The sequence below is a fragment of the Chiloscyllium plagiosum genome, unplaced genomic scaffold (genome assembly GCF_037043375.1).
Source record: "Chiloscyllium plagiosum isolate Xiang-an unplaced genomic scaffold, Cpla_swu_hap1 HiC_scaffold_31, whole genome shotgun sequence".
Classification (NCBI taxonomy): Eukaryota; Metazoa; Chordata; class Chondrichthyes; order Orectolobiformes; family Hemiscylliidae; genus Chiloscyllium; species Chiloscyllium plagiosum.
The window spans coordinates 9,841,463-9,942,988 of NW_028270169.1; the positions used below are offsets into that span (position 1 = coordinate 9,841,463).

At 39.6% G+C, this 101,526-nt stretch overlaps 3 protein-coding genes across 10 annotated transcripts; 1 reads left to right on the forward strand and 2 right to left on the reverse strand.

Annotated features, from left to right (window-relative positions):
• Positions 1-3,436: 3,436 nt before the first annotated feature.
• smg8 (SMG8 nonsense mediated mRNA decay factor) lies at positions 3,437-26,059 on the reverse strand. The gene is made up of 4 exons (XM_043718146.2): positions 24,436-26,059; positions 20,302-20,447; positions 16,956-17,840; positions 3,437-10,601 (listed from the first exon to the last, which is right to left on the reverse strand). Exons 1-4 carry the CDS (start codon positions 25,955-25,957, stop codon positions 10,404-10,406), a joined length of 2,751 nt encoding a protein of 916 aa, XP_043574081.1. The 5' UTR covers positions 25,958-26,059; the 3' UTR covers positions 3,437-10,403.
• A 5,200-nt stretch (positions 26,060-31,259) lies between these two features.
• Positions 31,260-55,682, reverse strand: prr11 (proline rich 11). 4 transcript variants are annotated; one of them, XM_087977215.1, is made up of 11 exons: positions 55,314-55,680; positions 49,322-49,475; positions 48,218-48,371; positions 44,299-44,421; positions 41,287-41,538; positions 39,301-39,399; positions 39,127-39,225; positions 38,631-38,737; positions 37,259-37,321; positions 35,508-35,601; positions 31,260-31,526 (listed from the first exon to the last, which is right to left on the reverse strand). In XM_087977215.1, exons 2-11 carry the CDS (start codon positions 49,471-49,473, stop codon positions 31,455-31,457), a joined length of 1,215 nt encoding a protein of 404 aa, XP_087833341.1. In that variant the 5' UTR covers positions 49,474-49,475; positions 55,314-55,680; the 3' UTR covers positions 31,260-31,454. The 4 variants fall into 4 exon arrangements, with proteins under 4 accessions (XP_087833341.1, XP_043574087.2, XP_087833342.1 ...); XM_043718152.2 differs by having other exon boundaries at positions 44,290-44,421; positions 55,314-55,679; XM_087977216.1 differs by lacking the exon at positions 39,127-39,225 and having other exon boundaries at positions 44,290-44,421; positions 55,314-55,682.
• Positions 55,683-55,698: 16 nt separating this feature from the next.
• Positions 55,699-96,593, forward strand: ska2 (spindle and kinetochore associated complex subunit 2). 5 transcript variants are annotated; one of them, XR_006315773.2, is made up of 9 exons: positions 55,699-55,813; positions 70,520-70,602; positions 81,099-81,188; positions 84,562-84,738; positions 86,323-86,406; positions 89,027-89,066; positions 90,874-91,003; positions 93,963-94,145; positions 95,454-95,591. XR_006315773.2 is itself a non-coding variant. In XM_043718154.2 (8 exons), exons 1-8 carry the CDS (start codon positions 55,714-55,716, stop codon positions 95,587-95,589), a joined length of 840 nt encoding a protein of 279 aa, XP_043574089.1. In that variant the 5' UTR covers positions 55,699-55,713; the 3' UTR covers positions 95,590-96,593. The 5 variants fall into 5 exon arrangements, 3 of the variants coding, with proteins under 3 accessions (XP_043574089.1, XP_087833345.1, XP_043574090.1); XR_006315774.2 differs by having other exon boundaries at positions 93,963-94,112; positions 95,454-95,587; XM_043718154.2 differs by lacking the exon at positions 93,963-94,145 and having other exon boundaries at positions 95,454-96,593.
• The last annotated feature ends 4,933 nt before the right edge of the window (positions 96,594-101,526 follow it).

The following is a 101,526-nucleotide window of genomic DNA, read 5'->3' on the forward strand; positions in this document are numbered from 1 at the left end:
TCGAGCTCTATTCTGCTCTGTGGGACTTGATTGGCCAGGACCTGCTGAAGGTGTATGTCAGTATGCTTTGGGCAGGTACCATGAGTGAATCCATGAGGAAAGCATCATCACCCTCATCTACAAGCGGAAGGGGGAGAGGGAGGAACTCAAATTGGAGACCAATCTCACTGTTGAATGCAGATTACAAAATTCTGTCAAAGGTTATCGCCAACCGGGTCAGGTCTGCTCTGGGATCAGTGATTCACCCTGACCAAACCTGTGCTGTACCGGGCAGGAAGATCGCTGAGAGTCTTGCACTCCTCAGGGATACGATCGTCTACGTGCAGGACAGAGGGTTGGACACCTGCCTGATCAGCCTGGACCAGGAGAAAGCCTTTGACAGGATATCACATAGGTATATGAGATATTCTCTCCAAAATGGGCTTTGGGGAGGGAATCTGCAATTGGATCAGACTGCTCTACACCAACATTGTCAGTGCAGTCTCAATCAATGGGTGGGCATCAGATAGCTTCCCAGTCAGATCTGGAGTCAGGCAGGGCTGCCCTCTCTCCTGCCTTGTTTGTGTGCTGCATACAGCCATTTGCTGAGTCCATCAAGAAGGATGCGAGCCTGAGAGGGGTGACTATTCCTGGCAGCGGGGGCCTGCAGGTTAAGGCCTCCCTGTACATGGATGGCGTTGCTGTTTTCTGCTCTGATCCGCTGTCTGTGCGCAGACTCATGTGCATATGTGACCAGTTCGAACAGGCCTCAGGGGCCAAGGTAAACCGAGGCAAGAGTGAGGCCATTCTCTTCGGGAACTGGGCCGACCAATCCTCGATCCCCTTCACCATCAGGACCGACCACCTGAAGGTGCTGGGTATTTGGTTCGGGGGGGCTGGGGCATGCGCCAAGTCTTGGGAGGAGCGTACCAGCAAAGTGAGGTAGAAACCGGGCAGATGTAAGCTATGGTCGCACTCCATCGTGGGAAAAAAACCTGGTCATCAGGTGTGAGGCACTGTCATTGCTGTTATACGTGGCACAGGTCTGGCCTATTCCCAGAACCTGTGCCGCTGCAGTCACCCGGGCCATCTTCCAATTTATATGGAGGTCAATATTTGGACCAGGTCTGAAGAGACTCGCTGTACAAAGATCTGGGCAATGGGGGAAAAAATACACCCAATGCCACTCTCACCCTGATGGCCACCTTTGTGTGGGCTGCATCAAGCTGTATGTGGATCCCTGGTACGCAAACACCAAGTGTCACTACATACCGAGGTTCTACATGCCGCGGAACGCTCAGAGTAGTTGGACCGTTCTAGATCACCTGTCCTTCATGGAGAAGTTTATGAAGAAAAACACCTTTGACCACAAGTCCATCAGAAAGTGGTCAGCATGTAGTGTCCTTGCGACCCTTCGGGAAAAGGAGAGGGTGGATCCTATCGAGCAGTTCCCTGAGCAGACTGTTAAAGCCATTTGACAGAATGCCTCATTGCCAGAACTTTCCAACAAGCACCAAGACATGGCTTGGCTGGTGGTGAGATCCTTTATGCACGCCCGGACTCTCAGCAGCACTGCACGCTGCCCTCTAAGCGGCTGCAGGGGGGGACAAGACTGTCACACCACCTTCTGGAATGTGCCAACGCAGAAGAAGTCTGGAGAGGAATTCAGTGGTGTTTGTCGAGATTCGTCCCGAGCAGCGCCATAACGTGGGACTCTGTGCTCTATGGTCTGTTCTCTGGGACGCACACTGAGACAAACATCAACTGTGCCTGGAGGATCATAAACTCGGTTAGATTAGATTAGATTATATTACTTACAGTGTGGAAACAGGCCCTTCGGCCCAACAAGTCCACACCGACCCGCCGAAGCGTAACCCACCCATACCCCTACATTTACCCCTTTACCTAACACTACGGGCAATTTAGCATGGCCAATTCACCTGACTTGCACATCTTTGGAGTGTGGGAGGAAACCGGAGCACCCGGAGGAAACCCACGCAGACACGGGGAGAATGTGCAAACTCCACACAGTCAGTCGCCTGAGGCGGGAATTGAACCCGGGTCTCTGGCGCTGCGAGGCAGCAGTGCTAACCACTGTGCCACCGTGCCGCCCACGGCGAAGGATGTTCTCTGGGCGGTCCAAAACCTATTGATCTTCCAGCTGAAGGAGTTGACCCCGACTGAATGTTGCAGACTGGCACATTCCAAGGTTCAGGACTATGTGTTGAGGGACGCACTGAAGCTTGGGGCAGCTGCCGCCAAGGCGCGGTGGGGAAAGACCACCTTGTAACATCTGCCTGCCGAAGAAGAACAGGGGGCCCACACAGTCATTTGGGCTCTGCTGACGCCTCAGCTAAATATATGGATATATGATTGATAAATGTACAGACCTGTATATAAAAATGATAAATTCTGATCTCTGTATGTAAATGTTTACATATGTATGGCATGACCAACTGTACAGACCATCAAATTATTATTTTATGAATAAAGTATATTTTTGAAATAAAAAAGTGAGATGAATAGGTCAGAAGTGCAATCTCTGATCTTGAAAAATGAAGTAAAAGATAACAAGAACAGAAATTGCTGGAGAAACTCAGCTGGTATGGCAGAATTCGTGAAGACAAAATTAACATTGCGCATCCAGTTCGGAAGAGGTTACTGGAGTCAAACAGTAACTGGTTTGTCTCTCGACAAATGCTACCGGATCTGCTGAGTTTCTCCAGCACTTTGTTTTTATTTCAGATCTTCAGCATCCCGAGTTCTTTTAGTAAAATAAGAGGCAAAGACGCCGTAGTCCCAGAGGATTACTCCCTCATCACAGGTTAAGCTCTCGGAAGGTGACCACACCTCAGCTGAGGGGAGTGGTTTAGAAGGTTGCATCGTTACTGTTACCTCTAGCCAGTGACAGAAACTGAACACACACTGTTGGCCTCACACCAAATTGCAAACCAGCTGTCTAGCAGAACAGCACTACTCTGCATTCTGGCAATCCTGGAGAAGAGGGGAGGAATGTCCTGGAGTGTGTTTTCAATCACAATGGACAAGAGAAAAGAAGCTGAGTCGAGGTTACAAACTTGATTGGTTGAAGTGTCTGCATGATTCTATGATTAACCTCACTCTACCAACAAGTAGTACATGGACTGCAGTGGTTCAAAAAAGTAACTCAGCACGATTTCAAGGGTAACTGATGACAAGTAATAACTGCTGGCAACCAGTGATGCCCATGTCCCACAAGTGAATAAAAAGCAAAGGACCCTTGAAACATATTAGTTATAACTGGCAACACTGGACATATGCACTGCTTAAAGAAAAATAATGCTGAGCAACAGAAATAAAAATATACTATGAAATTACATATTAAACACATTCCTTGGGACCTGCGCAACACTAAAATATTATCAGTTCTTTGTTCGGATTTACACACATCTTCAATGCATTCAGACACTTTTTAAATTTCAAATTTGCTCTTTATTTCAAAAGTTTGTACTTTCCCTTTGACACTGGTTTTGTATTGCACACAATGCGTAATATTAAGCTATACTTTTAACCAACATAATGGATTTTTAAAAATCTGACCAAATCTCACTTAAATATAGCTTCAACATCAATTTAAAGGCAGGCTTTCTATGCTAGAATTTTCTGACCGAGACAAAAAATAGCCAGTGTACATTAGGAATGTCACGGTGACTCAATGATTAGCATTGCTTCCTCACAGTGCCAGGGACTCGGGTTCAATTCCAGCTTCGAGGAGATAGCGAGGACTGCATATGCTGGAGAGTCAGAGTCAATAAGGTCAGGCAGCATCGGAGGAACAAGAGAGTTGACGTTTCGGGCACAACCCTTCAATAGGACTATCCTCTGAAAATGTTGGAAAGTGTGGCGCTGGAAAAACACAGACGGTCAGGAAGGGCTTTTACTCACATCAATTCTCCTGCTCCTCCGATGCTGCCTGACCAGCTGTGCTTTTCCAGCGCCACTCTGACTCTGATCGCCAGCATCTGCATTCCTCACTTTCTCCATCGCTCTTATGTTATGATACTTCAAGATCTTGGCCAAGGTTCTGAGATTTCCTGCCTCAACTATTCTCTCAAGCAGTAAAATATACTAATACATGACAAATATTCTGAGATATAAATGCAGACATCTCATCTGACCAGGAAATATTGACTCTGCGGGTGTGCTTTTTAAGTTGTTAACAGGGACACTACTTACACTTTTCTGAATCAGGAGCTTTTAATACTTGGGTGGGAGCCAACCTGTTAAAGGCTCCATTCGAATGATAACTAAATCAGCTTCAGACAATCCTTGCTATTCCCAGGTGCAGTTTGCATTTTCATCGACCTGGAGGTCACTGAGCTGTAAAAGATCAGAGATGCAACTGTAGCAAAATATCTGCTTCTCATATGGCAAAAAAAGGCCCCTGAAAATAATGACACCGATATGCAAATAGTTGATCTTCAGATGGTTCAGACTTGCATTTATTACAGCCCATAAAAGCAGCTTTCAATGCCATATTTCAATCGAAAAATCTTGTTTTAGAAATTTTATGGATAAAGTGTATTTTTCTAAGAAAAAAAGGTTAGCTGTAGCTTCACTATGCCTGACACATGTATTTTGCAAACTTAAACAATATTTCTGGGGCACCCAAACATGCTTTATGGAGACAAGTTAAATGTTATTGTACTTCACAAAATATTCCATAATTTTCAAGTTTAAATATTTAAAAATATCATGAATAGGGTATATTTTGGAATATGTTTTTCAGCAGTCAAGATAAAGGGAAAGGAAAACATACCCAGCACGACCCTCATCTAGATAGCTGCCTTCATGTGCAGCTGCAACCACATTGTGCATGGACCCTTGGTACAAAAATAGAGATTCTGTTTGCCCCAGTGTTGTGAAGGATGGGTCTGGCAGTTTGTGATGGATTGCTCCAAGTAGACAGATCTGTTCTTTGTGGAAAGATTAAGAGTGAAAAATGTCTCTGACAATAATTCTATCAGGCAATGGTCCGCATGTAACTTGAGGCATTATGGGAAAAAGATGAAATAGATTCTGTTGGATCCTGTGCAGATTGAGAGTCATTTGACAAAATACCTCACTGCCAAAATGTCAAACAAGCACAAAATGCAGCATGGCAACTGGTGAGAAAGAGCCTTTCCATAGATGCCTGGAGTTTTACTACTTTTGCATAATATCCTCAAGGTGGCTGTGACGGGGAGAAGATACAAACAAGATCTGGAGAGAGATGCAGTGGCTTTTGTGGAGGTTCACTCCGAACAGCTCCGTGATACGGGACTCTCTGCTCTACCGGCTGTTTCCAGAGATGCACCCAAAGACAAACATTTCCTATGCCTGGACGATCCTCAATTTAGTGAAATATGCTCTTTGGTTTGTCCTCTTCTGAGTGTTGCAAACTGGCTCATTTCAAGATCCAGAGCTATGTGCTGAGATACACACAAATATCTGGGGCAGCTGCTGCACAGGCACAGTGGAGAAAGATAGTTGTCTAAGGCCTTTCCGCCATAATGTGCATAGGAGTTGTAAACCATAGAAAACACATTAGCTATGTGTCTAACAAAGGGAGGTTGCATGATGAATATCAAGACCGCTGGAATTGTCTTGAAGTACTTCAGGGTAGAACATAAAGAGAGAAAAGTTTACCCCTATTGTACTTTTTTTAAAATGATGTTTAATTGGAAATGTTTTGCCTTCAGGCTGCACTTTTGAGTTAGAATATACATTGTAAATATTAAGAGTGCTACAATTGTAGTGAGGCACTTGAGTGAATCCAGCTGCATGATGACCAGCTGAAGTTTATTGGACTCACTAATTTGCAAATCAAATGTTTTGTAATATGCTTTACAAATTTTCTGAATAAATTGTAATTTTGAATAAAATGTTTGTGGAGTTGCACTGTAGAAGTCCTTGCAGCCAATTTTGTGCATAGTCGACCCCTCCAAGCATCAATGCAATGATGACCAGATAATGATTTTGTGCTTTTAACTGAGTGACGAATAGTGGACAGCAGGGATGACTATCTTACTCTCATTAAGAAAATAAGGCCATGTGATTTTTTTTTACAGCCACCTGAGCAGGCAGTTGGGGTCTCAGTTTAAAACTCAGTTGAAAGCTAACACGTTGGTTGCTGCAACTCTCCAAAATACTGCACTGCAATGTACAGGAATAGCAAATGAATGAGATGCTTTTCAATAGTCACAATTAAAACAATTTACATTTATAAAATACTTTTAACTTCGTAAAAAGTATCAAAGAAATACAATTCAACAAGAAGAGTGAGTCAGACAGATGATCAAACACCTGATCAAAGAGTTTTAAGGAGTTTTGCAAAAAAATGATAAGTGAGGTTTAGGGAAGGAATCCTCCAACTGAGCCTCTCGTTTGCTGAAGGTACAGCCCTCAACCAATAGTGGGCCAACAGAACTCAGTGACATGCAAGAGGCAAGGAAGACAGAAACACATAGTTCACGTAGCGTAGTTCATGGGATGTGGGTCTCACAGACAAGGTTAACATTTGTTGCCCAATGTTAATGACTCTTGAGTGGCTTGCTAAGCCATTTTCAGAGGACAGTTAGGAATCCACCACCTTGCTGTGGGTCTGGAGTCACATCTAGGCAATACCAAATAGGAATGGCAGATTTCCTTCCCTTCATATGTGTAAGTTAACTAGATGCTTCTTTTTTTTTTAAAAAAAAAAGGCAATATTTCCATGGTTGCCATTATTGTGACTAGCATACAATTCCAGATTTGTTGATTTAATTTAAATTCCAGAGTCCTGATAGCATTAAAAAAAGGCCTCTGGATTACTGGTGATGTCACCATTAGGCCACTGATTCCCTGTAGGAGATCTTTACAGAAATAAAAGAGGGATGAGGTCATGCAAGCATTTAAGAACAAGGTTGACAACTTTAAAACTTGAGGTTTCTTCCCAGATCAGGATCAAATGTCAGAAATGACACACGAGAGTTAGGATACAAACAGATGAGATGAAATTTATCAAAAGGAGAAAATGGGAGACAGACCAGGAGAACATTGGAATAGGAACACGAGACCTAGAACAAGGATTATACCATTTGGCCTTTGGAATCTACTCTGCCATTCGATAAGATCAATTTTTCTAATTGTTATCTCTACTCCACTTAACTGGCAGCACAACCCAACTCCCTAAAAATTCTTGCTTCCTTGTCTATCAAAAGTCCATTTAACTTTTCCTTGAATAAATTCAATTATCCAGTCTATATTGTCCCATGGGGAAAGAGAATTACACAGACTGACAACCCAATGAAAGACAATATTTCTCCTCATCCGAGTCTTCGATGGAAGATCCCTTTTTCTTGATTTGATTTATTGTCACTTGTATCTAAGTACAGTGAAAAGCTTTGTTTACGCGCAGTACAGGCAGATCATAGTAAGCAAGGACATATAGATCATAGGGTTAAAAAAAAATTTTTAAACACTGTTCCCTTATTCTAGACACCCCCCTCGTAGAAGGAAAAATCCTCCCCTATCAAGTCACCTCAGGATTATCAGCGTCCTATGTTTAGAATAAAGACATAAAGGAAAATTTCACAGATGAGCTGAGAAAAGCAGACAGAATATTATGGATGATTAAGTAGCCAATCCACTTAATTAAAACTATATCAAATAAAGAAACACAATATTGCATTCTGTATTTTGGATTATATTCACAAACTTTTCAAGATTCACCAGTGCTAGTCCACACAAGGTTAGCAGCATCATACAACAAACATAGGTTTCTCTGATATTGTACATTTCTAATGACGCAATTCCAAGTTCTGATATTGTGCTCTGCACTGCACAACAGCACCAGTGACCCAGAGTTAGGCTCCTATTCAAGCCATCCTGATTTGGAATTATATTGTCGTTCCTTTACTCTCACTGTATCAAAATCCTGGATCTCCCTCCCTGACAACATTGAGTGTGCCTACACTCCAAGAAGGCAACTCAGTATCACCTTCTCAAGGGCGACCAGGGATGGGCAATAAACACTGGCCTTGTTAGAGATGGCCACTTCCCATGAACAAAAAGAAAACAAAGACTTAATTCAATCTCTTTTGAAAGGTTTCAGCAGTTGGAACATCACATTCAGCTGGATGAAAAACAGATATTACATAAAGTAAAAAGACACTGAAGTTACAGATTTTTGCAATTATATTTTAATTTGGGATTTGCAAAGTGAGAATTGGTATCTTAAGCCGTGAGGCATACTTTACATCTATTAAGAGGTTGTGTCAACATTAAATCTTCATCAAGAATATCACACATCTAAAATTATCTTAGACTGCACTTAACACTCCCATAAAACTCAGCAACCCCACTCCCCACCACCACCTCCTCAGACTCCCAACTGATCAACTTCCTTCCGCACAACCACCTCCAGATTTAGGCCACAAAAGTAAGTGATCAGACCAAATGCTCCACCATATTCTCAAGGATAAGTCTCACTCCAAAAATCAGACTGCCAAAGACCTTTTGATAGTAAGAGAAAGAAAAACTCATCACAAAACACTGCTGACAGACTTGATGGTTAGACTGGCACCACACTTCTCAGGGTGTGAATGGAGTGGCACAATTGATATGACAGTAAACTGGCCACTTTATCATCAACTCAAGGATCAGCCCACCACAGTAGGGCTTGTGAAACTGATCTGGATCCATGGATCCAATGGAAGCTGTCACTCTGATGGCTGATCACCATTCATTGACAACAAATTTGCATTGGTGTCAGTGACTTGGTTGTGACTGATTTCAGCGCCTAAATGCTTCCCACTTGATCTGAACTCCGATTAATTTCACACATCAAAAGCCCTGCTCAAGCACTTTGAGCCATTGTTTTGTAGAAGTTATATGTTACTGCTGTATCAGGGAGAACTGATAGATGCTGTTGGACCCACAGTCATCCTGAGGAATTCTGCCTCGAGATATTCAAACACTTCATACAACTGTTTATGAAGCAGAAAGTTAATTTTTAGGAATTTCCATTAGCTCTCTGCTGGGACAAAATCCATTGCCATTTTCTTCACCCAATTTTATCCCTTCCTTTCTGAAGCTGCTGCTGGGATACTCCTCCACATGAGGCCAAAGCTCTCCGAATCTCACTTAAGTAGCCATTCTTCATGTCAAGTCAGACAGTGAGGTTATTTGCCCATGGGGACACTATAACCAAGCCAAACTATAGCTGGGCTAGACACCTTCTAACACAGTTACTAGAGAGTCAGAAAGAGTCAACTTCCCATCCTAGTCCTCCAACACTGAGTTGGCTGAAATTCCAAGTCAGATAAGATCAGGACATTAAACCTGGAACCACTTGCTGTGTCTGATTTAGCATTGCATTGGAGGGCACACCAATCAGCCAGCAAGATAGTTTAATTATTTGTTTTTTTATAAAAAGTCTCACCATTAATTTAGCAAACTTACCCAGCAACAGCTGAAAAGCAAAAGGTACTCAAAAGCCTCAAGGGACATTTGTTTGTCGCTGGACTATTTAATTAAAAGCTATTATAGTGTAAACATTCAAATACAATTTACCATTCTGAGCAAACCCAATGCAAAACCATAACAACAGTTAACTCTTCCCTATTCAGCACAACTTGCCAGTTAGGGTGCATCAGGTCAGACTGCAGGAGCCAGTGAGCTGACAAAACATTTTTTCGTAACTTGCAGCACACCACGATGAATTTCAAGAGGATGCTGGACAAAAATTTGAGTATTCACTGCTATCCAAACCCACTTTTATAGACCCAGGTAAATGTAATCAAGAGACCAATCAATAATGGGAAGCTGTCACTGGAGGTTTTGCAGTGCAGTCAGGATTTGGCTAAGGTTTTTCAGTAGCAGTATATATACATTAGGATCCTTAATCAAAACTATGGCCTTTGATGAAAATCAATAAGCTATCCCTTTACATCTGACACCAAACCAATTGCTGCATCATCAACCACTGACAGTCACAACTGGGCTCATGGTTTATGTCATATGACAGGAACAAGACACTTTCCTAGAAAAACAAAGTGCTGATGATGTTTGTTCACATACTCCAGGGGAAAGTTTGACCAAGACAGATTGCATTTCATTTTACCAGAATATACACAGTGAGAGAAATACTGTAATAGGAAATTCCCATGGGCTTGGAGTCCTTAACCCTTTCAGTCAGAGAAAGGTACATCTGCTTTTTGTTGAATGATTCTGGATGCACTCCTGGCCTGTTCAGGTGACAGGAGGATTCACATCACTGAGGACTTTCGGGTTCAACCCTAAGCTGTGGCTTGGGCCATGCCAACATATGATCCTTCCCACCTTTCTGCAAAGACAAGAGATGGGGGGGGGAAACAAGAACTCTTCTTTTTTCAAAAAGGCTTCACGTAACCAGGAAAGCATCTTCACTGTGGGATAGCCTTAAGGATCCCCCGTAGCACCCGGTAACTCATCAATGGCTGGTTCTCTTTCGGGGGGAAGCAGGGTCCACGATCTGTGACGTATGCATAAGGGAAACGAAGAACCCAGAGTCCATCCGGTGGAACAGGTATTTCCTGCTTCTCGGGGTAAAAGACAGGACAGGGTGGGGGTCCAGGCTGAACCTGCAAGGTAAAGAAAAATTCAATCTGACACACTAATAGAATCTGAATTCTTTCATTTGCAAAATTTAAAAAATTCAAAACATTGCATAGAATGGGGATTCACTAAATCTACTACTAAACTTTAACAATGGACGTCACCAACAGTCCAGGGAGCAAATGCCTGTGCTCCTGTTAGAAAAATGAATGCGCTTTAACTCCCATTCTGGAGGTTTGACCACATAATTAATTGAGACAGACACTCCCACTTCAGTGAAGTGCTACACGACTGAAGGCACAGTCTTTAGGATGAGGCTATAAACCGAGGTCCCCTGTCTCCCCCCTCAGGTAAGTCAAAGGCCTGAACAGCAGAGGCAGTGGCTAAATGACCAAGTGAAATGTGCCAGCTCCCCCACCCCTATCCACTGCAAGTTTTCCTCTTTAATGGAGTGGCTGAATCAGATTTCTTGGGTTAGGTGTTATCAATCACATTTGAACTGATTAGAAAATGTTTTCAGGGATATCAGTAACATTAAATGGGTGCACAATAGTTAAAATTGCTGCCTTACAATGCCAGTGATCCGAGTTCAATTCCAGACTCAGATGATTGTCTGTGTGGATCTTGCACATTCTCCCTTTAACTGTGTGAGTTTTCTTTGGATACTCCGGTTTCCTCCCACAGTCCAAAAGTGTGCAGGTTAGGTGGGATTGGCCATGTTAAATTGCCCATAGTGTACATGGATTTGCAAGCTAGGTGGACTAACCATGGGAAATGCAGGGTTACAGGGATAGGGTGGGGGTAGTTCTGGCTGAGATACTCTTCCGAGGGTCAGTGCAGACTTGATGGACTAAGTGGTCTCTTCCTGGACTGTAGAGATTCTATGATTAAATGCTTTATTGTAGCCTCATCAACTACTGCAGGTTTTCTCTCCAACATCATGATGACCAATACTGATCCGTCCACTCATTTGTATCGAGCAATATCCCAGAATGCCCAAAATAAAGAATCAGATGCTCTGCTTCAGTAGTATCGATTGGTTAGATATTGGACCAGGAACCTGGCTGGAACAACCCAACTGCTCTTCTTAAATATCTGAGGGATCTTTAAGTTACCCAGAAGGGCTGATGGGCCCTTTTAAATTTAACGTCTCAAAGATAACACCTCCGAAAATGCAGATCTCCCTCAGTGCTGTATTGAAGCATCAGCCTAGATCATGTCTTAGGAATGGGGCTGAATTTAAGACGTTATGACTTGAAGGCGAAAGTACTACCTCTAAGCCATCATTACCAGCTAGACTGAGTGTTAACTTTTGCCTCTCCGAGACAGAAAAGAAGATATCAAATTGAAAATATCAAATTGTAAGGAGTTGGCAATTCTTAACAAATCCAACGTGTACTATAAAAGTTCAAATAAACAAATGTACATACTTAAATGGAAAATGGTCAAATTCAAGTAAGGTTTTACCACCTCATTTCACAAAGGGTGTAAATAACATTAAACATTCCACAACAATCCTGGGACATTTAATCAACTGAAGATTATCGATAAATGAATGGCAACAAGGTTGTTAATACTTTTGGACAGAAGAATTAGTTTTATTACACACACAGCTCTAATTTCACTGTGCTTTCTAAAATATTAAGGCCTTTGTTGTACTGTTTAAAGCAATTCTGACCATGACATTCAAATCCTTACAACGCGTTCACTCAATTGCCTATATTTCATATGTACTTTAAATGGTGCCTGAAAACACATTTTTTATGTCTTACCAAGATTTTGTTCCAATGCCATTTGGAAAACCATATATTTACTGAAGATGAAGAAATTATCAAAAGATTTCACTTTAAAGTTTTTATATTTAGAACCAACATACATCAAACGTAAACAAATAGACAAAGAATACTTGAAATAAAAAGCTTACTTAAATATCATATACAACAAAGATGGACCTTCGGAAACCACAAACACGTGCATCACTTTCATCTCATTGCACAAAAATAAAGAGTTTGGGCCTCTGGATTGCTACTGCAGTGACACTTCTACTGTGTTACCACCCCTAATTATTGTGCAATGAAATAGGATTAATTATTGACCTTTGAATGCAGTCACCCCTAGGCAGCATACATGATGGAATTTTATATTCAATTTGAGGAAGAGGAGTGGGGAGTCGAAGACTATAGTTTTAAAACATAAATCAGGGCAATTATGAAGGCATGAAAGCAGAGGCAATTATGAAGGCATGAAAGCAGAGGTGAATTGGAAAGTTAGACTGAAGTCAAAAAGTGTGGTGCTGGAAAAGCACAGCCAATTACGTAGCATCTGAGGAGCAGGAGAGTTGACTTTGAGCATAAGCCCGTCATCAGGAATTTGGGTGGTGGGTGGTGGGCTTAGAGATAATGGGAAGGCATGGGGCTGGGGCTGGGGAAGGTAGCTTGGAAGGCAATAGGTAGATGAAGGGGGAGCTGATAGCAATAGGTTGGAGGGGTGGGTGGAGTGGATAAGTGGGAAGGAAGATGGACAGGTAGGACAGGTCAAGAGGGCGGTGCCGAGTTGGAGAGTTGGACCTGGGATAAAGTGGGGTGAGGGGAGATTGGGAAACTGGTGAAATTGAGATTGATCCTGTGTGGTTGGATGGTTCCAAGGCGGAAGATGACGTGTTCTTCCTCCAGGTGTAAAGTAGTATGGGTCGATAGAAATGGAGTGGCAGACAGCAAAGTTGATATTCTAGAATATACAGAATACTTACAGTCCAACAAGTAGGAAACATTTCAAGGAATGGACCCACTATCTGTGGTTAACCCGAAAGATTAAAGATTGTATCTAATTTAAAGAAAAAGTGCATAATTGTGCAAAGATAGGTGGCAAGTCAGAAGATTGGACAAAATATAAAATTGCAATGATCAAAAATGAATTCTTAATTTTTCTTTCATTAAAGAGAAAGTGATCTAAAAATATAAAAATAGATAGTAAGAGTTTCTATTAATATTGAAAGAGAAGAGTTAACAAAGTGAGTGTTGCTTCTATAGAAAGTCAGATTTAAGAATGAGTAATACACAATGAGGAAATGGTAGATGAATTGAACTCTGGAAAATCTTGAAGATATTTTTCATCAATCTTTACTATATAAGACATAAGCAACATCAAAAAGTAGTAACAAATCAGGAAGTGGAAGGGAGGGAGGAATGCAGGAAAATCAGAATGACCAGATAAGTGATATTGAGTGAACTGCTGGAGCTGGAGGTTGATAAATGCACAGGTCTCAATGGACTTCATCCTAGGGTCCTCAAGGAAGTGGCCAGTGAGACAGTTGATGAATTGGGTTAATTTTCCAAAACTTCCTTGCTTCCAGGATAGTTCCATTGGATTATGAATGTAACTGTTTTATTTGAAAAGAGAGGAAGCCACAAAGCAAGAAATTACAGGCACATTAGCTAATGTATAGTGAGCCACAGAGATCAGTGCTGGAATCTCAACTCAATACAACTTATATAATTGACTTGGATGAAGGCACAGAATGTATGGTTGCCAAATTTTCTGACAACACAAAAGTATGAAAATAAGTTATGAAAAGGAAATAAAGATGTCACAAAAAGATATTGATAGGTTAAGTGATTGGGCAAAAATGTGGCACATGGAGTGTAAAATGGGAAAATGTGAAATGTCCAGTTTCACAGGAATAACAAAAAAGCAGTATATTGTAAGATTGTACAGTTCTGAGCTGCAGAGGGATATAGGCATCTTTGTACATGAATCACAAAAAGTTTGTATGTAGGTTCAGCAAGTATTGGAAATAGCTAACAGAATGTTATCTTTAATAATGAGGGAAACAGAATGTGAAAGTGAAGGAATTATATAGAGCACTATTTAAGAGAGACAAATCTAGATAATTGTGCACATTATCAGCCACCTTATTTAAGAAAGGTCATTGGAGACAGTTCAGAGAAAGTTTACCCAAACAATATATGGAATGGGTGGGTTGTCTTAGGAGGAAAAGTTGGACAGACTGGCTTGTATTTGATGTTGTTTAGAGGTGCTGGATTTTGGCAGGGCAGATGAGGAGTGAATGTTTCCTCTTATGGAATAATCGATAACTGGATGGGGGGGGGGGGGCAGTTGTCACTGTTTAAAAATCAGGCATCACCCAGCTTAAAAAAAAAGAGATTGGGCAACAAACTTTTCTTTGAGACAATCATGTGTTTTTGGAACTCTGTTCTTGAACAATTGGAGGAAGCGGAGTCCTTGAATATTTTTAGGGCAGAGGTTGATAGTTTCTTGTTAAGCTAGGGATTGAAAGATCAGCCATAATAATCATGAATGATGGATCAGGCTTGAGGGGCTGAATGACCTATTCCTGTTCCTGATTTGTATGCTGCATCACTTTCTGTGGACATGTGGCACCACAACTTAGCTAGGTTCACAAAAAATGTAAATGGCACAGATCCCCCAAAAACTCCTTTACCTTGATCCTTTAACAGACCCTATTAAAAGACTTGTTTGACTTTGGTAAATCTAAGTGTCGTCAAATGGTCCATTTCACAATCCCCGCTATAACCCTGCCTTAAGTTATCTGGCTTCTTTAACTATACTTCACACACACACACACACACACACACACACACACACACACACACACACACACACACACACACACACACCTCTTCATAAATATATCATCTCTGTTCTCTTATCTGTTGCAGCTCTCTTTGTACTTGGCGACACAACTTTCAGTTTTAACTTACTTTCTACAAGGGTCACCAGGTCACATAGATGAGTTTATTTTTAAATAATATCCATAAAAATTACAATTGATCCCATCTCCTAAAAATCCTTTAAAATATCCTATAAAATAATCATAAATTCCAAAAACCTTCTAAAGTAATTACAAATTTTCTTTTCAATATTGTTTCTGGGTCAAAAGGTTGTCACAACATGCCATCAAAAGTCTTGTTTAACCTATTATCATATATGTTTGCCCACATTGTAAATTTCTTGGTTAACATTTCCATTCAATTATGCCAGGTCAACTGTCACAATGTAATTGTAGGCTGTGGCCACTAGGCGACTCTGCATTTTCTCTAACAATTCTATCACCATCAGCTTGCTGTGGGCAGTTTAAGAGATCCATAAATTACGACAGTGAAATCAACTTTTTATTTACTCAATCATGGGACGTGGATGTCATCATCTCGGCCACTATCTATTACTCACCCGAGGTTACCGTTAAGTTGGCAAGCTGCCTATCATTAATTGTTGCAGACATGTTACCACAGCTACTTTAGTCTTGTATGTCACTGCTCTCTTCAAACAAACTGCAGGTTTGGAAGGGCACATCCAATAGTTCCAGTGCCTGCTATGAGATATTAAAGGGTTAATTTGTTCTGCTGATCTGCAGGAATTGAATGTTCCAAGGCGAGGGTGGTATATCTCGGTCTTACAGGTAGAATGTAAGGAATTTACATTCCTATCCCTTGCCATTCAGGAGCTATTTGCATGGCCATTTCCTAGCTATTCAGAGTAAAAGAATTACATTATCATCTCCTATTCAGAAATCAATAAGAACACAGCAGTTAGAATTCTGGCTGCTCTGTGCAGTTAAAAAATGCTTCACGACAGATTTGGCCATTAAGGGATGATTTATATTACATGTTTCTAGAGATGATCAGGTCACTGCATTGTCTTGAGTGGCATGTGACTGTGGGAGGATGGCTGGGGGTTGCCTTGTGGGCATTATTGACTGTGATGTAAAGATTTTGCATAAAGTAAGGACTTTTTTTTGTTCAGGGAGATCTTTGACACGGCTCTGCAAATCCTGTGAATTGTGTTAAAGGTTGCTCCAGAAAGGTTGTACTGTATTGTGCTTAATAAACCGTGGCTGTTCACAAAAGTTGGCGTGTTGCAGTTGCATCAAGTGTGTAAGAATCTCAAGAAAAAGAACCTAACAGCTATATTCAACAACTCAAATGACCATAATACACAAATTTCACACACTCAACATGACGTCTTTTTGATTCAAGCAACTTAATGACGATAATGCCTTCATTACATTCCCTACCACAAGCAACAAAAATAAATTGAGGACAGCATAGGGCAACCAGCAAATGCACTGACAACTGGTCTGAGTGTAAAAACAGATATAAACTGAAACAAATATATGTTAGGTAAGATCATGAAATTATTTAAACTGACCTAGTCCCAGGTCTCAAGGTAATGGTTGTAAACAAGTCCCATTTTCTTGATTTGTGAGCTTATCTCAAAGCTGTCAAATGAATTTCCACTTTCAAATTCCACCTTTGTTATTACCCCCTAGATTTCAGATATATGTCTAACCTGACAAGCCTACAGGGCACAAATAAACACTTTTGCAGCCAGGATCTTACCTGTGGTGTGAGTACAATCTGTAACGGGGCATCAGGAGCCACAATGAAAAGCCTCATGAGCTGGGCATAGTGCGGCTTAAGGCCTCGGCCTTGAGATGGAGACAGGATGTACAAGGGCATGTCAGAGGAGAGGGCTTTGATGGCAGACTCTTTTGGCCCACTCCCCATTACCTTCATAATCTTTTCTGGCCCTGAGCACATGAATCTGCGACCCCGAGAATCCTCATATTCAAAGCCAACAAACGCCCGTGCGATGTCATCCCTCCGCCTGCCTCGGCCAATCACAGTGCCAGCCCGTTTGGTTGGCACAGATTTGTTGGGAGCAGGCCAGGAATTATTGTCCATGTCAACTTCATCCTCTGACCTGGTCTTGATGACTATGTCCCAAGGCATCAGGTAATTCGTTCCAGGAATGAAGCCACTCTGGTCCAGGCCCCTGTGAAAGTTGTAAGCTTTGGAAGGCCCCAGCTTGACGAAGGACCAACTTGAAAATTTAGGCAAAAGTCCCTTTGGACAGCTGGAATTTAACATGCCAGGCAGATATTCCACTGTGGATACCTGGCGATCCACAAGACTGGGTCTCTTTTCTGCTTTAGCTTCCCCTCCTTGGCCATGTGCATCTGGATTGTCTCCCCCTGCATGGGGGTCAGGGGGAAATGTACCTAGACTGTCAGTAGATTGTCCAAGACTGAGTGCTAGACTGAGACTCGTGCTCTCTCCTTGGGTCTGAGCCTCTTTTTCTTTCATTTTCTCTCCTTCACCCTCTTGTGGGGGCAGTGATGATATACTTGATTCATTTTTTGCTGGGGCTGGGTCGGGAGTGCTGGGTTGAAAGACAGGAAAGTAGAAGTGCTCGAGCTTCCCACAGCATTTCTCCTCTTGAAGCTGCAACGGCATTTTACAATAGTTAGATGACTTGATTTACAGCTTTCCCAAACTTAGCATTCAAATACATTCTACTTTCATTCAAATCTCTGTTGCCTGCATCTTAATTCTCACCACATCTTGTTCACACCATCACTCCTCTAGTGTTGATTTATGCTGACAATAACTCAACTTCAAAATTCTTCTTTTGTTTTCCAGTCCCTCTACGCTGCTCTCCTCTCATGTTTCTGTAACCTCCTCTCGCTGTACATTGCTCAGATGCAGCTTTTCTCCAACAGTTCCGGCTTATTGCATATCCCCAATTTTCACCAATGAGTGTCATCAATTGATTAGGCATTATGCTCAAATTCTTCCTGAAATCTTCCCACCCCTCTCTTCTTTCAATATACTCCTTATAATTCCGTGGTTTGACTAAGATTTCCAGCCATCTTAAATTATTGTTCTTTATGTGAATAAATGCAACACCATTGCACACTGAAAGTCAATAAGAGATAATGTTGATTAAGAACAGAAGAAACTAAGCCATGTGAGTCCTCAATGTTGGTCATTGACATCAACTTCACTTTCGCACTTTATCCCCAACATTTATTATATATTAATTATATTTAGGTGGGTGGTATTAATTGGGGATTCACTTATGTTCTTTCTTAGGGCTCTTGTGGCACAGTGACAGTGTTCCTATCTCTGAACCAGGTGGCCAAGTTCATGACTCACCTGCTCTTGTGATGTGTAATAACATCTCTGTAACAGGTCAATTAGAGAAAAAAAAGCTTTTGTTCTTATTTCAATACAAGTTGACTGAAACTCTATCTTATTTTAATATTTTTGTCTTCAGTCAGAACTGACCTTTATTCTACTTTGGACTAAGAAATTATTCTTCATTAGAAACATTCCTACTCCCTTTACATGTTCCATGACATCTTTTGGTCTCAATCTTTTCCTGATCCTCTCTTTTGTTCCACTAGCTCTACCCCTTTGCTCAAGAGCGTGAAACCCATTGATCATGTTTCCAACTCTCTTCAGTTCTTTTGAACACTCCTTGGACTTGAAATGTTAACTCTGTTTCCCTCTCCACAGATGATGCCAGACGTGCTCAGGTTCTCCAACATTTTGTTTTTAAGACTGAAATGATTATTGGGTTTGGAGGTACAAGTTTGTTAAACGCTTCTCCTGTAAATAAAAGTTCATGAGCATGCAAACTGGAGTTAGTCTCCAGTTCTACCTTTCCCAACCTGATTATGTGGGACAGAAACCATATTCCTCAATTCCCCTTAATGCCTATTCATTTGCTGATCTCATTCTACTCAACATTCCCTGTTATAACAGCGAAGTACTGAGGACACTTAAACTGACACGGAGAATGTTGGAGAAACTCAGCAAGTCTGGCAGCATCTGAGAAGAGAGAAAGAGTTAACATTACAGAATTGGAAACAAAATGTTAGCTGTTTGCTTCTCTCTAGATACTGCCTGACCTGCTGAGTTTCTCCAGCATTCGCTGTGTTATTTTCAGCATCCACCATTCACTAGAATAAGAACTACAAAGATTCACTATAAGAAACTTACTAGTTCCTCCAAAATGGCGAGCCTCCTATCTTGAGATTATGCCAATAGCTCTGGGTTTTCCAGTCAGGTGAAACAACTCAGTATCTAACCTGTTTCAATTTTTTATATTGTTGAGAGGTAAATGTTGGCCAAGGACTCTGCTCTTACTTGAAGCCTCTCTGGTGATTTTTAACATTTGCCTACACCCTTCAAGAGGCTGAAGGGGCTGTGCCACAAAATCTCCGATGAAGACTGGCAGCTTGGACAACACAGCATTCTCAGTACTGCACCCAAATGTCAGCCAGGACCGAGATGTTATCTTTAGTTTAGTGGTAGTCGACTCAGTTGTCAGAATTAGATGGGTGTGGATTCATCATGCACTCCAGATCCAGAGTACATAATCCAGGCTGATAGTGTAGCATCCACTTGAAACTTGTACTGAACTGTCAGTGGTGGAATCTTTCCGCATGACCAATCTGCGCTCTCATGTGGATGAAAAAGCGATTTAGGCAATATTCATCCTTCAACCAACACTATTAGAAAACAGATTATCTGGTTATTAATTTGTTGTCATTTCTGGCACCTTGCTGTGTGGGAATCAATGTAAAAAAATGAGGCTTCTGTGCTTCCTACATTAGAACAGTGATCACACATCATCGCTTGCTGTAAATCATTTTTGGATATCCTGAGGTGGTGAAAGCTGCACACATGTAATTCTCTCTTTTATTTTTGTGCTTATTCTACAGAATATAAAGCCAGGCTCAAATGACCAGCCAGAAGAAGCTCTCTTCACTGCCTTCGCTGTAGAGTGTAGGAACTAAATGATTGAGACAGAAATTGAATGGACACAGTAATCTCAAAAAATATTTGCCTCCTCATCCTTATATTGGTTTACCAGCTACAGGTTGGCTTACAATACCTGATAGAAATCGTAATTGCCCGCCTTGATGTCGAAGGGATCATCTCGAGGGGCTTGCCTGCGGCCGCAGTTGCAGGAGCTGGTGGAGCGAGCACGGCTGTTGTGATACAGCACAGGCGGGTTCCTGTCAGGTTCTGGTTTTTCTCCTACAAGAGAGGGGCAAACACACAGACACACACAAAAAAAGTATAGGGTATTCAAGAATAACTCAACATGTCTTTTTTACAACATTTCAATCCATCATCAAAAAGGGTGAAAAAGGCATGCACCCAGGCTTGGTTAATGATGATGTGTTACTTGTACATACATTCCACTCTAAAATCTAAATGGCTCAAAAAGATAGTTTCAATAAGACAATTAAACAACTTATAAAGGGCAGCAATTTAATGTAGGCAAATGTAAATCCCACTCAGCGTCAATAATATCCATGCAGCAAGACGGTGCTATAACTGGGAGTGAAGAACTTCATTTATGCAGATACACTATACAAACTGGAGTTGCTCTTACAGCAGAGATAGTTAAGGGGAGATTCTATTGAGCTGTTCAATATCTTGAAGAGTTGATAGAAATAGTTTCTCCTTGTTTATTCTGTGTCAACAGCATCAGTAACTGGGGCTTGCAGATATAAGGTGATTGGCTATATTGAGGAAATATTTTTCTTTAAACAGAGTTGTTGTGATCTGGAATGTGCTGCCTGAAAAGGCAGTGGAAGCAGATTCAATAGTATTTAAGGGATTTGGATAAATACTCAAGGAAAATAAATTGCAGTGTTATAAATTAGAGAACAGATAGAGGATTGGTTAGCTAACAGGAAATAGACAATAGGTATACATTGTACAACACTGACAATGAACAGTGTGCCACAGGGATAAATGCCTCAACTATTTACAAACTCTAATGACATGGATGCAGGGATCAACTATATGGTTGCTAACTTTACTGACTTTACCTATCTTTATGTTATGAAGAGGACATAAGCACTCTGCGAAGGAATATAAATAGGATAATTGAGTGTGCAATATTTCAACAGATGAGGCAATGTTTTTTGTATTTATTCACAGGATGTGGGCGTCACTGGCTAGGCTGGTCCTTATTGCCCACAGGACAGTTAAGAGTCAATCACGTTAGGCAATTTGGAGAAGATTTGTAGCTCAGGTTGCAGTTCAGGATGTAGGTTTGCTCGCTGAGCTGTAAGGTTCATTTTCAGATGTTTCATCACCATACTAGGTAACATCATTAGTGAACCTCCGGTGAAGCACTGGTTTTATGACATAAATAGAAAGTAGGTCATAATACCAGTGCTTCAGCGGAGGCTCACTGATGATGTTACCTAGTATAGTGATGAAACGTCTGAAAACAAATCTTCCAGCTCAGCGAGCAAACTTACATCCAATCAAACACATTGTATGGGTATGGAATCACTTGTAGAACCAGGTAAACGTACATTTCATTCTCTAAATTTCCTTCTCTTAGAGGACTGTGAGCCTATGAAACTCTTCCACACAGAAAGGTGAAGGTGAGACCTTTGAATATTTTTAAGGCAAAGGTAGATTGACTCTCTTATTAGTCAAGAATTTAAACATATGGGAGGAGAGTGGAGCTGAAGTCAATGTCAAATCAGTGGTGATCTTATTGAGAATCAGAAATTACTGGAAAAACTCAGCATCTTGACAGCATATGTGGAGAGAAAGCAGAGTTAACGTTTTGGGTCCAGTTGACCCTTCTTCAGAACTGACTGTAGCTAGAAAAGGTATATGCTCGAGAAGGGGTTGGAGAGGCAGCTGGGAGTGGGGGGATTCTAAATAAGAGTCACTGGGCAGGACCTGCTGAGTATTTTTGTGCAACTTCTGATTTTACTTAATTTTCAGCATTCACAGTTTTAAAAAAATTAACTATCAGAAGAGCTTGAAGCCTGGTCCTAATTTGTATGCTTGTATTAGTCTAATGAGTTGAATAATCTGATCAAAGAAATGGCAGAACACAATGGGCTGAATGAGATCCTTCTCTGCTACATTTCTAGAATTCTAGGAAATGAATGTCTGGCAATATGTTTGTGGTATCACTGTTTGATTTAGGCAGGACTGGACTAAGCACGTTTTTCTTTAAATAGTTTCCGGATTTTGATTGATAACTGCTCCTGTGAAGGACCTGGGGATCTTTTTACAATATTAAAAGATGATTTATAAATGCAAGTTGTTGTTAATGCTCACCTTGGGAACCACTGGCATTTTGATTCAAAGCTTCATTCAAAAGAAACATTGCCCAAGACACAATGGACAGCCAGGCTGTATTAGTGGTGCATTATTCGGCCTCTGGGCAATGAGGGGACTATTCCTGGTCTCTCACCAACAAGACAACAATGGCAAACATTTGAGGGCGCGCGGATGTAAAAACAAACTGCTGGTAGAGAATCACCAGCATTCTGGTGAAAGTTCATTGAGTAAATGTTAACTCTGTTTTGCTCTCCACAGGGGTAGTGCCTTCCTTGCTGAGTGTATGTAAAAATATTTATTTCTGATCCACAGTATTTTTCTTTTTCACATTGTACAAGCAACTTTTACAATTGCTATTGATATTCTGCAACCAGCCAATAGATGGTGAGGTGGAGTCAGAATGGCTATCCAACTTGTCCTCAAGGAATCACACATGGTTCTTACACATCATCTCTTCATGACTAAGGTTAGTGACTCAGTTATGCAGGGAATCACTACATTGTCTCTGTGTTGGCATTACAACATTTACTTCATAGTTCTGCCCTCCCACATCCCCCCCCAAAGCTCATTAAAAAAATTGTGAAAAGTACCTGGTGTGAAGGAAGCCAATGTTTCTGGGACCTCCCCATTGCGGGACGGGTAATCTCCTGGGTCTCAACCTCTCTAAAGGTCTTACTTTTTCTGCCAATTTCATACAACTCTGGTGCTTCTTCTTATTCCTGTACCGTTCATTTGTCTTCAACTTCTATCGGTCAATCCCTATGCTCAGTCTTCTGTACTTCAGATTTAATTACTAGATGAGCCTTCAGCCTGTGCCCTCCCAGTCAACTGGAGGTTCGAAAGACTTCCACGATTCTGGAAATTGGTCTCCCATGTATGGATGATGAGTTATCAACACTTTCTACTCTATAATTAATGTTAATAATAATGCAAACATGATTCGACTGACTCCTAGCACCATATAAATGTTAACATATCGAAAACTACTTTTTAACTGCTAAAATATTCCACATTACACTACATTTTTCTACTGAAAGCTGCAAAATCTGCATATACGCCTAACCCAAATGGAATAGCACGCTAGGTCAGTGAGATGAGCTTTAAAATCCGACAAGTGAGAGATTGGGGTAACTTTAGGTTGAATTGGTGGGGGAGGAGATGAAGTACCTTCCATGAAATAAGTTCATGAAACAGTGGGCATTTAGGACAAAATGGATGCATTTATGTTAAATGTGCTTTCCTGGTTGGAACTACAAATAATCAGTTACTGAATTTAATTTTATTCCTCACAATTGTTCCCTGCTGGTCTAATACCAGAACATGATACTACACAGTTGCAAATAAAAGCTTATGTGAACCGCTTTGGATCCTTGTTTTCATGATATATTAAGCTTTGTTAAGAATACTGGGTTTAACACATCATAATGAACAGTCTACATAGTATATTATTGTTGCTGTACATCATGAACACACTCTGTGCTATTACTGCGATTGAAAAATCAAGATTCTTATCAATGTCAGCTGTCTTATCCTTTCAATTATACTATGAAGCCATTCTATAGCAGTCATAGAGTTGCTTCACTTCAATTAGCAATCCTAAACTCTTGATATAAAGCTGGCTCAGAGCACAATGTTTAGGCATTTGACCATAAAATCCTTATTGCATCTGCTGATAATCCCAACTGCAAGACAAATTCACACTCAGTTTCCTATTGTATGCAAACTTCCTTTGGCTGAAGCGATAAGCCAAAATATCTCAAACATCCGTGTAGATATAAACAATATAAAGTAATGCCAGTGCCTCTCTCTTCTCTCCAACTGTCTGGGGTGTTTGTATTCTCGAAGAATTTGCTAATAATTTACCATTCTTTAGTCTCTTTCCTATTCCAATTAAGATGAAATCTTCGAATTTATGACTAACCTGGTTTAGGCAGTAGATGGAATTTATGAACACAGTGTTGATCTGTTAAGCTTCTCTCTTCGCATAACTGGTGCCCGTTACTCCAAAACTTGTAGCAGTCTTCATGCAGCTGCATGGCATACTTCTGGAAGGCTGGCCCACGGGCATGCTGGCTGTAGACACGCAGGGCCTGTGCTAACTGGTTTTTATGGACAGTCGTGGTGTAATGGTGAGGTAGATTTGACTGGTAGGCACTATGTGCCAGAGGCAGGGCCTTTTGGCAACGATTTTCTGAAAACTTATTATCTGCATCCAAGAACCCTTCAAGTCCTTTTAACTGACCCTGTATCTTGCAGGACAGATCCCCAGTAAGAAATCCAAGTTCTTCTTCCTTACCGCTTAGCATGACATCATAGAGTTTTGAAGCCACTATTAACCAATTTTTATAAGCAGGAAGTTCAAAGTGTGATGGCTGTGGATTCCTCCCTACACTATCCTCAAATCCTTTTTTAGTCAGAACCAGCTCGACATGTTGCCATAGGAATTCTTTCAGGGTACAGTCCACCAGCTGCCCACTGGAACTGTTGAGGCTGCTTTCCAGTACGAAGGATGGCTGGCGGACATGCCTCAGCATCTGATAGCGTCGTGACCCAGGCAGAGGGAGGGACTCCTGCTCCCTGATGGCACAAGTGCTTTTCAGCTGCCCAATCAACATACTGATCGGGTCATCCTCCTGCCCAGCCAGCACATAAACAAATGCCTGGTTGGCAGGAACAGTGAACAGACAGTTAATGCTCTGGTTGGTCAGGACCCTGCTCTTCCTGAAAATTCTGTAAATCTGATCCTCCAGGGCATGCTGGAGTCTCCTCTTTGGGGAATGCTTCTTGGGCTTATCCAGGTTCGAGGGATCGAGACCCTTCGGCTCAACCTTTAACGCCCCGTTGAGCTGGAAAATAAAGAGAAGTCTCGGGGGGCAGGGTCTACAGTTCAATCTCCACTCCTTCCCCACCGGGCAATCCTTAATCGCGTTCTTCAGGTAGGGAAGGACCTTTTGCCTGAGGGTATCTAAAGCTCTAAAAAGACGGTCGTAAGTGATGTCGAAGGAGCAGGTGGGGTGGACCAGGAGGAGGATGTGGGAGACAGAGAAAAGGTAGAGCAGATGGATACAGTGGAGCTTTTCCTCGCCTTTCCAGAACTCATGGGCCTCGGCGTGGGAAACCTCGTCGGCCAGGGCCCTGCAGGCCTGCAGCAGCTGCTGGTGGTCACAAACGGCGGTGAGGAGCAGGTAGAGGACTTTGCTATCCTGGTTGTAGTAGCACTGCAGCAAGTTGTTGCCCTGATGATGGCCGCCGGGCAGCCCCGGGTAGAGGGGGAAGACCGGCTTGTCGCACAGGGTGTTGATAATAGCATGTTTCTGCGCGCTCAGATCCGAGGTCTTGCCGAATATCCCCACCACGCACATCTCCTCATCTTTCCAGGACGCCTCCTCGCCGTCCGAGGCCAACACGGCTCCCAACGCCCTGGCGGCGGCCACCGCCGCCATCTTGCGCACCGTCCCGTCTTCAAGTCCGTCCGGCGGAGGAACCGCTGCGCCCACAATCGTTCCCGACCGTAAGTCCCGCCGTTCATCTCATCCGGCCGGAAACAAAACCCTGATCCGCATTTCAGCTTCAGGAATCAGGAGAGAACAATTGGATCACTCGTTCCCTTCCCATCTCCAGCCTTAACCCCCCCACCCCAACTTATTGTCCCCTTTCTGTAATGATCGGGCTGCCAGGTCTCTCGGCACCAAACCACAAAATGTTTTTGATAACTCTGGCATTTTTAATCTCCAGAAAAATATATTTAAAAAAAACGATAGCCGACAGACCTGGCAGAGTCAACCTTTGGGCGTGAAATTACTCATAATAACAGGTTTACAACGTCACGATGGTTAATCACAAGTCTTACTCTTAACATTTTCCCAATGTTTACAAGGTCTGATTTTAAAAAAGCTAAGTTTAAAAAATCTCTTTACCTTGTAGGACATCTTACCCGAATAAGACTAAATATTTCCACAAAGTAACACCCACTGAGCCACAACATTACCTCCCTTAGTTTTGCAGAGGATCGTTCGCAAGAGACAACAATGCAATTAAAAATCAAGATTTACACATAAAACATGGATAAATATATTATAGCATGACTCATTGAAGGATGGGGAAGAAGTTACAATTAAAGAGAACACAGGATAGTGAGATGATGGTTGAAACGCTACTGATTACCACATGTATAATTAACCCAATGACTTGAATATGAATTATTCATTTGCAAAGGCTGTGGTTAAAAGAGGTCCTTTAGAATAAGCACTTAGGTAGTATATCGTATCGCGTACCAACCATTATTATTTATTTTAGAAAATCGTAATACATTTTGCAATCTTTGGGAAATATTCTTCAGAAAACTAATACAGAATAGATGAGTTTTAGAGAAAATAGTATATTGGAACGCAGTTTTTAAAAGTTGCTTTTCTCCTCTTAACCTCTCTTCGTCACATCAAATTCTACAGGATATTATTTTACAGTTACTGTATACCCCTCTGCCATTTCACAACGCGCACAATGGCCAGTTTTTTTTTAAACTGGAGCGACAGAGCTCCCTGATGTCTGCAAAGTGTCTGATTACTATTTGTAACCAGGTTAACTGCATATTGTCAGCATAATCATGTAAATTAACGCGTATACATTTCAAGTATTATTTCCTTGGCTAGATACTGATATTTTGGAAACATGTAATCTTGTAGTACAAGGCCATTTTATCTGTTGTGGCTCTTTGAAGAAAGCATCAGTTACGCCCATGCACTCCCCCAGCCCCAAGAGTCACACATTTTCTCCCCAACTGTATACTCAAATTCCTTTTGAAAGTTACTACTGAAATCTACTTTCTGCACCGTGTCAGGTGAGAATAGATGTGAAAGCCCCTGTATTCACAAAGCACCTTTCATAACCAGAGCATGTCCAAAACAGTTAAGAGCCAATTAAGCATTTTCTGAACTGCATCTACTATCGTAATAAGGGAAACACTCAAAAATTGAACTTTTAGTTTTTGAAGGAGATGACAAACACGTGAGCTGGAGGCATAGAGATTATATCATTGGACTCATAATCCAGATCCCCAAACAAGTTCTGAACAAGTGTTTGAATCCCATCATGGCAGATGTTGAAATTTAAACTTAGAAATATCTAGAATAAAAAAACTAACCTAATGGTAACCACGTCACTGTTGTTGATTGTTGTATTAACCACTCTGGTTCACTATTGCCATTTAGAAAAATCTGCCATGCATGGTTTGGCTGGTGAGACTCCAGGTCCCTAACATCTGATTTTACAATAGGCTATTAGGGATACATTAAGTGCTGGCTCAGCCAGTAACACCACATCTCATAAATGACTACAACAATGCTGATTTTATTATATGGTGCAGTCCTGATGAACGGTTAAGCCTGAAAAGTTGACTCTCTCAATCCTTAGATGCTGCCTGACCTGCTGAGCTTTTTCCAGTGCCACACTTGATCAACCCTGACTTCACTAGTTTCTGCAGTCCTCACTATCTCCGATTAAGTGATGCAACTACTGAATTGCGCTCTTTTATAGAATCATCCAAGTAATGACAAAGAATATTAAGGAGAGACTTTTAAACTCCATTGGTCTGGCTTTAAATTGCTGGCATTTGAATTCAGTCACTTCAGAATTCCAAACAAGAAATTATTTTCTCACATATTGGTGATTTTACCATTGAGAAAATATAACATGAAGCATAAGTGATTCCAGTGTCTAGTTATTCATTGGACTAGTAAAGAATCAAACTCCAACTGAGAATAATAGAGAAAGATAACGTAATCAGCTTGAAGCTCACTTCTGACATTTAGATGATATAAACACATTGTCTTTCATTCTGGCAACGGATGTAATAGTTTCAAATCTTTTACAGAATTTTCACAACTGAAAATAGTCTGAAGAGAAAGAAAATAAGGATTACTCACAGAAAAATGTGAGTGTGTGTTTGGGGCTGGGCTGGGCTGGGCGAGAAGGTGTAGAGATGATGGTGATGGTGAGGGAGAGAGAGAAAGAAAATATCAAACCTGATTCTCTGATGTATCACAGCCCATGGTTGGCTTAGAGAAAAAATGTCACCCAATGGAAGAAAACTATGTATATATCTGATAGGATTATAATTCAGTGAATATTGCACAAGGACAAGCTCAAACTCAATTGCAAGATAAATAGCCAACAATAACAGGCCAGTCATAGAGCACAGAAACAGATTCTTCGGTACAACTAGTCCATACCAACCAAGTTTCCCACAGTTAATGGATGAAGTTTCAGAAGCTACTTGTGCAAGCAGACCTTAGCAACAATTCAATAAGTTTTAAGGAGTTGAGGGAAGATGTGTAAACAGCATATAATTACTGATTACTGTAGGCAGTTTTGGTGAATTTAGTGGAAGGCAAAAGAAAAATAAAGTAAGAAATAATGGGGAATTTAAATAATACAGGAAGCATTTCAAGACAGCAAACCTGGGAGTAACGGTCAGTAATCTCAATATCAGAGGATAAAATTATTATTATTGTATGCTTATAGATTTGCACAAGCCTCAATGGCGGGCGGGCGTTGTTTGTGTCTGTTTTCACGTATGTGGATGCAAGGTAGGGGAAGAAATTAAAATAGCCATGTTATAGTATATCTGTATAATCAAGAGTTTTATAAGTATTTAACATGTAATCCACAAACTCAGCTTTTCACTTCTGGTTTGGGAACAGCCATATCATTGTAGCAAATATAGTTAGAACTATCTGTATTATGACCGGAACATTCACAATACATACCAATGCCACAATCTCATCCTTCTCCCAGGGCACATAACCAATAACTCATTCTCCCCATTTGATATAACATTCACAAAATCATTATATATCTGAAAGTATAATGGATTTTGTTCAATTCAATGAGCCTAAAACAAAGATGAAAAGGCAGTTGTATTGGAATTATAGTGAAGAAAGGTTTCTTTATTCAATCAGGTAACCTGCAGAAAAGTAGGATGGTCAGATTGTTTCCATCCAATGTTCTAGAAATCATCTTTATCAGGTATTCAGAGAGAAAATAAATTGAGCAAACTGGCAACATTGCAGCTCTCATAAGAATAGTGGTAAGAAACTTCACTATGAATTTGATCAAGAAAGAAATTTTGATACAAGTGTTCATTGTTTATTAAAACATTAAAAGTTTATATAATGCACTGGAATAGCATTACCCAGATTCAAATGCATTATTACAAAGAAATAACTTTTATAAAAGCCATTTTAAAAAATTAAGCGTGTACAAAGTTAAAAATTGACAAAAACTATTTTTACCCTTTGGATAGTGCAATTTTCAAACCTGGATTGGCTTTTGGTTTTGCAATAACTTTGTCAATGATGGCCACAACTTTCACTTCTAAATGGTAAAAAAAGTCAAAGATCTTAATATAAAACCATTTTGTAACAATTAAATGTTTTTGTTCAAAATGTTCCACAATATAAAGAAGTACAGCATTGCATTTTGCTTGAATTGTCTCTATAGCTTTTTTCCATGTGGCATGACAACTACAAAATCAATTCTCAATGATTTCAGTTAAAATGACTCCAAGATGATGCCACCAATTGACCCGAAAATGGAACAGTGCACCCAGTCTTCTTGCAATTAGAAAATTTACATTCAAAAGACAAAAAGCACTCTTCTAATTTTCTAGACTGTACTGAACAGAATAGACACTCCAATTTCTTCATTCAAGTTGAATCTTAGTAGATAAATTGATCAAACATCTTAGAACTCTAATCCACTGGAATTCCATTTGGAACTGCAAGCATGAGATCAGAGAAATGAAATCCCCACAAACTCTTCCCAATCATACAATTTCTTCATGTCTATACACAGTTAAGGATCACAGACAAAAAAAAAGTCATCAGAACAACATCGGTGATTAAATTTGTGTTTGCAAACCAAAAACATTTTGTTCAGTAACTAGGCAAGCAATGTAAACAAATTGACAAGACTATTATCATAATATTACTCAGAGATATACAACATTTTAATACTGTTTCCATATCAATGGGGAAAGGTAACAGACACTTATGAGATTTTCACATAACTTGACAGACCTTTTTCAGATTTCCAAGCAACTGTCAAAATACATGCCTGGGAACAGCATAACATTGTTATAGGCAATTGATATTTTGAACAACAAGGTTACGGTTAGGATTTTTAAGAGAACCAGAAAGAGTTGTGAAGGTTAGAAACTGTTTCTAAAGTACGTAAACCTGTTGAAAAGGAAAAATTGCTGCAGAGCACTTCTCAGGAAACGGGGTGTAGGTAATTATTATGTTACTGGATATTGGGAAGCATTCTCCATTCACCAGACACACATAGAATCAAGGGCTTGTTCAGTGTAATTTATACCTGTTTACTGTGTAATAAAACAAAAAAAAACTATTCTGAAGAAGGACTTGAAACATTAACTCTTCTTTCCACATATGTGGCCAGAGCTGCTGAATTTTCCCAGCAATTTCTGCTTTTGTTTCTGATTGCCAGCATCCACAGTTTTGTTTTCTTAGAAAAAAAACATAAACACCTATCCAGACAACCAAATAATTCAATTCCCAGCACCACTAAAACAGAATTTATAATAATAAACATCACATCATTTGACTCTACCCTGACTACTTTGGAAGACAATCTGATAATTTACCCCAACACATTAAAAAAACACAGATGCAAGTAAATACACTATAAGTAGATATTTACGTAGTTGAACATTAGGCATTGTTTGGTGCTGAAATTGAGTTATTTGTCAATAAGAAACAATTAAAATGTTGGACCATTTATAATGTGTCTTAAATTGGCTCAATCCTTTTCCTAGTCTTGAGCTTGCAGACTTGCACTCAGGGGATAGTGTCCAAAAGGCAATTAGATTAACAACATCAACGTTAAAAGTTGCAGTTTTAAAACTAAATACATTGCTCCAAATTAGCTTGAGTTTTGCTCATCAAAGCTGGTGTTCGGAGTCAAAGAGCAAGGAGGACTTTTGGGATGAGCCATCTGAAATAGAGCAGAAAATTCATTAACTCAGCGAGCAGCAGATATTTCAAAACATCGGTTAGACCAGCGCACTACTTTCTTCCTTTCACAAATCAAACAAATGTTGGCTTCTTTTCTTCTAGGTCAAAGTTCCCAAATTTTTTTCTGCTGAGAGCAATTCAGAGGTTTGAGCAGGAACCCCTAAGTGCTGATATTATTGTTGAATTGTTTTCTCAACTTAAGATGATGTCAAGTGAACAGTAACAGAAAATTCAAACAGGGCAAAATCAATTATTCCTGACTGGAGCAAAGGATAAGCAGAAAATGTATTTCTAAGGGAAAGATTTTTTTCTCCCCCAAAATGGGCACCCTAGCGTTCATGACATTTCAGGATTTGATAACCAAGGAAGGTGCATTCAGGATACAGCCAAATAGGTCACATATTGTAAAAACTGTCTTTTTAAAAACAAAAAAAATCAATTGTGGACTGAAATGGGAAAAGGACAGTTTAAAAACTAAGAACTGTGGAAAGGATTACAGTACTTTTTGATAAGCAATTACCGGACATTTATTTTAAGTGCAGTTTAAATGTTTTTAAAAAAAGAATCAACCTGTTCAGTGATGTTATTTCACACCTCTGGAGCAGGTGGGACCTGAATCCAGGCCTCCTGGCACATAGGTAGGGGCATTACCATTGTGCCACAGGTAGTGGAACCAAGGAGCGTGTACAAAGGGTGATTGGTCTGTGAAGTGGTGACCACTTGATGACGAAGGCATGCTGTCTGCCAACAACTATGTGATTTACTCCCAGGCAGCTGAGCAGTTTGTGTGTGAATGTTTGGTCAGAAACCAGCAGACCTCCAATAAAGAAGATGCTGTTCTCTTCTTTGGAGTTAAAAAGCCTCAAGTCTGAAGAAAGTCAGTTTCATTTGTCTCAAAAGTTGCTGCAAGCTGTGGCTTTTAGCCAATAAGTTGGAGATTTTATAAATGAGAACATTGCGGTCCATGCCTCCTACAAGCATGTAAAAATAACTGGAAAAGGAAAATTGAACAGCAGTAAAATACTGATGAGTTAAAAACCTGCAGACAGGGACCATCGAACTGCTATCGCAATCCTTTCTCCAACCTATTACAACCATGTGTTATTTGTGCTTGTTTATTTATAATAATTAGTAATTTTTGTTAAATACTGAAACCTGGTCCATCATTTCTGTTTACCTTGGTCTAAGAAACAGGTGAATTTGAGAATTTTGCACATGTTGAAGGGCAGAATGGCCTACTCCTGCACCTATTGTCTATTGATAAAACCTTTAATTTTTGTAATGATTCCAAGAAGAGTAACACTTCATTTCCAACAAACTACCACTGTGAGGTGCAACAGTATCAACCCATAAATCTTTACAGCCCCTGCCACTGGTGTGGGATAAGAGTGGGAGAAATTCCTGGTAAGCCAACTGAAAGAAAGAAATTGGATTCTCTACCACCGCTGTATGGACATAACAAGCCAAAAAAAAAGGATTGTTCACAGTGCTTCAGAGAGAGAAAGTATAGTAACAACATGCTGCAATTTATTTCTCTACAAGGGAACCCATTAGCTCACTTTTTAACAAGCTGGAGCAGGGTACTTAAATTTCCTGAGGACAGACATTGCTTGGTAGACACATTGGAGTTTGAATAGAGTCAAATCAGAAAATCGGCCAGAAAACGGATAGTGCTGCAGCACCACCGATGGAGAAAACATATCTTACAGCTATTATTCAGTCTTCTCAGGTTCTCCACTGAAAGATAGGTCTTGGATTCAATTCCTGACTCGCTGGGGTGACCAGCAAGGTTTCTTCTCCTCAACGTCCCCTTGCTTGAGGTGAGGTGACCCTCAGGTTATACCAGATCCTGTTCTCATTTTCTTGTAGATGTGATCTATATGGACTTCAGTAAGGCGTTCGACAAGGTTCCCCATGGGAGACTGATTAACAAGGTTAGATCTCACAGAATACAGGGAGAACTATCCAATTGAATACAGAACTGGCTCAAAGGTAGAAGACAGAGGGTGTTGATGGAGGGTTGTTTTTCAGACTGGAGGCCTGTGACCAGTGGAGTGCCATAAGGATGGTGCTGGGTCCTCTACTTTTTGTCATTTACATAAATGATTTAGATGCAAGCATAAGAGCATTGGAGGTGTAGTGGACAGCGAAGAGGGTTACCTCAGATTACAACAGGATCTTGACCAGATGGGCCAATGGGCTGAGAAGTGGCAGATGGAGTTTAATTCAGATAAATGCGAGGTGCTGCATTTTGGGAAAGCAAATCTTAGCAGGACTTATACACTTAATGGTAAGGTCCTAGGGAGTGTTGCTGAACAAAGAGACCTTGGAGTGCAGGTTCATAGCTCCTTGAAAGCGGAGTTGCAGGTAGCTAGGACAGTGAAGAAGGAGTTTGGTATGCTTTTCTTTATTGGTCAGAGTATTGAGTACAGGAATTGAAAGGTCATGTTGCGGCTGTGCAGGACATTGGTTAGGCCACTGTTGGAATATTGTGCAATTCTAGTCTCCTTCCTATCGGAAAGATGTTGTGAAACTTGAAAGGGTTCAGAAAAGATTTACAAGGATGTTGCCAGGGTTGGAGGATTTGAGCTATAGGGAGAGGCTGAACAGGCTGGGGCTGTTTTCCCTCGAGCATCAGAGGCTGAGGGGTGACATTATAGAGGTTTACAAAATTATGCGGGGCATGGATAGGTAACTGGGCAAAGTCTTTTCCCTGGGGTCAGGGAGTCCAGAACTAGAGGGCATAGGTTTAGGGTGAGAGGGGAAAGATATAAAAGAGACCTAAGGAGCAAGGTTTTCACACAGAGGGTGGTACGTGTATGGAATGAGTTGCCAGAGGAAGTGGTGGAGGCTGGTACAATTGCAACATTTGAGAGGCATTTGGATGGGTATATGATTAGGAAGGGTTTGGAGGGATATGGGCCGAGTGCTGGCAGGTGGGACTAGATTGGGTTGGGATATCTGGTCGGCATGGACGGGTTGGACCGAAGGTTTTGTTTCCATGCTGTACATCTCTATGACTCTCTCTCAAATGAGATAGCAGCTATATAGTCTGGTAAGACTTTATGACTTTGCCTTTACTCTGGAGCTTTGAATAGTGGTGGTACATACTTCAATTTTCTTTCCATCACATAGCTTACATAATCTCTCCCATTCTTACCTCCTGCCATTGGCATAGGTTAGAAAGATTTGCTGGTAGATACTTAACTTGTCTGGCCACATTTTGAACCCATCTTGGCTATCAAATCCTGGAATCACTGCATTACAAATCTTTCCTCCATTAGTCATTAGCTACATACAATCTGCTCAGTTTCTGCAACCCCACAGTCCCAACATTCACCAATAACCCCAAGTTTGGAAATATTTGAGTAAATTAAATGGGACATTGAAAGCTGGGCCAAACAGACTGGCCATGTCAGGCTTAAGCCAACGTTTTGGAGGCTCACTATTACCTAGTATGGTGACGAAATGTCTGAAAACAAACCTTGCAGCTCAGTGAGCAAACCTACATCCAGAACCTCAACCTGAGCTACAAATCTTCTCAAATTTCGTTAAGCCAAGGTTGCTAAGTGTGGCCAATTCTAGCCTTTGTTTGGTGGAAAGAACCTGTCACTACCTAGTAACATCTACTTTAAAACTGCAAAATAGTTTATGCCCAGTATTATGCCAATGTTCTTTCAAATGATGTGGTATTTCGCAAGGAAACGATTTGGCACATCTCTAATACCCGAGCGGAAGAACTGTTAATTGACAGTTACCTTCTAACCCAGTAAATGAAGCTACGTGGGAAGGGACTAGTGAGCACTCATGGAAAAGTTGGAAGGTAAAAATAAATACTTTTTCCTTGTATTTTGGGAAAAAGAGATTATTTTGCATAGTTCTAAAACATGTTATGAAGTAGTTCATCTATGTGTGGAGGAGGAACATTTGAGAGAAAGCAATTTAATTGTTTTGCAATTACCTTAAATTTCCGTTTTAGTGCTTGTGTCATAACTGGTGTTAGTCCTGTTCCAGTATCCCGGTTCTCTTTATGGAGAGGTGTGCCACCAGGGCTCCTACAACCATTATTTCACAGGGTAAGTAATAGTATCCAACACCTTCCCAAAACACATTCTTTCAATTCAAAGTTACTTCTGGCATCATCTGTTTTATAGAGCAAGGTTCGAATGAATTACCAAGTTTTAAAACAAAAACAAAAAATTATTGGAGAAACTCAGCACAGGTCTGGCAGCATTTGTGGAAAGATAGTACAGAATTTCAGAAACCAGTTCTGCAGAAGCGTCACTAGACTCGAAACATTAACTGTTTTTCTCTTTCCAAAGATGCTGCCAAACCTGCTGCGTTTCTCCAGTAATTTCAATGTTTTTGTTTCGGATATGCAGCATCTGCAGTTGTTTTTTTCTCCCCAGGTTTTGAATATCAGTTTTAATAAATGATGAAACAATATTAATTTACAAAACTTCTGTTTCTGCTCCAGGCACTACTAAGTACTGAGAGGATGGCATTTTAGGAAAAATAATTTAATCCTCGATAAAAATGGGAAAGAACTGCAGATGCTGGAAATCAGAATCAAAAACAGAAATTGCTGGAAAGGCGCACCAGGTCTGGCAGCAGCTATCAAGAGAAATCAGTCAACGTCTCAGGTGCAGGGACCCCTCCTAAAATTTTCCAGCAATTTCTGAATTAGATTGGCACCTTACTTGGGAAGGGGCCAAACGTAGAAAGGAAAACTTCTGAATAACAGCAGGCAAGGGAAGACTGTAAAAGTGAAAAGGCTTCTTCTGGTTTACATGATAGAAGGAGCATGGGTATGTCAAAGATATAAAAATCTCCAATGTTTTATTTCGAAACAATTGAGCGAGCCAATTTTAACAAGAATGGCAATAGAGTGCCAGTATTGTTTAGCAGATGTGGAGTGGTGGTGAGAGAACTAAGCAAAAGTCCCTCAAATATTAGTCAGGAACATCCTATTGGAAAGATGTAGAATTTTGGGATAATCATAATCAAACTTGACAGCAAAATTCACCCTTAGTCAGCAACTTTCCAATGTTCACCACCTCAGATCAACTGAATAATATAGGCTTAATACAGGAAAGAAACCAGTTTGATTAAAACTATAACTCAAGGTGGGATAAATGTTTCCGATTATGAGGTGAAAAATAAAAAAACGATTTTACAGGTTATGATTTAAATGTCCAGTTGTAATATACATGAAAGAAACAGAAGAGAACTTGCTTCATCATTTTTATAACGAGTTGGCTGTGATATACCAAAATTACTATAGTTCATTATAGACTGTTTAAAAATATTAGACAGCAAAATTGTATTAACTGGCACCTACAGGACCAGGAGTGTATCCAATGGATCAAATATTCTGGATAATCTAGAGGTCCACATATTCAACGTAAAAATGCACATTAAGTAATAGAAATGCAATACAGTGGGTAAACACATCACTGTTATACTTTATTTACTACACATGTCATTCAAATAATAACATAAATAAAACTTACTGGCAGACAGCCTTTTCACTTGCACCCTCAACTGCCAACTTGGACATTATGGAGATTACAATAATATGGTAAACCTTCAGTATTTCAGGCATATGATTTTTTGCCAGTTTATTGAGAGTGGCAGTTCATTCGTAGCCAGTTAAAACAATGTTTGCTGTATTTACAAAAGTGAATAATGACATTTATTAGCTAATATTACCTTTCTATAGCAACTTTCTTTAGACGTTGCCGAAAATCGACCACAGGTTTATGTGGAGTGTTCCTAATTAAGAAAAAAAGTCCAAAATTGAAGTTACATTTAGGCAATTCTTCATTTAGATTCGACCTTGAAATTTGGAATATTATGCAGACACCATAATTGTACACCTAGTCCTTTTAAAAAAAAAATTGAAGAAGGCATCCACTTTTGACAAGATTTGAACCAATAACATCTTTTACCTTTGGCTCTCATTCCTAATTAACAGAAAAGTTCAAACTTAGAAGATCAAATCTTCATGGAAAAATAAGTTCACACAGAAGTGTTCAACTTATTACTTTGAGAAAATTTTGTTCAAAACATAAAGCAAAATCATTATCATAGTTTGAGTGGGCCCCATAAAGGTTATTGCAATAAACTTCTTGCTAAGAGTTCTGACGACTAACATTTTGAAAACGTTGTCTTATTCAGCTATAATTACACCAAACATAAACAGTGTAATATTGTTTTGATGCATTGTTCATTATTAAAACTTGCAATTCAGGGTGTGATAAAGATTTCCATCTGTGTCAGATGATTTTCAAGTTCCATTCCAGGGGAGTGAGGACATAATCTTGGATGACACTTCTAGTGCAGTACTGAGGAAATGCTATGCAAGCAGAACTGCTGTACATTAGATGAAGCATTAAATTGGTGCCTTGCACACCCTCCCAGGTGGATATAAAGAGATTCCATGATAATAACTCAAAAGCAGGGAACACCTCCCAATTATTACCATTAACATTTATTTCTCAACTAGTATCTCTAAAAAGGGTTTCTAGTCATATCGTATTGGTTGTTTGTAGGATCTTTATTAGATTAGATTACTTACAGTGTGGAAACAGGCCCTTCGGCCCAACAAGCCCACACCGACCCGGCGAAGCATAACCCACCCAGACCCATTCCCCTACATTTATCCCTTCACCTAACACTACGGGCAATTTAGTATGGCCAATTCACCTAACCTGCACATTTTTGGTCTGTGGGAGGAAACCGGAGCACCCGGAGGAAACCCACGCAGACATGTGAAAAAGGGCTGCAAGATTTAAAATATAACATACTGAACACATTTCAAAAGTACCTGTATTTTGTTATAAACCCTTATCATGAAATATTATGTAAATCCAAGTCTTCATATTTTCTACTCTTTCCACAAATGCAAATGTTCAATTTGGAAATAAAAACCTTCAAAACTAAAGATTTTAACACTTGCTTAAAAACATATTGCTGATAAATAATCATACTGAAATGCTACATATAATTAAAATAATAGTTATTTTGTTACACTATTTAGGGATCACAAGATCATTGTTAGGAAAGGATCTCACAGGCTTACATCATTTTTGCTGATTTCTGTAGTTGGTTAGCTTTTGTCTGGAAATTAAAGCCTTGTAGATCAGAAATTGTGACTAAAGGAGATCTTTTCTTTTCTGGTGTATTCATCTGCAAACAAAGAATGTATCGTAGTACTTCAGACAATAACAATGAAGTAACATGAACATCCACACAACCGAACTTCCAGGCACATCAATGGTTAGGAACATCTGTAATTTATTACACATATTATGCAAAGTTTAAAAATATATACACAGCACAATTCTGAAGTGAAAAATCTTCCTGTTAAATATCATCTTCATGATCTGGCCAATCAGAGATAATTATTTGTTTGCAATTATGGTCTATAACTTAGCTAAAACTTGTAATCATTATTTTGCTTATTACTTTGATTCAAGTAATGCAACAGCAGGACTAATTATCCTCTGTTCCTTCACATATTGTTTTGAAAATTCCAGAAAGATTTGCTTGAATGGAAATTTGTACACAGTTCTCACCTCTAGTTCATTTACTTTGTTCTGCGTCTTCCTCAGTTTCACTTCGAGTAAATCCTTTACCGTCACAGATAATGATCCACCTATCCTCTCAGGATCAGTCTATGAATGCCACAAAGTGTTAGAAAGCACAGTCTGTAATAATAAAACAAATAGCCTCATAATATTAACACCAACCTTTTTTATTTCAAATCCGTCTGTAGTCTTCCTTAGTTTTACATTAATCAAATCTTTCATAGTTATGGACAGTGGTCTGTTAATTTCCTTAGACAGCGCCTATGAAAGCAAGGAGACAGCAATGAAAAAAATCTACAAGTCACATTATTATTTTGTTTAGAATTGCTTCAGATTATGCTCAAGATAATCGCTGTCATATTTAAAACTTCCAGAGTTGAGAGATTGATATTTGTTGGCTCCAAATTAAGCAACAGATTACAATGAATTTTAACATTGGTGAAAGTGAATAACAATGAAAGTTAGGAGTAGTCTATCAACCAGATTTCCATGGCACAGTACAAGGAAAATTACCCTAATTTTACAGGATGAAGTAAGTGAAGGCAGAAAGTGAATTTTCTCTTTAAAAACTGTCCACAGTAATTTGTCACTTGCAGCTTCAATGCAACCAAATGTCCCATAATTTCCTCAGACTCTTAGTTAATCACTTAATTTTCTCAATATTAGTTGTTCCATCCTAGTTGCTATTTCATGATGATTCTGTTGCAAGAGAATTGGCATAGAATGGCATGCTGTGTCAAAACATCTTAATTCTCAGATTTGGGCAGCATAGTGGTTAGCACTGCTGCCTCACAGTGCCAGAGACCCGGGTTCAATTCCTGCCTCAGGGGACTGACTGTGTGGAGTTTGCACATTCTCCCCATGTCTGCGTGGGTTTCCTCCCACAGTCCAAAAATGTGCAGGTCAGGTGAATTGGCCGCGCTAAATTGCCCGTAGTGTTAGGTGAAGGGGTAAATGTAGGGGAATGGGTCTGGGTAGGTGGCGGGTCGGTGTGGACTTGTTTGGCCGAAGGGCCTGTTTCCACACTGTAAGTAATCTAATCTAATTTAAGAAAACACCATAATTTTTCTTAGTTCCCAACTCCCTGCCAATGGGAAATGCTCTCTTCTCTTCCTGTTTTCCAACTTTGACAACAATGGAACAGAATGGATTTGGACTTGAATCTGGTCAAATGGTGGCAATAATAATAACTCCTCATTTTTCAAATTCTGCCACTGCATACTTCATGGCCTCAGCTCAACCTGACCCACAATTATACTACTGTTCCTTCACTATCCCAGGGTCAAAGTCCTAGAGCTTTCTTCTTAACAGCACTGTGGATGTACCAAAATCACATGGACTAAGTGGTTCGAAAAGTCAACTCAGTGCTGTCATCCCAAGGGCAATTTGGGATAGATAATAAAGGCTGGCCTCATCAATGATGATCACATACTCGAGTCCTAGAATCATACAGCACGAAAACATGATGTTCGGCTTAACTCGTCTTTGTTGTGAACAAATAAAATATTTCGGAATAAAATCTTAAAATGGCATTCCTTCTGCTACAGAAGCAAAGGGTCATCTTGAGAGTTGACTCCAACAGATGCAGGAGTATCAACAGTGGATCAAAGTTGACACTCTGCAGTTTTGGACTTCAGAGTTCAAGCATCTCGGAGACTGCTTCCTCATCCTACGACTGAGATTCGATTCAAGTATATAATTTATGTAGCCATCTACATCACATTAGCATCTTCTCAAAACTCAAGATTTAGAGTCAAAAAACCTTAAATATCGCAAGGTCAGAAGTCATACAACACCAAGTTATAGTTCAACAGGTTGTTTTGAAATCACAGGCTTTCAGAGCACTGCTCCTTCAGCCGATGAAGTCACTTCAACTGATGAAGGAGCAGCACTCCAAAAACCTGCGATTTCAAATAAACCTGTTGGATTATAACCTGGTGTTGTGTGACTTATGACTTTGTCCACAGAGTCCAACACTGGCACCTCCACATCATGGCTTAAATATCTCAAGTAATAATTCTACAAAAGTTCTGTAATTATTTGAAAACAGAATGAAAATTTCTTGATGATTACAAATAAACATTAAGACTGCAATTTACATCTTAATTTTTATTTTAAATCTCATTCTACAGCTTAACACACACTCACTTGCAAAGAATTTTCACTCCTAGTTTTCCGCTGAATCTGCAATGGTTTCTGCACAAACACAGAAGGTGGTGGTAGTGGAGGAGGGGGTGGTGGAGGTGGAGGCTGGGGAGGAAGGGCTCCAAATGGTTTTTGTGGTAAGGTACGACTCATGATTGGCTGGACTGGCCACACTGGTATTTTTGTAGGGCCTGGAGAGAAATCAACATATTTTCGATAGGAACATGAATCAGCACTTTTTGAATTATTAGACTCCTGTAAGAGATAAAAAGAGAAAAATTCAAAGTGTTAGGGACTTTTTTTGGGGGCTGTGGGGTAGGGGAGGTATTTAAAACTACCAACTGACATTGCCCATCAATATATACAAACACAAAACATTACACTGTACTGTGTAATGCAATTAATTATTCTATTTATTGTGCAAATATATTCCTGTTAAATTTACACATTTGGTGCAGCTAACACCTAAATAAGTTTTACAAATTTCCAGACAAAAACAATTAAAAATAAAAATAATAAAAATAATGAATTATGCAAATATGAATTGGTGTGAGACCATAATGGAGAATGGAAAGTTCACATTTTGGGGATCTAATGACAGTCTGAGTCAAGGTTACTTTTGCACTGATGTGCACACCAAACTACCTTGGATTCAGTGTTGACTTGTGTTCACAATCTTGCAGAGCATACGTACATGTTCCTCACTAACCCTGCTCATGTACATGACACTACATTTACCTGTATTATAATCTGCCAAAATTATGGGCAGTTCCTCTCAACCTTCATCCAGTTCAGATATAGATTGAGAAGAGTAAAATGTCATGAGTGACTGATTCCCATGCAGGTCTACTGTCATTAATAACAAATATCTGCATTCAGGAATGCTATCAATTTCTCGACCAGCCCAAAATTCACTCCTAATCTCATATGATGTTAATCTTTTTGAATAGCCTATTAGGCTATTAGCAGCTTGACATTTGAAAGGCAGAGTAAATATTTTGATCGGATCATTTGCCTCTGCTAAAGAGGCTAATAATTTCCTCAACAAATTTAAGAAGACACTATTTTCCTCCTCAGAAATCATGTTAAGTGTACCTAACCTCTGGTGTTGAGGTGTTCAATAATACATCTGCAATAATCATATCTAACAACATACCTTCAACAAAAGCTAATGACAATAAGCATATAAATTTTGTGTTTTGACTAATAAACTCAATAACTGTACCAGTTCAGCTTTTCTTCAGTCCATGGGAACAATCCTGCACCTTATAAAGTAGTTAAATATATTAAATAGTGCAGGCTCCCCTTTCTTTGAATTTATCTAACACAGCTCAATCAGGACCAACAGTTGGATACGTTCAGAAAACCCCTTATTCCAACCCAGATTACGTCAGTATTTATTTTCATACTTTCAACTTTAGCATCAATCATACAATGCAAATCGATATCTTGATAACATCACCTTCTATGGGAATACTTGCAAAGTAGCCAATTAAAACCTGTGTTATTTTGTGGAACCTGTTCAAAGGAATCAATTTCTTTGTGTAATCCTAGACATGTAGACCTCAGAACATTATCAAGATCTATAAACTAATAATGCAGAACATCTACTTTAATGTAAAGGGACATTTCAAGTGGCAAAACATTCCTTCAGTGGATACAGATCGACCACGTCACAAAAGATAGATTTTCAAATTGACAAAGCCAGTACTTTATCCACCAGTACTAGTCTATTCCAGGAATTAGTGATTAAGAATGATTAAATGTGCAGCTGAGCTTAACATTGAGTTCGCATATTCAGGTTTTGCATGAAGTAATTTTAACCATTTCCCAAAACACTGAACACATCCGCTCAAAATCTCCCCCCTCAAATTACAATAGCTTCAACTTATTATCCCCTCTTCATAGCTGTTTTCATCTCTATCTTTTCACAAACATAATATAATAGTACACAATATCATTTCCTGACTAATATATCCCTCATCCACTTTTACACTCATACCTGTATACAGGTTGGCATTCAGATTTAATTCAAAATTTACTTTCCCACTTTGTCAAGTCTTTTTGCAGGCAATTAAAAAGTGTTTTTCTATTCTAACAACAAAAATCTTTATTTCCTCATTTAATTGGCATCATTTACTAGAAATCAGCATTTTCAAGCCTTCAAAGATAACATATATCAGCATTGCACAAGAACATCAAATATCTGCTGCTATATGCAAGTCCAATTAGATCTATAACCCTTTGATATTACTCTGTTTTCTATTATTTAGCCAATTTATAGAGGTTCCACAGATTTGTGCTCCTTGAATATATTTTTACTCATTATATACGTTTTTAATTACTACACGTCTAAAAAAAACTCTGTTTACACTATAGAATTAAATGCTAATAAGGCTCTCGTATCTGGAGGTGAGAGGAGAGAGATTTAAAAAAGGTTTGGAGGGATATGTGCCAGGGACAGGCAGGTGGGACTAGTTTAGTTTGGGATTATGTTCGGCATGGATTGGACAGACCCAAGGGTCTGTTTCCATGCCATATGACTCTATGAATCACGTCTCGATAATTCTAAAAATGTAGGGTTTTTTTCTAATGTAGCTTATTAGGAACAGCATTGCAAGCACAAACTTCAACTGCAGTGTCCTGTAGTCTTATTTGGCCCATTAGTTTAAGAAATACATGATGTTTTTGAAAATGTTGTAGCAGAGTCATTTAGATCTTGATTTTTACTTCTCTAGAGCTTGGTGCTGGTTTCTGTAGAGAAAGTTTGTCCCAAATCAGCTGACATTCTTAATATTCACGACACATTACTTAATCATAGAAACACTGGTGATCCAAATTGTGGAAACTTTCTATTGAGTCTAATAATTTGATGATGCTTGTTATTTGTCCATGTGTTTTCACCCAACACAAGGATTTCAAAAGTTAGCAAACAGAAGCATTCCAAATTGTTTTAATTGTGGATACACTGCACAAAACATATCCTGATTGAAGTGATCCATTTACCAAATTTACATTGCAGATTTCTTGCAATTGTACTAGCTTCATCTCAAGTGCCTCAATATGTTGTCGTAGTGCATTCAGTTCCCGTAAGTAAACACGAGAAGGAAATAAAATGTCTTTCATTACTTCTAAACCCTGTAAACACAGAAGAAACAAATCATTGGCAAAGCAATAAGATACGATTGTTTCATTTTTGATTCATTTCACTTGCTGGTCAGTCAAAATTAATAAGCCCTCGGTTTCAGTACTGAATTGACTGACTGCAATTGAATGGCACAAAGGGTAATACAACAGACTTAATTATCATTACAATCAGGAAAGGGGACAGGGAAGGATGGAAAAAAGGAGAGAGAGTCATGACTAATATGGTAAAGATGGTGTTAGATTAAATGACAAGGCTATGACAGTTGCAATCCTCAGGATTGGTAAAATTTTAGAATCTAGTAAAGAAGGGCCAAGACATTGTTAGACAAAAAGAGAAGAAAACAGGATTGTAAAACAGCCAGAAACATAAAAACACATCATAAAAGCTTCTCTAAAGTATGTAAATCTGGAAAGGTGTTCAAAGACAGATATGTACAAGCAGAAACAGGAGATCAAAGTTTGTGAGAAGATTTGTAGCTCGGGTGCTCGTTGTTGTGGTTCTGTTCGCCAAGCTGGGAATTGGTGTTGCAGACGTTTCATGCCCTGTCTAGGTAATATCCTCAGTGCTTGGGAGCCTCCTGTGAAGCGCTTCTGTGATGTTTCCTCCGGCATTTATAGCGGTTTGTCTCTGCCGCTTCCAGTTGTCAGTTCCAGCTGTCCGCTGCAACACTACTATTATAGGACAAGCCAAACAGAGAACATTCCTAAAGGCATGACACTTATTCACAGATTCTATCAACAAACACATCGACCTGGACCCAATATACCGGCCACTGCAGCGGACAGCTGAAACTGACAACCGGAAGTGGCAGAGACAAACCACTATAAATGGCGGAGGAAAGATCACACAATTCTCATGAATTGTGGACGATATTTGGATATCGCAATGTTTCTGCTGAACAGATATAATGATTTTCTATAGCATGGGGTTGCAGAGGAACACAATTGTCGCATTATAGCAAAACGACCTGAAGTGTTGGAAAAGATAGTTAGAGATGGATGTTCATCAGTGCATCTACTATCAAAACTCTATTAATTTTGCATTGGTGGCTGAAGATTGGAAGATTGCAAGAGTTTGTTAAGTGAGAGAGAAAACAAAAAACTACCCTTAAGTCTGGCATCAGGAGGGAAAATACAAGAATCTATTATGGATGTGATTATAGATATGAAGAGAACAATTGTCTGATATGGCACAGACAGAGCAGATTTGAGGGGGAAAAGCTTGATTTTTTTGTGAGGATGTTGCTAGCAGAATCATTTATATATTTGTAAAGATTAGTCCCATAAATGACACAAGTAAACAAAATTAAAGTGCATAAAATCTGAGCTCATACACGAGCAAGGATTAAGGATTGGTTAACAGGCAGAAATCAGGTAAAGATAAATGGGTGTCTTAATTTTGGCAGTTTGTAATGAGTACAGTACAGCAAGAATCAGGGCTTGGGAACCTGCTATTCACCAATGATTTGGGGACCAAAAGTAATATTTTCAAGTTTGCAGGTGTGGTGAAACGGTTAAAAATTATGTCCCAATACATGTGTGAATCTAACCGGAATGGAGGTGTTGCTTAGTCCCGTGTGAATCTTATTACACACCTCCCCGTGTGAATCTTCTTATCTGTATGTAACCAGAATGGAATGTGTTTTTTAGCCTTGCTCTGCTGTTCACATGAATGTTTATATCTGGAAAAGAGTATATCAGCTGGAAAAGTCTCCAGTTCGGTGAGTCTGCTCCGGGGTTACGTTTAACCGCCGAGCGTGGGTTGTTGGCAACCGCTCTACGAGAACTGACGGCTCCCAGTTCCGGTAACATGTAGAGTGAGTATAAGCCAGACCCGTTGTAAGTATGAGACCTGGTTGTGGCGACGCTGCGGGGAATAAAATGCTCATATTCTAGCAGACTCGCCTCTTGGTCGTTTGTTCTGTGTCAGACTACTCTCCTACGAACCTGACCTTGAGAATTTTTTAAAACAGCAGGTAATATAACATTTGTTGGGAATCTAAGTTATTTGAGGCCTTGGGATATTTAGATAGGTTGAGTGAGTGGACAAGAGCATAGGAGATAGAAAATAATGTGGATGAATGTGAGAAGCTCCGCTTTGGTAGGAGGAACAGAGATGCAGATTATTTATTGAATGATAAGAGATTGGAAAGTGTTAATGTCCAAGGACACCTCAGTGTCCTTGCTCATATGCCAATGATAGTTAGTATGCAGATACAGTAAGCAATTCAGGAATCAAATGGTCTTGTCAGTCTTGATTGCAAGAAGGTTTGATAACGTAAGAACATAAAGGAGTAAAGAATCTTGTTTCAATTGTATAGTACAATGGAGAGATTGCATTTGGAATATTGTGTGTAGCTGTGGTCCCTTTGCCTAAGGAAGGATATACTTGCCATAGAAGGAGTACGAAGGAGATTCACTGGATTGTGATGGTGAACTGTCCTATGAAGACAGATTGGGAGGCTGGGCCTGTATTCTCTGGAAGTTGGAACAACATGACAGAAAGGACAGTTCCCCCGGCTATGTGGTCTAGAACCAGGGGACACAATTTCAGAATAAAGAGGAAGCCATTTGGACTTGGAACAAGGCAGAACATATTCACTCAGTGATGAATTATTAGAATTCTCTATTTAGGAGGGCTACAGAAGTTTAGTCATTAATTCAAGATAGCAAATGATAGACTGCTAGTTATTAATACATCAAGGCGTATGAGGATTACATGCAAATATGATGCTGAAGTAAATGACCAGCCATGATCTAGAACGTGAGAATAGGTTTGAAGGTTTGACGGCCTAATCTTCTACTTCTTAATACTACGTGACCACTTATTGTAATTTGATTCAAAACCTCTTCCATCTCTATTCCCACAGCCTGTATTCCAAAATTTTCAATTTTCCATTGCATCTGCGCCACTTATATATTGTAGAGTATTTTAAAAATTCTAGAGAATATAAATTCAAAAATGAACCTGCTTAGAATAGGGATTTAAGGATAAATATTTTAAATGGTGAATAGCCTGCAAATTTAAATCAAACTTGAAGTCTGGGATATTGAAGGGAAGATAGGGGAAGAGAAGGGTTGAAAAGTGTGGCGCTGGAAAAGCGCAGCAGGCCAGGCAGCATCCAAGGAGTAGGAGAATCGACATTTCGGGCATAAGCCCTTCTTCAGGAATTCTGCCTGCTGCACTTTTCCAGCATCACACTTTTCAACTTCACTTTCTCCTAGGGGAAGAGAAGGATTAAGCTTTGAAGAGATTTTCACCCCAGATTGTGCTTATTCACCTACAGTGCATCAGGTACTGTCTGGCTCATGTAAAAACTAAAGTACACAGGAATGTGAGAAGCCAGAGAGTTCTCAGAAACAGGGTTCTGGGGTCTTGAAACCATGGAGACTGGAGCATGAAGTCTCCAAGTTGGGATGGAACGGCTGAATTCTAAAGCCGGAGAAAGAGAGATATGATCAAACTGTGTGCTTGAGCATATAAGAGGCTTGCAGTCAATCAGCCTCATCAAAAACTATTTTGAAGAGTTAACTGAAGGTTCTCAGATCAAACTAACAAGGAATCATTTTGAGGCAGAAAATTTGAGAGATTTTGTGATCACCAGGTCCCAGTATACAAAATAAAACTAACTAATTTTAAAATGAAAATTGCAAAATCAAACCTGCTTAAGGTGTTCACATATAGAATTATAGTCAATTGTTGGAAAATAGGTAAAGTCACAACTGGCTGTGGGAAATCAAAATAATCTTTAACATGTGAATTAGAGGTCTAATTTTGCATTTATACCTGATTAATGTTGTTCAGCCACCAACTGCACAAGGACGAAACTACAGCTTTAAGAGGATTCAGCACATTCCTCACACTCACTAAAGAAACGAGCCCAATAGGAACTAGTTCATGCTGGGAGGAGTTGCTATTAGACACTGGTACTCCTTTCTTCCTGGATTTAAAACAAAAAGAAATGCAACTAAACCATGCATCCTGCCAGTGGTCCACAAAGTAAGAACAAATATTAATGTCAAATACTTTATTTGTACTGAGTAGCAGCAGGCAAGTCTTGAGAAATGTTGCATATTGTCAGACACACTCAGGTAAATTGGGACATAACAAATTTGCATTTCTATAATTTCTTATGCATCTTCAGGACGCAAAGGACACTTCACAGTCAATGAAGCACATTAGATTGTGGTCAATGTTGTAATGCAGAAACACAGTAACCAATTGACACATGAAAATACACCAGAAAAAAATAATTAGATAAATGATCAAACAATTTTAGTGATGCTGATTGAGACACTAATGACAGCCAGGACATCAGGAGAACATCAACCCCGTTCTTCAAATTGTACCAATCAAGAAGTCAAACTGGAATTTGGTTGACACCTACTCCAAATGTGCAATACTACATTAGAACTGTACTGTGGTGTCAGCCTAGACCAAGATCCTTCAGCCACCACCTAACAACTATTAAATTGAAAACTTAAACAATTCATTAGCAATTCCCAAAGTGGATTGGAGCCATTTGAATCAGGTATGTTCTGGGCAATGGGAAGACCACTGCGGATCTTAACATTCAAAGTTAAGATCCAAATATCATCATAACTGAACAGGGTTGGGGGCAAGTGAACAGAAAGCTTACTTTGGGGCTGTGGTGGGGGAAGAGAAAGAGAACTAATGATCAGATGTGAAATTGTCTATAACAGTTATCAAACCAAAATCAATTGGGGGATCTTTTTAAGGAAGTTATAAATACTAATTCAATAGATTTCTTTGTGGGTGGACAGAAGACAATAAAGGAAATTAATATTGTTCATTTACAGTATAATTTTCCAAATTATCCAACCATTGTAACAGGCTAACCTTGCTAATTAAAGTCAGAGAACTGCTCACCCTGCTGTTTCAGCAGCAGTTGGCTTCGTCTTGTAGACATTCCTTTCGTTTTTTGCAAGCAGACGTCGCTTACTATTATTCCATACTTTTTCCATAGTTTGCCGTTTTCTCATGATCTTCCACTTCCTGCGACGCTGACTCAACCTGAGCATGACTACAGAAGAAAAGTTATGGAACACTAAAATGCTGTGTTGCAAAAATCAAGCACCTTAGATCTGGATATTGTTGTTTCAAAACACTCAACGGCAGCACGGTGGTTCAGCGGTTAGCACTGTTGCCTCAAAGCACCAGGGACCCAGGTTCAATTCTCACCTCAGGAGACTGTATGTGTGGAGTTTGCACATTCTCCCCATGTCTGAGTGGGTTTCCTTCACAATCCAAAGATGTGCTGGTCAGGTGAATTGGCCATGCTAAATTGCCCGTAGTATTAGTCAGGGATAAATGCAGGGAAATGGGTCTGGGTGGGTAGCTCCGAAGGGCCTGTTTCCATACTGTAGGGGATCTAATCTAACAATATGGTGTTGGGATATTCAACTTTGCAGAAAAGAGATTCCAGGAAGACTTGCATTTCCACTACAGCATCGCACTGATCCCTTTGGGGGTTGAGGCGTTTTGTCATTCATTCCTGCATCTCCTAACAACACAACTTTTATCAATGCCGAGCTGAAACTGTGCTCCACCAGGAAATGCATGAACAAGTCAGATCAGTGGAATTACGAGAAGTTATATTCAAGTTCACATTAAAAACACTGTCCTAGCCAATATTCATCTCTCAATTCACATCCAAGAACAGAGTACCTCGCCACTATTATATTACTGTTGCTGGAGCTAACTCTGTGCAAATTGGCTGCGTTTCCAGCTAACACTAATGACTAAACTTCAATTAGTACTTTATACATCAGGCACTTTAGGACGTCAAAAGGTCATGAAAGATGCAATCTAAATGCAAGTTTTGGAAAAATTATATATTGTGAGGACAACAGTGTAGAACTCCAAAATGACATTGACAAGTTGGTGGAGTGAGCAGATAGGTAGCCGTTGAGGTTCAATGCAGAGAAATGCAAGGTGATTCACTTCGGTTAGAAGAATATTGAAAGACAATACAAAATAAAGTGTACAATTCTAAAGGAGATGCAGGACCAGGGGTACCTTGATTTTTGTTTGTATAAAGTGGCTGATGGAGAGAGCAGTTAATAAAGCATACAGTGTTCTGAGAATTATTTATGGCAGTGTAGAGTATCAGAGCAGAGATGATGTCGAACTTACACAAGATACTTGTTAGACCGTAGCATATTGTGTATGGTTGTGGACATCACATGATAGGAAAGAATACATTGGAGGGCATGCAGAAGCAATTTACAGTATAGTTTCAGGGATGGGAAATTTCAGTTATGAGGATAGATTGGGACTGATCTTGCTGGAGAGGGGAAGCCAGGAGGAGATTTGATAGAGGTTTTTAAAAATCATGAGCAGACTGGATAGAGTAGAAAGGGAGAAACAGTTCCTGCTCATAAAAGATAAAAGTACAAGGGAGTCAAATTTAAATTGATGTGCAAATGATGAAAGGTGATGTGAAAAAATATTTTTCACGTAGCAAGTAGTTAGGATATGGAATGCAGTTCCAGGAAATGTGGAACAGAGGGATTCAACTGAGGCATTCATGAGAGCGTTGAATGATTATTTGAGTAGAAATTGTGTGCAGGGGGATACGGGAAGGCAGATGATTGACATTAAGTAATAGATCCACTGTGGGTGCATTAGGCTGAATAGCCTCCCTCTATGCTATAACAATCCTATGAAATTTTTCTTTTATTTCTTAAATGAAAATCTTGCAGACCTTGGAAGCAGGTTCATAGTTCCTTGAAAGTGGAGTCATAGGTAGGCAGGATAGTGAAGAAGGCATTTGGTAGGCTTGCCTTTATTAGTCAGTGCATTGAGTATAAGAGCTAGGAAATCATGCTGTGGCTGTACAGGATACTGGTAAGGCCACTTTTGGAATAGTGCATTCAATTCTGGTCTCCTTGCTATTGGAAAGATGTTGTAAACTTGAAAATGTTCAGAAAAGAACTACAAGGATGTTGCCAGGGTTGGAGGATTTGAGCCATAGGGAAAGGCTGAATAGCCTGGGTTTATTTTCCCTGGAGCATCGGAGGCTGAGGGGTGACCTTATAAAAGTTTATAAAATCATGAGGGGCGTGGATGGGTAAATAGTCAAGGTCTTTTCCCAGGGTGGAGGAGTCCAAAACTAGAGTGTTTAGGTTTAAGGTGAGAGGGGAAAGATTTAAAAGAGACCTAAGTCACACCTTTTACATTGCAGAGGGTCGTACATATATGCAATGAGCTGCCAGAGGAATGGTGGAGGCTGATAAAATTATGACATTTAAAAGGCATCTGAATGGGTATATGAGTAGGAAGAGTTTAAAGGGATATGGGCTGAATGCTGGAAAATGGGCCTAAATTAATTTAGGATATCTGGTTGGCATGGATTGAGTTGGATGAAGGGTCTGTTTCTGTGCTGTACATCCTTGTGACTCTCCAACTTAAATTGTACAGCAATATAATAAAAGTCCCAAATCACTTCACAAAAAAGTTATGAAACAAAGTGTGCCATTGTACCTTCAAGGTGGTATTAGACCAAGTGGCTTGTATGGAGCATCAAGAAAGAGAAACGAAGATGGAGAAGTAGCAAATTTTAGGTGGGGATCTCTAGAGTTTAGGGCCCAGGCAGCTGACAAATGGAGGTGGCACATTTGAGTCCTGGGGTCGAGAATTTTTATGAGTGATTGAATAGAATGGATCTTGAATGTATGATGTTTAAAAGAATGAGCAGATCTCATTGTAACATATAAAATTCTGAGAAGGTTTAACAGGGTAGATGCTGAGAGACTGTTTACTGTGGTTGAAAACTCCAGAACAGAGGGTGCTTACTTTCAGGTTAAATGGCTAGCCCTTTATGATTGAGCTGAGGAGACATTTTCACTTAAACATTTTAAATCTTTACTCCAGATGTAGATGTTCTGTTTTTGTGTATATTCAAAAACTAAACTTGATATTTTTGGAATCAAAGGAAATCATTGCTTATGGTGAGTACATGAGAAAATACTGCAGAGGTCAAAAATCAGCTCAGATCTTAACTCAAGGGATTTCATGGCATACTCCTGGACCTATTTCATAAGTTTATTTGGAGGGGAATAACCTCAGCTTCTCCACATAAAGACATTTCATCCTTGGTGCCATTCTACTCAGTACTTCTCAAGGGCAATAAATGCTGGTTCAACCACTAAAAACCCAAATACCATAAATTAAAAAGCAAAAGCTCCTACCATCAGCAGTGTGATAACAAGATAACCATTTTACTTTTTAGTGAAAGCAAAGTACTACTGATGTTAGATTTGCCCTGCTTTGTGTGTGCAGGACATACCTGGGCAATTTTACACATAGTCAGGTAGACAGATGCTAATGTTGTAATTGTACTGGAAGAACTTGGCTAGAGGAATGACAAGTTCTGTAGCACTCATCTTCTAAACTATTCTCAGAATATTGTCAGGGGCCATAGCCTTTTCAGTATCCTGTGTCTCCAACAATTTCTTGATATAAAATGAAATAAACTGAATTGGCTGAAGACTGGTAATCTGGAGACCATTGTTGGGGGCCGAGATGGATCATTCAGTTGGCAATTCTAGCTGAAGATTGCTGCGAGTGTTTCAGCTTTATCTTTTGCATTGATTTGTCGGACTCTTCCATCATTGAGGATGGGATATTTATGGAGTCTCCTCCTCCAATGAGTTGTATAATTGTCCAAGACCATTCACAACGAGATGTGGCAGGACTGAAGAGCTTAAATCTGATCCGCTGCTTGTGGGATTGCTTAGCTGTATCAATCACTTGCCGCTTATGCTGTTTGGTATCAAGTATCTTGTTTGGTAGCTTCACTAGGTTTACACCTCATTTTCAGGTATGCTTGGTGCTACTACTGGCATGCCCTGTTGTACTGTCTATTGAACTGAGGTTGATCCCCTGCCTTGATGGTCATGGTTGATTGGGAGATATGAGCTGAAAATGTGTTGCTGGAAAAGCGCAGCAGGTCAGGCAGCATCCAAGGAGCAGGAGAATCGACGTTTCGGGCATGAGCCCTTCTTCAGGAAGGCTCATCCCCGAAACGTCGATTCTCCTGCTCCTTGGATGCTGCCTGACCTGCTGCGCTTTTCCAGCAACACATTTTCAGCTCTGATCTCCAGCATCTGCAATCCTCACTTTCTCCTGATTGGGAGATATGCCAGGCCTTGAGATTAGATTGCGATGGAGTACAATTCTGCTACTTTTGATGGCCCACAGGACCTCATGATGCCCAGTGTTGAACTGCTAGACCTGTTTGAAGTCTGTACCATTTAGCAAGGTGATAGTGCCACGCAAGGACTGAGTGGTGATCACTCTTACCAATACTGTCATGGACAGATGTATCGGCAGCTGGCAGATTGGGAAGGATGAGGTCAAGTACAATCTTCCTTCTTATTGGTTCTCTCAGCACCTGCTGTAGACCCAGTCTAGCAGCTGTATCTTTTCAAATCTGACCAGCTGGGTCAGTAGTACTGTTATTGAGCTACTCTTATTGGTAGGCATTGCATTCCCCACCCAGAGAACATTTGTTCCCTTGCCATCCTCTGTGCTTCATCCAAGTGTTGTTCAATATGGAAGAGTTACGTGATAATCGGCAGCAAGTTTCCTTGCCCATGTTTACCCTGAAGCCATGAGAAATCATGGGGTCCAGTCATTGTTGAGGACTCCCAGGGAAACTACCTTGAGACTGTGTACCACTGTACTGCCACCTCTGCTGGGTCTATCCTGGTGGGACAGGACATATCCAGGTTTGGTGATAGATCCATTGTCTATAGGGTATGATTCCATGAGTACAACTACGTCAGGCTGTTGTTTGACTAGTCTATGAGACAGCTCTCCCAACTTTGGCCTCCAGATGTTACATATGACAACAAAATTGGAGGTGTTGTGGACAGCAAAGAATGTTACCTCAGATTACAACAGGATCTTGATCAGATGGGCCAATGGGCTGTGGTGCGGCAGATGGAGTTTAATTTAGATAAATGCGAGGTGCTGCATTTTGGGAAAGCAATTCTTAGCAGGACTTGTACACTAATGGTAAGGTCCGAGGGAGTGTTGCTGAACAAAGAGACCTTGGAGTGCAGATTCATAGCTCCTTGAAAGTATAGTCGCAGGCAGATAGGATAGTGAAGACGACATTGGTATGCTTTCCTTTATTGGTCAGAGTATTGAGTACAGGAATTGGGAGGTCATGTTGCAGCTGTACAGGACATCGGTTAGGCCACTTTTGGAATATTGCAAGCAATTCTGGTCTCCTTTCTATCAGAAGGATGTTGTGAAACTTGAAAGGGTTCAGAAAATATTTACAAGGGCGTTACCAGGGTTGGAGGATTTGAGCTATAGAGAGAGGCTGAACAGGCTGAGGCTGTTTTCCCTGGAGCATCAGAGGCTGAGGGGTGACCTTATAGAGGTTTACAAAATTATGAGGGGCATGGATAAGGTATATAGGCAAAGTCTTTTCCCCTGGGGTCAGGGAGTCCAACACTAGAGGGCATAGGTTTCAGGTGAGAGGGGAAAGATATAGGAGAGACCTACAGTGCAACGTTTTCACACAGAGAGTGGTACATGTATGGTATGAGCTGCCAGAGGAAGTGGTGGTACAATTACAAAATTTAAAAGGCATTTGGACGGGTATATGAATAGGAAGGGTTTGGAGGGATATGGGCCAAGTGCTGACAGGTGGGACATCTGGTCAGTATGGCCGGGTTAGACTGAAGGGTTTATTTCCATGCTGTACATCTCATTGACTCTAATACAGGAGCAATCTGAAGGGGCCGAACGACATACTCCTTTTACTTCTAGTTTAATCTCTAACATTCAGAATTGTTTAATATTATCACGGAGAGTTTCCCAATACCATCTACCTAAAACTCACCGTAGACTAACCTGAACGCAGCGGCGCGACCAGAGCCCAACGGCGGCCAAATTTAAAATTTTAAAAAAACCTTTTGTCAGCCATCCAATGGGGACCGGCCTTTCACGAATCACAGCCATCTGCCATCCTCGACCAATTGCATCAAGCCTCTCAACAGCAGGCCCGATCCGACTCCGATCAATCAGAGAGCACCAGCGGTCGCTATCCAATGCCATGCTGCGTCTCGGACACCAATGGAAGACCAACTTGTCCCAGATGTCCAATCGAACAGGTCGGCCTGGCTGTTGTCCAATCGGAAAGCGCGTCCTAAACGACAGTAGGTGGTGGGAATGGTTTGTCCATTCAGGAGACAGGTTTGATCCAATTGGAATACAGAATCGTGCAGTAACCGACCAATAGGATGCTACGTATCATCACGTCCGCGAGCCCCCTTTATCGGTTTGCCTTCGGAATGTCAACTATTCAATATGGAGGCCGCGGTCAACAAGCTGGAAGCGATGGTAAGAGGTTTTATTAAAAAAAATTTAAAAAATTATTGAATGGTAGGGGGCGAATTTTAACGTAAGAAACCTATTGCATTGGGTAGAGTAAAGCCTTGTGGTCGCGGGAAAAAAGTTTTTTAAAACCCTTCGCGAGCGCGTTGGGTGTTTTTTTATGGTTAAAACTTTAATTTGTTTGAAAGCCCCTCGTCTTGATTTGCATCCGGGTAACTGGTGCGAAAATGGCGGGAGTGGGATTTCTCTCTTTTCCCAAAGCGGCGGCGGCGCCCACTCCGACGTCTTTGTGATGTTTTTTTCTCTTTCTCTTTCGATCGGAATGGCCTCGATCCAGAGCATGGGGGTTTTAGTCGGTATTCGGGGAATCAGCAGCTATTCTGGTGATGAAACGTGCGGAAGAGGGGAGGGGTGGGGGTGGGGTGTTTGCGAGGCGTTCCCGGCGTTTGTCGACGCTCGCGCCCGTTCTTCGCCGTGCGCGCGCCTTCGCGTGGTGAAGATCGCTTGCTCCGGAGTGCGGGACGACGCGGCGGCTTCCGTGTGCGCGCCCACGCTTCAACTGCTGTTACCGCCCGCCGAGCTCTTCGGTCGACGCCCCCCCCCCCAGTCAATAGGACCCGCTCGTTTTAAACTGTCGACCCGATCTAATCGGGATCACCTTTTTCATTTTTTTTCAAAAATAATGTTCGTAGAAACATTTTGTTTTTATTTCGTACCTTTTCCTTGTTTTTGCTTTTTTTTTGCAAGTGGCAAAACTGATTTAAAGACAAATGAGCTGCGGTGCATCTTTTATTAACCGGATTGTGTCCGAAGGCAATTCTCCTCCACCCCTCCCAAAAAGTAGGAGAAGCTTGTCCGCGCGCCCCCGAGGGGTGCCGTAGTGGTTGTATGTTTTAAATGCTTGTTTGCAGCATTTCACAGTTATAAACTCTATTCTCCCATGGATTTGCACCCGTGCCTCTGAATTGCACCATTTCTGTTCACCATTTTCTGTGCTCAGTTAGGCATTTGAGCTTCAGAGGTGATTTAGTCGAGTGGAACTGCTGGCTTTGGACAAACGAAGTGTTGTTTTTCCTTTTTTTTTAAATCGTCGTCAACTCCACGAATAACCTTTCAAGAGTTTTTTTTAAAAAGGTGTGCTGTGTTCCTGCTCAATAAGGCAGTGGCATTTGTTTTAGACCTGCTGCTTACATTCCCTGAGCCATTCCGAATGCTCTATTCGGACATACACACGAAATATTGGCATGTTATTTGTCAAACATTTTTACTGAGAACTGCTTGGATCTGTGACTGAATTTGATTCTTCAACAGTGAGAGGAAGCCATGGAAGTTTAGGATTTAATCTGGCAATTGTGGAGGAAAGTTAAGAGTCTTTTTTTAAATCCGTGTTTTTCAAACAAAAATAAGATTTAAAAACTGTTGTTAAATTAAGTCAAACTCTGACTTAATTCAAAGCAATCCACTAATTAAATACAGGGCGGCTCAGTGGTTAGCACTGCTGCCTCACAGCACCAGGGCACCAGGTTTGATTCCAGCCTCTGGTGACTGTCTGTGTGGAGTTTGCACATTCTTCTTGTGTCTGCGTGGGTTTCCTCCGGGTGCTCCGGTTTCCTCCCACAGTTCAAAAGATGTGCAGATCAGGTGAATTGGCCATGCTAAATTGCCCCATAGTGTTAGGTCAATTAGTCAGAGGGAAATAGGTCTGGATGGCTTACTCTTCGGAGGTCGGTGTGTACTGGTTGGGCCGAAGGGTCTGTTTCCACACTAAGGAATCTAATCTAAGAGTCCACTGGTGGGAGAGCATTATAATGCTGCTGAAAAGCTATTTCTATATATGCTTCTGTGTATGATTTTGTAACCTTTTGAAGTTCTTGAAAGAAACATTCCGTGCGCATATTGCAAAAATTAATACGTTGAGTGTTGAGGTTATAGATAGCTATATTGTACATATATGGATGCATGATCCTTTTCTGGTTGGCAGTATCTAGCCAGGATTGTGTTCTTGTTTTGAAAGGCTGCTATTTGTAGAAATATCTACTGTTTCTAGCTGATAACAGCTTATAAATGATATACTGCCTTTACTGTAATAAAATGTTGCAAACTGCTTCAAAGCAGAGTTCAGAATTTCATTCTAAGTCACGTGAAGTTGCTTTAAGGCAGATGGCTAAAAGCTTCTTTAAAGAGGTCAGTGATTTTTTTTTAAAGGAAGGTGAGATAGGTGGAGAGGCATGGGAACAAACTCCAGGGCTTGGGGTCTGGCCATCTCAAGGAATAGCTGCCAGTGGTGGAGATATGAAAATCAGAGAAATCCAAGTGACTAGACTTAGGTGAGTGCAGTTTCTTAGAATTGGGTACCTTTCAGGTGAGAGGTATAAACAAAGCCTCATTTATCTCAGGCAGCACTGTTTTGGGGGAGATCAAAATTGGAACGTATTCCTGGTGTGTTGGCCCATTCCTCAGTTGACGTCAAAATTCTGTCATTACCTTGTTACTGTTTATGGGACCTTGCTGAATGCAGATTGACTGCTACACTTCCTACATTACAATGATAACTACACTTTAAAAATATTTCAGTCAAGTGCAGGAGAGTTGAGGCTATGAACGAATTTAAAATTAATGAGCAGCACTAAAATTGATGTGTGGCTTCACTGAGAGGTAGTGTGTGTCAGCAACTAATGGGTTGATGGTGTAAATGGAACTTTTGAGTAAGGACATGGGAACCAATGTTTCAATGATCTTAGTTTTGAACAGAGTAGAAATATTTGGCCAGTTAGCGGTGTGCTGAAATAGTCAAGTCTCAAAGTAGGATGTGTAGATTTCATCAGGTGAGTTAGAATCAGGAAATGCTGTTTTGGTTAATCATTCTACTTGATATGTGGTTGAAAGGTCTTCTCAGTGTCAACACCACCAATGTTAGGAGAAAGTGAGGATTGCAGATGCTGGAGGTCAGAGTTGTGTGGTGTTGAAAAAGCACAGCAGGTCAGGCAGCATCTGAGGAGCAGGACAACCACCATTTCGGGCATAAGCCCTTCATCAGGATTCCTGATAAATGGCTTATGCCCGAAACATCAATTCTCCTGTTCCTCGGATGCTGCCTGACCTGCTGTGCTTTTCCAGCACCACACCGTCAAAGTTACAAATGGTCTGGTTCAGTCTCACACTTGTCCAAGAAAAGGATGATGTTAATGGCAAGGAGCAAATACAATGTCTTCATCTTTCCAATATTTAAGTGGGGAAATTTCTGCTCCATTTTTGAAAATGCATGAGGGAAAACAAAATTGAAATGTTGCATCATCAGTTTTCATTAAACTTTTGAAAGCAGTGATTTGCAATATTTGTTTCTCTTTTTGAGCATTCATTTAGGCAGGGGCAAATACCTTCTCATGTTAGTGTTTTTATGAATTTAGTAAATGGAGATTGTAGTGAGAAACGGTTGTAATTCTTCATTGTTGCTACAGTAACTGTGAAACCATTCCTGACTTGCAGTTGCAAACATCTCCACATGATAATGCAGAAATATTTTAGTAATACAATATTAAGTAAAACAACTTGAGTCCCCTTATCATGCTGAATCTATTTGAATTCATGCAATCCTTTTTGATAGGTTTTGTCAGCTAACAGAAAGATGAAAAACCAGTAAAATGTATGCAGATCCTAATATTGGGATGTTTGTTCTTTACAAAGTAATAAGTTTGAGTTGAAGAGCACATTTCATGTTTGATTTTAAATAAAATTTCCGCTCGAGGTCATTGAGCTAGCCATTTTTTAGGATTCTGAAAACAGTAAATAGTAATTACCAAAATTTGACAAGTCTTTGATGCTCCAATCATCAAAAATGGAGATGGGAAGTTAGATCAATAGTCATCTTCCTGATAAATTAACATGAGGCCATGTCTTCCTGTGACAGAAATTCCCAGGATACGTTTCAATGAACAGGAACTTTTTTTCTGTGTTATGACCTATTTCCCTAACTAACATAGTTTAAAAGATCTATTGCAGAGTCATTATAACTGAGGCATTGACAGATCACCTGTTTTAGATCACGAAGTCCGTGTTACTGATGAATTCTGTTGCCATTGTTGAAATATATAAATTGGACCATTTGCTATGTGAAAATGGCAGATGTTTGTTCATGTCCTTTTTTTTAAACCTTAATTGATGTACTTTGCTCTGTTTTCATTCCATTGTTTATACAAGGATATGGGTATATTATGTAATGTTTACTTTTAAAATTGATTAATTCAGAAATATGTTACATTTTTGCAGATACTGTGCAAATACTGTGTTTCTTTGATATAACTGAAGCAGGATAGTATCCTTAAATAATTTGTCAAGATGTTAAATGTTTGTTTATTAATGACTTGGCTAATCTGTCCAGCAAGCATCTGAGCTTTACAGTGGAGGTTCACGGCAGATGAGGTGCTGCGGGGGACTTGGGAGCTATAGACCAAGATGGGGCCTCTGCTAGAAATGTGGGATGGTGTGATGGTGCTTCATTCTGACATGTAGCCTGCTAATGGTTGCTGTTGAGTCTGCTCTGAATAACAAACAACATGGATGAGAAACTTAAGCATTGAACATCCTTCTGAAATTAAATCTTTAAGAAATTAATAGGTTCAGGAAAGTATTTTTAGTGAGTATGTGTTCTGAAAGTAAGTAAATAATATTTTTCGGAGATGGTCTTGGTTTGTCCAGGTTTTTTGGTATTCTGAAGTTAGGCTGTTAATTTTTTTTGTTTTCTGCAATCTTCCATCAAATTTTAAACTGTAAATTGTATTTGACTTTTTCCAATTTTAAAAATAAGTGCTTCCAACACGACTGAAACTATTAAACCTTTTTGTTTTTGTTCTTGTTGAATTATTAGTGTATTAAGAACTATGGAGAGTGCTGCAGTTGTGGCAGTATTCTGTTCTGTAGTATCTGACTGACACTAGAATATAGTTCTAGTTCTAGGGCTTGGTTATCCCTTCCTGAATAATTGAAGGTTGTGCCAAATAAAGCTGATTTGTTTTCCAACTTTGATGTTTGTGATGTCTGTTAGAAATTCCCTACCATCAAACTTGCTGCCCTTTGTCCGTTCGTCCAGTGCCCTTTTTATGTTGTACTACTAGTGATAACAGAAAAAAGCAGTGCAATATTAAAAGGGCATTGGCTGGCGATGAGATCAAAGCCTATAGGAGCTACAGTTCAGTGGACATTTCTTCCCCAACCACCACTGCTCCTCCCCCATCCCAAAAGGACTTTCTTGTGAAGGAGCAGATGTTTACCAGTGAGAATTTCATTGGTGGGTAAGTTGGAGCTGATGGTACTTTTTTTATACTGAGGAAATTTTGAAGAAAATTTTAAAAATCTGGTGCTATAAATCAAAATCATGAATCTACATTTTGAAACATCATTATTTATTAATTCTGTTTAAAAAATTCTTGAATGAGTGACGCCATGTATTCATGATATATGTTATCCATTTTATCACAATTGTATCCTTTCTCCAAACTGGTTTTAGAATTGCATGGAAGTTATTTCTGATCTGACGTGTAGAATCCCTGTTTTTGCACCACATCAGTGTTGATGCAAAGCAATTTTAAGCCTGCATTTATTGTACTTGTATGATATGTGTGATCTGTAGTCCCCTAACATGAGATGGATCAGAATTTTCAGATTTGAAATGTTGAATGCATTGAAATCAGTGATAAACAAATTAGTTCATTGGGCCCATGGATGCATGCTTCTCTGGCAAATTAATTTTAATTTTGGATCATACCCCTGCTTTCTGCAGTCGTGAATTCCACAGGCTCACCGCTCTTCTTGAGGTGTGGAGAAATTTCTTCACGTAGTTCTAAATGTTTTATTATGTATCCTTTGACTGTGACCCCTGATTGATTTTGGACTCCCCTGTCATGGATCTATCCTGTCTAGCCTTGTTAATACTTCATATTTCTATTAAATATTCTCCACTGCCACTATTCTTCTAAACAGCAAATGTAATCCTAATAAATTCAACCTGTCCTCATGTGCCAGTCCTTCCATCCCAGGAGTCAGTCGGGTAGACCTTCGCTGCACTCCTCCTAGCAAGAATATCCTTCCACTGAAAGAGATGAAACAGCGCACAATTTTGAAGATGTGATCTCTCTGATGACCTATAGAATTGCAGCAAGGCATCTCTGCTCCTGTGCTTGCATCTTGCTATGAAGGCCAATATATTTGCCACTTTTATTGTCTGCTATACCTCAGTGACTGATGTGCATGGACATAGGCTTTGTTACACATTCCCATCTGTTTATAACCATTCTGAATTCTGGGCTTTCCTGTTTTTGCTCCTCAAATGGATAATCTTGCATTTATTCACATTGTACTGCATCTGTAATGGATTTATCTGCTCACTCAGCTTGTGCAGATCACACTGAAGCATCTCTGCATCCTCCTCCCAGGTTGCCTTCCCACTCACCCAGTCATTTGCAAATTTCGAGATGTTATGTTTAGTTCTTTCATCTAAACAGTTACTGTGTATTGTGAATAGTTGGGAGTCCTACCAGTGATTTCACTGGTACCCCATCAGTCAGTTGATTTTCATTTTGAGATTGCCAGCCATTAGCATGAAGCAATTATATAATTTTGTCCAGATTGTTGGAACGCACTCCAAGCAGCCAGGATGCAGACGAAAGTTATTTACTACTTTGAAGTAGTAAAACCTGAGAAGTGTAGAATATGGAAGAAATTGGGTTATACCCTGTGTTACAACACCAATGGGAGTTATGAAATAATAAGTTTGGAAATCTCTCACATTTCTTGTGTTTATCTTCCAGCTGGAGTTGCTGTTGAGAAAGACCAAGAATTACTGTAGATAGTCTTTACCTTTTATCTGTAGACCAGGTGAGAAGGTAGTGCCTCTTAGTTATCTCATGTTGAGTATAATTTAATTCATAAATTTAAATTTCTGTTTGTCCTGTGGTTCATGAGCTTTTACAGTTTATGCTTACATTAATATGACAGCAAAAAAGACTTCCTACCTAGACTTGAACCTCAAATTAAATTTTCTCTAAAACCTTAACTATCTGATAACCACTCCCAATATATTAGGATGTTAAGTTCAGTAATAATGAGATTGATTTTTCTGGGTTGACATCTCACTATCAGGTTATTTTTTAAGTAAAATATTACTTTTAAACTAAATACTTATGAATGTTCATAGCTTGATAATTGAGTTTTAAATCATATCTCGAGAATATTATTTTAGAAAATATTTCAACAAACCTTTTAGTGGCTAATGTTAATAGAAATTGGCTAAGATTGATTGCTTTTACAGATCAGTTTGTTGGGGTGGGACAGTTGAAAGTTCTACAGTCCTTCTAGGCTTGCTGCTGACAGATGCTCTGACTTTATTGCACTACTGTGTTTCACAGCTAGCAGTGCAATAGTATTGTCAAAGCATCTGAAGGTAGGTCAGATCATCGCGGCGGAGAATTTGAAATCGACACCTGGCCATGGGCAGCACAGTGGACTCTTTATGAGCACAGGTTTTGTGTTCTTAAACTGCAGTCTGGCACCAAATGTTGTCATGAAGTAGGAGTATAGTAAGACAGCAGGAGTAACATTTTTGATTTTATTTTTGTCTTGTGAATTCTAAGAAGATTGGATACTTTTCTGCTTAGTTAAGTGTAAAATTGCATGCAGAAATGGTTAGAGCCAGATGAGGCTTTAAGAGCATTAAGAATGCTGTGTGACAAGATCTATGCAAAAAAACAGGCTATTGAATCACTAGTTTTCTTAAAATGCTATTGAAATGTGAATACCATAAGGCAACATGCACTTGTGACATACAAAATAGATTTGACATTGTTTCATTGCAAATAGTGGTAGGGTGGCAACCTCATTGTGAGTTTTCAGGTTTTTGACATACTTCATCTTAACATGAACATGGGAAGATGGGCCTCTTTGATGTGGGAGAGAGAATTTAAACGCTTTCTTTAAATTGCACGTGCTTGGTGCATTGATTGGAGTTCAAAGCTGTTATGCTAAAATGTAGGTTTAGGTATGTAGGTTTAAAATGTAGATTTTTAACTAGAATGTTGAACGCTGTAACTTTTTACTGTGGTAGTAAATTCTTTGGGTATCCTCATTTGTGGGCACCGACAATTTTGAAGTTGAATGGATTTAATGGATATAGGTTTTCTGCAAGATAATTTTGGATTTTTAGTAATGATCAGTGAAATAGAATTTCACACAAGCATTCATTAGAGAAGTGCAATTCATAATCGGGTGTTGGAGTGTCGTCGTGCTTGCAAAATTATTTCTACTCTTTTAAATACCCTCAAAATCTGGGATTCCAGTTATGTATTTCTTTGATCATGCAAATACTGTTTGGCTGTTCAATACTCTTAGTCCATTCAGATGTATATTCCTCTGCAATTGTGGATGCAAAGAATATAGAACAGTTTAGCACAATGCATCCCCTTTGACCCTCGATGTTGTGCTGACCTTTTGCCAAGATAAAGAAATTTTTTCGTTTTACATAGTGATTGTTGTGATATAAAATATATTGCCTGAAAGGATGGTGAAGGAAGATTAAATAGCATCATTTAGAAGGAATTTTGATTAAAAATTTGTTGGGGAGAAAATTACTGTACAAATTGAACAGCAAAGTGGGGTTTAGTTTGCTCTCCAAGTCCCAGTATAGGCATTATGACCAAATGACTACCTGCACTATTCTATAACTTTGGTTTCGTATTGGTATTTCTCACTTCGCAATATTCAAATTTTAATGTCTGTTATTGCAATTAATCAAATCTTTTACAGGATCCAGCAGCCACAGAAAATCCAGTGTCTCGTCTCAACCAACATCTTGGACGTGGGGTTTTGGAATCAAGAGAAATGTTACAACTTGAATGTGTTTACTGCAGGTTGCAGTGTGATTGTGGGCTGCACTGTACATAAGATTGATTAACTTCATAAAGTTGCAATTTCCTTGGCTATACAGTCCATTGCACACTTAATTTTTAAACTATATGCATACATTGGGATGCTGTTTGCAATAAAAGAATGATTTAGCTGTTTGGTTTTGTCACTGGTTATCAGTAATATCTGCCTTTTTACACAGAGACTATTTGAACTGTCTGACTCTGAAGCAGTCTTAATTGCAAGAAATCTAACTTCTGTACTTATTGTCCATTATTGGATTGATTTCTAAAGACATATTTAGTAAAACACTTCAGATCCTAATATTTGTTTGTGAAAATATATTTCCTGTACAATCCTGACTATTGTCCCTGTTACAGATTCACTAAGCAAAAGTGCCAGTATTTCACCATTTGTTCTGTCAAACCTGCGTATAACTTCTTTGCTTCTATTCAGGTTTTTTCTCTCAAACTTGCTTATTGCACTGTATAAGATTATGGGAGAGGGGCTTTTATATTTTAACATTTTTCTTAGTGGCAAAATATTATGTTTCTATGGAAGTTCTTTTAAATGTATGCAGAGTATTTAATGGGTAGTATTGATCATATTGTATGGTATTTTGCAGACTGTTTATTTAGATTATGGGTTAACCCTGTACCTGTGTACAGTATATGTTGTTTGATGTAAATGTTACATTCTATACCTTTTCCTCCCTAAGATTAATTTGGCTTATTTTCAGCTGACCTGTCTTAGTTTATTTCTTTTTGGGTCAAAAAGGTTATTTGGCTGTATTGACTGACCGACCTCTTCTGTCTCTTTATAAACTGTTCTCTAAATAAAAACTCTTATCTTTGCATCTCATTGTGTAACAGTGTGGTTAAGATCAGAAGCTTGAAGATTTCTGACTGTATTGTTCAAATTTCACAGCATGGTATGGCCACCTGTGCTATAAAAGGATATTAAACTTCAACACACCAGTTTGCATAAGGCATTTTGAGGTAATGAACTAAATGTTATTCCTGCTTCCAGCACACTAAGATCTCACTGCACTATCATTTCGATGTTCATTTGCATCCTAATTCACTAAATGCAGCAAAAATCTGATGGATTTATACATATGGATTCTAGCAGAGCATCTTTCAGAAGTAGTTCTGAAGAAGTCTTGACAGACTCAATTCTGTTTTTTTTGTCCGCAGCTGCTACAAGACCTGCTGAGTTTCTCCAGCATTTTGTGTGTTTATTAGGTCAAGAGTTTTCTCCTTTCTGTCTTCCTCCATTTTTGAATAGAAGTGTTATGTTTGAGGTTTTCCAATCCACTGGAACCCTTTCAGAATCCCGAGTATTTTGGAAGATTGTGATGAATGCAAACATTATCTCTGAAGCTGCTTCCTTTTAGATTCTAGGATAAAGGGCATGAGATATATCCAGGGGACTTATTGGCCTTTAATCCCATTCGAGGCTGTTGTGATGCAATGGTAATGTCCCTCCATCTGAGCCAGCAGGCTAATTTTCAAGTCCCACCTATTCCTGAAATGTCATGACGTCTCTCAAAAGGTTGATTAGAAAATGGTTTATTAATTATTAAGCTTTATTAATACTTTTTTCTACTGACTATTCCTAGGATGCCTCTACTGTGAAGATGAATACAAGATGCTTGTTTAAAGTCTTCTCTAATTTCCTTGGTTTCCATTAATTCCCCATACTCATTCAAGTTTGCTGTTTGAAACTTTTACTGTAATTTTCCCAGTCCACTCTGGCCTCAACCTGTAATTTTTCTATTAAAGTTTAAAGCACTAGTTTCAGATCCTAATTTCTAATTTTCGTAAACTGAATGTGAAACCTTTCAGAGGACTTTTTCCTGTGAGGTCACCAATTAATCCTGTCTCATTACATATTATCAGGTCTGGGTACACTGTTCCCTGGTCAGTTCCAGCGCACATTGTGCGAAGAAACTAAACTCATCATTCAGGTTATGTTTATCTCCAGTTTTTATATATGAAGATTAAAATTGTCCATATTTATTGCAGGCTTTTCTTTACAGGCCCAATTTATCTCTTGACCTGTACTCTGTCCTACAGTGGGTCATGTAAACCACTCCCAGTGACTTTCCTTTATTTCTTTTGTTATTTATAAATTTATGCCCTAATTTTTGACAGTCAACAGCAAAAATTGGAAATTTATCTTTCACCACCAGACGGATGTATTGTTCAATCTGCAATTCAAATTGCTAATCAATTACAGCAGTTCTTGTTAAAAGGCATTTATGGGCCCTTGGGGAAGGGAGGCTCACAGATGAACACTTGTGCAGCTGTCACCGTAAAGAGAACTGGACACTGGCATCATTTTCTTATTGAAGTTACTATATTCTTGAAATGAAAATAGAAAATTGAATCTGAGGCTTCCTTCGAGCTTGGGTGATGCCAGGGGCCTGTATCTGTTCAGGGAAGGCTGGATAGTGCAATCATTGCATTGTTCAGCTGTGATTCTGTTATTAGAACAATGTTGTCTGTCTGCTCTACAGTGCCCAATCTCTCCATGTCATTTCTCTGTATTTATCTGTATCTGGTGGACTTGTGTTATGCAAAAATCAAGAGTGTCCGTGCAAGATTGGAGTTGAATTTGTCAATCTTAGTTGCAAAGATAGGTCTGGCCACATAGCTGCAGAATGTTCTGTTGATTTGGACTGTCATACTACTGAATCCTTGGAAAGTTTATGCAGAGTAGCTGTATACCAGAAGTTCATTAGGCAGTGGTTCATATGTAAAGTTCTTAAGGCCCTGTGGAAAAATAATGATTCCCTGAACAGACTGTCAAAGTCACTTGGTAGGATGCCTCGTGGTCAGAACTTTAAAACAAACTTCAAGACGTAGCTTGGTTTGTGGTGAGAAGGAACTTCTGGTAGATCTTTGTGTGCCTGGAATCTCACTGTATCCATTCTGACCACAAGGCCGCTGGCTGCAGAGAGGAAGAGATTTTTGTACATCTCCTAAAATATATCTGAGCAAAACAGAACTGGAAAGGCAAGTGGTGATATTGTTGTGGTTCATCCTGAGAAGCTCTTTAGCAATGCAATTCTGTGACCTCTGCAAATAGTCTGTGGAGTATAACGTGCATACAATGACCGCTGCTGGAGCACCAGTAACCCAGTGAAAGATGCTTTTTGGTCTATTCAAAACGTGTTGGTCATCCATTGCAAAGAGTTGTTCATGGCTTAGTTTTACAGACTGATGCATTCAAAGATCCAGGACCATGTTCTGAGGGAACCTCTTAAATCATGGAATAGCCACTGCAAAGACTCCATCAGGATCAGTCACATTCTAATGTGCTCCAACCATGTTGCGCTGACAGGCTGGGACCTACATAGAACCATTCCAGCTGTACATAGCAGTCTGTATTTGACATGAAGTGAATATAATCTAATTACAAATAGAAGCACCTCGTCACATACTGAATTGAAATATATTATGTTTCTGTGTAACATGGAAACTGGGATATTTAATAAAATTTTCCAGTGGCAGATTACTTATGAAATGTTTTTTGCAGTGGGGATAAAACCTGAGTTTTTAAACATGTATTAAATTATGCTGTAAATCTATTTGTAAGTTCATAATTATCAGTTGGCAGATTTTCTTTCTTGTGCTGTGTTACATGAGAGAAGATATTCATAAAAGCCAATATTCCAACCACAAAAGGATCAGTTTAAGTTCCAAACTTGCAGTTTTTAGTTAGCAGTATAGAAATCGGATTACTGGTTTTTGATTTTTTTTGGCTGGGGGGGTCAAAATGATGGAAGGAATTTGGAGTTTAATCTCATTTTCAAGTATTAATAACTTGGTGGAGGATATACTGAACAAATGCAATCAGAGTTGACTCTATACTGATTGTGTCAGTTTTTAGGTATTCAGAGATACAGTCCTGGGAAAAAATAAAATGCCATTTTATTGATCAAAGATCTTGAAATTGTAATTATAATCCTCCATTTGTTTTTATTATTGAGGTTTATTAGAACCATCATAATGTTGACCTTCAGTTTCTTTAGATCTTTTACCTTAACCTTCCTGTCTTTTTGGTGTAGCGTTTTAGCGTAGGAGCTGTACCAATGTTGTATAGGGCAAAAGTGAGGACTGCAGATGCTGGAAATCTGAGTCTAGATTAGAGTGGTGCTGGAAAAGCACAGCAGGTCAGACCGCATTCGAGGAGCAGGAAAATCGACTTCGGGCAAACGCCCTTCATCAGGAATGAAGGCAGTGACCCTTTGGGGTGAGAGATAAGTGGGAGGGGGATGGGGCTGGGGAGAAGGTAGCATAGGCAGGTAGGATAGGTTCACGAGGATGGTGCTGAGCTGGAAGGTTGGGACTGGGGTAAGGTCGGGGGAGGTCCGTTGACATTTCCACGACCTCCAAATGGACCCCACCAGGGATATATTTCCCTCCCACTTTCCGCAAAGACCGTTCCTTCTGACTACCTGGTCAGGTCCGTGCCCCCCAACAAACCATCTTCCCCTTCCACTGCAAGAATTGGAAAACCTACGCCCACACCTCTCCCCTCACTTCCACCCAAGGCTCCAAAGAAGCCTTCAACATCCATCAAAGTTTCACCTGCACAGCCACCAATGTCATTTATTGTATCCGTTGCTCCCGATGCAGTCTCCTCTACATTGGGGAGACTGGACGCCGCCTTGCAGAGTGCTTTAGGGAACATCTATGGGACACCCACACCAATCAACCCCACCGCCCCATAGCCCAACATTTCAACTCCCCATCCCACTCTGCCGAGGACATGCAGGTCCTGGGCCGCCTCCCTGTCACTCCCTCACCACCCAATGCTTGGAGGAAGAATGCCTCAGAACACTTCAACCCCTGGGGCATCAATGTGGACTTCACAAGATTCCTCATTTCCCCTCCTGCCACCTTACCCCTGTCCCAACCTTCCAGCTCAGCACCATTCTCATGACCTGTTCTACCTGCCAATCTTCCTTCCCACCTATCAGCTCCACCCTCCTCTCTGACCTATCACCATCATCCCTACCCCCATCTACCTATTGTACTCTTTATTACCTTCTCCCCAGCCCCACCCCCTCCCATTTATCTCTCCATCCTGGAGGCTCCCTGCCTTCATTCTTGATGAAGGGCTTTTGCCCCAAACGTCAATTTCCTGCTCCTTGGATGCTGCCTGACCTGCTGTGCTTTTCCACTGTAATCTAGACCAACGTTGGTCATCTCAGGCTTTAACTGATCAATTCCTGTGTACTTCACAAAAAAAAGCTTGGGCAAAATACACTAGTAAGCTGTCTAGCTGTTCATTTTGTTCTGTTTGGGTGGGTTTATTGTATTTCTTCTGTCATTTTCATGATTTTATTTGGCTTTTAAAACCAGTTGAAGTGCATTTTATGCTTTGAGTATCACTTTTGTTTTTGTCAGCCTTGTGTCTGAATCAGAAAATTGTGGTAAAAGCCCCATTTTACAGAGTTGAGTATATAATCCAGACTTATCCTGAAGAGAGCTGCTAGAACTATCAGAGGTGCTGTTATTTACATGAAATGTTAAACCATGACCCCTGTTGCCCTGTTGTGTGGAGATTTAAGAAGTCCCATAGCACCAGTTTGATGAAAAATGGGGAAGCCTCTGATGTCTTGGCCAGCATGCATTCCTTCAGTCAACACCAAAATCTGTATTTGGTCAGTTATTTCATTGTTCTTTGAGGCCTGGCTGTGTGCAAATTGACTTCAAATGTCCTACATTATAACAGTGGCTACACTTAAGTGGTTCTAAAGCAATGACTGTCTTTGGATGAAAGAATTATGTACAATTTCTTTTATAGATTATTTTAATGAACCAGTTCAGAAATCTTATGACCCCTCTCTGGAACAGGTGGAACTTGAGCGCCTGCCTTCTGTCCCAGAGGTAGGGCACTGCCATGATGTTTTCTATTGATTGATGATATCATTATAGCAAATGGTAACAGAAACACACAAAAAAAAGCTTCATTGGCTGATGGTTGTATCCACATATTTCTCTCTGCAATATTTTCCTAATTATCAACAGTTGACTTGTTTAATGTTGATTTTAGAAAGCTGTTAATACCCTTGACTATAATTTGACAAATATTAACTGTTAATTTTTCTGGCTCCCATTATCCCTTTTCAATGATTTCTAATTAAGATTGGAGCTTGAATTGAAAAGCAGCAGTAACAAGCTAGTATTTTTATTGGAGTGAGGTTGGGAGTAGTTTTGTTCTTAACTTTACACGCCCAGCATGTTCATGGTGATTTTATTAGGACAGGCCTATACATTCATTTGGAATTCATTTGTACAGGAGGGCGAAATGACAGATGCAGAATTTCAGGGGTTTAAGTCAAAGTGCAAATAACCCATTTGAACGGTATTACAACTGTTTACCAATTCAAGCCCCAAGCACCTTAATGTTCAGAATAGTAGCAAAGACGTCCACCAATTCGGAATGTTTTAAAATCAATGGCTTTTGACATAAGTACTTTTTGAATTGCAGTCATTGTGATTAGCTGTAGAGCGCTTTGGAATGTCTTGATATTGTAAAAGCTGCAAATAAATGCCAGAATGACTTCCTTGACTTTGTTTTATTTTCAGTTCTGGCTGTAAGTGGTACTGATTAGTCTGGACTTTTAGTAAGCAAGATCTGAATGGTTTCCAGATAATCTTGCTGCACCTTCATATTGGAGGAGAAAGAAATGAGAAAACAAATTGCTTTCCATTATAAATCTCTTGTGCCTGCTGAGCTGTCGAGTTGTAAGATTTCGATGTTCACTTTAGCTTTACTTTGAAGATTTAAGTCAGTTACAATTATTAAACCGAGTTGAGAGAGCCAATTTAAATCTAGTTCTGATTAGTTGCAAGAATATTTTCACAAGTTTCACAGAATTTGTTAAATTTATCATAACAAGTGTAAAAGAAATGGTGTTCAATGAAGATTTTTTTTATCAGTTGATGCACTTAAGGAATGTTCGTTTATTGGCTGACCGGGCATGACCCAAGTGGGTTGAGGTTGTTTTTCTGCTTACGGTCTTACTATGCTTCAAATCACGAAGAGTCTCCACTTGTTAGCCCTTGCTATCTGCCCCCATCCCCTGTGCTTGATCAGATGCATTCTGAAATCAAACTGACTAAACAGTACATGCTCAATTCCTAATCGGTTTTTTTAAAGGACTGGTCAGCTCTCTGATATTTCTTCGTACTATCTCCTCATTTGTTCTTTGAAATATCAATCGTATCCCTTTTTATGAAAGCTTACTAACTTCATAAATCTTGACCAGCATAGCTTTGGTTGAGTAATTTGTACACCTGTTCAGAGAAACGAGTGCTTAATGTCCCAAATATTTTGAAGCCTATCGATACTCTTTAACTACAATGACAATGTGGTATTCAATTACTCTTGAAACGTGAAACCATTTCACCAATGTTAGTTTCAAAAGACTATACCAGCTTAGTTTATAGTCCAAAAGACCTACTATATACTTAAGTTACTAAATGAAACCATTTTAAAAAGCATTTTACCTCGAAGGATACTTGCGTTTATTAGCCTAAGTTTATATTAGCCAGTGCTGTAAAAATGACCTAAAACCATAACTCTGTGACTTACCTTTGACATGTCATATAGCTGTTCTTGCAGAAGTGTTCCAGAACTAAATGTTTAAAAGAAATTAATTGCTTACTTAACTAAAATAATTTAACCCTGCAAAATGCATTTAATATCCTAGCACTGACTGCAGTTCTGCTTTTCTTGATCTCTCCAGGTAAAGGAGGCTTATATTGGGAGACAAATTACTTTGTCATTCCAGCTAGTTATCCATTTTGAGTGTTTCAAGGCTTTAACTTAGGGTAAAGCTTCATTTTGGCTAGTTTTTTTACAGTACCCAATTAGTGCCTTTTTATTTTTGTTGTCATCATCCATCAATCCTCTTTGTACTGAAATTATTACATAATCCTAAATGTTGTAGATGCATGTTCCTATTAATGTGTTTTGGTTCGTGGGTATATTTTTAACAAATATTGATGGGTACATTGACGTATGCCAAGAGCACCCTGAATTTTGTTCTGTTTGTGGCTTTTCATTAAGTTGTCAAAGTTTTCCTGATGATTGGGCTACATTCTAAAATGATTGAATTATATTTACAGTATTCCATATAAACACTAATGATTTTTCATTATCATAAGCAAATTTTTGCTCTCTATTTCTGTGACAGTAAGAAAACTGTTCTGCGTTCTTTTAAATAGAAAGGGTACATTTGTAATATATGACATGTCATGTCAGTCAGTCAGATTGATGGGTTGCAATATAATCCTGAAGCATAGACTTCTTTAGACTTATCTGTGGTGCACAAGCACCTTTTTCTTTTCAAACAAAAGTTCCAGTTAGGATGTATTTTTAAGAAGTAACAGTTTTTTTGTCGATGCTCAAGTACTGGGACCCTATCGATATTGCCTCTGCTTTGTAGATAGCTGTGAGTAGTGCAATATTGCTTATAGGGTTTCAGTGTTTGAGAATTGCGGCCTGGCCTACGCCCATCGCTAAGCTTTAATGTTCACATCAACAAAGTTGTGAAACAAGTGTTTATACTTTTCTAGTGGTGAAAGAAATGGGGGAAGATGTGCAACACTAAGTCAGTCATTTAAGAGGCATTTGGTTGGGCATATGAATAGGAAGGGTTTGGAGGGATATGGGCCGGGTGCTGGCAGGTGGGACTAGGTTGGGTTGGGATATCTGGTCGGTATGGACAGGTTGGACCAAAGGATCTGTTTCCATGCTGTATAACTCTGACTGTAATTGCAATTGGCTCCAACCCTGCTAATAGTTCAATTAAGAATATTCTGAAGATTCCTGAAGAAGGGCTTATGCCCGAAACATTGATTCTCCTGCTCCTTGGATGCTGCCTGACCTGCTGCACTTTTCCAGCAACACATTTTTCAGCAATATTCTGAAGATGTATGGTTTTGATGTTTGAGCGAATCCTAGCTTAATCTTATTTACGTAGGTGTTGTAATTTGGCTACAATGACTTTGCCAATAACAGGATCTAGCTAATCCGTAATGATCCTGTAATGGCTAAGGTCCACTTAAAAACTTCCCACAATGTTAAAGGTGGGAGTTGTGCCGAAGTAACTTCACCAAGTTATACATATGAGGCTAGACATATGAGCCTAGCCTAGGATTTTGGTGACTTATCCTTCAAAAATCACATCCTAGTCCAGTGCAGTTTGTTTTATTTGGCAACGCATAAATGCTCTTCTGTGGAAATCTCTTAACTGTTGAAGACTTTAATGTCTTTCTACAAGTACTGCTGTAATTAGCTGCCTCAGCACGCATTGCAAATTGTATATCGGAGCCTCCTGGTGGTGAATCGACAATTCAATTTTTTTATATTGTTAGCTGTCACAAACCTGGAAATGAGAGCGCCCTTCAAAACGCCAAGATGTCTCAAGGCACTTTCCTCTGAATTAAGCACTTTTGATGTGTAGTCACTGTTGTCATATATTACAGCAGCAAAAATTTACACATACCAAGCTTTTGCCAACAGCAATGAGACTATGCCTGGATAATCTGTTCTGATAATAGTGTTTGCGGCAAACCTATTGCAAACTTCTTTTTCGTGTGTTGTAGAATCTGTTCTGCGCATCTAATCTGAAAGATGGCATTTCCCTCAGTACAGTCCCAAAGTGTAAGATTAGATTATGTACCAAAACTCGAATAGGGCTTGAACGTATGACTAGTTTGGAGGAGAGTGTGCTCCCAGAGAGCCAAGTCATCAATATAAGTATTTGTATTGATGTATTTTCAATATACCCTGGAATGGGCAGATATTAAGTCCTATATTTAAGATTGAATTCGTCCCAATCTTGATGAAAGAAATGTTAGAGTGTCACCTAGTATTGCAAAGTGAATGTTCTTCATTGGAAGTGGATCTAGAAGCAGAAAACTTTGGGGGGTGCTGGTGGTATAGTATATGTCTTTCAGCTAGACCTTGAACAGATCCATTGGAGAATAGAAGGACAGCATATCATTATTATTAGATTTCTCTCTATTTCTTTAAAAGAGCACACAGTCCAGAAGCAAATGCTGGCCAATATGTATCTAATATTGAGTTCTTACTCTCATGTGGCACAACTTGCCCATTTGGTTCATTGGAGATAAGAAGGAGAAGGAATGTAAGTGGACCCAATTTGCAAAGTCAAACGGTTGTGGGAGTAAGCTACATAATGGTATTTTTGTTTCAAAAATAATTAAATGTTATTGGGGAGCGAGGCAGTATCTTCTATATTGATTTTAAAAATCAGGAAGACATTATTCTGATAGTTGCTATTAATAACTTTGTGGTTTCATGCTACCAAAGAAAAAGAGTGCAATGAATATATGTGGGTGAGATAAACTAGTTGTTTTCCTTTGGTAACATTGTTTCCTTGTATTATTTTAAGAGGTTTTCAATTACAGCATCCCAAAGTAAGGAAACATTTGGTTTTCTAAAGGCACAAACTACGTTTTTTGAATAGCAATGTCACTGAGTAATTTATAGTGTACATTGTGCAGACCTAAGAAGAACAGCACAATTGATTTGGTGACTGCAAAAAAGATGACGTTTCCTATCCGTGCACGATGCAGTATAGTGGAGAAGTAAATTTTGGAACCTTTAAATTAATTTGTTTGAAACTGGAAATATTTGAAATTAGTGGTTGTTAATCATGAGCATTTGTGAGGCATGCCACTGATCTAGTTTCTTAAAGTTCCTCTTTGTTTTAAATTTTTGGAGACGCTTTGTGGTATTAGATGAATTCACAAGGTCAGTTACAGACACTTTCCTCAAGAAAGAGGTGGTGGTTACATCAACTAGTAGGTCAGCAAGCTATCTGAAATATAGAGTCATAGAGATGTTCAGCATGGAAACAGACCCTTTGGTCCAACCTATCCATGCCGACCAGATATCCCAACCCAATCTAGTCCCACCTGTCAGTACCTGGCTCATATCCCTCCAAACCCTTCCTATTCATATACTCATCCAAATACCTCTTAAATGTTGCAATTGTACCAGCCTCCACCACATCCTCTGGTAGCTCATTCCATACACGTCCCACCCTCTGCGTGAAAACGTTGCCCCTTAGGTCTCTTTTATATCTTTCCCCTCTCACCCTAAACATATGCCCTCTAGTTCCGGACTCCCTGACCCCAGGGAAAAGACTTTGTCTATTTATCCTATCCATGCCCCTCATAATTTTGTGAACCTCAATAAGGTCACCCCTCAGCCTTCGACACTCGAGGGAAAACAGCCCCAGCCTGTTCAGCCTCTCCCTGTAGCTCAGATCCTCCAACCCTGGCAACATCCTTGTAAGTCTTTTCTGAACCCTTTCAAGTTTCACAACATCTTTCCAATAGGAAAGAGACCAGAATTGCACGCAATATTCCAACAGTGGCCTAACCAATGTCCTCTACAGCCGCAACATGACCTCCCAACACCTTACTCAATACTCTGACCAATAAAAGAAAGCATACCAAACGCCGCCTTCACTATCCTATCTACCTGCGACTCCACTTTCAAGGAGCTATGAACCTGCACTCCAAAGTCTCTTTGTTCAGCAACACTCCCTAGGACCTTACCATTAATTTATAAGTCCTGCTAAGATTTGCTTTGCCAAAATGCAGCACCTCGCATTTATCTGAATTAAACTCCATCTGCCACTTCTCAGCCCATAGGCCCATCTGGTCAAGATTCTGTTGTAATCTGAGGTAACCCTCTTCGCTGTCCACTACACCTCCAATTTTGGTGTCATCTGCAAACTTACTAACTGTACCTCTTATGCTCGCATCTAAATCATTTATGTAAATGACAAAAAGTAGAGGGCCCAGCACCAATCCTTGTGGCACTCCACTGGTCACCAGTCTGAAAAACAACCCTCCACCACCACCCTCTGTCTTCTACCTTTGAGCCAGTTCTGTATCCAAATGGCTAGTTCTCCCTGTATTCCATGAGATTTAACCTTGCCAATCAGTCTCCCATGGGGAACCTTGTCGAACGCCTTACTGAAGTCCATATAGATCACATCTAATGCTCTGCCCTCATCAATCTTCTTTGTACTTCAAAAAACTCAATCAAGTTTGTGAGGCATGATTTCCTACGCACAAAGCCATGTTGACTATCCCGAATCAGCCCTTGCCTTTCCAAATACATGTAATACAGGATTCCCTCCAACAACTTGCCCACCACCGAGGTCAGGCTCACCGGTCTATAGTTCCCTGGCTTGTCTTTACCGCCCTTCTTAAACTGTGGCACCACGTTTGCCAACCTCCAGTCTTCCAGCACCTCACCTGTGACTATCAATGATACGACTATCTCAGCAAGAGGCCCAGCAATCACTTCTCTAGCATCCCACAGAGTTCTCAGGTATACCTGATCAGGTCCTGGGGATTTATCCACTTTTAACCGTTTCAAGACATCTAGCACTCCCTCCTCTGTAATATGGGCATTTTGCAAGATGTCACCATCTATTTCCCTACAGTCTATATCTTCCATATCCTTTTCCACAGTAAATACTGATGCAAAATATTCATTTAGTATCTCCCCCATTTTTTGTGGCTCCACACAAAGGCCGCCTTGCTGGTCTTTGAGGGGCCCTATTCTCTCCCAAGTTACCCTTTTGTCCTTAATATATTTGTAAAAAAAACCCTTTGGATTCTCCTTAATTCTATTTGCCAAAGCTATCTCATGTGCGGCAATGTTTTTTTTTTCAAAGGCCTGATTCACATTCTAAATCTAGGAGTATAGTGCAGTCACCACATTTCTATTGCTCCATTTCTGGCAGTCTAATTTATCTTTTGTTTTTCTCTCCAGTCTTTTATTTTGTTCCACAGCATAGAGCCTTTCCCATTCTCAGGATGTCCCAAAACACTTCACAACCAGTGAATTACCCTTAGAAACATTTTCTGGCATCGGTAACTCCACTGTCTTTGACAAATGGCATGAGGAAGAAATGCTGTTTGCATTAAGGAAGCAGGTACAAGTTTCACATTGGTTGGTTGTTCTCTCTCCTTGGAGTCAGAAGGTTGAGATTTCAAGACTTACTGTAGGATCTAAGTATGTGATCAGGGTTGGTTGAGCAGTCATTGTTTTGAAGGCAAACATGGCAGCCGTTTTTCTGAGATTCCACAAATAACAATGATATAAATGAATGACTAGACACACTTCAGGTAATCCAGGTAGACTGTTTGGCAAAGTTCCTTGGATGTTCAAATAATGCCATGGGGTCTTTTATTTACATCTTGGCAGGTAGACTGTGTCTCTGGTTAACTGTTATCCTAACGTTGGTGTCTCTTGGCAGTATAGAAGCCAACCAGAATTACATTAAAATGTTAGAGTAGATTATATGACATGTTTTGAAGCAGAAGATTGTGGAATCCAGGGTGCTATAACTGAACTAATGCAGACACTTACCTGCTTAAAGTATGGATGTTATTTTCTTGTACCTTGTTCAATACGACAAATGTTTTTAAAACTGGGCCCAGTTCAAAATTCACTGCTTGCTGATGATTGCAAGAATTGTAAGAAAAAAAAATCACAAATTACAGGCACAGAACCCTGAGGCAGTAAAAAGGTCAGTGCTTGGACAGATAAAGTGCACAATGCTGACATTTTTGGGTGGAAGGGATTAATTTAGTAATGTATAGGTTGACTGCTCACGTTGCTGGCATCAAATCTCTCACTGAGTCCTGGAATGATAAGTGTCCATGAAAAGTCTAGCATCGCCAGAACAAAGGTTACTGCTATGAACATACAAAATTCTGCTTGAAATTAACCTACATTACCCCATAACCCATAGCTTCCTGGTAGATGGTTTGGACAAATGCATTCCATTGTGTCCTATTTTTGTCTGGAAGGGAGAGAAATCTCCATTGTAAGGAGAGGATGGTTTTAATTTCATCCTTGAATTTCTTCATTGGAATGCCCTGAGCACTTGCTTAAGAGGCTGCAGTTTTAGTTACAAAGTATTCCCTATCATGCCTTTCTTTTTGGTATGACTGGATTTTTGTTTAGGAATTCAAAATATAAAGAAATTGTGGAAATCTCTGGTCTAAGAACCATTATAGAATGCAATTCACTTTTTAAAAACTAGTAATATGAAGTGAACATTACAAACTGTATAACTGTCTTCAGGACTGTAAGTCCTTTAAACATTTAATATTATCACAACGTCTTATAATAATTAGTTTTGTAAATGGAAAATGGTGCTTTACCTAGTGTGGCCAGTCTTTTCTAAGCACTTTCATTTTTAGAAAGTTCTTTTATATCCTGTCTAAAGGGAAACTGTGTACTCTTTACCAATTGATTATTCATTAATGTGTGCAAGCAGAAAGAAATCCTACTGAAATATTATACTTTTGTGGCTCATTAAATAGCAATTTTTTTTCTTGACGAGCAGGCACAGAAGGTTTTTTTTAATCATTCCAAAAACTTTGAGTAGATTCTGTCCCACTTAATGAACAATATCCTCATCAACCAGACTTTCGGGTGAATTGAGGTGATTCTGCTGTGTCAATTGGTTCCACTGTTTTCCACGTTACAATAATACTGCAGTTTGGACAGTCCTGTGAAACTGTATTGGGCACTATTTAAATGAGTTTTTTTTCTCCCAGTTGCAGAAAATAGTCTCTATATAGTGAAGGAACAGTGTTCCTTACTCTGACTAAATATAACTTGAACCTCTTAATGCCTAAAACCAGCAAACTGGACACAAACAAACTAGGGATTAAATTCATGTGATATACATGACTGACTTGCTAAGCCATTGGGAAAAAGGATGCTCCAGAATTGAAGTATGGTACTTTATTGAAGTAACAAATTTGATGCAGGTAAAATGGTATGTCCTTGTTATTGCCTTGCCTGAGGGAATGTATAATTCATAGCTCAAGTTTGAATTCCACACCTGGGAACAGAGTTTCAAACCAAAAACCAGGTGTTTTGAGCACAGTGAGTTTTGAGTGTTTTCCTAGGGTCATCTCAACTTGTCTCTTGTGAAACAGGTGGCAGAATAACCAAATGTCTCTGCTTCTATGAATTCCTTCAAGATGATTACCTTCTGAGATTCCGACACAGCAGAAATGTGCAGTTGGCAGGAATCAACAAGCTTTACTTCTGACTCCCAAATCAACTGCACCTTGGATAATAATTGTGCCAGGTTCTGTAACTTCAGACTGGTTTGTTAATGGCTGCAGTTTTTACTTTTTGTTTTAAAAAGTGATTGCCGTACCAACAGTAAATTTTTAACACTTTTTAATTTTATGATTTAAACTGAGCCGTGGCTTCTTATTTATCTACTCCTCCCATCCTTAGTTTTTCATTTGACATTTAGAAAAAGGAAAATCCTGTTTCACTTTTTCAAGATTACTTGTCATAGTTCCCCAAATCAGTCATTCTTTATCTGGGGCTTACTGATTTCTGGGATCTGTAAAAATCATGCACAGGGCAGCTGTGCAAAAATAAGCAAGTGGTCACTACATGTGCAATGCAGTCTGATCCGACTGCCTTACTTCAGAAGGAGCAACACTGCAGCAACGTGACCAGGTGCATCCCGGTTACTCAAGGTTGGTGGTGAGTTTAGCCTTGTATGGAAAGGGGAGGTGTCTTAAACTTTGACACCGCCATCGTGCTGATATGTGCAATACTTGCTTTCATGAAAGTGTTATTAAAATGCTCACTACATGCAGCACTTTCAAATTTCATATGTACAGTAATGTATTTTAAATAGGACATTGTGGGGTCCTGTGATTACTGATATAGTCCTCTTGGAAAGAGGTCCTTCAATGAGAAGCTTGGAATCCTTGAATTTTCATTTTTAGAGTGCTAGCTATTCCGATAAATGAGAGCAGACCGTGCAAAGGACCACAATGGCTATTTGGTAAGATGTGCCTCAGATTTTGGGTGGAGGGGTAAGTTTTAAACTGACACTTCCCACCACCACTGCTCCCCAGTCTCCATTTGTACAACGTTTTGGTATTTGTTGAGTTTGATTTATCCTAATCTATTTGAGAGTGGGTCAGTTCAAGAGACAAGTTACTGTTTGATATACTCTGATGGCTACTCAATAAATATATGTATAAATAAACTTTGGGGCCATCTATAACATGGTTTTGAAATTTGTGCTTTAATCTGTGCTATATGGCCCTCTTCCCATTCTGCTACATGTCCAAGGAATTCAAGGATTGACTCTTACTGCTGTGGAAGATCACTTGTGATTAAGCTCTTGCTGGTCCAATGTTAGAATTCCTAGAGAGAATGATGATGGAGATAATGAGCACTGATATGATTGCTTGATGGTAGGAGTAGTCCACCCAAGAAGCAAATTTTTAACTTGTTCTTTTTAAGTGATTTACTTTCCTTACTTTAGTTCCAGAAGGCTGAGTCTGACTTGGATTATATCGAGCACAAGCTAGAGTTTGAAATAGTGAAAAATCTTCCTCGCAACGCACCAGCACAGGTACATCTTTTGTTGTGTCATTTTATGCCCACATTCTTGAGTTTGGGTTCAAGACATACTGTTTGAGGAGAAGGCAAGGTCAAGAACTGTCTTCAGGCTTTGGCTAATTTATAGTGCTTTATTACATATTAAGAGTACAGTATTGAGATGTACCAGGCTCTAGCTTTACAGTTAGTGTTGAAAGACTTTTCTGCAACTTCTACCACTTCATGTTTGTCGTTCTGCTCTATTTTCTTTCTACTCTGCATATGTGGTGCCATTCACACCTCGGGAACTTCTTCACAAAGTTCCTCCAGGTTCCTAAAGCCCTTGCACGACAGTATGTTTATTGTCTGATTAGGACATTAATTTGAGGGGGCCTATTGGGGGGTAGGTGTGCATTTGACTACACTTTGTAGACTTTTATTTCTGCGAATCTTTATCATGTCTGTCACTGAGATTATTAAACAAATTAGTTTCAATCACCACTCCCAACATGTAACCATTTAGCGAGTTTTGAGAAGATTTGTAGCTCAGGTTGAGGTTTTGGATGTAGGTTTGCTCGCTGAGCTGCAAGGTTCATTTTCGGACATTTTGTCACCATACTCGGTAACATCTTCAGCGAGCCTCCAGACAAAGCACTGCTGATGATTCCTGCTTTCTATTGATATGTTTGGGTTTCTTTGGGTTGGTGGTGTCATTTCCTGTGATGACGTAATTTCCTGTTCTTTTTCTCAGGGGATGGTAAATGGGGTCCAAGTCAACGTGTTTGGTCATTGAGTTCCGGTTAGAATACCATGCTTCTAGGAATTCTCAGTTTGGCTTGTTCTAGGATGGATGTGATGTCCCAGTCGAAGTGGTGTTCTTCCTTATTTGTATGTAAGGATACTAATGAGAGAAGAGTTGCACCAGAGACTAAAACACTTAGTAGAAGACTCATGCCACTCCATCCACTCCACACAAGAATTCCTGAAGACCATCAACAACACTAAGAAGAGGATGAAATAATGGTCTCCTTTGACGTAACAGCCCTGTTCACATCAATCAACATCAACCTGACCAAGGAAACACTACACTATTAGAAGACCCAAAGGCGCACACATCAAACGCCACCAACCTCATCAGCAAGGACAGTATCACCAAGCTAGTGGACCTATGCCTTACCATCCATTTCACCTTCAACAACAAAACCTACAGACAAACCCAACGGGAACAGCCATGGGATTTCCGATATCAGGGCTCTTAGCAGAGACCGTAATGCAGAGACTCGAACAGACAGCTCAGCCAAACATCCAACCCAAACTTTGGGTCCACTACGTGGATGACACCTTTGTCATCACCAAATGAAACAAATTAGAGGAAATCTTCAAGACCATCAATAATACCCTTACTAGCAAAAACTTCACTAAAGAGGAGGAAAATAATAACAAACTGCCATTCCCAGATGTCACAGTAGGGCAAGCAGCCAACGGTGAACTTCAAACCAGCGACTACGAGACAATGACACATATGGACCAAATATTGAACTACAGAAGCATCATCCCAACATCCACAAACAAAGTTGCGTCAGAACATTATTTCAACAAGCCACCACACACTGTAGCACAGAGGAACTATGCAGAGCAGAGGAAAATCACCTATACGGCATATTCAAAAAGAATGGGTACCCAATGAACACCACAACAAACCTAGACAAACAGACAAAATGCATCCAGAAACCCTAGCTGCTCTCCCTTACATCAAGACATCTCGGAAATGACTGCCAGACTACCCAGACCCCTTGGCATCATAGTAGCCCACAAACCCACCAACACACTAAAACAGCAGCTAATGAGCTTGTAAGAACGTGTACATACAACAACCAAAACTAATGTCATTTACAAAATACTTTGCAAGAACTGTAACAAACACTACATTGGAAAAACAGGCAGAAAACTAGCCACCAGGATGCATGAACATCAAATAGCCACAAAAAGACATGGCCCACTTTCACTAGTATCCTCACGGACAAATGAGGAAGGACACCACTTTGACTGGGACAACACATCCATCCTAGGACAAGCCAAACTAAGATATGCATGAGAATTCCTAGAAACATGGCATTCTAACCGGAACTCTATCAACAAGCACATTGACGTGGACCCCATTTACTGCTCCCCGAGAAAAACAACAGGAAATAACATCACCAACCCAAACATATAAATAGAAAGCAGGAATCCTCAGCAATGCTTTGTCTGAAGGCTTACTGAAGATGTTGGAGGAGAAAGTGAGGACTGCAGATGCTGGAGATCAGAGCTGAAAATGTGTTGCTGGAAAAGTGCAGCAGGTCAGGCAGCATCCAAGGAACAGGAGAATCGACGTTTCGGGCATTCCTGAAGAAGGGCTTATGCCCGAAACGTCTATTCTCCTGTTCCTTGGATGCTGCCTGACTTACTGAAGATGTTACCTAGTAGGGTGACGAAATGTCTGAAATTGAACCTTCCAGCTCAGCGAGTAAACCTACATCCATGTAACCATTTATTGCTAGTTGGAGTCCAGGTATTTGTTGGTAAGTTTTGGATATTCTTGAATTTGACTTTATCCTAATCCATTCAGATTACTTTTACATACTAGTTTGAATGGGTCAGTTCAAGAGACAAGTGACTAACTGCTTGATATGCACTGATAGCTACTCAATAAATGTCAGTTACATATGCATTTTTAAACAAATTACAAGATTTACACAACAGCCTAATGTTGTTAAAGTTTAGATTCTTCTCTAAAATGAATGTGGCAAGAAGCTGTTAATTATAAAATGTCCTTGAGACTAGCTCTACTTGTGCAATTTGTAGCTGCTCTATACACTATTTTGAAAATATTTAACTAGTGTGTTTTTTTTTGACTCGTCAGCAAATTCAAAGGCAGTTTACTTTTTTTTTGCTGCCTTGTCAGTTGTGATATCCAGTGAGAATTTTCTCAGGTGAGGAATATCAATGGAAAGTCCTTAGTGTTGGAGGAAATCTTGTGGCAACAATTTACATAATTAATTACTTGGACCATAACCCCTTTATGGTTAACGTTTATTTATGACTGTGCATGACTTTGTTATTTTTTCCTCTCTGTTTGCTGTATTATTGAATTATCTTGGTTGTTAGATGAATTATACATAAATATATCACTGATAGTAGACTTACTGCAGGCCTTCTTGATGAAAGGCTCTTACCTGAAACATTGATTCTCTTGCTCCTCTGATGCTGCCTGGTCTGCTGTGCTTTTCCAGCATCACACTCTAGCATCTCCAGCGTCTGCAGTCATCACTTTCCCTTAACTGCAGGCCTGGCTGATTCAACGCAACATTGACCTGAATTGTTTCTGTCTGCTACTGTTCTCAGTATATTTTCTATATGCATTTTAGGAAAATCCAGTAAAACTGCTGGAGCAGCTGAGGGTAATAAAATCTCGTTATCGCGAGTTATCTTTGGAGGCAGATCAGATTGCCAGTGAACAAAAAGAGGCTGTGGATTTTATCCGTTCGCAACTTGCTACCACGTTTCAGTTAGTGCAGAAACTGCAAGAGCAGAGTGACCTCGAGGTAAATTAATTTAACTACTGTCTTGTAAGTTGAGTTTGATCCTTGTGGAGTGAGATTTAAAATGGCTTTGCTGTTTTTTATTAAAACTAAGCTATGTGGTACTGAAAGTGGTGTGTATTATTCTGTGGATTATTTATTGATTTTAATTAGTTGTCTGTGGTGTTTTTAAGTGGATGGTGTCCATAAACTCATTGTATTCAAATACAATAAAGCTACATTGGTAAAGATTCTGTCTGTCCAGTGAGGTCCCAATGTCTCCATAGAACACACCTACTGTTGCAAATATGAAGAGCTTGTTGACAGAAACCAAGGCTTCATAGCACCAAAGGGAGTGAGATATGTTTATTCTTTAAAACTGATAACTAATCTTGGCTGAAGTCTGTTCCTTATTACTCTTTCCTGTGTTTGCTATTGTATTGTAGAAGGTGGACGTGGGAATCCTTTAAATGGTATCCTTTCCTTAGGCTATGAGAAAGAATCTTGGCCTATTTCTTCCTGGCTGAAGATTTGTTCCACAGTTCCCTGCAAGGTTGGGTCTCCATCCAATTGCTATACAGCGGGGATGTCATTCTTAAAAGTGACAACTTTAAAATATTTAAGTGCAGTTCTTACTAACTGCTGAGGCCGGCGAGTGAACTGAGCTCTCTCAAAGCCCAACAATACCAGTGTTACTGAGATTCTCATGTCTTAACAGTGGTTAGTTAGGATTTTTTCCAGATGCTAAGAATATTAAAATGTTTGGTTTTGCTTCTTAAAATTGAGAGCAAGTGATGCAAAAGCTATGAATGATAGAAATCTGAAGCCAAAAATTAAAATGTTAGAATGTTTTACCAGAGTTCATTTGATTTGAGAGCGATCCCTCATCAGTGTTCCAAACAGAAGTCCTGTCATCCGTCCTGAAAGGACCACATAAAATATTTCTCTTTTAGGTTGTTTTCTTTCCTCCATTCTTCCATAGCATGTGGCCATCACTGGCCAGGCTAATATTTTGTTGCCTATCACTAATTTCCCTTGAACTGAGTAGTTTATTCGGCCATTTCAGAGGGCAGTTAAAAGTCAGCCAATGTGCTTTGGCTCTGAGTCATGTACTGTGCAGACCAGGTGAATAAAACAGATTTCCTTCCTGAAAGGGCATTAGTTGAACCACATGGTTTTTATGACCATTGATGATAGTTATCATGGTCACCATCACTGAGACTAGCTTTCAATTCTAGATTTATTAATTAAAAGGAAATTCCATTGGATGCCATGGTGGAATTTGAGCCATTTGTTTCAGCATCGGCTTTGGCTGTTGGATTGCAACTCCAGTGTTATCACAACGGCATCACTCCTCTCCCTCCAAAAATATGCCTGGTGACACTGTGCACTTCCTGCATTTTGTGTTCTTTCAATCTTGGTGTGTTGGCTTATGCAAGCTAATCTGAGTGCGTTCTCAGTTGCTAGTGAGATTTTGCTGTGGGTGCGAATGTCTTTAACGTGCTGCGTGTTGTTAGTCTGTAGTATTGTCAATAGCTTATGGTGCAATTACAGCCAACTAATTTTTGTGTATTAAGGGATTTTAATTTAATCACGTTTGTTCTCCAGTCTTGTCCACCCACTGACGATGAGCAGTGGGCTTTGCAGAAGGTTCTGAAATCTGAGGTTTTGACTGGAGCAGGTCCTTGTGAGGTATGTTGTGTTTTGCTACAGTGCCTTTCTAAATTGCATTTACTTGTCCCAGTATATGATTTGTGTTGTATATGGACTTATAAGCAAAAGGAAAACAAAACTTGGCAGCATTGACAAGTTGGAGTGGGCAAGTAGGTGACATGAAGTTCAATGTGTAGAAATGAGTTGACAAGTTTTGATGCAATGAACATGTAAAAACAGTATAAGGTAAAGGTTACAATTCTAAAGAATGTGCAGGAGCAAAAAGACCTGAGTATCAAGGTGTGTAAGTCATTAAAAGTGCCAGACAGGAAGAGAGAACATACAGTATTCTAGGCTTCATTAATAGCAGCATTGAGTACAAAAGCAGAGAGGCTAATTTGAACTTACAAAGAGCTCTGGTTATGCTTTGGTTGAAGTACTGTATGCCATTCCAAGCACTGCATCTTTGTAAGGATGTGAACGTGTTGGAGAGAGTGCAGAAGAAGTTTCAGAATGGCTTCAGACTTTAGAGAGGTTATGAGGACAGATTGGAGAATTTAGCACTATATCTCTTGGGGAGAGAGAAGGCTAAGAGGAGATCTGATAGAAGTTTTCAAAATAATAAGGGCTCTGGATAAAGTATGTGTAAATGTGGAGAAAATGTTTCCACTTGTAAGAGGGTCAAGAGCCAGAGGAGACACATTTAATTTGTTTTGCAAACAAAAAGTAAATACCAATAAGTAAAATCCTTTCCTCAATGAGTAGTTAGAGTCTGGGGTGAACTGCCTGGCAGTATGGTGGAACCAATTCAATTGAGGTATTCAAAGAACAGAAGATAATTATTTGAATAGAAGCAATATGCAGGGTAATGGAGAATAGATAGGACGTTGGTACTAAGTCAGAATGCGAAGGAACTTGGCGCAGACATGAATTGAATGGCTTTCTGCACCCTCAGAAGTCTGAAATTAAATGTTTAAAATTGGCCTTTTGAAAGGAAACTATTTAAATGGTAGTTCTTGTAGGTATTTTAATTTCTGTTCACTGAATGTGTTTTTATTTTGTCCAATTGTCACCTTGTTCCAAGTAATATTCTCAAAATGAACTAATCTATTAATTATTGGTCTGATTCACTTGAAAATGGTGATTATATTATTTTTGCAGTCGGTTGAGTGGACAGAGGGTCTTGTGGTAATGATAGTTATGATTAAATTTATTACCCACTTGCTGAGTCAGAACTGTGCTTTATTCTGTTTTCTCAAATCTGTATCTGCTTCCTTCCATCTCATATTTGTGTGTTTCTTGAAATCTGATAAGTACTCCCAATATCAACAGCCTTTAATTTTTTTTGTTCTGCTTGCAGTCTTTTGTGACCCTTTTTCTCCTCCATCCCCACCCTCAAGCAGGAAAATACTATCCCTTTATCTGGTGTGGCTTAGATTGGGAGCTGCCTAGTTAACATTGTACCTGTACTCAGCTCAGTCTGTAATAGTAAAGTGTCAGTGTTTTTAACATTAGCGCCTGTCATTGTGAGTGTTCCCGAACAAAGCTATATGCTCCTTCTATCATTCTTCTACCTACTCGACAGATGGATGAGGAGAATTGGTATTACTGAAATGGAGGAAAACTGCAAAAAGTTCAATACAAAGGGACTTGGTGGTACTTGTACATGAAACGCAGAAAGCCAGCAGGTAATCAGGAAGGCTAATATAATGTTGGCCCTTATTTCAAGGAGTAAGAGTGGGAAGTCTTACTGCAACTGTACAAGGAGCTGGTGAAATCACATCTGGAGTACTATGAGCTAGTCCCCTCATCTAAGGAAAGATTAATATTTCATTCAAGGCAGTTCAGAGCAGTTTCACCAAGATGATCCCTGGTATGTAGGGATTGTCTTATGACCAAAGGCTAAACAAATTGGGACTGTACTCACTGGAGTAAAGAAGAATGAGGGACGATCTCATTCAAGCATATAGGATTCTTAAGGGGCTTGATAGGGTACATGCTGAGAGGATATTTCCCTTTATAGGAGAGCCTAGGACCAGAGGGTTTCATGTCAGAATAAAGGGGTCCCAATTTAAGACGCAGATGAGGAGGAAGTTCTTTTCTCCAGGGTTGAGTGTCTTTGGAACTCTTTGCCATAGAGAGCTGTGGAGGTAGAGCCCTTGTGTATATTTCAGGGAGAGCTAGATTCTTGATCTAGCTTACGGGGAAATAGAAGCAAAGTGGATGTGGTGAATGTTGGATCAGTACGATTCTATTGAATGGCAGAGCAGGCTCAAAAGGCTGAATGGCCCACTCTTGTTTCTTATGGTATGATGCTATTTTACTTTATCCAGACTAATGTACACCTCCTATTAGTTATATATAGCACTGTAATACTTAACTAAGAATAGTCAGGTGAAAATGGAGAAATGGGTTTATGTAAATACAGTAGCTGAAATTCTCTGAATAAAATACTGTTAAAATGAAACATGATAACCTGTAAATTTTCCTTTTTTAAATCTTGAGTGGATCAAAAAGTTAGTTTGCATTTTTTCGATGGCAGTTTGATCATTGTCCAAATATGTCTGCTTTTTGTTTTAAAGCTCTGACTTAAGTTCATATGCTCTGATTTCTACTTTCTCCTTTAACAAAACTGATCTTTTCACTTTTTTCCTGACAGGAACCTTGTGCGCAATCTCCAAAACCACAGCAGATGAAAGGTTGGTGTGCGACGAAATGTAATTGAGGAAAAGACGCTTTCTGAACACTATCTTTCCAATCTGACTTGATTTTGTGTAGATCACAGCTGAGACTGATTCTCCCAAAATCTAATAGAGCAGTCAGTGAACAGCACTTACAGGAGCATAAGACTTGAAAAATAAAATTAGGCTCTGTAAGCTTCCCATTGCCACTCAATAAAATCATGGTTGATCAAGTTATGGTCGCAACCCCACTTTTCTATCTGTCGCACAACTGTAGAATCCGATGTCAAAATTCTGTTTAACTTAGCCTTGCATCAATTCAATGACCGAGCCTTCACTACTTTTGGAAGAAGAGAATTCCACCCACTAACATTCCTATCGGGAGGAAGAAAGATCCCCTCATCTTCATCTTAAAAGGTATCCTAAAGTGTCTTCCAGAGTTCTAGTGCACCTGCAAGGAGAAATATTTTTCCACTATCTGCCAGGATCCTGAGGGGCTGATATATTTTAATACGGTCACCTCTCGTCGTTCTTAACTCAAATGGGTACAACCCAGTGTATCCAATTTCTTTTTTCTGGTAGCATAATCCCGTCATCCCAGGAATGAATTGAGTGAACCTTCTCTCAACTGCTTCTAATACTGTATATCCCTTTCCAAATAAAGAACTGAAGTGGTTTTTTGTTCTCTATGCTGTGGACTCCAAATTTGGAACACATTTAGAGGGCTACAAAGATACGACTAAAGAATGGAACTAGCTGGGTAGCTCTTTTGGCAGCTAGGGTGCAGCCACAATGGGTCAGATGACTACCACCTGTCCAGTAAAATTCTTTACTCCAAAGATAATTCTGTTCAGAGACCTGTAAATCTTATTGGCCAACAATTACTTGGTCAGAGTGGCTTGTTAATTCCCATAATAAGGGGATCCAAAAGTGATTTCGGTTCTCCAGTCTTGCAGTTAAGAAATATGTCATGGAATGGCATGTGACTAGACTGAGTGCCAAGGAGAGTGCTGGCCAACTATATTGGATATTCTTGGCAGTTTAGTGCAAAAATAACAGTGCAAAAACCAGAAATAAAAATAGGTGGCGACAACAAGAGTTTTGTTGGTCATCTTTCTAGTTTTAACTTCAGTTGCCTCAGCACTAAAATTTGGGGAGTAAGTTGGCATCTGTAACTCCATAAATTAGTAAAGTTTACTGTATTGCTCATGAAATGTGAAATAATTCAACTTTAATTCAGCATCTCGACACAGCACCAGCTGAAAATATTTTTGTGGCAGTTGTAAAATAAAACTTTAGTTTGAACTTCAGTCAACAAGCTCTGCAGGTTAAATACTTTACCACCTCTTTCAGTGACTATTTTTCAGAGTAGCAAGTTTCCTCACACACAACTTGAATGATCAGTTTGGTCTTGTGGGAGAAAGGTTAGCCAGAGATCAGAAGGATTTCCTTCTTAAGTAGATCCCATGGCACAATTTTAATGTGTACAAGGGCACAGGATGAAGCACTGTGAATTTTAAATCTGTGCTTGTTCACTACAGTGTGCTGAGACTTCTAAAATAAGTTGAACGTTCTTTTAAAATGAAAACAAGTTAATTCTACAAAGTAGTGAGTAACTGCTTATCACTTGTGGTTTAAATGTGTTAATCAGGGTAAAAGAACAGGTCATGAAATGTTTTTAAACATTTGTATGACATTATGACCTTTTTAGCTTCATATCCAGTGAATTCATCTCGAATGATAACTCCTCATTCATTATATTCTCTGCATTTCAAACTCTGATCAGCTGTTTTTAATTAACTATAAACTGTTATTTGCATTTCAGTTGAGTTTGAACCAGTCACTGAGAAGATGTTCATGTCTGTACCGCAGAGTGTGAGGCAAACTGTAAAACTTGCTGATTTGAACATGTTTTATCAGCAACTCTTTGATTACTTCACAAACAACAAAAATAGGTGAGTGTGCAACTCCTAATAAACTTGGATAAATTTTGTAATCTCTTAGTCACCATTGATGAGGACTCTGGGTAAAGTGCACTGAAAGGTGCCTGTGTCTACAGGGGAGTCCTTTGCCTCTAGTTGAATTTTGGAACTACTGAGGAAGTAAAATCAGGAATCTGTGGGGTTAGTATTTCTTGAGCAGATCCAATGAGTGTATTTAGGCTGTCAGAATGTTTCTCTTTGCTTGGGGCGGTATGGTGGCTCAGTGGTTAGCACTGCTGCCTCACAGCGTCAGGGACGCAGGTTCGATTCCAGCCTCGAGTGACTGTCTGTGTTGGGTTTGCACATTCTTCCTGTATCTGCGTGGGTTTCATCCGGGTGCTCCGGTTTCCTCCCACAGTCCAAAGATGTGCAGGTCAGGTGAATTGGCCATACTAAATTGCCTATATGTTAGGTGCATTAGTCAGAGGGAAACTGTTCTGGGTGGGTTACTCTTCGGAGGGTCACTGTGGACTTGTTGGGCTGAAGGGCCTCTTTCCACACTGTAGAGAATCTAATCTAAACTCTTTCAGCAGTTCCATCTGACATTGACAATTACTGATTTTCATCCTCCTGGTTTAAAGGCTGTATCTCTCCCAATTTCTGTATCATTACTAATGCTCTGGCTAATCATGACTAATGCTCTGGGGAGAAGTGGTACTGCAGATGCTGGAGATTAGAGTCAAGATTAGAGTGGTGCTGGAAAAGTACAGCAGGTCAGGCAGCATCCAAGGAGCAGGAAAATCGACAGAGGGCTTTTATGGGCGGCACAGTGTCTCAGTGGTTAGCACTGCTGCCTCACAGTGCCAGGGACCCTGGTTCGATTACGGCCTCTGGCGACTGTGTGGAGTTTGCACGTTCTCCCTGTATCTGCGTGGATTTCCTCCGGGTGCTCCGGTTTCCTCCCACAGTCCAAAGATGTTCAGGTCAGGTGAATTGGCCAAGTTAAATTGCCCATAGTGTTAGCTGCATTAGTCAGAGGTAAATGTAGGGAAACGGATCTGGTTGGGTTACTCTTTGGAGGTCGGTGTGGACTTGTTGGGCCAAAGGGCCTGTTTCCACACTGTAGGGAGTCTAATCTAATTACCATCCAACAGTTTTAGTCACCTTGTGACAACTGCTTGGTTTGCTGTAGTTGTTTGCTTAATAAATCAAAAAAAATTCATAATCTGTTGTCTGTTTTAGATTGTATCCCAATTAAATCTGTTAGCTTTGCAGTATTGAATGAATTCCTGAGCTGTTATTTAACTCTAGTACAACAGTAATTTGATCAGTGGTCTTTATTTACATATATAAGGGAAAAAAACAAAATTTGACCTTTTACTCCGCAAATCACAATATTGTGTGCTTGCATGGCCTTCAGCCAGAGTAAGTTAATCTGGAGCAGGAAACTATGCAATAGCACATGCTGTATACATTATTAGTGTATGGGTACTTGGCTGGAATCCAAGCCTTACTTCGTTCCCTGTGTATTGCTTTACGCTCCAAGCAGTGCTGGAGGAACACTTGAGGGCGTTGTACAACAGAACCGTAGAAATAATAAGAGCACAGAAGGGGATCCATCCAACTCAGTGGCACCCAGATGCCCTTTCTAATCCCATCTTTCTGCATATGGCCCATAGCCTTTCAGCTTATAGTTGTTAAAGTCCATGTAACAAGGATTCCAGCTCCCCTAACACTTCCTTCATTATTTTGTCCAATGTTTCACACTACTCCTTTTGGATTCCTTTATCCACATCATCTCTTTCCTTTGAATACAGAGCCAAAACGTTAATTTAAAATTCTTCCCAGATCATTCAGGGGAAATGTAAAGAGTAATAGGGTAGGTGTGTGGGTCTGTGTGGGATACTCTTCGAAGGGTCAGTGTGGTCTTGTTGGGCTGAAAGGCATGTTTCCACACTGTAGGGATTTGATGATTTGATCATCTGCATTTTCATACAAGCTTCCTTCTTCCTCTTTAAGTCCCACTTTTTCCTTAACTGTCCTTTTGCTCATTATATCCAGGTAAAACTTTTGAGTTTTCCGTTACCTGTTTTTATAATCAGTCTGTTTGGAGATGTTATTACGTACCTCTGGAGGAGGTGGGACTTGAACCCAGTCCAGGGGTAGGGGCACTATCACTCACTGCAAGAGGACCCTGTTATATTCAAGTACATCGACTGTTCTCGGGAGAAGCTTCTGAACACATGTTTTAACACACCTCTGATGCAGATCGAAATCTAAGCCCAATCGGAAGCAGCAACACTTAACTCGGCACTTCAACAGCTTGCTTGCTAGTTAGTATTTTTTTATGCCATCTCTTTAATTTTTGCTTACTTGATCTTGTACTTTTTTTACTCTCTAGGCTATTTGATTTTTTGTGACTATCATAAGCAGTCTTTTTCTGTTTAATTTTGCCCTGTACTTAAGACAGCTGTGATGATCTAGATTTGGCAGTACCATTCTTGTGTTTGGAGGGGCCATGTCTGCTTTGTGTTCTAAGGATCTCCCTTTTAGTGCCTCTCACTTGTTTATCACTTACTTATCCTTTAACAGTCCTTTCCAGTCCATCTCAAACAATTTCACATTTTTGCAAAATTTGCCTTCACCCAGTTTAAAACTTTGACTCCCAATTTATCTCTATCCTGTTTCATCATAATACTAAATCTGACCAAATTGTGGTCGTGCAGTCACTTCACCCACTTGCCCATCTTCATTTCCCAAAACTAAATCTAGAATTGTCTTGTCGGGCTTGTCAAGTATTGTTCAAAAAGAAAAGATTCCTGGACACAGTTCATTAATTTTTCATCCGCTATGCCCCTTATGTTTGAAACCCAGTTGATATTGGGATAATTAGTTTCCTACTATTGTTGCCCCCTCATTCCTACAGACAGAAATTTGGCTATATTATATAACCTATATATATGTTCTTCTATCTCCCTTTCTCTATTTGCAGGTCCATAATGTACTCCCAGAAGTGTGATGGCCTGTTTTTTATTCCTAAACTCAACCCATAAAGCATCGTTTGTTAACATGTTTAGTATGTCATCCATTCTCACCACTCTACTGTACTCTATCCTGCCTGAAAATTTTATATCCAGGGTTGGTGAGCTGCCAATTTATTCCATCCTTCAGCCTGGTTTGTATTATAGTAAAGATATTGTGTTGCCACATGTCTATTTGTGCTCTTAGTTTTTTCTGCCTTGTTTGTAATACTCCTTGCATTGAAGTATACATAGCTTAACCCCATTGATTTCCTTTGGATGCTTTCTATTCCCAATTTCTTTCATTTTTCTCAGTCGCTGACTACATCACTAATGACTGTTTCACCTCCCGTTTCCTGATCTGAATCAGACCCATCTAAGCCTACACTTGACTTTCTAGCCCCCTGCCGTACTAGTTTAAAACTGCATTAACAAAACTAGTAAAAGCCCACTCAAGATATTTGTCCCACCTGTGCCCAGGTGCAATCAGTCAGGTTTGTACAGATCCTACCTTCCCCAGAAATGATCCTAATGCCTCAAGAATCTCAACCCCCCCCCCTTCCTGAGACACCATTTCTGCAGCAACACATTGATCTATCCTCTTATTCCTGCTCTCACCAGCATGTTGCACTGGGAGTAATCTGGAATTTGTCATTTTGGATGGGGAGGAGGGGTTGCATTGGATTGCAGTTTTATATTCCTAGAAGTCAAAACCGTATGATTCCAATTTCTACTATACATTTGTCTTGCTCTTTTTCCATTCCTCCCAATCTTGGCAGATTGGAGTGAAGAATGGAATTTTCCATTGGGTTCACACAATGAATGAGCTGCCAGAGGAAGTGGTGGAGGCTAGTGCAATTGCAACATTAAAAAGGCATCTGCATGGGTATATGAATAGGAAGGGTTTGGAGAGATATGGGCCAAGTGCTGGCAAATGGGACTAGATTAGGTTGAGATATCTGGTCAGCATGGGCGAGTTGGACCGAAGGATCTATTTCCGTGTTGTACATCTCTATGATTCTATAATGCCTTTTGCCACTATTGGTACAATTCAAGATAGATTCATCTGCTCAAGAAGTTGACATAGTTAAGAATTTAAAATGTAAGATATCAGAAATTTTTTTAAAAATTTGAATTCTCACTAACTTTCCTTAGTTTGAAACCCTTGGAAGGAAATATCCCCACGTTATCCAGAAAATAAAATTCTACTGTGGTCCTCCTAACCAAAAGCATTTGTTTGATGGTTAAAAGATATCAATCCAACTTGCAACTTCCATATGTCACATTCCTGTGGTTAGACTGGGAGTATTTGTTTGGAGTTTTAACTGTGCCTGAATCTCAATGAGCTTTGCATGTGGCTTCATGTTTGTACTTTTAGTCATTTACTGTCTTCAAAAATTAAAGGAAAGCTGTGACTGACTATATCTCAGGTTTGTTTTACATTTAATTTGCTTTCCTTCCAGTTCTGCGCTGAGTGTGATACAGATGAACAAGCTCAACATGAAAGCAACTGAATCAAAGTTAAAAACATTAAAAGCTCTTGAAATCCTTCAACTAGACAAAAAAGGACGAGTCCGACTTTCCATCAAACCCTCATAAATGCTGAGAGTCCTCTATCAGACTGGGTTTTCTCACTTGGACCTTGCATAAATCAGAGAGGATTGCAAAACCATTTCACTGTCTTGTTTGGAGGTTTCCAAACTTTAAGATATGGATTCAAGGATCTTTTGGATTGTTAATTAAAATTGAGCATGAAGCCATCTGGAAACTGCAACTTGAGGTCTAGAAAGCTGTTTTCAGTTGTGACCTTGCTGTGCATTAGGAGCTGGTCTTCCTAGAGTGGACTCGATTGTTAAGACAGAGGCAATGTCACTTTAATTGGCAGTGGAATCATGCGCCATATTTTCTTAGCTTTTCAATGCTGTTGGTTCTGGATTTTTTTTCTAATGAGAGCAGCTGATCAAGGGAAATATGTAACTTTACCTTTAGTTGCTTTAAATCGCCTAAAATAGGCTGCAACAGAAGTGGTGAGTTTGCATCTGGGGAATGTTCCCTTGCCCACCCCAAACAAATTTGGATAAGTTGGATCTGTGTGCTATATGTTGTTCCGTACATGGACAGTCAAAATTCCATCCGAGTAGCTGTTACCTCATAATAACCACCTTCACAGCATTTATATTTAACTCTCTTGCAGTTCCCTGACCCTTGCACAAAGCATTGAAAAAGAGCAGATATTGTACATTTAGTGACCATTGTCTTTTGATTGGTAATTTGTGTGGGGGAAGAAATTATACAATGTATTGTCACTTCCTAGTTCATAGAATCTTGTGGAAAGTCTAATTTTTGCTGATGGTGTTTGGCTGGTCTGCACTGAGCTGAAGGTGTAAAGTTAGGAGATTGAGTTGAAATTTAAAATTCTATATTTGATAATCCTGAAACCAACAGAGGAAATAAGCAAAGATTTGCTTAAGTTTTATTTTGGTTCTTTCATACTGAAAAGATTCTTTGTACTGATATATTCAGCTGTTTTTGTATAATTGCATGAACAAATGAATAAGATAGCTGAATGGTCAATTTTTGTTGAATAAAGTGAAATGAGGTTATTATGGATTTTCTTCATTACTTATGTAGCCTTAGTTAAGGATGGCTGCAATGGAGAATTGAACATTCATCATTTTGAATTTGGCTACACAGTTTAAATCAATCACCAGTTGGTTAGTTGCAAATCAGTGGTAATGAAAAGGCCTTACGGTTGCTCATTGACCCAATGTTAAACCATGTTTAGTTTTAGTCCCTAGGGGAAGAGAGAAAGTGAGTGGTGGTGGGATGTGGGTTTAAAGCTGCAATTCGATGTAAAAATGATTTCCTATCTTGTACCTGGCAAATACTGATGTTTGAACAGTTATAATACCTCCTTAATGCAATCTGTTGACACAGATTCCAGCAAAATCCATGGTGTAAAATTTAAGTTTCATTTTATCATTTTTCACTTTTCTTGTATCGCTGATTTTGTTATCTGTTAAATTCTGCATACTTATTCTCTCTCTTCACTCTTCTCTCCTCACTTGTCAGTGGTTTCTCTAGTTCATAGCTTTACGTATTATGTGTCAACATCCAGGTTATTTGTTGAAAGTTAATAGGAGGGGTGTGGGATACATTCATGTACGTCCAACATAAATGAGATGCATTAAAGGACCAACTGGTCCACATATCTTTTAAAAAGTCTTTGTTGCGGGTTGTATACGGATTTTAAGTTCTATGCAGAATAGCTTGCTTTCAAATTCACAAGATATTTTGAAAATCTTGGGTTTGCTCCAGTGATATTCAACATGTTTCAGCTGCTAAGATCGCTTCCAACAGCTTTTAAGTGAGGAATGTTGCCCCATGTCCACATCTTGGAAAGATAGTGTGAAGATGGTGGCATTACTGATTGTCATTAGAAATCAGACTTGTTCATTAATGTCCCTTAGGGAAAGAAATCTGCCATTGTTACCTTGACTTGTGATTCCAGCCCCAATAGCAATGTGACTGACCTTAACTTTCCCTAGGAAATTAAGAATAGGCAATGAGAGTGGTGAATCTGTGGAATTCATTGCCACAGAAGGCTGTGGAGGCGAAGTCATTGAGTGTATTTAAGACAGAAATAGATAAGGTTTTTATTAGTAAGGGGGTTGAAGACAGCAGAATGGCAGAGCAGACTTGATGGGCTGAATGGTGTAATTCTGGTCCTATAACATAAGGTTTTATATGTTGGCCTAGTCAGTGACAGCCCATCAGCACATTTAAAAACAGTCATAACATTGTAGAAAATAACGAATTAGAAACCAGCAGAACAGAAGTAAAGGTAGGCCAATAAGTAAGAAAACCTGGAAACAGCCCAAAGTCATTAAGCCCCTTCAGTCTGTGCTGCTACTTATTTGGATCATGCCTTATCTATTTTAACTATTCTCCTACCTGGAGAGGTCAAGATTCTCAGATACCACCTATGTTTGTGTATTGTGGTTTGAGGGTAAAGATGATAGAATTTCCTGTTTCACTCTAGATTTAACATTGGGAACCCAGAAAGAGGAGACAATCAAAGGGCGGTTCCTCTGTATCCATCAGATTGTTTAAAGATTTTCATCAAATCAGCCTTCCCTCAAAAACTGGTTAAAGCACATCACAGAATGCCATTTAGAGTAGATACCTTGCTGATTTCTAAGTTTACCAAACCTGTGTTGTCACTCATATTCTGGACCAAGTAGTACATTTAAACACTTGTACTAAATTTATTATATTTGGTAATAATTGAAAAATCTGTAAAGGGATTTTGAGGATACAGCACATTGGACAGCATAGTGTACTTCATATTCTCTTAAACTGTAATTCCTCCTTGTGGAATTTAATATCAAGTCCTGGTTTCATCCAAAATGATGACTCTGCCAAAACAAAACATAGGTGGGATATTGCATTAAATTAGTTCCTGAAGGTCAACTGGCATTTGCCGTTCTATCTTTTAATTCCCCACCTTATGATTCATTGTGAAACATGCCAGTTTCCACATGTCCAGATGTAATGTATTCCCCATGTTAACACCATTTGTGTTTTCTCTCACCTATCCACTTAGTTGTATTTCCAATTATATAATTTCCAGTGCATTAATAGTTATCCAAATTATCACTGGCTGTACATGTTTTCTTTAATAAAATTAATATCTAAAATTGTAGGCACACAGTTGTATGATTGCAATTGTGTTGGTGCTTTTACAGACTGCAACTTTCCTGTCACCAGTGCTATGTTTGGTGAATGACTATTGTGTGTAGAAGGGACTTTTTAAAGCTGCAAAGTTAGAGCTATTGTATTTAAAAACTAATCTTTCTGGAATAACAGATTTAAAATAAGTTGAGTTGAGGATGTTCAGCTGGATGATTATATGCAGTTTGACATGTGGAGACATCTTTACCTCCTAAAGAAAGCCAAGAAGATAAAGAACGCAGATGCAACAAGACATATCATTCCATGAAGCAACTTGCTTCTTGGCCTTTGTTTTGGCAGTTAGCCATACCTGTGAGGCTGGTTCCAGTTTGCTCTTTGGATTTGATTTCTATTCTCTTCACTAAGGCTACCTGAAAATAAACAGTGGTAAATAAGGTTGCACAACTTCTGGTTTCTGCATATTTCAAACTACGTGTAGCTGCTGGTATGCGGCATACTTAACTGAATTTAACCTTCACACTAAATTGTGCTAGGCAAAAGCAAAAGGCATACATTGATCCACTTAATGTGCAGATGCAGGCCAGCATTCATTGCCTTGAACTGAGTGCCATGGTCAGCTATATGTGGGTAATTAAGAGTCAACCACACTGTAGGTCTGCAGTCATGTGATGGCAGATTTAGGGCAGCAGATTTCCTTCTCTGTAGGGCATTATTTAAAAAAAATGGGTTGGTAACAATCTGATAGTTGTGTGTCATCAGTACAGATACTAGCATACCCAGATTTTTAGTGGGGATTTAATTTGTGTTTCTAGAAAATTAGTCCAGGTCTTTGGCTATGTTACTGGATTCCAATGTGTTGGCATTCCAGTATTTACCATGTTGATTTGAAGGCTGTTGTTAATACAGATTAGCTATCAACAATCAGTTTTTAAATGCTTCAACTGTGAACTTCTATGAAATTGATTTATTTTGGTGTCTTTTTTTTCATTCATGGGATGTGGCTGTCTATGTCTCTGGCTGGCCAGCATTTACTGCCTTTGAGAAAGTGATAGTGAGCTGCCAACTCTTTACAAATCCTGTATTGTCTTCAATTCACTGTACCTCAATATAACTGCTTAATTCTGACAAAATAATTGTGATCATGGCAACTTTTTTTTTATTGATATCTTACCTGCAGGAGGAACTGAAGCACCAGTTCTTGATATTCTGCTGTCTGTAATGCCCTCTGTTTCTCCCTCGGCAGTTGAAATATTGGTTTGATTTATGTTAGCGGGGCATTCTTCTTTCTGTGATACACTGTGATACAACATTGCAATTAACACATCATCATACTAAAGTACTGGACATGATATATAAACAGACTGAAATGCAAATAAATCCAAATACTCTGATCACTGAATTAATCCAGACCTTAATGTAAATCCAAAAATTAGTCCCATTAGGTGATGTGTGCCAATTCCTATTTCAGACTAATTGCTCACGAATGCCTTAGTTCCTTAATGTTAAATCTTCAAATCTTTGCATTCTATTCCTGTGAACTCTTGTAACCTCTCATTCCAATGTGCACCTTTTGCTCTTTTGATTTTACTGTTTGTCCCATTCTCACCATCTGTTGAGCTGTTCGTTGTCATGCCCCTAAACTCTGGAATGCTAAAACTTGATTAAAATTTATTTTGAAAAAAGAGATGTATTAACAGCAAAAATAAAGGTAATGGGTATGATCTCATAGCCATTACATTGACACAGTTATAAGGATATCAAAGCTGGGAACTACACATTCAAGGGTATGTGACTTTTTGAAAGGACAGACAGAAAGGAAAGGGTGGTAAGGTAGCACTATTAGTATGGGATAGAATAACTACAATATCAAGAAATGATCTTGAATTGGAAGATGTAGAATATATATGGGTGGAGGTAAGAAACAGAAAGGAAAGATGCTGGAAGTAATCATCTTTGGCCCCCTAACAGAATATGTGGTGGGACATAATAAATTAGGAGATAATGAGGGCATGTAACAAAGTTAGAATAGGAGAGGAAGCCACGAGGCAGAATTCAATATATTTGGGATAGTTTCCTAGAACAATGTGGTGGATCTAATTACTTATTGGTCTCTTTTTGGTCTGGATTTGTAATGAGGCAGGTTTAATAAGTAACATCAAAACAAAAGATCCCTTTTGAAACAATGACCTTGACAGATAAATTTTAGCATTCAGTTTAAGGGGGAGGAATACTGGTCAGAAACAACTGTGCTGCACCTAAATAAGGGTAATTACAAAATAAGCAGGGCAGCTGGCCTAACAAAGACAGTTGAGGAACAACGATGGACATTTAATAAAATAGTTCATAGCTTGCAGCAAAGCTATATTCCAGTGAGGAAGGAGGATTCTAAGGGGGTAAACAAATCACAGTTAACGAGGAGTTAAGGATGGTATCAAATTGAAAGGGGGAGTAAAACATACAACATGGGAAAGATTAGTGGTTAGCCAGAGGATTGGGAAAGTTTTAAAAATAAGTGAAAGACAATTTTTTAAAAAGGAGGTTAAAGAGAACCTTTGAAGGTAAACTTGCAAATATGACTAACACTAATGGCAAGAGCTGGGTTGCTAACTATAATCAGGGCTGATTTTTAATCGGTGAGGGAATCCAGAGTTGAGGAAAAGGGCGGGAAAGTGGAGTTGAGAATGACCAAATCAGCTAATGATCTCATGGAATAGGCTGAACAGACAACTTCTCATAGTCTGGTCTTAGAAACAATAAAGATTACAAACAGGGAGGGTGAATCTTCTATTACACTGACTAAATTTTTTCTCCACTGATGCACATCAAATTCTATTTTCTAAG

Coding starts and splice junctions, on each gene's coding strand:
- prr11 (XM_043718152.2), bottom strand. CDS start 49,473: ATGCTCAGGTTGAGTCAGCGTCGCAGGAAGTGGAAGATCATGAGAAAA. Junction 41,539..44,289: donor AAATCTGCAATGTAAATTTG/GTAAATGGATCA, acceptor TATCTCTTACAG/GAGTCTAATAATTCAAAAAG. Junction 31,527..35,507: donor CACTAAAACGGAAATTTAAG/GTAATTGCAAAA, acceptor GCTCTATTTCAG/ATGGCTCATCCCAAAAGTCC.
- ska2 (XM_043718154.2), top strand. CDS start 55,714: ATGCTACGTATCATCACGTCCGCGAGCCCCCTTTATCGGTTTGCCTTC. Junction 55,814..70,519: donor TCAACAAGCTGGAAGCGATG/GTAAGAGGTTTT, acceptor TTTCTTTTATAG/ATTATTTTAATGAACCAGTT. Junction 86,407..89,026: donor CTGGAGCAGGTCCTTGTGAG/GTATGTTGTGTT, acceptor TTTTCCTGACAG/GAACCTTGTGCGCAATCTCC.
- smg8 (XM_043718146.2), bottom strand. CDS start 25,957: ATGGCGGCGGTGGCCGCCGCCAGGGCGTTGGGAGCCGTGTTGGCCTCG. Junction 17,841..20,301: donor GCAATTACGATTTCTATCAG/GTATTGTAAGCC, acceptor ATGCCGTTGCAG/CTTCAAGAGGAGAAATGCTG. Junction 10,602..16,955: donor AGATTGTACTCACACCACAG/GTAAGATCCTGG, acceptor TTTACCTTGCAG/GTTCAGCCTGGACCCCCACC.